The sequence below is a fragment of the Stegostoma tigrinum genome, chromosome 18 (assembly GCF_030684315.1).
Source record: "Stegostoma tigrinum isolate sSteTig4 chromosome 18, sSteTig4.hap1, whole genome shotgun sequence".
NCBI lineage: Eukaryota > Metazoa > Chordata > Chondrichthyes > Orectolobiformes > Stegostomatidae > Stegostoma > Stegostoma tigrinum.
The window spans coordinates 14,129,067-14,273,245 of NC_081371.1; the positions used below are offsets into that span (position 1 = coordinate 14,129,067).

At 41.5% G+C, this 144,179-nt stretch overlaps 2 protein-coding genes across 2 annotated transcripts; one reads left to right on the forward strand and one right to left on the reverse strand.

Annotated features, from left to right (window-relative positions):
* Nucleotides 1–17,829: 17,829 nt before the first annotated feature.
* Nucleotides 17,830–20,699, forward strand: tmem229a (transmembrane protein 229A). The gene has a single exon (XM_048548974.2). The coding sequence runs from the start codon at nucleotides 18,205–18,207 to the stop codon at nucleotides 19,237–19,239; it is 1,035 nt and encodes a 344-aa protein (XP_048404931.2). The 5' UTR covers nucleotides 17,830–18,204; the 3' UTR covers nucleotides 19,240–20,699.
* A 706-nt stretch (nucleotides 20,700–21,405) lies between these two features.
* Nucleotides 21,406–107,382, reverse strand: LOC125460855 (ADP-ribosylation factor-like protein 8B-A). The gene is made up of 7 exons (XM_048548977.1): nucleotides 107,135–107,382; nucleotides 88,359–88,439; nucleotides 66,999–67,072; nucleotides 66,770–66,863; nucleotides 39,935–40,002; nucleotides 38,813–38,883; nucleotides 21,406–25,001 (listed from the first exon to the last, which is right to left on the reverse strand). Exons 1-7 carry the CDS (start codon nucleotides 107,261–107,263, stop codon nucleotides 24,952–24,954), a joined length of 567 nt encoding a protein of 188 aa, XP_048404934.1. The 5' UTR covers nucleotides 107,264–107,382; the 3' UTR covers nucleotides 21,406–24,951.
* Nucleotides 107,383–144,179: the final 36,797 nt, after the last annotated feature.

Here is a 144,179-nt window from a genome sequence, read left to right on the forward strand (position 1 = left end):
AGGGATCAAAGTATCTGGGGAGAGATTGGAAACAAGATACCAAGTTGGATGATCAACCATGATTCAACTGAATGGTGAAGCAGTCTTGAGGGCCAAATGGCCTACACTTGCTCCTATTATCTATTTTAATGAATTATTATATTGAATTACAGAAATAAACTGTGAAACAATTTAAACTTTTAGTTTCAGTAGTGCCCTTAATATTATGTGCGATCAGGACTAATCAATTATGTGTTGTTACAAATACCAATTAATGGAGCAGTATATTGTGGTAACAGTATGTTATAGTGATCACAAACACGAACACAATATTTGGTTTATTAAAATAGCTTATTAATATAATACAAATACTATGTGTAATGGTGTGTATGTGAGGTATTCGCATGCTCCTTGACGTCAGCAATGCAACCTAGGGCCAGATGCTTCAAACAGCATCACTTCCAATGTTGCCATCTGGTGGTTGTCTTCAGATAATGCAAAACAAAGCTTGATTCAGAAATACCTCCTCAATGCCGTCCTTATCAAACATTTTACATTGAACCAGTGACTGTGCAGTAATCAGTAGCTGGTGAAATTCAGAGCCTATTCGTGACCAGAGCCTGGTGCGTGGTAATAGTGATGAACAAGTTTGTATATATTTCTCATGGCTTTAAGAACACCTGGGTCTGTTTGACATGGAGGTGAATCTCATGCTAATGATAGCTATTATTGTACATCAAGCAGTGAACAGCTGAGCCATTTACGTTCCCATGTTCATTTCCTGATTCAGTTTGAGCTAGATGAGTTGTTCCCGGAGCACTACTGTCAACTTCATTGTCCTTGGAGTTGGGAAAGTTACCTGGTCCTAGTTTATAAGTTCTAATTTGTTACATTTGTACTTTGAGCTTCAACAGCGTCAGTCAATCTCTGAGAGCTTTTTAGCAGGGTAGGTAGTGGGTTGCGAATGTTGTAGCGACTGTGATTAGAGAAGGGGGACGCCTTATATAAAAGTTATATTTCTGATGAAGAAGATGTACATCACTCCTGCCATGAAATTGATCCACTGATTATAGTGCTCGCATGGCATTGTTATTTTCCAATAAAACAGAAATTAAACAAACCCAAATTCAGAAATTCATCCTGAAACTGCACAATTTCAAATCAGCCTGAGTCAATGTGTCACAAACACTTGCATCATGAGTATAAAATATAAATGTTAGGGTCCATCGTAATGTGCTAAATTTACCTCCATAAAAGGTTACCAGGACCTACAATAACATTTACGATGGATGCCCATGTGAGAATTTATCCTGAGGAAGGAATTTGCATTTACAAAGCATCTTTCATTTCCTCAGTGTATAGCAAAGCAATTACTGGCGTGCATTTAAAGTGTGGTCACCTTTTTTTAATTGGAAACATGGGATTGTGGACAACAAATCAGCTTGGGTGCTTGCTGTTGGTTAAATAGAGATAAATTGCTTCCAACACCCACTCGGTTTATTTACCCATAGCATGCCACTTAGTGATAAAGAACTGGTTCAGCTGTTCTCCCGCCAGGTAGAAATGAGAAATCTGAGAAACCTAAAAGAGTCCCTAACCTTTGTTTGAAAATTGCTAACTTCAGTGCTTGAGTTGTATTTCTCAAATCTCTCTTGATTTTCATTTTGCTCATTAGAACTGGTCCTCAATTCCCTAGTTCCCCCTCAACAGGCTTCTTTGATGGTCCTTTAGGAGGAGGTCTGGCTGGCTTCTATTTATTCTCTCACTGGAAATGGACATAGCTGCCTATACCAAGATTCCTATTTCCAACAGCCCCTGGGAAGATAATAAATCTGCAGCTTCTAAGCCTTTGCATGGGCAGTTTAGAACTAGACTCGATACGTGTGTGCTTGTGCATACATGTATTGTTGGGTGTGTGTGCACTTTAGTGTGAATGTATTGATAAATTCATGAATATAGAAGACTTTGCTGACTTTTTTTGTAAGTATGTGCACAAAGATACATATATCACAATAATTTCTAGCTAAAAGTAGAGATATGCATTGCCAATCACTCAAATGCTGACACAAAGCAGCACTTTTTATTTCACAAAAGGCAGCAAATTTCCCTCCAGTATTTGGTTAAGATGTTATCATCCCTGGGTAAAACGATAGCAGTTGCATGGTATGCAAAATATTAAATAGCAGCAAATGCATTCAAAATGTATTGAAACATCATTAAATATTTTTAACAATATTGTATAATCATAAGGGAATGGGGCACCTGCAAAAGACTTCAAAGATAAACAAGTATGACGACAAAGCTCCTCACAGTTTCATCACTATTACTGGAAATAGACATAATTCATTCATATTGGCCTCCTCCAGTAGTCCCCAGCATTCCTGATACCATATTTCAGTCAATTTGATTCACTTCACATAATGTCAAGAAACAATTGAGAGCACTCAATACTCCAAAGACTATAAGTACTGACAACATTCTGGCCATGTACTGAAGGCTTGTGCTCCAGAACTTGCACCTAGCCGAGGTCTCCAGTACACTTACAACCCTGGCATCTATCCAACAATGTGGAAAATTTCCCAGATATGAACTGTACACAAAAATGGGACAAATCCAACCCAGGCCAATTACCGCCCCATCAGTTTCCTCCCGATCATCAGTAAAGTGATGGAAGGTGTCATTAACAGTGCTATCAAGCAGCACCAGCTCAGCAATAACCTGCTCAGTGATGCCCAGTTTGGGTTCTACCAGGACCACTCAGCTCCTGACCTCATTGGTTCAAACATCAAAGAAAGAGCTGAATTCCAGAGATGAGGTGAGAGTGACAGTCCTTGACATCAAGGCTGCATTTGACCAAATGGCGTATCAAAGAGCCCTAGCAAAACAGGAATCAATGGCTAGCAGAAGGAAGTGAGAGTGGTGGGTGTAGGATGCTGGTAGAGAAAAGATAAACTATTAACAGCTTTTCTCACCAGCACCCTACACTCACTACCCCAAACACACACCCCCAAACTATAGCATAGATGCTGTCCCCTCTACACCTCTGCTCTGATGAAGAGTCATCTAGACTTGAAACATTGTTGGGGCCGATAGCCTTAGCAATATCCAATGCCTTCAGATGTTTCTTGACATCGCATGGAATGAATCAAATTGGCTGAAGACTGGTATCTCTGATGCAGGGGAACGCTGGAGGAGACCAAGATGGATCACCAGGTCAGTACGTCTGGCTGAAGATTGTTGCAAATGCTTCAGCCTTATTATTTGCACTGAGGTGCTGGGCTCTCCCAACATTCTGGATAGGGATATTTGTGATGCCTCCCTCTCCTCATTTTTAGGTGTGTCTGGTACCACTCCTTCATAACCTTCTGCAATCTCTATTCAACCAGGGTTGATCCCCTGGCTTTATGGCAATGGTTGAGTGGGGGATATGCTGGGCCATGAGGTTACAGTTTGTGTTGGAGTACAGCTCTGCTGCTGTTGATGGCCCACAGCGCCTCACACATCTTGTGTTGTGAGATCTATTCAAAGTCTATCCCAGTTAGCACACTACAATTGCCACCGACTTGATATAAGGCATTCACAATGTAAAGGTGAGAATTTTGTCTCTACAAGGACTCTTTCCAATGTCGTCATTAACAGATACAGCTGCAGCAGGCAGACTGGTAAGGAGGAAATCCAGTATGCCTTTTTTCCCTTGCAATTTGCTTCACCACTTGGCCCAGACCCTGCCTTGCAGCAATATCCCTTTGGACCCGACCGCCTCGATACGTAATATGTATGACCTGTATCCACTTTTAATCTTCATATCTGTTTAATATTTAATAACTGTATCACTTTTACACAGCAACTTTCATAAATACTGTGATGATTCAACTGTTGATCTTGCTTAAAATTAAAGATTTAATGCTGTTTACTTTCAAGTGGAAACACCCCAAAAAAAATCTAAAGCTGGACTAAATGAGTTACATAATGCACAGTTCACCGATGCAGTCAGTACACACTTGTGTAGTCATGGCCTCAGTTTTCATAAATAACTGTAATACAATCCAGTTGTTTGGTTCTAAAATGGAGATGAAATATGCTTGCCACTATACACCTCAGTGGGTAGGAAGCGGACATGGATCCTATTATTGTTATGCACACACTTATCAATTTGAGGATTGGCTCTTGAGCATCTATCGAGTTTCACCAGCTTCAGCTGTTGCTTTGCAAAACATCAAAAGATAAACACTAAATTAGAAGCATTCACCAACGGCTTTGTATAGAAACATGTCCTTGACTCTGAGGTGTTACAATTCGTCACAGAATAACTGAATAAAACATTCAGGCCATTACATACAATATCCTACGTCTGATGGAATGATCTGTGCAGATTTATGGAAGCACTCATATTCTTCCACAACAGTAGGTCATCACGTTTTGTCTTCAGTTTAACAAAATTCCTAAAGATGCCATCATTTAACAGATTCCAGTCATAGAAATGTTTTGGCGATGAAGGATATTGAAAAAATACCTTATGGTAAAGCCAGTGAAAATTGCATATTTGCTCATTGGGCTAATTAACCTTCTTGTAAAGAAACAAACATATATCTGATGGATCAAATAGCCTCCTTCTGTGATGTAATCATTCAATGATTCCAATCCGGAATTAGCTTTGGAAATGCCAACGATACATCAGTAATTACATTCACTTTGATACTGCTTAATGTTAAACATACTAGGGCCAGTTTTAACTTGATGTGCCTCGTTGTAAATTGATCTCTTGTGACTCTAAAATAACCACACTGCACCAATCTTCCCATTCCCTCTTGGATTCTGTCCAATGCTACATTTCCTGTGTGAACTAAGTACCTGTCTAAATCAGATGGGAACACTATTAATCTGTACAATCAATTATATCACAGCCCAGTGCATTTCTGAGGGCAATGGAACAGACAAGCTAAGTTTCGCTATTTGAGTTCAGAAGAAGCAAGGTGTGTTAAAGTTACATTTTGACTTCAAGTACATGCTAGTTCTCAAAATGAGGATGGTGCTTAATTGTCCTTTCAGAAAACCTGAAAATACTCTGCTTTTTATGAATATTTAAATAATTTGCAAGACTGCACTCTAGAAATGAAGCAGAGAGTGAGTAGGACGAAAATTTAGAGCACAAATAGTTTTGTTACTCTGAATAATGATTTTTAGCTATGTGTCTTGTCACAAATATATTATGAAACAACTTTAAAACAACTATAAATATCCAAATTTACCGACTACAATAAAAAAAACATTAAGCAGCCCTACAAAGATGGCTGCAATAAAATGTAGAAGGGGCAAGTTGGCTATTCCTAGAAATTTCAAGCAAATACTACGAAAATAGATAAATCATCCTAATGGTACAGCCTACCACCAGCCCCTCCCAAAAAAAAGTTCGCTAGTACTGGTGCCAGTGCATCACAAACTAGAACCCACTTTTCTCACAGCAGATATGAGCCATACATTCATTTCTGTAATTGTATTTGCATGTGGCTCGTGTTATAACTTGACAACAGATTTAGGTTTCTGCTGCTTAATTTGGTGCCTAGCTCCCCATGCTGAGCAAACAGAACCTCTTTCCTTATCTTTTACATGTATTCGGTACTGACATGGTCCACGGCCACTGGATCCTTCCCCACCCACTCTAAGTTCCTCTCCAGTAGAGGAATTCTCCTCACTCTGGGCATACAATAATGGTCTTCTAGGCTCTTGATCTTAGCTGCAGAGAACAGTGATAATCCTCTTGTTGCCTTGCTTACCACCTTCATGGAAGCATATCGAGGAATCCTTTACTGACACGCAAGGTCTTGTCCATCCCTCCATTAGGATCAATGGAGAAATCCTCCCAAATGTGGAACATTTCCCATTCTTGGGAAGGTCCCTCTCACTTAAGACTGAATTGATGGAAAGATTCAATACCACATCCAATCCACGAATACTGCCTTCGGACACCTCAGGATGAGAGTCTTCGATAACCGTGTTGTCCATATTGATATCAAGATCCATATGTGTAAGGCAGGCATTTTCTGACTCCTCTATACGGCTTCGATATTTGGACTATGTATACACATCACCTCAATAAATAGCATCAGCATTGTTTGAGAAGGATTCTCCATCAGCTGGGAAGACAGGCATACTAACATCAAAATCCTTGAAGTAACCACTAGCACCAGCATCAAAACCATAATCAGTCAAAACTAACACCGCTGGGATGGCCACATGCTTAGGATGCCCGAGTTCCAACTACCAAAGCAAATCATCTTCGGCCAACTTAAGGAAGACATTCGGAACAAGAGGAGGATATAGGAGGTGTTCAAAGACTCCCTGAAGGTTTCCCTCAAGAAACACAACATAGATCTCAAGATGTAGAAAACCCTCATTGAAATGAAACTGATTTGGAACCTCTACAAGGGCTCTTTATGGATTTGGAAGGCTAGCATGCTAAATGCCTTCTTCACCACCCTATTCACTTGTGACACCACTTTCAATGAACTATATACTTGTACTCCTAGGTCCCTCTGTTCCACAACACTCCTCAGGACCTTACCACTTGCCATATAAGTCTTACCTTGGTTTGAATTCACAAAATGCAACATCTCTCACTTATCTGTATTGAATTACATTTGCCAATTCTCAGCCCACTTTCCCATCTGATCAAGATCCCTGCGTAATTTTCGATAACCTCCTAATTTTGTGTCATCTGCAGACTTATTAATATGCCTTGTACATTCACATCCAGATCTTTATGTAAATAATATAAAGGTCCTAGCACTGACCCCTGTGGCACAGCATTAGTCACAAGCATACAGTTTGAAAAACAACCTTCACCTATCGTGGATAACAAAGTGCAGAGCTGGATGAACACAGCAGGCCAAGCAGCATCAGAGGAGCAGAAACGCTGATGTTTCGGGTCTAGACACTTCTCTAGGCCTGAAACATCAGCCTTCCTGCTCCTCTGATGCTGCTTGGCCTGCTGTGTTCATCCAGCTCTGCACCTTGTTATCTCAGATTTTCCAGGATCTGCAATTCCTACTATCTCTTCGACTATCACCCCCTGCTTCCTACCATTGAGCCAATTTTGAATCCGATTAGCTGGCTTTCCCTGGATTGATGCAACCTAATCTTCACGATTAGCCTGCCATGCAAGACCGTGTCAAAGGCTTTAGTAAGGTCCATATAGACAACATCCACTGGCCTACCCTCATCTATCTTCTCAGTTACCTCTTCAAAAAACTCCAAAGTATTTGTCAGGCCTGACTTCCTGCGCACAAATCTGTACTGGCTATCCCTAAGCAGACCTCAAATATTGGTTGATCCTGTCCCTCAGTATCCTCTCCAGTAAATTGCGTAGCACTGATGTCAGGCTCACTGACCTGTAGTTCCCTGCCTTGTCTTTGCTACCTTTCTTAAACCATGGAACAACATTACCCAGCCTCCAGTCTTCTGGAACTTCACCAGTGGCTAAAGATGAAGCAAAAATCTCTGCAATGGCATCTGCAATTTCTTCCCTAGCCTCCTGCAATGTCCAAGGATGGACTTAATCAGGCCTACTTGATCAGTTCTTTGTTTCTTTCTTTAATATCAAACCTTTCTGGACAGGTTGACATAAGGTATTCTTTGAAATCTTGCAATTAGTATTTCACATTAATTCTGCAAAGTTGCAATTTATGGAAAATATGTACTTACAACACAGGTGAAACTTTATTTCTACAATGTTCAGGTAACCAGACATGTACTGTTCTTAGTGTGTTTGTACCTTTTGCATCCATCCTCCTGACAGTATAGAGTACAACACACAGTCACAGGATCTCAGTGAAATGAAGAACTTTATCATAGAATCCCTACACTGTGGAAACAGGCCCTTTGGCCCAACAAGTCTATACTGGCCCCCAAAGCATCCCTCCCAGGCCCATCCCCCATAATCTACACAGCCCTGAACATGTCAGGCTATTTAGCATGGCCAATCCACTTAGTCTGCATATCTTTGGACTGCAGGATAGAAACCCACACAGGAAGAATGTGCAAACTCCACACAGAAAGTGGCCCGAGGGTGGAATCAGACCCAGATCCCTGGCGCTGTGAGGCAGCAGTACTAACCACTGATCCACTGTGCTTTGCTGAAAGCTATGGTTCCAGTAAGGACATTATAAAGTCTGATGCAAACTGCCCAAGCAGCCAAAAACTAGTTGACTATTTATGCTTTGTACTCAATGACCTCTTCCAAGTATCTTGAATGATGCTATTCCAGTCAGCTACAACAATCAATTAATGGCCTTTTTTTGTCCATTGCCACTCACTGAGAGGAGGAGTTAGAGTCAGTCAGTGTGATTATGGTAGCAGCTTAGTTAAATTAAGCTGTTGCTATAGCAATGAATAAGGCGGACTTGACCATAAGCACAAAACTTGCTGCTTGAAGTAAGATTAAAAGCAGCAAAAGAAATTGTTGCAATTAATAAACTGTTGAGAAATTTAAAAGTGGAACATCAAAATTCATACAGACCAATTAGAAAAGCTTAAAACATTTATGTGTTTAACATTACAAATATTAACCTTTTAAGTCGAGAGAAATTCTTTATAACACTCGCATTTAAATATTTCTGGTAATTAAAAGTTGAATTCCAACACATCTTGGTTCCACAAACGCTTTACAGAAAGTGCCTAAGGATTTATTCTAAGAAGCTGGAAGAATTCCAATGGCAAAGCTTTTCAGCATTTTGTCTTTGAAGGAGGTGGCCAGGATTAACATTCATCATGGCTGTGGCCCAAACACATATCCATCAGAGCTAACAAAGTGTACAGCTGGATGAACACAGCAGGACAAGCAGCATCAGAGGTGCAGGAAGACCGACGTTTCAGGTCTGCTTACACCTTGTTATCTCAGATTCTCTAGCATCTGCAGTTCCTACTATCTCTAAAACATATCCATCAGGGTTCAGTTCTTGCTTTTGTGTTTCTGAACTCTCCCATTTGCCAAAACAGGACTTTCCCAGCTCATAGCGGCCTTTTGCATTTTCAGTTTGTTCTTCCCCAAATACTAGGACTGAAGTAATGTGAACAAACTGTTACACTACCTGACATTGTTTGGTAAGTGATCACACAACGTAACAGTAGTCTGCAAAGAAAAATGCTTCCTCTTTGGTTCTTACAACAGATTCTAAGTCTTTGGACTTAGCACTGTGAATTGGGACCCAGAAGGCACGATGTGACAGATTCTATTTTGAGATGCTTCTCCTAGCAACTAATATTCTTTGATTTGTGACTTGGTGAATATAAAAGGAAGACTCGAATTTACATAGCGCCTTTCACAACAACAGAAAGTGTGACAGTCAGTACTTCAGTACTATACTCAAGAGTTAGCCTGGATTTAGTGCTCGTATTGCTGGCCGAATTTGAATCAATGATCTTCTGGCTTGGAGGCTCTGAATCACAACCAATATTGACACTTTTTATGAATGTTGGTGACTGAATCTACATCAGATCTTCCAGACCCAAATTTTTAAGGGTCTTGACAAAATGATATTATTGGAATGGGTTGAAAGTGACACCGTAAAAGAGAATCAGTGACATGGGAATCTATTGTCAAAAATGATAAACCCTCTGGATCTTTTTTGGAATAAATATTAAGAGAAAATTTAAATATTGTTTATATATATTTCTGGACAGCAGAAGTAAAATGTAATATTGAGCAGATATCTAATTTTTGACTCCAATTTTTGTGGGTTCAATCAGCTGCTATTTTCCTTTTAAGGAATGCAGTTGCAAGTTTATCAACAAGAGCTAGAGGCTGAACATCGAAGAAAAAATACACAGCAAATTATGAGACCAACACAGTTATACCGTTCATGGGCTTACAGAAAATAGTTTCCTTCATGTCGTTCCAGGGCTGAGATTTTCAATCTCCTGTGGAGTTGAGATTGGATGCTGCAGTGCTGTAGTGCTCCTGGTTGGCATCTCAGTATTCTGACATCACTGGGTGTGTTGGAATTTTAACTTCTCAATTAACTCATGCATCACTTTCTGGGCGAACATTTATCATCCATCCTTATATTCCCTTGCGAAGGTGGTGGTGATTTGCCTTCTTGAACTGCTTGACAGCACTGTTAAAGGAACCTCCTTCACTTTACTGACAATTGAGCATAGACAAGTGGGCGATAATTGGCTGGGTTTAGATTTGTCCTGCTTTTTGTGTACAAGACATGCCTGGGCAATTTACCACATTGTCAGGTCGATGCCAGTGTTGTAGCTGTACTGAAACAGCTTGGCTAGAGACAAGGCATATCCTGCAGCATGGGTTTTCAGTAACATTGCCAGAATGTTGTCAGGCTCCATAGCTTTTGCAGCGTTGGTGTCTCCAGCCATTTCTTGATGTTTCATGGAATGAACCGAATTGGCTGAGGATTGGCATTGTGATGCTGGCAATCTCAACCAAGTTGGATTATCCACTCAAGGCCTCTGACTGAAGAGAGTTGCAAATGCTTTAGCCTTATCTTTTGCACTGACCCTCATCAATGCAGATGGGGATATTTGTTGAGTTTCCTCCTCCACTGTGTTGTTTATAACCGTCCACCAGTGTTTGTGACTGCATGTGGCAGAACTAGACAGCTTAGATTTGCATGTGAGTAATCCTGTTTTGTGGCTTCACCAGGGCAACACTGCATTGTTAATTATTCCTGGTTCTGCTCCTGGCATGCCTTGCAGCATGCTTGATTACAATTTTCAAGGCAAGAGCAGAGCTCTGATGACAAGAGCTTGTCTGTTACCCTGTGAGCTCCTTCAGAAGCTTGTTAAGGGGCTGAGGGGAGTGGTAAGGCTGTTTGCAAATTACAAACAGCCCAGTACACAGATCTTTGATTCAACTCAGGAGCCAACTCGATAAATATTTCCCAACCGTAAAACATTTTTCCAATACCCCTTCGTATTCCAAGTCAGGATCAAACCATTCATTTAGCTATTTAGCTACTTTTGTTCATGGTGCCCCCTCCTGTGTTCCTTCATCTACTCTGCTTGATAGAAGATTCCACAGCAGCTGCCATCTGCCTTTGATGCTTATGTTGTAGTTTGGCAGGTCCCTCCTTCTGACAGATCCCACGCTACTACTCGAGGACCAGGCTCCTGGCCGGGCCATATAGGCAATTGACATTTGGAAGTACTTCACACAAATCAATCATAGAATTCCTACAGTATGGAAAAAAGTCATTCGGATCATTGAGTCAGACTGACCTCCAAAGAACATTCCACCCAGACCCAGACCCTCACGTTATCCCTGTAACCCTGCCTTTCCCATGGGTAATTTACATGGCCTGGACTTCCCTGGACACTATGGGCAATTTATCATTACTAATCAACCTAACTTGCACTTTGGATTGTGGGAGGGAACCAGAGCAGCAAGAGGAAACCCACACAGACCCAGAGAGAATGTGCAAACTCCACACAGGCAAATGGGTCAGAATGAAGACCATCAGAACCTCTCCATTAATCGCTGCTGGCAAATAAATGGAACTGCTGTCACCTATACAACTTACATTGTGTAACTATCCATCATTTATACAGTCATAGAGTCACAGTTATACATCACAGAAACAGAGCCTTCAGTCCAAATAGTCCATGTCAAACACCATCCCAAACTAAACTAGTCCCAACTGCCTGTTCCTGGCCTATATCCCTCCAAACCTTTCCTATTCATGTATTTATCCAAATGTCTTTTAAACATTGTTACTGTGCCCACATGCACCAGTTACTCAGGAAGCTCATTCCACATGCGAACCATCTTCTGTGTGTAAAAAAAAATTGCTCCCGTGTCATTTTTAAATCTCTCTCCACTCACCTTAAAAATGTCTCCACTAGCTTTGAAATCCCCAATCCTAGGGAAAAGAAACCTGCCATTACCCAATCCATACTCCTCACGATTTTATAAACTTCTATCAGGTCACCTCTCAACTTCCTACATTCCAATGAAAAAAGTCCCAGCCTAAAATCTCTTCTGAACCCTCTCCAGCTTAATAATATCCTTCCAACAACTGAATGAGCACAACTGGACACAGTACATCAAAAGAGGCCTCACCAATGTCCTGTACAATTTCAACAAGACTCCCCAACTCCTATACTCAAAGGACCGAGCAATGCATATACCTGGAGACATAACCTTACTGTACAGCATTAATGAGATTCTGTTTGCTGAAGTTTTAGTCATGAGTTGATAAATTGAAAGCACAGCCTATGAATCGTTGCTTCGCACACTGGTGTCAATAGTCCCTCCATCATTCTGAAGGTAATAGCCTAGAACTGATTAGCATGAATGGATTTGGCAGTGGGGGACAGCAGTATTGCAACTCACATCATAGGGAAGGACATTTTTTGATTGGAATATTAAATAGGGATGAAATGTTCCAGTTTGCATGAATATAACCATCTTATCTTGAGCATTAATTTTAGTGCCTCCAGGAACATGGTAGACAAATAGTTGCCATGCATTGCTGAAGCTGAAGGAATGGCAACAGAGTTAAGAATTTTGTATTAAATTGCATAAGCTCACTTGCTGAATACAGCATATGAATGATACGAAAAGGACTGAGCTACCGTGTGTGAGCAAGATAACATTCCCAACTTTTCACAACAGCTCAGCAGCTCTGCTATATAGCTGTGCCAACCTTCCCATCATGGGTTTGGTCAAAAATAAATCCATCTGTGGATCTAATTTTCAACCAATCAAAATGAATGGCAGCAAGAAATATTAAATTAAGGGCTTTAACTAAATAGAATTGCCGATTAGACCAATTAACTAATGTTGGCTATAACTGAAATAAGAGCAGAGTAGAAGATTAAAGGAATGATATCACGTATGTTAAGAACAGCATGTTATTAAGTCAAAGATATCCCAAATTTCCTCATATTTAATTATTGGTTTGAAACACCATCATTGTTATTATTACATTGGTGCATACAAAAAAACCATTGAATTCAAAGTCTTGGTTGTGTTGTTGGAGGTCAATCATCACAGACCCATGACATCACTGCAGGAATTCCTCAGAGTAGTATCCTATCTTCAACTACTTCTTCAGTGACCTTTCTTGCACCACAAGGTCAGGAGAGGAGATGTTTGCTGATGACTGCTCAGTCAATGTCCACATGCAGCAAGACCCAGACAACATTCAATCACACTAAAGCCAGACCATCTCTAACAAGAATAAACCTAGCCATCTCTCCTTGATACTATCAGAATTACCATTGCTGAATCTCTCATTGTCAGTGTCATGGGGTTTACCATTTATCAGAACCTGAACTGGACTACAGCAGGTCAGAGACAAGGAATTCTGTAGTGAGTAACTCATTTCCTGGCAGCCCAAAGCCTGTCCACCATCTTAGAAGCACAAGTCAGGATTGTGAAGGAATGATCTCCACTTGCCTGGATGAGGGTAGCTATAACAACATTCAAGAAGCTTAGATACCTTCCAAGAGAAAGAAGCCAATTTGATCATCATCACTTGGCTACCTTAAATATTCACTCCCACCACTACAGTTGCATAGTGTAACAGTGCTGCATCAATTTACCATGGGTCATTTGACTGCACCCTTCAAAACCACAGTCTCTACAACTTACCACAAAAACGGCAGCAGGCAGAGGGGAACCCTGCCACCTCCAAGTTCTATCCAAGCCATACACCATCAAGACCTGGAACGACATCATCATTCCTTCACTATTGCTGGCTTAAAATCCTGAAACCCATTCCCTAACAATACTGCGGATATACCTATACCACATGGACTACAGTTGTTCAGGAAGGTGGTTAACCACTACCTCTTGTGGGCAGTTAGGAATGGGCAATAAATGTTGGCCTTGTCAGTGATACTAACATGGCAAGAGCAAATATTAACATAAATATGAGATGACAATTTATTTATAAAGGTACTGGCTGAGAAAGGAATATTATCCCAGACCTCAGATACTTTTAAAAGTACTTTTCGGAACACCCATTCTTCCATTTATAATAGAGCCACAGAGTCATAGAGTTTTTACAGGAGAGGCCTGTCAGCCCAGCACATCCACGTGGTCATCAAACATCCATCTGATCTGATCCTATTTTCCAGCACTTCGCCCATAGCCCCTGCATGGTATTACATTTCAAATGCTTATCTGAATAGTCCTTAAATGTCTTTGGGGTTCCTGTCTCTACCACCCTTTTAGGCAGTGAGTTCCAGATATCCACAACCCTCTTGTGATTTCTTTTGCTTCAAATAACAGCTAAACATCTTTCTCTTTACCTTAAAACTCTGTCCCTGGATAATTGATCCTCTATGATTGGAGCAAATTTCTCCCTATTTACCCTGTCTGTGCACTTCAGAATTTTCTTCACCTCAATCAGATCACCCCCTTCGCCATCTGTGCTGTAAGGAAGCCAATTTCAGCTCATCAAGTCTCTCTTCACAGCTCAATTGCTCCACCCAGGCAAGAGCCTGGTGAATCACTTCTACACCCTCTCAAGTGTAACCGTTCCTATGGTATGGCAAAGAGAACTGCACACAATATTCCAGTTGTGTCTTAACGAACATTGTATATAGCTCTGTCATAACCTCCTTGCTGTTGTATTCAATGCCTTGAGCATTAAAGGCAAGTATTCCATATGCCTTCTTAACTACCTTATCTACTTGTCTTGTTGGCTTCAAGGATCTGTAGACATGCACGTCAAGGTTCCTCTCATCCTTAGTACTTTCATATAGTGAAAGGGGAGTAGCAGCTATTCATCCAGCTCTCCTATCTATTTGTCCTAATTATTGTTGGCAAGCTTGGGCTTTGGGGAATGTTCTCTTCTTTCTTGGTGACAACTTGCCTACTCTTCCTGGATGAATCCAGAACAATTTAAAAATAAAAACAAAACAGATCAAACCCCATTTACAGCAAGAGAAAAAGAGCTCACATTTCAGCTTGATGTATGAGTCAACTTGACATACTGAAGTGATGTCTGATTGCTAATTCCTCCTTGACCTCCAAATGGGTATTTTGTATCAGTGTTCACAGTGGGGAAGCTTACGGAAGATATAGAATGTGGAGGTATAAATAGCGACATCTTCAAAAGTGTCCAGATTATAGAGGAGGAGGTGCTACATGGCTGAAGATGCATAAAGGTGGATAAATCACCCAAATCTGATTCTGTGTATCCTAGAACACTGTGGGAATGTAGGGAAATGATTGCTGGGCTCCTTGCTGAGACATTTGTATCATGGATCACCACAGGTGAGGTGCCAGAAGACTGGAGATTTGCTGCTGTTGTGTCACTATTTAAGAAAGGTGGTGAGGAAAATCTAGGGAACTATAGACCAGTGAGCCTGATATCGGAGGTAGTTAAGTTGTTGGACAGATCCTAAGGGACAGGATTTACGTGTATCTGGAAAGGCAAGGACTGATTAGGGATAGTCAACATGGCTTTGTCTGTGGGAAACCACCTGTCAATAACTTAATAGAGTTTTTTGTAGGAGTAATGAAGGAGATTGATAAGGGCACAACGGTGGACTTTAAGGACTTCAGTAGGGGTCCAGACCCGATATGTCAGCTTTCCTGCTACTCTGATGCTGCCTGGCCTGCTGTGTTCCTTCAGCTCCAGACTGTGTTATCTCAGATTCCAGCATCGGCAGTTCCTGCTATCTCTGGATTTCAGTAAGATATTCAACAAGGATCCTCGCCATGGACTGGTTAGCAGGGTTAGATCACATGGAATGTAGACAAAACTAGCCATCTGGATACAGAACTGGCTCGAAGCCAGAAGTCAGAGGGTGGTGGTAGAGGGTTGCTTTTCAGACTGGGCGCCTGTGACCAGCGATATGCCAAAAGGATCGGTGATCAGTCCACTCATCATTTATATAAATGACTTTGATATAAACATAGAGGGTTTGGTTAATAAGTTTGCAGATGACCCCAAAATTGTAGGTGTAATGGACAGTGAGGAAAGTTACTTCAGATTAGAACAGGAATTTGATCAAATGGGCAAACGGTCTGAGAAGTGGCACATGGAGCTTAATTTAGATAAATGTGGGGTGCAGCATTTTGGAAAGCCAAATCAGCACAAGTCTTCTACACTTAATAGTAAGGCCCTGGGGATTGTTGCTGAACAAAGAGACCTTGGAGTTCATAGTTCTTTGAAAGTGGAGTCAAGGTTAGATAGGACAGTGGTCAGTGCATTGAGTGTAGGAGTTGGGAGGTCATGTTGCAGCTTACAGGACATTGGTTAGGCCACTTCTGTGCGCAATTCTGTCTCCCTCCTACAGAACGGATGTTGTGAAACTTGCAAGCGTTCAGAAAAGATTTACAATGATATTGCCAGGACTTCAGCTATAGTGAGAAGCTGAATAGGCCTCTATGTTCCCTGGGGGGGGGGGGGGGGTTCAGAGACTGAGGGGTGACTGTTTATAGGTTTATAAAATCGTGAGGAGCATGGATAGAGTGAATAGACAAGGTCTTTTCCCCAGTGTAGGGGAGTCCAAAACTAGAGGGCATAGGTCTAATTTGAGAGAGGGAAGATTTAAAAGGGACCTGAGGGGCAACATTGAGTAGCCAGAGGAAGTGGTGGAGGCAGGTACAATTACAACATTTAAAAGGCATCTGGATGGCTACATGAATAGGAAGGGTTTAGAGGGAAATGAGCCAAATGCTGGCAAATGGGACTAAATTTATGCAGGATATCTGATCAACATGGAGCGGAATGTAACGGGGCCCTATTCGGTAACTGGGCCCAGCTGGCGCCTTCCCCAAATGGTTAGGGGGCCAACGGGGACTGTGCGGGGATTTTTGCTTTTTTCTTTCAGTTGCTGTACGTACCCCCAGGGTAACCTGGAGCGGCTAGCATGACCGGGTAGGTGTGTAAAATATTTAATTTTTGTATATTCTACGAATAAAGTATATCTTTTAAATAAAAAAAATCTGATCGGAATGGACAAGTTGGACTGAAGGGTCTGCTTCCATGCTGTATGTCTCTGTGACTCTATGACTCTGTGACAGAACTCCCATTGCACAACACAGGTTTCCACAAGCAAGGAAAAGGAACCCAGGTGGTCATTCCTGATGACTAAGTTTCAGCAAATTTCAGCAGGTTGGTTCATATGTTGTTTAATTAATCGATTTATGAAAACTTTTTCAGTGATTTGATAAATATCCAAGGAAGTGTAATCGTGAAAATCTGCACATCAAAAGCAGAAACAAAACCTGACCACCTCCCAAAACTTGCTGAGTTTCTCTTCTCATTTCTGGGGTCCAGCGAAGTAACTAAACTCTATTCGGTAACAACCTCTACAAATAGATTAAAGGGGCAATTTCGATATGTGCAGAAAAACTGGTAAAGCACCCTCAGTAAAGCCAATGCATGGTGTTTGTCAATTGGAACTAAAGATTCGAAAACCTTAAAAGGCTCATTTGGCAGAAACACACAAAAAATTGCTCGAAAAGCTCAGTAGGTCTGACAACTTCTGTGGAGTGAAATCAGAGTTAACGTTTCCGGGTCCAGTGACCCTTCCTCAGAGCTGGAAGTCCTTGGTAAATTTAAACAGATGCAATCCCCACAACCCATGGGATTATTCTGCCCAGTCATACCCACAGTCTGAACTCCTCCCGAGGCTGTCGTTTAAAATGCAACTATAACTTGAGGGAGCCTTGGTGGCAATTTCCAAGCAGGGTGTCAAAGTGGAGAAACGTTGGAGGGGGTGCGGTGGGGGAATCGTCGTTTCTGGCAAGATAGCGTGTTCGTTTTAAATAGGATGGGGCGGGCGCAGGATTTACCATTTCAAAAAGAACGGAAAATTCCTCGGAAAATGGTGCAAAAACTGGTGGGGGGGGGGGGCGAAGTAGGAGGATCTTGCATTGTAGGTCTTGCTGGGGTCGAGGGAAATTTAAAGGGAGGAGGGAGGAAGATAACTGCGTCTGAGGTGCGACGTGTTGAGTGCAAACGTTACGTCTGCATTAGCTGAGGCTGCTGCAAACAGCGGGGTTGGAGTTTGAGTTACAGCTGCTGCCAGGTAACCCGGGCTCAATGTTTCAGCAAAGCTCCTAACCTTCTTAAAGGACAATGAGCTAGTTGTTTAGGTTCTGCTTTTATTTGCACGTCCGTGTTTATTTCTTTGCAAAGAGCGGTGTGTATACTTTTGCTTTAGCTGGAAAAAAAAGAGGGCGTGGGTAATTTGCTGGAGGTATTGGAAAAGCCCATTTCCACGGTTCAACAGCAAAGGATCATGAACAGCAAACGGCGCGAGGCTCAGCAGCTGCCATCGGCGGATCGCACGGCTCCGAGCGGCACCAAGAGCCGCCAGCCCGCCAGCCCTTGCCCGGGCCGGCTCCAGGATCTGTCCGGTGCTGAAAGCGGCGTCCGCACCGGTCCGTGCCTTCCCACATGGATGCGCCTGTACTTCTACGGGATGCACGGCATCGCCCTGGACGTGGTGCTGTCGTCGGCGCAGCGCTTCGTGAGCACCAGCGACCCGAAGATGCTCGGCTTCTCGTCGCCGTACCTCGGCGTGCTGCACTCGCTCGCTCACTTGGCCCTGGAGAGGCTGTACCTGCAGGAGAGGCTCTTCCAGCGCCGCCCGCTGCTCTTCCACCTGCTGCTCTACCCGTCGGCGTACGTGAGCCTGCAGACCGCGCTGGCGACGCTCGGTGCCGGCGGGGAGCCGCGAACCAGCTTACTGCTGCTGCATTACCTGCTCGCCCTGTGTGACTCGCAGTTCTTCCTCAAGCGCTTCCTGCGGCTTCAGTGTCAGTGCCCCGCTCCCGGGCAGCGCCAGCCGCCGCCCCAGGGCCTCCCCGGCTCGCTGCGCTTCGTCTTCTACGGCATGCACGGTTTCCTGGACGAGATCGTCTTCACCTCCATCTTCAACCTGGTGGAGGCGGCGGACGGCCGGCTGCTGGGCCACACCTCGCTCTGGTCCTTCCTGATGTACGGCAGCTGCAGCTTCGCGGTGGAGAAGCTCTACTTCCAGCTGCACTACCGTTGGGGCTGGAACACCTGGCAGAGGCTGCCCGTCTACATCCTCTGCATCTACACCTGGGAGCTGACCTGGGGACTCGGGCTGCGCCTGTACGATGCCTGCTCTTGGGATTACTCTCACTATCCCCTCAATTTCATGGGCCTCATCACATTGATGTACTTACCAGGCTGGTTGCTGCTCAGCTATTACCAGGATGTGCTGTCTAATGTCTTACTACGTGTCCATTATGCCAAGTGCAAAAACTCTAAGACGATTTATACTAATGGGAAAAGTACAACTTAACCGCAGCGCGAGCTTCACTTTTTAATATATCTGAAACTAGGAGATTTCAGTAACTTTTTAAAAACACGATACAGACTTACTGCTGTATGTTTTAATTTTGGATATGATCTCTGTAGATAACCGCTAACAAACTGAAGAGCGCCCAGTTTCCAGACAGTGCATGTTTCCATTCGTGGCAATCTCCAGATTGTAAGAAATTGATGATTAGCTGCTCGTTACACATTCCACTTTTGCAGAAAAAAAAACAATGCCCAATGGGGCTCCTCTGTGACCAGAACGTTACATTCTGAAGATCAAGATTGTGAAGCAGTTTTAGAATCCATTTCTGCTCTCACTTCTAATGTGTTTGTAGTTTAAACATCGGGCTGTGGTAGATTCAGCAACAAGTGCTGCTTGTTGTGGCATTGTGAAACTCTTTTGCTCAGTGGGTCAGTTTTTAAGGCTTATCATGAGCCTGTACAGGAAAATCACTGCCAGCACACCTACTGCTGCAATACCAGTGCAGTTCAGAAATCACTTACTTATGATCATAGGACCAGCAGCTCAAACCATTTTTAAAAGATCAATTTCTATTTTTAAAAAATACCAGCCAGTATCGAGTCAATTAAAAAAGGCAACATGCATAGGATTTTTTAAAACGACGTCATTAATTTAGGATGAGGTGATACTGAGTCCCGTTAGGATCAGAATGACTGGTGTGGTACTAACCAATACACCATTATCTGAGTTCAGAAATTTCTGAACATGAAAAATAGAATTCGTTTCTTACTATTGTACTGCAGCATGTGTTGTATCCATGCCACAGTATTTTTAGTTTTTTTAGCCAAATGTGGTGGCTAATAGAACAGACAATTGTTTCTTCCTAACCTATGAAAGACCTTACCGATCAGAGGCATACACTCACTTTAATACATTGAATATTAAGGTTCATAATTCTAATTGGAAGAGTTGAATGTACATTACCTTTTTCTAAAAAAAAATCAATTGTTCACATTATGTAGAAACCTATTAATTTCATTAAAACATATCCAATGTGGATTGTAAAAATTGCACTAGAGCTGCACAACTTCTTGAACACAGAGTTGCAAGAGCAGAGTTCAAATCTACCAGGTCAATGATACTGTTCCTGCAATGGACATGTTAACCACACAGGTTCAATTTTAATATTGTACTGTGGTGTTTTATTTGAAGTATATATAATTTTGTTGACATTGTTTGATAACAGCCATGTGTCACTGACGTATTGGGTTACTACAATACCTTGTTTAAAAAAAAACTCTACAATTTGGCTTCACCTTTGCATTCAGTACAGTACAATGAATAAAATAAGTAATTATTGATAAAGGCTGTAAACATGCTAAGCTAAGGCCACAGTTTAAATCTGTACACTTCTGTATCAGACAGCTTAAGCAAAAATTAATCCATACATTGCATCATTAAAAACATTACACATAACAGAAGTAGTGTGAGGACTGCATTGTACTCGTGCTGCCATGCTCTTCATTGCTTCCATATTCTGCTATTTGGGAATTATAATAGAGTAAATATAGATTTATGTTTTACAAGAGGCAACTCTGCTTGGGACTTGTGGCTTGCTATATTTCCACTCCCACCTTCCTTTGCCCATATTCAAACAAGAGATCAATTGGGGCAAATACCTACAGCACTGAAGCGACCAAGGTGGAGAGAGATACAATTCACGCGAATCAGAAAAAAATGTTATTTTAATTCAAAAGAACAAAGTTAAAGGAGAAAACCTAACACCAGATTACTGAATTATGTGGATAATCTCTGCGAACAATGTAAACTAATATGATCAGTTGTTTTAGCTTAATGCAGCATCCTCTAGGAGTCATTTCTCCTTGAAAGTGGGCATAAAGTATTTAATGTTTGTGACTAGTTTCAAATTTAACAAAATTTCAAGTACCAACCAGCGATGTAATTTTGCTGACCACTGCCAGTATATTTTCAGGATCCTAGGTGTCTGTTCTTAAATTACAAGACCAGGGTTCAGATGACATAAACAACAGTAAGAGTGATTTATGTCATCTGAACTCAAGACAGTGTCACTGCATTGTAATTGAACAGCCAATGTGTGTTTACAGTAGCTGAACAGTGAATGTATGGTGTTAAACAACAATCATGGTAGTAGGTTTATTCAATGGCCACTCCTAAATTCTTGTCTAATCCACAATTTAGCTGACATGTCACAGTCATTAAGCAAAATTCCAGTTTTTTTTTAAATTAAGCAATTAAACTACAAAATTGAGGTGTGTGAAACCCATTGGAATTACAGTTTTGACAGTTAAAGTAATGAGATTTATCTCAAACCTCAATAACATTACATTTTATTAATATATAGAATTCTTAAGTTTAGTTTGCAGGAATACACACTAACATCTACTAATATGTACCTATCCCTTGGAAATATAAGAAAAAAATTACTATACTTACAAAGATCAGGTTGCTCCAGTTAGCACCATCAGTCTGAAGTATCTACTTGGGTTGCTATTGTATGGATGCCTAAAAATTGTTTGGAATACTGTTCAAGACCAAAACAGTTTTTCAATGTAAAAGCTGAAAAAGGAATGGTCTATCAGTTTTTAAAATATGTCGGACACGTTTAGAATCAGACAGCATAGAAATAGGCCATTCAGCCCATTTTGTCTGTGCTAGTTCTTTGAAAGAATTGTTCAAATATTCTGAGCACTCAGGTATGTGAAGGTTACACAGAACGAAGTGGCTAGTCACCTCAATCATTCGATGCCAGTGTTTGTAGTTCACATGAGCCTCCTTCAATGCAATCTATATAATAATTCTTTTTATCGTTCACTCATCAAATACTGTTTTTGCTTAGAAATATTGTGATTCCTTAGTTTGCAGACAGAGACTTTGAGTGTGAATTCATTATTTAGAAACGCCCGTAGAATTTGTCACACATTAGAGCTGTCTGTCACTGTCTTCAGTGATTGTAAATTTGGAAAAGAAAGTGTATTCTGTATATGTTCCATTCTATACAGTAGAACAATGTGAGCTACCACACCAACATAGTAGACTGGATTAAATGCTTATGATTCTAATGCTCAAAGCTGCTTCAATATATCATTAAAATCTATATTTCTAAATTGAACACCGCTATGACAGCACAACAACTGCAATGCAAATGACCAATTTCCAGTCTTTTTTCCTATACTGAGCAAGAGACCAGAACTTTCGAGCTATGTCTCATTTTTCAACTTTTATACAGTTAAAATACACGTCTCATGGATGAAACAATTTAAAATACATTGCACATAAATAACATAAAGTGAAAATGTGGGATGTTTAGTCCACCGCTTGAGCACCATGCAGACAAGGTTCGTGTCTAATGAGTATTAAATACAGTGTCAAACTAATACATTTATTTTAAATAATATGTTACATCACAAAGTAATACTAAAATTTAAATTCCAGGTTCTGTTGTAATTGGTGTTGTTTTAGGAAAAGAGCCACTTCATGATGCCCAAATAATTACATCACCAAATGTTACTTAACTGCTATGGATGCTAAAAGGTAATTCACCTGTGTATAAAGTAAGTTTTACAGTAAATACAGAAGGCATTCCATCCTCTGGAACTTATAAAATGGCCCTAACCCCACAATTCTGCTTGGATCACAGGAACTGGCTTCGCATGGAAAAAGCTGAAAACTTATTCTGAACTTTGACTAGTACTATTTAAATGATCACGACAGGTTTTGTAAAAATTTCCACTGACAGATTCTATCCTTTATAATAAAACTGCAACTTTATTTTTTTTAAAAAGTGCCTTGTTAATTAGGGGGGCTAAAATACAGGAAAACTAAAATGAAAAGTAGATACATGCTTTCAAAGTTTATACGGATTAACCATTGTCAAGTTACAGGTTCGAATAATTTTAAAAATGAGATCATAACCATATTTTACCAACGGAAAAGGAGAACAGGAGAGGTCTGATCCTGTAAATCTTTTGAATAAAAATATATTTGACAATTCAGGGTTTAGCACTGGAAAAACTGCCATCAGAGATTACTGTACTCAGTGATTCATCACAAGGTAGCCTGGCCCAGTGCTTCAGAGTCAGATGTTATAGGTTTAAAGTCCACTTCACTTGAACACATAATCTCGGCTGACACTTCATTGCAATACTGAAAGAGTGCTGCATTTTCATCTTTCAGTTTAGAAGTTAAACCAAGAGCCTACTTATACAGATAATCATAGAAGTGGAGCAAATTATCTTCACGTACTGGGCCAATTTTTATTCGTCAATTACCACCATCAAAATACATTAAACGTCATAGAGCAAGAGGATTGGTTAGATCGAAACAAAGATTTAGAAGTTACTGAATTCCCTTACAGTACGGATGAACATAAATTAATTCTCATTTACAACAAGTCTTATATTTGTGTCAATGTACCCATGCTTCTTTGCATAATGCCTTTTTAAAAAAGGATTAAGATGATGTAACATACAACTCATTAGTTTGCAATGTAACTGCTCTACTGAGACTTCATAGAATAACAAATATAAAAGGGAACAAATGTGAAGTAGGTGGCAAAGTCTCTGGTACTGTAAAAGAACATAGTTAGTTTGAGAGATCGTGATTACAGGCTTGTTTAAGTGCTATAGTAGAAAGACAATTATGACATCAAATTGGACTAAAACCTGCATCTCACCGTGTAACATGCCAATTTGAAACAGACTTGTGATCATCAGACTGCACTTTCAAGCAATTGTTGGATGTATTTCAAATTTGCTGTCATTGTGGTACAGTCCAGATACTACTATCCTCCACTTGGCAGAGTCTGATGTTCCATATGTACTAAAACATTGATAATAGCCTTATTTTGTGCTGTTCTCATATTGAGATTCACAAAATAAAAGATGAAACTTGGAATGGTGCATATCACTTCCACACAATAAAATCAATTTGCAGCCTTCTTTCAAATTTGCATGAAATCATTAGGTTATATTTATGGCTTATGTCTTGATGAATGCAAATAATTTGAAAGAGCAATTAAGATATGAAGGAAATGTCAACTGAATTTCCCTGCTACCCTGTGGATGTAGATGGCCTTTGAGATGGATGGAAAACCATTTGACAGAACTATATTGATGTTAGTATAAAAGTGCAATCCATGATATTGTCAAAATAGGAAAGTGAAAGCATCCCCATCAATCAGCAAAATATTGCTCTCCTGCTTGTGCATTCACATAACTACTTTCAATTTAGCAGGAACTTATCTTCACTGGTCAAGCAAACCATTGCTGTTATAAATAGGGTCAGTTCTTTTGGATCAGTAATCATACATTGAAATACTGCTCTATATTAATACATCACATGCAAAATGAGAAACACACAATCAGGATATCATCCTATTAAAAAGGGTATAGACATTTTCTGTGGGTCTTTTTTTCAGAGGCATCTCTTAAATAAAGAAGCCATGTGCCCATGGCTTACCAAAATAATTTATGATTACTCAGCATTACTGTTGAATGGCACAATTTTCCTTAAACGTAGAAAATGACCTGAAGTCAAAGGAAAGCAAAGAAGAAATCTTAGAAGTCCATAATAACAAGAACTGGGATTGAAAGACTCAGGCCCAGCTGAGTTAGGCTTTACTTTTCCATACTTCTTTCCAAGGTACATAGGATGGACAAGCTGTTTACCATCTTCTACAACAGGAGACCAACCTCAACAGTGCCTGGATTTGGAGTGCTGAATAAGCCACTGTAGTGTAATGTCTGCAAGGAGACAATTTAAGATATGAATTGTAGCATTTTGTCACTATTCATATTTCAGAAATAAAAGAGTAACAATAATTGCTTATCTGTATCTTGTCCTTGAAATTTCTGAAAATACCATGGAGAGCCATTCAAGTACCTTCAACTTACTCTACACAATGTTTCAAATGTTTAATTTAACGAAACACAGAAGTAGTGAAAATCAAATTGCTTATTAAATTACTGAAGGTGCCTTTTTCTTTAAAGCCGCTTAACTTATTTTTTAAAACAATCATTGTAAACATTTTAAGTGTAAGTAGTACATTGAGTTGGCTTGATGATAGTTTGTATCATGAATCTCCATTTAATGCAGTATATGTGTACAATGAGATTCACACAAGTAGTCATGTACAGCAGCTCCAACTCAAGATCGAATTTCTGAATTGTTATACATATGATTCAAACTCTATCATTGTTTATTCAAGCACTTGTGCTCACTCTAAGCCAGTGCATGGTTTCACACATTTACTTTTCCATTTTTCAATTTTTTATAATGACTGTGAAGAGAAAAGCAAAACAATTTTAATTTATAATTTACCAGATGGGAAAACAGAAAAAGGCCTGCCCATGACCCACCTTTGAAGCTCAACTAAGCTCACTTCAGCTCAACAGCACGTAAACTAAATCCAAGCAGGTTGGTTCTAAAGAGTTTAGTGAAAATTGTCTTAAATTAAACTTCTTTCACTGAAATGTTCCTGAAATAAATATATATTTTATTATTTCATTTTTAATAAGTGGATAAAATTTTCCATCTAATGCACAAGACGTTAATTGTCCAGCTTCAACAAACAAAAATACTACCACAAAAGAGTTGAAAACTGTCATCTGAGGGATACCTGAACAAGAATATGTAGATATATTTCCTCGTTAGTGCTCAGAGTATTTTCAGAGACATGCCTGAATGCAAAGATTTAAGACATTTTGTTGGCTGTACATACTACTTAACACGAGATCTGTAAATTCTACATCTTCTTACTCTTCTACAAGAAAATCAGCAATTTAAAAGCTTACTTCAGAGAAACAGGAGTAGAGAATTGGGGCAGGGTGAATGGGGAAATATTTTGCCTTCCTCTGCTCTGCTGAGTTCTCAAGCTACATTGCATTGTTTTAACAGGAGGTAAGTGTAAGCCAGTGATAGAGGCAAAATGTGACTTTTGAGAGGAAAACATTTACTTGTTGGTTCTCTTGGTCAGAGAAACAGCTGCAATGCCTTCCCTTCCTGCCTTGTACCACCATTTCTGATGACTCCCACAGATATTTCCTTGTCCCTTCCTACTCCTCATCTACATAAATCCCTGCACTGACATCATCTGAACACAAGAGGCAATTGATTACAATATTAGTTTCTGCATGTTTGCAGAAGAGATTCTGTTCTACCTCATTGTTATTGTCTCTAGATTGCCAGATGGTCTAGCATACAACAACATTAGATGAACAGAAATTTCCTATAACAAAATATTGGGAAGGTCATCATCATCCTCAGAGTGCATCATAAACTCTACTTGCTTATAACAGATTCTGTCACTCTTTCCAGCAATTGTCTAAGGCTGAGGCAAAACATGAAAATCAAATCAGACCTCAGCATAAGAATTTGACTGTACAGCCTCATCATCAGTCAGAACACTGACTAACACCTCTGTAACGCTGCCCTACTCCATCTGTTTCATTGCTCGACTGCTGCTGAAACCCTCAATGATGATTTTGTTACCTCTCAAATTCATCTGCCCAACTCACTCCTAGCCTCCCACATCCTACCTCTACAAATTTGTTGTCCAAGATGTCCTAACTCTAACCATTTCCTATTCATCCATCACCTCTCTCTTCACTGACCTACTTTGACATCTGATGAACAATGCTTCAATTTTAAATTCCCATCATTTTTGCCCTCTCTGTTTTTGACCTCACGTCTTCGAATTTTTGTAACATCTTCCAACCCTGCTACATTGTCGGTTCTCATGGTCAAAGAAACAGCTACAACGGCTTCCCTTCCTGCCCTGAACCATCATTTCTGATGACTCCTACAGTGGCTCAGTGGTTAGCACTGTTGTCACACAGAGCAGGGACCTGGGTTTGATTCCACCCTTGAGTGACTGTCTGTGTGGAGTGTGCACATTCTCCCCGTGTCTGCATGGGTTTCCTCCAGATGCACAGGTTATGTGGTTGGCCATGTCAAATTGCCGATAGTGTCCAAGGATGTGCAGGCTAGGTGAGTTAGCTATGGAAAATGCAGGGTTACAGGTTGGGTCTGGGTGGAATACTCTTTGGAGGGCCAGTGTATACTCGATGGGCAAAATGACCTACTTCCACACATCATGATTTTATGAATATCCAAGATATCTGTGCCATTTCAATTCTTGTCTCTTAAGCATCTCTGATTTTTATCACTTGACCTTTGATGATTGCACCTTCAACTATCAAGTCACTAAACTCTGGAATGCCATTCCTGAATTTCCCTGCCTCACTTTCTACATTTCCTCCTTTAAGACACTCTTCTTTAAAACCTACCTGACTTACCAATCTTTTAGACATCAGCCCTAATATGTCCTTACATGGCTAAGTGTCAAATTTGGTTTGATAATACTCCTGAGAAACGCCTTGGAATGTTTTACAACAGCAAATAAGCTATACAAATACAAGCTATCTTTTTTTTTAAAGAACAAAATATAAGGTGACATTGTCAAATCTGTTAAAAACTCAAATTGCACAGAACAGTTAATTAATGTGTTAAGAAAATGTGCAGTAAATAAAATGTTCAGTTGAGTTTCTATAGAAAATGCTATTACCACTGAATTAAGTCAAAAGGTACACAATCACATTTAAATTTTCATACAATTTGCTCTAATTTTTAAAGAAGCAAAGTAAGAACACAAATGATACCACATTAAAAAAAGCACTATTCAACCCATCATGCCTGTACCCACTCACCTCTACAAGTATTCATCCAATTCCCTCTTGAAATTTATCATTTAATCTGCTCCGACCATTTATTCAGATTTGGCATTTTCGGATAGTATATCTCGGACTGAAGCGACTTCCTTTACGTTTCAATTTTCCTCATGTCATTTCTGATCAGTAGCTCATTATGTTAAACCTTTTCTCTTTGGTTTCCACCTATTGGTCATTGGAAATAATTCCTTTTTTGTTCCTCTATCAAAATTCTTCAAGATTTTGAATTCCTCTCCTCAATTCTCTCCATAAACTTCTCTGCTCCAAAAGTGACCACTCAAGGTTCTGTAATTGTCCCATGTAACTGAAGCCCCTCATACCATCTTGTAAATCCCCTCTTCATCCTCTCCAAGACTTGAGCATCTTTCAAACACGTTGTGTCCAGAATCTACCTCAATACTGCAGCTGGGAACTAACCACTCCTCAAAAAAAAATTAGTATTTCTTCGTTTATATTCCATGCCACTCACAAAACTAAGGATCAAATGTGCCTTTTAAACAGATTCCTAAACTTGTCTTCCACTTTTAAAGACTTTTGTACGTACAGTTCTAGTTGTTCCAACTCAGAAGTCTTCATAAAAGTGAATTTTAAATTGTACCATTGACCTCACATTGCTTCTCTTCATTCTCCCCCTCAAAATGAATCACCTCACACTTTGCATTACATTTCATCTGTTTTCTGTCTACTCATTTCACCATACTCTATGCCTTCCTTGAGCCTGTTACTGGCCCTCTCATTGCCTTCTATATCTCTGGGTTTCACGTCATCTGCAACCTTTTAAATGATGTCCACAAGATGTAGGAGCTGAAGCAGGCCATTCAGCTAATCGAGTCTGCTCTGCTATTCCATGAGATCATAGCTGATCTGATAATGTTGTTCTGTAATATCCTGCATACCTAAGATATACATGTAATATATAATCAGAGAGAACAGATATCCCAGCTCCAATCCTTGCTTCTCTAAGCTCTGAATACACCATTGAACGCATCTCTTTAATCTGCAAAATAACCATTCACCACTAGTTGGTGCTTTTTGTCCCTTAGCTAATTATGTACCCACACCACACATTTTATCTTTAACTTCACAGGCTTGAATTTTAGCACATGGTGCTTTAGCAGAGTTTGAAAGCCCATAAATGCATCAAACAAATTTGCCTCATCAACTCACTTTGTTACTTTACAAAACAACTCAACCAAGCAAGACAAACATGACTTGCCTCACTTGGATGGAGAGGAATTTGTTAAGTTTGTGAATTTTCTGATTCAGTATGTGGATGTACCTACCAGAAAAGGTGCAAAACTTGACCTACTCTTGGGAAATAATGCACGGCAGGTGACCGAGGCATAAGTGGGGGAGCATTTTGGGGCCAGTGACCATAATTCTATTAGTTTTAAAATAGTGATAGAAAAGGGTAGAGTGGATCTAAAAGTTAAAGGCATCTGGATGGGTAAATAAATAGGAAGGGTTTAGAGGGATATGGGCCAAATACTGGCAAATGGGACTAGTTTTATTTAGGACATCCGTTGGCACGGATGGTCTGTTTCCATGTTTTATTTAGGACATCCGTTGGCACGGATGGTCTGTTTCCATGCTGTACATCTCTATGACTCTTTCCAAATCAAAGTTGGCTGTCACTTATTAACTGATTATTTTTCCAAATGCCAACTAAATTTCTTACAGCTATTACCTTGAGAAGTGTTCCTGCTACCAAGGTTTAATTAGCCAGACTGCAATTGTTGGGTTTGTCCGTCTCTCATTCTCTGATCTGTAACATTTCCAGTCCTCCAGCATCACTGCAGTTTGGAAAACCATAGTCAGAACGTCTGCAATTTCTCACTTAACTTCGTGCAGCAATCAAGGATGCGGGTCATCATAGATACTTCACCCTTCTATTTAAGTAGTACTAATTTTTTAAAGCACTCCTTTTTTACTACCATCCCTTCAATTTCTCTACCACCCCATTCTTTACTGTGACACTAGCAGTATTTATTTCTTCGGTGAAGACAGAAGTAAAGAATATGTTTGTATCTTCATCGCACCTTTTGCTACCACAAGACGGTCTGTTTTGGTCCCTAAGTTTTTCCACCCATTTGGCTATATTTTTACTATTAATATGTTTACAAAAGGCTTTCGGGCACCTTTTGAGGCTGTATTTTAAGCTTTTCTCAAAAACTTTCTTAGTCCTTTGCAAATCCGTATTCTGTTCTCCTCTGCACTTTTGCTTTTTTGAAAAAAAAATCAGCTTGGTTCTCCACTCTAATATGAAACTGGGGTTTATTACTAACTTGCTATTTTTGTAATTTTTAACTAAGTCTATATCTTTAATTACTCCAGGAGCTCTAGCTTTGGATACACTTCCTTTTCTAGTTTTGGGAAAATGCTTAGTTCTTCCTGAACTATCTACTCTTTGAAGAATTCCATTACTCGTAAATTCCCTTATCTGTCAGTCCTTTGATTTCAATCCTACCTGGTCCAGACTTCTTTTTACGGTTCAACTGACCATTTCAAAATTCAGAAAAAAACGGCAAGAAGAAAATAAGTGCTCCAAAGCTGATGAAATGGTCAAAGTTGCCTCTGAGCAGTACAATTATCCAGCAGTCCAAAAGCCATTTGTAGCCCATGCATAAGTCATTATCTTCAAAAGAACATGCTAACATGGAGACGTATAAAACAAATAATCGGGGTCACACACTTAAATAAATTGTTTACATGCTCCACAAAAAAATTAGAGGTAGCAGTGACAGTGATCACTGTTCCCAAACATCCCTCTTATTGAAAGATGCCCCCTTTAATGAAGCACTGCTTCATTCCTCATTGGTCTGGACATACATTGATGATGAAAAGCTCTTTTGTATCCACCTGAGGAACTTTTCTCCCTCTGCCCTTTTCATCATTACTTTCTCAATCGATATGGGGATAACTGAAGTCCCCTGTTATCCCTACTCTGTAATCTTTGTGCCGTTGTGCAATTTGCAGGAAAATTTGTTCCACAAACTTCTGTCTACTATTTGATGATCCATAAAGGTACACCCAGTAGACAGATGGTTCCATTACCATTCCTTAATTCCAAACAAATGCATTGACTTTGAAACTTCAGGTAAGTTATGACTTTCTAGAGCTGTAACATTACAGGCAGGGTGTGTTTTTGACGGATGGAATGAGGGTGATGGGGAAGGAGGCCACGGCCTTCCAGCCCAACCTACAAGCAGGCCTTATGGTATACCCAGTGGGCAGGGACTGGAATTGGCAGCCCGCCCACCTTTATTTAAATAATAATTAAGAGCCATTTAGGAACATTAGCAAGTCTATTGATCCAAATAGTATAGACCACGCCAAAATATTGATGGTGGAGTCTGTCAGACAGGAGTGGATAGGGTTTAAGTTTTTTAAAAGGTAGACCTACATAAGAAATGGTGAAAAGGAAGGGGACACCCCTTTCCCAGGGAGTGCCCTATATATGTTAAGGGTGTCCCATTTTCTGCATGAAAATACATCCACTTTTTTCCAGCCTGACAGAACCTGGTACTTCATTCCCCATTGGAGTTTGAGGGTCCAAATATTTATTGAACTCAAATTCCACCATCTGCTGTGGTGGGATTCAAACTCAGGTCCACAGAACATTATCTGGGTCTCTGAATTAACAATCCAGCGATAATACCAATAGACCATCACATCTCCTTGTCAACACAACATACTTTCAGCTACCAAGAAGCAAAGAAAATCTGGAAATCTTACCCACAGAAATTTCTTTATTGATCAGAATGTATGAGGGTGTCTGAAACCCAATTTCAGATTTGAGTTTTTGAAGCTTTTAGTTCAACTTCACAGAGTGCATTGTGTCACACTAACTGCCTGTTATCTGCTTATCCTAACAACGAAGTGAATGGAGTTGAATATGGGGCAAGAAGTCTAATGGATGACTTATGAAAAGATGCTTGCTTTCCAAAAATGAAAATCTACCCCTTAAAATTAAAATGAAATCCTGCAAAATACAATTCTTAAAAGATACAAACCAACTTACTTCAACAAATATGAAGAAAGGGAAAGAAAGAACATGAGAATTTGTAGATTAGTAGTCGTAGAATACTGATCACACTACCACTGAGACAAGAAACAGCCTTGTCAAATACTAGCACTGTAATTTTCCACACACAAATATGCAAATGAGCATTTTGCTCACAGTTTTGTACATTTTTCTCCCAACGCCAATCAGAGAATACAAAAATTAATAGTTTCTTTTTAGACAAAACAAAGCTACTCCCAAGTTTTTTTGCCTTAGTTTCCCACAATCGATCCCTGCAGCTGAAGCAAGCTTCAAATTGATTCTTGTAGTTGCTTAATATTTGACCAAAATGGATTTTGTTCACATACACACCATGAAAGTGACTGACAGTGGCTATTCAACAGTTTTATGCCTCAATACTGCTTCCTCTGGTGTGTACAGAAGCAAAATTTGAGATCTAACCACTGCTGCTGTTGAGATCACATAACTCAGAGCACATCATGAACTAAGTCTGGCTTTTAGCTGAGTAGCTCAGTAACATTTCCTGGTGCTCAGGCTACAAGGTATTACGCAAGCTGCAGAAGTACGTTCACATCTGTGCTTTCAGTTCTACACACAATTCATACTTCACTTTGAAATGCAAACACATATTTTAGAATTACGAACACAAATGATAGAAATATTCAGCAGGTCAGGTAGCATCTGTGGAAAGAAGTGGGGTTAATGAGCTAGGTTGACAATGATCCTTCAGCTGAACTGAACAAAGATAGGTACATCTATACTTTTAGCGAGTAAAAGAAATAGAATCACAGTTATCTGCTAGACATTCAGAATTCCTTGAACTGCTGTTCTCAGCGTATCTGATGATCCATTCTCAACACCATCACTCTCTCACAGACTCTCATAAGCAGCACAAACGCACTCGATTTCAAAGCTGGACTGGTCCACAGTTTCAGCCCATCCTTCACCTGACTACGCATTGTAATCAAAAATTTTTTATCTTCCTTTGGAATAACCCTATTGCAGGCTTAACTAACTTTTGGGTAGCATCATCCCTCTAACACTCAGATGGTTGCTATCCAGCCATTCATACCTCATCCAGACAGTACACCTTCTGGTTCTTTGCCCACTGCCACAAAACATCTTTATCATTTGCCTCCTTTGCCAATCAGTTTGTCACAGGCTTTGCATTCTGTTCTTCTACTCCTCTTATCCACTTTAATTACTTAAAACCTATTACAAATCCATCGTTCTTCTGTCTGGTAAACGGTCATCATTCATCCAAAATATTAACCGTTTCTCATTACAGATGACGCCTGGCCTACTAAGTATTTCTAGCATTTTCTGCCTTAGCTCCAGATTTCCATCATCTGCTGTAATTTCCTTTAGTGTTGGCATACTTCACTTTGTATGACCTTAAGTTCCAGATCCAAAATTTCCACTTTATGCCTCAGTGACATTTTGGAACATATAGAAATGGACTGCATGTAGTGTCGCAGTGGTAGTGTGCCTACCTCTTGGCCACAGACCTGGGTTCAAATCCTAACTGCTCTGAAGGTGTGTCATGACATGTCTGAACAAGTTAAATAGTATTGCCAGATTTTGTGGAATCTACACACTACAGATCAAAATACAATGTTGTAAATCTATTGGCGCATTTCAGCATTCATTTAGGTTTCTGCGTGGTTTGGTCTTTGCATTCTCGCAGCTCACTAAATTGAACTTCTGTTCTTTTTAGAGGTCATTCACCATAGCTGTTGTACATCATGTTCTCCCTCTTCAGATGAAATGCAATGACTTGGCAAAACCGTTTCCAACCCGTTATGAATATGATCATTCAAATCCAACTTTTTGTTCACTGCTCTTTCCTGTGCATTGTCATTGGTTGCCTAGAGGGATTTCATTTCAGTGACCAAGACGCTGAGCTGAAAGAAGCCTTTAAACTTTGCTGAGGCTGCACAAGTGTTGTGGGCTTAAGCCCAAGTGAATTAATACAAACATCTGAAGCTGTACAAAGCTTCCATTTAATTAGCTTACTACTATAATGAATGCATGTCTCCAAGCATGGGATGCAGAGAGCTTTAATGTCGTGTTCAATTTTTGGACAGGTTTATTTTGTTCATGGGAAGTATTAAGAAGGAGAAAGAAACAAGAATACATGCTTAAATTTGCATGATTTTATGTAGCTATTTCCTTCACAAGAATTCCAAAATGTAAAGGCAGCATTTAAATGTTTAAAATGAACAAATTCACAACAATGTTTTATCCTGTTGTGCAGCAACAGCAACTACTGCTAACTTCAACTCAGCACAAATCTTAGTCCTAACACAGTAGCTTTTGCAAAAAGAACAAAGCAAAAAAATTTAAGGAGACCAGAAAAATTCAGAACATACAACAGCTATTTTCCAGCAGTAGATTCTACTGCTTACACACATTGGAACAACAGGCAAATCAGACTTAAAACGTTAACACTGTTTCTCTCGCCACGGATGCTGCTGGACCTGCTGAGTTTCACGAGCACTTTGTGTTTGTTTCTCTCTCTTGCTTTGTTTTTGTTTTGAAGATGGGGATGGGACAGCAAGATCATCACATGGTTCTGTACAAGAGAGGAAAGAGCTACCCTCACTTTTCCTAGTAGGCAGTTATACTGCTGCTGCCCTGGTCACAGGCTGGAAAGAACTGGTATGGCAAAGAGAAATCAGAAGGAAGGGAGAAAAAAAAAGACCCATTTGAAATCTGATTGTTGACTCAAAAGAAAGAAGGAAAATATGCAATGTGGCTGTTTAATGAAATACTGGGTGGTTCATACAACATATTGACTTTAATTAAGAACTTTCTTGTTCTTTCAATAGGTTCAGTTCAATTGTTTTTCAGGAAAGATTTGGATAATTTTCAGAGTCTAAATAACAGAACGGCTAGGAGAAATTCAGAAATACAGGGATGGCGACGGATTTGAGGCATTATCACTGAACTATTAGTCCAGAAACTCAGCTAATAACCTGAGGACCCAGGTTCAAATCCCATTATGACAGATGGGTGCAATTTGGATTCATTTTTCAACTCTGGAATTATGAATCTACTGATGACCATGAAACCATTGGCGATTGTCAGAAAAACACATCTCATTCTGAAGGCTGAGCAGGAGCCAACGCATACCCAGGGACTGCTGTGTAAGTGAACTAATGTACTCGGGGAGTGGCTAAACCCGAAACAATACATGTGTATTGACTCCCAGCCATTCTCCTCCTCTAACCAAAAAAAAGACTCTGTGTGGGGAGGTCGGTAAGTTGGGGTTTTTCTTTTTTTCTTCTTTCTCTTTATCTCTTTTGACAACTTATAGCAGAGGGGATGGAATCTAGGGCAGTTGCATGCTCCTCTTGTAGGATGTGGGAAGTAAGGGTCACCAATAATTTCCCTGCTGGCTTCATCTGTGAGAAATGCACCCAACTCCAGCTCCTCACAAACCATGTTAGGGAACTCGAGCTGGAGCTGAATGAACTCTGGATCATTCAGGAGGTTGAGGAGGTAACAGGAGTTATAGGGAGGTAGTCACACCTAAGCTACAAGATAGAGTTAGCTGGGTGACTATCAGGAGAGGCAAAGGGAACAGGAGGACAGTGCATGGATCCCCTGTGGCAGTTCCCCTCTATAATAAATATACCACTTTGGATACCATTGGGGGAGGAATGACCCAACAGGGGAAAGTGATAGCAGCCAGGTCTCTGGCACTGAGCGTGGCTCTGTGCCTCAGATGGGAATGGGGGAAAATTGGAGAGCGTTAGTGATAGGAGATTCACTGGTTAGGGGAACAGACAGGAGATTCTGTGGTCCCAAGCGAGACTCCTGGATGGTATGTTTCCTCCCAGATGCCATGGTCAGGGATGTCTCAGTTTGAGTCTACAGGATTCTAAAGGGGAGGGTGAGAAGCCAGGAGTTGTGGTACACATCAGTACTAATTACACAACTAGGAAAAGGGATGAGGTCCTGATAAGTGAATATAGGGAGTTAAGTTGCAAACTAAAGGCAGAACAAGCAGAATAGTAATCTTAGATTTACTACCGGTGCCAGAAACAGACAGCGAGTGCAGCTGAACACATGGCTACAGAACTGGTGTAGGGGGGTGGCCTTCAGATATGTGGATCATTGGGATACCTTCTGGGGAAGGTGGGATCTATACAGTAAGGATGGGTTGCACCTAAAGTGGAGGGGACCAATATCCTGGGCGGGAGGTTTGCTAGAGCTCTTTGGGAGGGTTTAAGCCAGTTTGGCGGGGGGGTGGGAACTGGAGCTACAGATCAAAGGATGGGAAACTGGTGTACAGGTAGATACAGCATACAGAGAATAGGGAGGATAGACAGCTGATGAGGCAACGTTGCAGTCAGTGTGATGAGTTGAAGCGTGTCTATTTTAATGTAAGAAGTGTCAGGAATAAGGGTGACAAACTGAGAGTATGGATCAGTACTTGGAGCTACGATGTCGTGGCCATTACAGAGACTCGGATAACACAGGGGCAGGAATGGTTTTTGCGTGTTCTGGGGTATAGATGTTTCAATAGAAATAGGGAGGGAGATAAAAGAGGTTAGTGATGATATCACAGCTGCAGAAAGGGAGGTCATGGAGGAGGGTTTCTCCACTGAGTCAGTCGGAGGCTCACAGATGATGTTACCTAGAATGGTGACGAAACGTCTGAAAACTAACCTTCCAGCTCAGCGAGCAAACTCACATCCATGTACTGGATAGGTTTGTCCCACTGGGGCAAGGAAGGGATGGTAAGGTGAAGGAACATTGGATGACAAGACATGTGGAACGTCTAGTCAAGAGGAAGAAGAAAGCTTATTTAAGGTTGAGGAAGCAAGGATTGTACACGGCTGTAGACGCCTAAAAGGCAGCCAGGAAGGAACTGAAAAATGGACTTGGGAGAGCTAGAAGGGGGCATGAAAAACCTCAGTGGGTAGGATTAAGGAAAACCCCAAGGTGTTCTCAGTTTATGTGAGGAACAGGGTGATGGTCAGGTTGAGGGTAGGGCCAATCAGGGATAGTGGAGGGAACTTGTGCCTGGAGTCGGAGGAGGTGGGGGAGGTCCTTAATGAATACTTTGCTTCAGTATTCACTAGTGAAAGGGACCTTGTCATTTGTGAGGACAGCGTGAAACAGGCTGACATGCTCAAACAGATTGATGTTAGGAAGGACAATGTGTTAGAAATTTTGAAAAATATATGAGGATAGATAAGTCCCCTGGGCCAGATGGGATATGCCTAAGGTGCCTACTATGGAAAGTGAGGGAAGAAATTGCTGCACCTTTGGCAATGATCTTTGCGTCCGCACTATCCACTGGAGTTGTACCAGATGATTGGGTGGTGGCAAATGTCATTCCTTTGTTCAAGAAAGGAAATAGGGATAATCCTGGAAATTACAGACCAGTCAGTCTTACTTCTATGGTGGGCAAGTTGGGTTGTTAAGAAGCTGTATGGTGTGTTGGTTTTCATTGGCAGGGGCACTGAGTTTAAGAGCCGCTAAGCTACGCTGCAGCTCTATAAAACCCAGGTTTGACCACACTTGGAATATTGTGTTCAGTTCTGGTTGCCTCATTGTAGGAAGGATGTGGAAGCTTTAGAGAGGTTGCAGCAGATTTACCAGGATGCTGCATGGACTAGAGGACAGGACTTATGAGGAAAGGTTGAGGGAGCTAGGGTTTTTCTCATTGGAGCGAAGAAGGACGAGAGGTGACTTGATAGAGATGTACAAGATGATGAGAGGCATAGATAGAATGGATAGCCAGAGACTTTTTCCCAGGTCGGAAATGACTATCATGATTATAATTATAAGGTGATTGGAGGAAGGTATACAGGAGATGTCAGAGGTGGTGGGTGCATAGAATGCATTGCCTGTGGTGGTAATAGAGTCAGATACATAAGGGACATTTAAGCGACTATTGGATAGGCACATGGATGATTGTAAAATAAAAGTAATGCATAGAGTATGATAATAGGTCTTAGAGTAGGATAATAGGTCAGCACAACATCTTGAGTTGAAGAACCTGTACTGTGCTGTACTGTTCTATGTTCTCTAATGTCCTTCACGAAAGGAAATCTGCCATCTTCACCTGGTCTGGCCTATGTGTGACTCCAGACCCACAGCAATGTGCTTGACTCTTGAGTACCCTCTGAAATGGCAAGCCACTCAGTTCAAGGGCAGCTAGGGACAGGCAATAAATGTTGGCCAGCCAGTGATGCCCACATCCCATGATTGAATAAAAAGAAAGAAATTTGGTATAATGGAATATGGTGGCAACCAAGGTCTGGATTATGGTTTTACTAGCTGTTGAGTTGATGCAGGGTCAGAGACAGGAAACACAATAAAAGTAGCAATGAGCATTCTTTCTGACGGAGCACTAAGATTGAAAACATAAGTCAGGAAGCAGGAAGCCAAAAGTATGTGGAGGTTGCTACAAGAACCATAATGGCTCAATTCTCCTAATGTTTAACCAGAATGAGCTGGAGATAGCATGAAGGGTTACAAGGAAGATAATGGAGAAAATTGTGAAGGATGTGGACTCAGCGCTAGAATCAGATGAAGCAGCACCTTGAAAGAGTCTCAGCCTGGTGGGCAAGGGGAAGGAAGGTAAAGCACCAATAACAGATGACCACATTAACTTGCATTTTCTAAATTATCCAGTATTGAATGGGTTTAACAAATCAGAGCGAATATACCTCTAATTCCAGTTGTGATCCTATTTGAGGGAGCATTCTACTAGGTAGAGCTGTCTGTGGTGCTGAAATTTGAATTCAATGATAAATACATATTTAGAACCAGAAGCACTTACCAATGTTATCCTTCTCTTTGCAGGATACTGAATAACAACAGATTTCTCGATCCTGGATAGCAGATAGATTCCTAAGAATAAAGATATGCAGTATAAATCCAGGAAAATGTAATTCAATATTAATAAGTGGCTTCTTAAGCAAACTAGTACACATGAGTCCATTAAGCTTATTTCAGAAGGAAACTTGTATAGACTGCTGCCATGGATATGAAAGTTTAGACTTTCTATGGGAACTACACTCACTAAGTGTTTACTTTGTTAAGATTATTTTGTTTTGTGTATACCTTTGCGTGTTCAAACTGCAAGCTGCACTGTTATAGGTCCCCAAGACTCACTCCAACTAAGCGCAGTCTAAGTCCTAATGGGGTCCCCAAGAATACTGTGACATAATTATACACAACGAGAATAGAGAAGATTGGGACATTGTCCTATTGACCAAGCCTGGTGACAACATTGCTACAAGAAGAAATGATTTTGTGTATAATATTTGTAAGCCTTTCATTCTTCATATACATTCTTTGTTGGAGAGATGACCGTGCTTTAATCAGTATACATTGGTATCATTTCAGTTCTAAGTTCTATTTACTGTAGTTCATTAAAGTATTTTTTCATCACCCTGTAGATTTCTTGATGTGGTGCGTTGCTTAAATAGGCTTGATTTGCTGCATAATTAGACTTGATTTCAATTTAAAATGGACTGTCTATAACTCATTCCAAGACATGGGGATATCAAGAAACACAGTGCCCATTGACGACCAGGAGGTCTCTTGTGGTGGAGAGGTCGTGTCCCTACCTGTGGACTGGGAGACCTAGGGTCAAGTCCCAGCTGCTCCACCAAAGGTGTGTAATAATATCTCTGAACACATTACTCAGAAAATAAAAGTTAAGTTAAAAAAAATCCTTCTTGGAGACCAGGAACCTTGTTTAAAATATATGGCTTGACCCGGAAATGTCTACAGGGTCAGAACACCTATTCTGACCAAGATATCTCTGGAATCTGCCAAAATGGAAAATTCTAGTCTCTCTGGAAGAAAGGTGTGAGATTATGATGATACAAATCCAATCCATTTATCACCGCTTATACTTCACATTTGATTATATCCTGAAAGAATAAAGGCTTACATTTTTTCAATTAGCTGTTTCTCATCCAAAGCATTAGGAAGGTCTCTCTTATTTCCCAAGACCAACACCTATATGAAAAAAAAACACAAGTTCATTAAGTTGAATGAAGGACTTTCAGATCAGTCTTCATGATATTATTGTTTGTCTTTTCCAAATAGGTTTTGTTAGTTTTGAACTCTAAACTTTTCTTTACACCTGAGGCATCGTAGTAATGATTCTGAGTTCATCAAATAACTGTGCAGAACAGTAAAATTGGGTATAAAAAGTTGTATCTGAGAAAGGCTTTGATCGGTCTTATTAGAGGAAGTGAGATGTAAGAATTAAACAGTTATTCTTCGGAAGCAGTCAGCAAATTCCCAGTTGAATCTTGTACCCCTAGAAATTAGCTTCAGTATTAATCTGTAGGCAAACCTTGTACAAACAAGAAGTTAGCATTAACAAAACATTTCAAAGTCAAATGGAGTTCAGGGAGAGGGAGGTGCCAATCACTGATAAGGACCTGGGCAGGTCATAATAAGATTAAATGATCCATTACGCAATGAAGTAAATATTAATAACATAAACCTATCATCTAAAATGGGCATCTGTTTCTTATGTTTCTATGAAGCAAAATTGGAATTCAGATAATGAAGATACATCTATGACCGACATTGTTTAAGAACACTAAATTTCTCTTTATATTTCTCAGAGTCTTCCTCCATTTAGACTGGAACTTTAGTCTCTGTGGTTTGCTTGATTAAATGATCATGAACTTGTACTCAGTTTCAGAGGTCAATTATTGGAAGTTTAAACACACTTACAGCACAAAAGCTGGAAAGCAATTTATTCATGGAAAATTACAATCCTTTACAATTTAAAATCAAATTCTATTATCATTTTGCTGAATCTAAAACTAGAAATTCATTTTGTATTTTGTCCAACTGTCAACTGAATAGTAATATTTATCTTTTCATTTGTCTCGCTATTTGTTAGACTTATTTTATAGGCTACCAAAGGAGAAAGTAGGTGCCACAGTGCATCAGAATACCATCTTTCAATTCTGCTAGAAGCAAAATTAATTGGAATACAAATCTCTTGCTGCACCTGTGTCCTTATTTAGGTGAGCAGTTCCAGATAGAATGGACCATTGTAAAATTCCAAAACTACGCTCTATTTAAGTCTCTAGTCAATAGACTCTAGAATAGTTAAAGCAAATCAGGAGGGTAAAAAAATGACATGAGAGTTGGGCAAATAGGATTAAGGTGAATGCAAATCGATTCCACAAATACATTGTGCACAAAAAAATAACTTGGGAGAGAATATGGCCCCTTAAAAATCAATGAGGCTGTCTATGTGCGGAACCAGAGCAGATGGGTGAGAGGCGAAACAAATATTTCACGTCAGTACTTACTGTGGAGAAGGATATGGAAGCTAGGGAACTTGGGGAAATAAATAGCAATGTCTTGAAAAGAGTCCACATGGCAGAGGAGGGGGTGCTGGAGGTCTGAAAATGTAAAAAGGTAGATATGTCTTTGGGACTTGATCAGGTGTATCCCAGAACTTTGTGGCCCCTTGCTGAGATATTTGCATAACTGACAGACACGAGTGAGGTGCTGGAAGATTGCAGGACAGCCATGTGGTGCCAATATTTAAGAAAGATGGTAAGGAAAAGACAGGGAACTATAGACTGGTCAGCTGACTTCAATGATGGGGAAGTTGTTGGAGAGGATTCGGCAGGACAGGATTTACATGCATTTGAAAGGCAAGGACAGATTAGGGATAGTCAACGTGGCTGTGTATGTGTGAAGTAATAGCTTACTTACTTGACTCGTTTTTTGAATAGCTGACAAAGGAGATTGAAGAAGGCAGAATGGTAGACACGGTCTATATGGACTTCAGCAATGCATTTAACAAGGTTCCGCATCACAGATTGGTTAACAAGATTAGATCATGTGGAATTCAGGGGAGCTACCCAAGTGGATGAAAATTGACTTGACGGTAGGAGACAGTGGGTGGTGGTACAGGAATGATTTTTGGACTAGAAGCCTGTGACCAGGGATGTGTCACAAAGATTGGAGCTGATTCTGTTTTTTTGTCATTTGTAAAAATCATTTGGATGCAAATACAGTAGGTATGGTTAGTCAATTGCTGATGATTCTAAAATAGGTGGTGTAGTGGCCAGTAGAGAATGTCATCTCAGGGTAGAACGGGACCTTGATCAGTCCTCAGCCAATGTGAAGTATTGCACTTTGGTAAAGCAAATCAGGGCCAGGCTTATACACTTTAGGCTTGGGGAGTGTTGCCGAACAAAAAGGCTGAGGGGTGCAGGTGCATAGTTCCCTGAAAGTGGAGTTGTAGGTAGACAGCGTAGTGAAAAAGGCGTTTGCCATGCTTGCCTTCATTGGTCAGTGCATTGAGCACAGGAGTCAGGACATCATGTTGCAGCTGTATAGGACAATGTTGAGGCCTCTTTTAAAATATTGTATTCAATTCTGGTCTCTCTGCTGTAAGAGAAATGTTGTTAAACTTGAAAAGGTTCAGAAAAGATTTACAGGGATGTTGCCGAGATACGAGGTTTTCAACTATAGGGAGAGGCTGAATAGACTGAGGCTTTTTATGCCCTTGGAGTGTCGGATGCTCGGGGCTGACCTCATAGAAGGTTCTAAAATCATGAAGGGCATGGATAGGGTGAATGGACATGGTCATTTTTCCAGGGCAGGGCAGTCTAAAACTAGAGGGCATAGGTTTAAGGTGAGAGGGGAAAGATTTATAAGGAACCTGAGGGGTAACCTTTTCACGGAATTCACCTTTTCATGTATGGAATGAGCTGCCAGAGGTGGTGACGGGGGCTGGAACAACATTCAAAGGTATCTGGATGGGTACATGGATAGGAAGGTTTTAGAGACAATGGCCAAATGCTGGCAAATGGGACTAGGTTATTTCATGATAGCTGGTCTGTGCCAGGGTCCAAATACATGCTGTACAACTCTATGACTATAATTCATGCTGGTATGTTTCGAGTGCTATTTCTTTTTCATTCATGGGCGTAGTCATCACTGGCTGGGTCAGCATTTATTGCCCATCCCTAGTTTACCTTGACAAAGTACCAGTGAGTTGCTTTCGTGAACTGCTGCAGTCTACATTAGGGAAGTAATTCCAGGATTTTGACTCAGTGCCAGTGAATATTTTTCCAAGTCAGGATCATGAGTGGCTTGGAGGGGCTCTTGCAGGAGCTCTTGCAGGTGGTGTATCTGCTGCCCTTTTCCTTTTAGAGGGAAGTGTTCATGATTTTGAAAGGTGCTGTCTAAGGATCTTCGGTGAATTTCTAGAGTGCAGCTTGCAGATAGTATACACTACTACTTCTAAGTGTCAGTGGTGGAGGGAGTGGATGCTCATGGATGTAGTATTCTGGATGATGTCTAGCTTCTTCAGCATTGTGGGGGCTGTACACATGAGGAGTATTCAATCACATTCCTGACTTGTGTCTTGTAGAAGATGGGCCAACTTTTGGAAATCAGGAGGCAAGTTACTTGCTGCAGTATTCTTAGCCTCTGATCTGCTCCTATAGCCACTATGTTTATGTGGTGAGTTCAGTTGAATTTCTGGAAAATGGTAACCCTAATGATGTTGATATTGAGGGATTCAATGATGATAACACCAGTGAATGTCAAGGGGCGGCAGCTAGATTGTCTCTTATTGGTGATCGTCATTGACTGACATTTATAAGATGCGTACATCACTTGCAAATTCTCAGCCCAACCTTGCATGTTGTCCAGATCTTGTTGCAGTTGAATATGGACTGCTTCAGTAACTGAGCAGTCATGCACATTGCACAATAATCAAACATCCCCACTTCTGACTGATAATGGAGGGAAGGTCATCAATGAAGCAACTGAAGATGGTTGAGTCCTGAGGGACTCCTGTAGAGATGTCCTGGAGCTGAGATGATTGACCTCTAATAATCACAACCATCTTCCTACGTGCTAGGTATGAATCCAACCAGTGGAGTGTCTGCCCCCAATGTGTAGCAATCCCAATTTTGCTGGAGCTCCTTGCTGCTACACTTGTTTGAATGCGGCCTTGATGTCAAAGGCTATACTCTCACCTCACCTCTGTAATTCAACATTTTTGGCTGTATTTGAACCAAGGCAGTAATGACGTCAGGAGCACAGTGAATCAATCTATTCCATGTCAATATATCTGTAGATAGTTTGAGCCTCCCAACTTGGTTTTTGATCATTGTAATGGGTGTGCCATTCGCTTTGCACCAATTTGGGCCAAAGCTAAAAACTTTGCCTCCCTCCACTCCTCTCCTCACCATTGATATTTCCTTAAACATATCAGTACAGGTATAGGGATAATCACACAATAACTGTGCATCGACCTTTACCTGATTCCTGTTGTACTGAACATTTGTAACTGTAACAAAATGATTCAAGGTGACGTTATTTGAGTGAAGTTTCAGGGATGTTCTGGGCAATTAACAATTGACAATAAACATTGGCTTCGTCAGAGACACCCACATCCCATGAATGAACAAAAAACATTGGCTTTGCACAATCCTATTCATTCACTGAGATAGCAAGAACTGCAGATGCTGGAGTCAGGGATAACACAGTGTGGAGCTGGAGAGGCACAGCAGGCCAGACAGTATCAGAGGAGCAGGAAAGTTGATGTTTCGGGTCAGGTCACTCACTAATAGGTTAACTGAAACCCTTAAGTAGTCCACTGATAGCCACTTACTATCCTCTTTTCACAAATGCTGAAAAAAATCCTCAAATGGGGGAGGCCACATCAAATATCCAGGCTCCAGTTTAGGCATTTGAGTCCCTGAGGAGCGCCTCCACCACTACCCCATCCAACATTAAAGTTCTCAACCCAGAACCAAACCAATGAAGTTTCAAATTTAAAGATGACCTCTGCGATCTGAACCGTAAGGTCGAAATTTGTGGGGAATTAATTTCTACTGCACATCATCACTGTTAAATTTACTACAATTAAAGCTGATCAAGGGGTACTAAATAGTTTTAAATTATAATGCAAATACTCACTTTTTGCTGTACTTTCAATGTGTTTTCTGAAGACTCAACAGGAACATACCTGCAGGAGTAGACAATTCTGCCCATTGAGCCTATCTGCTATTCAATGTAATCATCCATTTCAATGCCTTCTTTCATCACACTATCCCCATGCCTCTTCATGTAATTTTTTTTCAAATAAAAACTGTTAATCTCTTCTTCTAATGAAGACAGCTACTACGCTTCCATAGCTCTCTTGAAAAATGAATCACAAAGATTCACTACTCTTGAGTAAACAATTTTCTCATCATCCCAGTCTTAAGTGGCATCCTCCTTTACTTAGAAATTCTATCCTTTGTTTTAGGCTCCTTTGTCAAAGGAAACATTTTGCATGCATCTATCCTGACTAGCCCTTTTAAGTATTTTGTAATTTTCAATGAGATCTCCTCTCAGCCTTTGAAACTCTAGAGAATACAGGCCCTCTTTTCCTAATCTCACCTCACAGAATAGTCCTGCCATTCCAGAAACATATATTTTGGACTTTTATTGTACATTCTCTGTGGTAAAAATATACTTCCTAAGGTAAGAAGACCAAAACTGCACTCGGTACTCCAGGTGCAGTTTAAACAAGGCTCGATACGTTAGAAGACCTCACTACTCCTGTGCTCAAATCCACTTGCATTAATGGCTAACATACTACTAGCCATACTAACTGCTTGCTGCATAAATATATTAGCCTTCAGTTAACTTATTAATATTAGCATCCAGGACTCTTCAATTCCTCATACCTTCTTTGTTCAAATATAACACCCTTACTTCAGACTGAACTACCTCCCTTTAAAACAACGAAAATTTTAGCATTTTATCGCTCATCCCTAAAAGATCCTTTGGCAATAGGATTGTTCATTGTTAAGAGAGAGCATTTATGGATTCAGGGACAGCATAAGCGAGAAGAAGAGTACATAAAAACAAGCACATTCCAATCAATTTGAAATCATTACCTTTGATATTTACACATGAGGAATAGGAGAGGGGTTAACATAATTAATTCTATGGTATGTAGGTGGGGCATGGGAGAAGATTGAGGCTAGCATGATGTGTATGCATCCACAGCCTGGCAACAGCATTGTAATAAAAGGTTTTGGTGTGTGTTATGCCCATGGAGCAGACCTTTCAAGTGGTTGGGACTGCTGATCAAGATGGAGGCCTGAAGGAGCAGGTGATGACACACCAGCTCCTTCATTTCAGAAATTGCCCTCATCTAGTTTCTCTCAACCGCCTGTGAGAATAGCAAATTGCAAATAAATGAAGATGAAGTATTAATGAGATGAAAATACATGTAAATAGATCTGTCAGTGCTCACTAGCAAGATTCTCATCAGGCCCGACCAATCTTGGGTAGAGAACTGACATAAAGAAAATAATTCTTCCTGATCTCACCACATTTTCCCAGTTGACTGGCAATGACCTGTATTGTTCAGGAAAAATTTCCATGAGTTTTTCTGGGAAAATTCAGCCCTGAAATGCAGTACATCTGGCAGACTAGCTTTTTAGGCATAATCACTAAGTGGTAAATGGATGTTTGTTGTTTTATGTATGAAGCTATAATTTACCTGGATAGTGAAAATTCTGATCATCACCAAATTCTGTTTCACACTGCATTCTGTTTTGATCTTCATAAACCTTAACCCTACTTGCATTCAGATAATTATTTTACAAACTTTAATCAGCCATTGAATGCGTCATTCATTGTGTAACTCCATTTTGAGTATTCATGCTCCCTTCAGATCAGGAATTTTAAAATAATACAAATTGTATAACAATAATGTACTCAGACTGAAACCAATAAGTTCACTGGAGAACTGACGTATACAGACAATGTGTAATTCTTCAAGAAAATGCAGTGGGAGAAAAGAATCTGTTCACCTAGAACAATAAGCAAAACACAGACAAGCTTTCAGCAAGTTTAACAACTGGGCATAAAAGAACATTGTTAATATATAGACAATCAAACTCCAACAGAAGGTAGATCATTTGGGACCAAATGGCACTTTTTGAAAGGAGTCAGGTTAGAGTCTGTTGACAAACTGAATCAAAGGTCATAGTGATCTAACAGTACTGTTGAAATTGAATCCAATGATCTATATACCATGAAAGTCAATTAGGAGAATAATTTGTTTATAATAATTTGCTAAATTCTTCAACTTTAACAGAAACAAAGATTGATAACTGTATAGAAGCCTTCTGCACTTTGAGATTCTTTGTCACCTGCTATTGTTACTGTTCAACCTCAGAAATAATTCTTTCATAATTACCTTTGTCCCTGAAAAACAGTTCAATGACAAAGTTTAAACAATGGGACACGATTCCCTTTTTCCCACCTCTAACATAGCCATTGCACAAACAAGAAATTGTATCAAGGAATGGGACATACTGAGACAAGAAGAACTTGTTTATTCTGAATTCAAGCTACCAAGAGTGACAGAGAATGTTTCACTTCCCATTAGAATACCAGAAGACTCAAACATTACTGGTGAAATTCCAATTTTATTGTCATTGCACTGAATCTGTAATCAATAATCACTGGAAGTTCATGGAACTATTTAGCTGTTTCCCATTGACCTTGCATTTGAATTTCATGTAATCCAGACAGATTTTAATAATGAATGTCGAGAACAAGTTGAAAAGGGTGACACACGTATTCTTGACACCACTGAGAGTGGAGTTATGGGAGAAAAATGCAAAGTTGTGAATGAAGGAATCTAACACAGATAAACAAATAGCTCTCAAATCTACAAAGACTCATACAAGTTACTGAGATATTCAAATAACACAAAGAAAATGATTATACAACTTACCTGTTAAAACAGGATATGGCAGGGCTATTTCTCGTTTTTAACATTAACTCCAAAACAGTGCTGCTTCCAAACATGAAGGACTACACATCTCTAAAAGCTAAATGAAGCTAAAATGATGTCAGCTTGGCTCAATTATCACAGTTTTACCTCCAAGTCAGAATGATGAATGGAAGTTGCTTTGAGTTTTATTTAAAGGAATTACAAGAATTAGCTTTATTGTTACATGTACTCACATGAGTTCAACGAAATGTTTATAAATCGCCACTTGGGGCACCATCTTAGGTACCAAAGTGCTTTGGTACAGATTCATAAATACCAATTCTTAGGGAAAAAACAGAAAAATAAAGAAATAAAGACTCCAGAAATAAGTTGAAAAGTAGAGAAATAAGAATTCAGAATAACAGTCTCCCCAAGCCAGACCGCGCTGGGTTTCACCTCAAGGCCGACAGTTCCAGCAGTCGAGTCCACGCTGGTCTTCACCCAGAACATTGCCAATGCCATCTTTTGCTTATAAGTTCTGTTTCTAATGCCACTTCTTTCACTGATACCTGAAGAAGGGGTCAGACTGTGCAAGCTTGTGTTTTCAAATAAACCTGGTGGACTATAACCTGGTGTCATGTGATTTCTGACGTTACCTAGTTGACTCTAATGGCATCCCTCAGGTCCCAATCCTATCCCCATCTTACCACCATCATTCCCACAACAATTTTCCAAATTATTGCATATCTGTCAAAAGACCAGCATCTGATGCCTGTGCCATTGTTTAAAAGGCCGCAGTGTAACCAAGTAAGCAATAGCATTCCAAGACTGCTCAACTCATTGATGGAAGCAATCTGAACATGTTGGAGAGGGGGGAAAATGATGTTGCAGTTCTCTGACAGAGATCTGGAGGTGTCCCAGTAGAGAGTATGATGCATATGAGAGACAGAGACAATCCCCTTCTAAAGGACAGAGGAAGTCTAGTTTGAGGTTGCCACCCAGGTCAGAGCCAGATCTCAATGGTGTGGAGGTCAACTACTTTCTTCAGCCTGCCATACCTTTCTCTCGACTACTTCACGCACCTTCCACCAAGTCTCATGCCCAACTACTCTCACTGTAGTCTACAACGTCTTTCCTTTACCCGCAACCCTCCCCAACTTCCTACACCACTAGCCCTACAAGAGTCTGCACTGCCTATTCACTCACTTGGGACTCCACCACCTGTCGTCCACCTGCACCTGCACCAGCACTGACAGCAGTACCACCCACTTGCAGCTCAGTCAGTTCTTCCCTTTCCCTCATTCTGGGAGAAGACAGTCCACAATAGGGAAGAAAGGGCCTGAACTGGTGAAAAAAAACCCACATTCAACTCCACAGCCCAATGAGGAGAGAATCCTCGTCTATACGGGTGAAGACAAGGACTACTCCTATGGGGATGCTGAGACATCTGTGTCACATCAACCAAATAAGCACCACTTTTTATTCATCAGTAACTCCCAGTGTCCCTATTCTGTCTCATTCATTCTATGCTACTTTTAACCATCGACCATAATGCCTTCTCTCCCTCGTCTAATACAAATACCAGATGTCCAGCAACTCCACAGAGAAACAGCCAACTCCCGCACCCTCAGAAACCATTTCCCTGACCCTGGATGACAATACCAAGGTCTCAGGGGAAGCCTCAGCAAAGCTGGCTGCAGCACCCTCCACCAGTTCAGACACCGTCACCTCAGTAGGACTGTAAGTGCTAGGGAGTTGGGAAGCACAAAGGTGGCAAGTCTCCCACTGTCAATACAACGTGGATCTAGAGGAGCACAGAAGATCAGGCAGCATCAGAGGACGAAGAAAGTCGATGTTTTAGGTTTACATCCTTCATCGGGTCTGGGGAGGGGGGGAAAGGGAGCTCAGAAATAAACAGAGGTAAACTGGAGGAACAACACCTCACATTCCGCCTCAGGAGCTTACAGCCCAATGGCCTCAATACAAAATTCACCAGTTTCAAAATTTCCTCACCCCTGGCCGCATCTCATGTCCAACCCTCCCTCTCATCCCCACCTCTTTGGCCTGACACAACCTGTAGATCTTTTCTCCCACCTATCCTGCCCTCCCATCCCACTGACCAATCCTCACTATGCCTTACTTGAATCCAACTATCACCATCCCACCTATTTTCGCCCAGCCCACCCACCCCACCCCTCTGTTTATTTGCGAGCTCCCTTCCCCCTAGCCCAGTCCTGATGAAGGGCGTGAACCCGAAACATCGACTTTCCTGCTCCTATGATGCTGCCTGACCTGCTGTGCTCCTCCAGCTCTACACTGTGTTGTCTCTGACTCCAGCATCTGCTGTTCTTGTTATCTCTGAGTCCCTCACTGTGACAGCTCCATAGCTGACTGAGGAAGAATCGTTCAGGCCCTTGGCACTCAGAGGACTGCCAGAGACCAGGTAACTGCTCAACTCCAGGCAGGAGAGGGCCCATTGCTATCAGCAATTGGCAACTTCATCCCATACACAGTGAGGAACAGGAACACCCGTACTGCGCATGAACTTGCACATTTATAATCATGTAATTATTTGGTTCTACATGTATTTGTTTGTCTGACTGACACTGTTCTAAAAGATCCCCTATATTTATCCTGGCATCTGTGTATGAAAGGTAATGATGTGAATGATCAGCAATGTCTGGGGTAAGGAAGTGAACAGCACACAGGAAGCATTAGGGTCACCAACCACTAGGATGCCCTACAGATTTGCGTGCTTCCCTTCAAAATACCCGACACCTTATTCAAGTAACATTTAGACAGGTACATGGATGGGATATGGACCAAATGCAGGCAAATGGGACAAGCTTAAATTGTGAAAACTGGGCCGCATGGGTAGGTTGAGCTGAAGGGCCTGTTTCCATCCTGTATACCTCTATGACTCTATATCTATAAGCTATGGGCTCTGCTGCCCCCTCCCTCATGTCACTTACCCTGACCTTACTGGGTGTGGCCACAATTTTCTTTCCCATAAATCATTTGGATTACTAGAAAGATGGAAGACAATTGTGAGTGTTCTTTGGGAAATAGATTCTGACTGCCCCTCCAAAATGTGTTGGTGAGGCCTCTTCCCCTGGTGGCCAGTCCTGTGAACATCAGCCTTCATGCCTCCTCATATCCCCACCTAAAACTGCCTGTATAAGCCTGCACCTGCCCTACTTTCCAAACCTGCCCTGGCACAGGAGGGATGACCACGACAGCTGCGTGCACATGCTGAGTCTACCTCCACTGAAGCCAGGGCACTCTTGACTGTGGACAATCCCTGCGTATTCATACTTCAGCATATCCCTCTTTACAAACATTATTGCCTGGCCTAACCTCGTAGTCAGCATCAATAAAAAGTGCCCAGGCCCCTGATCAATGGCTGTACATCTTCCCCCACCTCCAACCATATTAGCCCCATCCCCCAGATTGGCTGCTATGGACCCACAGGACTGACTGTGACTCACTCCCTGGACTGCAGAGGCATGGACCCCTCCCGGCCAGATGCTGGAGACATCCTTGCCTTACCACGCTGGGGCCTTCCAATTGATAAGTGCTTCATTGGATTTTGGTTAGGACCAGACCCCAAATACATTAGGTCAAGGCTGCCTGCTTGCTGTACCTGCAGTGTACTTGCAACATAAGGTGTTTGCATATGGAGTGGATGTAAGATTGACACGGCACATTACTGTACAGCAAGATGTATATCACCTTGAGTGAGCACTGCTGATCAGCAAGGCAAAGGGCTCAGTGTGGAGCTGGAGGAACACAGCAGACCAGGCAGCATCAGAGAAGCAGGAAAGCTGATGTTTTGAGTTGGGACCCTTCTCTGAAACATTAGCTTTCCTGCTCCTATGATGCTGCTGAGCCTGCTGTGTTCCTCCAGCTCCACACTGTGTTATCTCCAGCATCGGCAGCTCTTACTACCTCCAGGCAAAATGCTCAGTTGTGTGACTGAACTAAATGGCACTGCAAGGCAAGGTAGGAATGCTGGGAGCATGCAACTAAGCACAAAAAGTGAGCAAGCATGAAAAGAACAATTGAGCAGCTCCAAGCTGGGGCCTGGTCTAATCCATAAACTTGGTGCCTGTCTCTGCATTAAAGTGTCCTGCATCAGCCTTGTAATGCTAGCTGGTGGTGTGCCCTGAAATGTAACTTTGTACTTCCTGAGCAGCCAAGAGAATCAGAGAGGTGTCATTTATGGTCATGTGGACTTGGTTAATGTCGAATACTAACATCCATGGAAGTACTGATGGCTGTGGATGATGCCCTGAGGTGCTGTTTGGTGCTGAATAACATGAGGATTCCTCACGGCCAGCAGTGTGCTGAAGTTGCAAGTATCTGCTCCGATTTCCATGTCGAGAATTTTCGACATCTAGCTTGTTTGGTGTTTATTAAAATAGGAAACTGAATATTTAAGGAGGTGAATTGCAGTATTAATAAGATGCTTAACAAGCTATATTCCATCTCAATTAGAAATTGCTGCCTAACGCGAACCTGGCCTTGCTACTCAGTCATTGCAAAAGAGATGCAGCAAATTGCTTTCAATGCCGACTACTTGTCACAGCACATGTCACTTAGACCTATATTAGGTTTCATATAGATGCTGTGGGTTCAGACTCCAGCATCATCAATTCCTATTATCTCTTTTAAATACAACAGTTCTTTTGCGAAGTGCGTCAAATGCATGATAAAAGAACTCATATCAAAGTACAGATCTATCACACTCAGTAAGTCCCAATATCCCATTGAGTGCATTATTTTAAAAAAATACAAAGTAAGCTTATCATCAAAACACAGAAATACGAAATACTGCAGGTACTGGAAATAAAAACAGAAAATGCAAGTCTGACAGCAGCTACGGAGAGAGAAATAGAGTTATCATCGGGTCCAATATGACTGTTCTTCGACATTAGACATCAAAAAGAAATTCTTCTATCCTATAGCCACACAGAGCCACTCCTACAGATAGCATGGCTGAAATTCAGCATTCATCTCAGGGAAGATCAGCTAATTTAGAGTGCAGCTGAGACACATTACATCCAGCTGCTGGATCCCTTCTCAGACATATTTGCAAGCAGAGATTCCTTTTACATGCATTAGTGGCAATCTAGCTTCCAAACCAGCAACCAGAATTGCATCCTAAAGCTCTCTTCCAACTCTGCCCATCACTTAATTCTCCACTCCATCATTTTGCCAGGGATCAAACACACTCACTTATGACCTTCCTCAGCCACTGAGGCTAGACAACAGACCTTCATAGGGTCTGCACACCCTATGAAGAATTCTACTGGAGCACCAGTTCTTCATTTTAGAATGAGAAAGGTATACCACAATTCGAGCAGCAATGATCAAGAGACATACCTTGTATACAGAGTGCCACATGCCCGCTTGGTGGAACTTCTGGAAATTTGGAAAGATATTAATGTCATATCTGTCAATGAAGCCCACAGGGACTTTTATCTTAAATTAATTCACAATATACTCTTGAATGTTCTATTAATAGCTGTTGAGGCTGTGGGTCTTACATATTAATTTGAATTTATATATTGATTTCCAAGGTACAGGAGGTTCATTTGAATAGGATGAAGACACAGAGTGCTCAGATTTTGAGAACCTGAATGCAAGTGTTCACCTTTTTCATTACTGGCCATGGCCCAGCCACAGCTTAGATTTCGTTTCACGACTAGACTTAGATAAAATAGTTTAGGTAGAACCTTAGATTACTTTTTTGTCTCTTCCTGCCACACATAGCTTATCTTTACACTCTCCTGCAGCCTTGAATGTTCCCTTAAATTTGAGTTTCTTCTCACTTGAGCACTCCCCCAGCTTTTTTCTGTTTAAAGTCCACCTATAGTCTTAGTAATACCTTTGCCATGACACTGGATACAAAACTAGTTTAAATAGAATTTGTGCCATCTAGACAGCTCTCTCTTTTCCCAAGACTGGTGTCAGTGCTGCAAGAATCGAAGCACTTTGCTCTTTATACTATTTCTTGAGTCACAAATTGAGCCCTCTGATTTGATTTGACTCGATGCTAATTGGCAAGCAGCTTGGGTGCAATCTTGTAAAAGCTGACTTTTCAGACTGGACACTGTGCATTAACTACAGAGGGAGCACCATCACAGGAGACACCCCTCTCACCGCTCCCACATTCTTTCTCTCTTCTCCACGCCTTATTTTTTCTCCTCTTTTCTTCCCCTCCTCCGACAGGAAAGTCAGAATCCTGATCAGTGTTGAACGTGGGGTCAAAATGAGCACTTTAAGACCAGAAAGAATTAGAAAAAGGAGTAGGCGGTTCGATCTCTTGACCTTTCTCGGCTATTCAATACAATCATGGCTGATCTTACATTCCTCATGTCCATTCTCCTGCATTTTTCTTTCATTCCAATTGTGCTAATCTCACACTACTGTTGAAGTTTCATCGATCTGAATTGCTATGAAGCACATCCATTTCATTATCAATGGGGAAAACTGGCATAACTTTTTAACACAGCAATGATTCTGTTCCATTGTGGTAAGAGCCCTAATCATAAAAATTCTCCAGACCTTGTTGGCTGTGATGTTTTTATGAAATATATTTTTATTTAGTTACCGAACTTTTGAACTTTGTTGCACAGCTACAGTCTGTGCGATGGAGATAAACCCACATTTCTGTTAGGGAGGGAGTTCCAGGATTTTCTTCCTGTAATACTGAAGGAATGGCGATATATTTCCAAGCCGGGATGGTGTGTAGCTTGGAGTGGAACATGTAGGCAGTGATATTTCCTCTTTGCCTGCTACCCTTGTCCTTCTAAATAGCGGAGGTTGTATGTTTAGAAGGTGCTGTTGAAGGTGCCTTGATGAGTAGCTGCGGGACATCTTGTAAACGGTACAGAGTGCTGCTGTTGCATACCAATGATGAAAGGAGCGAATATTGAACATGGTAAACGGTCTATAGATTTACTTTTGAAGCACTGAGCGCAGCACAGCTGATGAGAGTGCTGGCTTTATGTGGCAACATTGTTTTCGTTGTAAAGCAGAGGTTGATCCCCGCTCTGGAAACACCCAAAAAAGAGCATCTCGCCCTCTAATCTGAAAAAGGAGCATGAAAAGTGGTGTAACCTGCAATTTAGCTACTTCTAGTGGTTAAACAAAATAAATCCCTGACACTCACTTTGCAATCAACAAATAATAATTTACTTATCTAAGTCTAACAGTGACTAAATTAACCTAACTATTAACAAACCAAATAAATCCTTTCTAATCAATAACTATTCCCAAATAAAGCAAGATTCTGTTCCAATAAATTCAAGTCCCACTGATATAAGACAAAAATGGTCAGAATTTAGTCTCTTGAAAGCACATCCAGGTTACATGTCTCCCACAATGTTCTGTGTCTTCTCTGTTGAACGTTCTGTCAGGAATGCCTTCTCTGTTGATTCTTCTGCCAGGAATATTAACTAGTTGTACTGTAGGCACCTTTGTTCTTAGATAGTGCATTCTCTCAAACTTAGAGTAGGCTGTGAGAGCCTATGATTCTCTCTTAAGAGCTGGGACCTGTTAACTCTGGCAGATGGCAGTTAGCTCTTCGGTCTTTGCCCACCTGCCCTTTCTTTTATATCCTTGATGACATATCAATTTCTTATAATAGGATTGGTCCTATGTTGTCAAAACCATCAGATTTAAATTCAAATTTTTTTTGGTCTCCAAGTGCCTGGTTCAAATTGACTGGCTAAATTCAAAACTAGCTATTTTAGTAACAAAACAAAACTGCTACATGGCCTGCTAACTTTAAGGCCTTTTGATACAAATGTTTTAATTTAGGTGCTCTCTATATACTTGCAAACTTTCAAGCTGCTGTTCACAGATATCTATTTTACATTCCTAGGAATAGTAAAGGCACATAATCTTTTAAGGGGACAATACAATGCTTTCCCCACAATTCCCCACCCCTAGCATTTTAAAAACACCAAATTCTAACTTCCTGCCTCCCAATCCACAAGTACTCTACCCAACTTTGCAACATTTTATACACACTGCATAGGCTCATACAGCATAGAAACAGACCCTTTGGTCCAACCAGTCCATGCCGACCACAATCCTAAACTAAACCAATCCCATCTGCCTGCTCCTGGCCCGTATCCCTCCAAAACATTTCTATTCATGCACTTACCTAAGTGTGTTTTAAACATTGCAACTGTGCCCACATCCACCATTTCTTCAGGAAGTTCATTCCACAAGCGAACCACCCTCTGTGTAAAACAAAACTGCCCCTCAATTCTTTAAAATCGCTCTCCTCTTACCTTAAAGATATGTCCCATTGTCTTGAAATCCCCATCCAAGGGAAAAGACACCAACCTATACCCCTCATGATTTTACAAACCTCTTATAAAGGGTCATCTCTCAACCTCCTATGCTCCAGTGAATAAAGTCCCAGCCTATCCAGTCTCTCCTCATAACTTAAACCTTCCATGCCAGTTAACTCTTCAGATGTACTGCATCAAAAAGGAATTGTACTCCCTGTGTACCCAGCTGGTAGACAACTGGAGCACGGTATCCTCACACGAGTCATGATGCCTTCAGACCATTACAGATTGATTGGCTTACAAATGACTCCATTATTTATTAAATCAGTACTTGTCCTTCACTGACATGATGTCCTGTATAATTTTAGACATGCAGTGGCTGATGTGATTCATTCTGAAGTGTGAACTCCATGTATGGTCAAAATCTGACAGGAGTATTGTCTCGAGAGGTTGGTGGTTTTCAGAGAATGGCCAATGACCCATGATTGCTTTACCCTTCTGAGCTGCAACGACTGCTGCTATCGCTAATGATGAAACTGCTCCATTGTGCTGATAATTGTGTGTTGCTAAACCAGAACGTGCAAAGGGCCAGAAAATGCACAGAATTGTATCCTAGGATTCAGTGTGTAAAGGACAGAGAGAGAAGTTGGAAAGATGATTAGATTTACCACATCAGGTGGCAAAGAAGTAGAGGAATGAGGAAAAGTGAATTACTAAAATGAAAGATAGTGATATAGTGTTAGAGTAAAAGTTCCATGCTCTAAGTAAGGAAAATGCTGTCTGACCACTTGTGCAGCCATAAAAACAATAGCAGGTTAGAGAAGAAGAAATGAGAGGAGAAATGAAAAGAACTGTACAAGGTGTTTGAGGGTATTACCTGATCTGCTTGGTACTGTAAATCACTGCTTAAGTAATATCATGTATTAAACTTTGCTGTATGACAGTGAGACAGAGAGTTGCTACCATTTTAGCTGTCAAGTTGAATGACTCATACAAAAATTATCATATAGCCTGCAGCAATGCACTTCAACGGCCAGAGCTGAACCACCATGAAAAGCAAAAGTGGCTGCAGGGTAACTAAGGTTTCTCCTCTGATAACACGACTCGCAACTCCATTACACAATGCAGGGATAAGGTAAAAACCCCGAAGTCTCACCAATCCATCAGGCTGCTCTCCTGTGTGAGAGTGAGCAAGAGAGAGACAGAGACAGATACAGAGAGAGAGAAAAGGAGATGGTTGGAAGAGCACTTCATGGTCATTTCAGCCAGTGCAGGAATTGAACCCACACTGTTCACTTTACTCTGTATCACAAACCATTCAGCCAACTGAACTAACCAATCCCACCCTGTAACAAAAGCCACACTGCCACACAACATGTGATAGACCAAAGCAGTAGGAGGTTAAACAATGTTTTTGAACTTTAGGCTCAATATGAAGAAGGAAGAAGGAAGGGCAGCCATTCAGCCTGTCTGGCTGTGCGAGAGAGTTTTATCTGACTGCTGTACTTGTAAATGCAATCCCAATGGTCCAGTCATATACTTTATCTTCTTTCTGTTTCTGACAATTACAGGATTCAGTGGCCACAATGCTGAAATAAAAACTAGAAATGCAGTTCAAAATAAGCACCTTTGAGCAGTTCCTTCCAGCAACATTCCTTCATGCTGATCTTCTATCTATTGGCTGTCCCCATGTGATCTGCTGTGTCTGCACTACTGCTGGAAGGTTTCTGATGGTGGTAGAAATGCTCACCATGTGTAAGATACACAGTAGCTATCCATTATCACTCCTTTAATGGTCTCTTTGATCCGGTAACCTCCACCACCTAAAAGACAAGGCTAGCAGATATGTCGGAACACGTTGCGAGATCCTGTCCAAGCCACACACCATCCTGAGCTGAAGCTATGGCACTCTTCATTCACAATAATGGACCTCCCTTCCAAGGGAAGTAATGGTCTAGTGATATTAATCACCAGACTATTAATCTAGAAACTTAGTTAATGTTCTGGGGACCCAGGTTCAAATCCCACCAAGGCAGATAGAGCACAGTGGCTCAGTGGTTAGCCCTGAATGGCCTGCTTTCACACTATAGGAATTCTACATGACTCCAGACCCACCGTTATGTGGTTAGCTCTCAACTGCCCTGTGAAATGGCCTGGCAAGCCCCATAGTTCAATGGCAGCTTGGGACAGACAATAAATGCCGGCCAGCCTGTGAAGCTCAAGTCCCATGAGTGAATTAAAACAAAATAACAGCATTGCAGGTGTATCTACACCAAATCGACTGTTACAGTTTAAGGCGACAGTTCACCTCCACTTCATCAAGAACAACTAAGGACTGGCATTAACTACTGGGCCTACCAGCAATGAAAAATAAACAAGAAAAGTTGGATGGTGTTTGTTGGTGTTAGAATGATAGACAAGACATTGCCTCCAGAAGTTGGGTCTCAGTTGAGTGGGCAAGTCTGCAAATGGAGTTGACCATCATTTTCCATCCTGAAAAAAAATTTGATACAACAAGTTAAAATGTAAAGATAACCTTACCCCTTATTATTAAATTAAATTTCATACTTCTTTCAAATTGTTATGACTGATTTGATGTCTTCAGCACAAGCTGTGCCTTTCTTTATTCTTTGGTTTATCAAAGTTTAGCCATGTTGTACCACGTTGGTGCTGGGCACCTCCATGTTGATTGACAGTATAGGCTGTCAGGCTAGTCAAGTGTTTCAATGGACAAACCCCATCTGCCTTTCCCATTACCCCACTGCAAAGTTCTCATCTGAGTCCTTTGCCGTTGAATTCATTCTTGACCTTTCTCTTTTAGCGAGCTGCTACCTGGCAGGGAGATTAGACATGCGATACTATTCACCGAACTAGACCCTTGCCATTGAATCCCAGCGACCTTCTCCCACTGCCTTCATAGCACTTGCCATCTGCTGTGGGTAGAAGGTTCCTCTCCTCCTGATCAACTTATCCCAAAGACATGTAGAGCATCAGGGAAACGTGGAGCATTCTATCTGCCTTTTAATCCATAATTCAGTGTTCTTCTTCTTGCCCACCTCTCTTCTTCAGTTAGTTGTAGCTCCTTGACAGACTGACTGCAACTCCACTGCGCACTGACTTGAGGTAGTGCAGGCAAGCTTGAGGTGGTTCTAGCCAATCTTGTTGCCCCACCACCCTGCTGAGAAATGCTATACTCACAAGCATGGTTTAACACTGGCTACAAGAAGATAGCATGTACATTTCAGAAGCACCAGGAGTTGTTTAATTACTTTCAGCACCATCACATTTGAATTTATTAAGCACTCAGCCAACAAAACTGATAAGCAGACAAATTGCCGTTTTATTCGCATACTTTCATTTCAAAGCATTTAGCAGTTTCAGTTCTCAGTCACTAAAGCCGAAGTTGTTTTTACCTGAAATAGCCTGACAATGTGACAAACGTAACTAATCTTCACAGGTTATCAGTATTCAGAAATCTGTTGCCAATTAATTATTTATTTCAATTTCTTACCATTTTGGCTGTTTCTAGCTGTGGATTTTGGTAGACAGATATGAGGTGCATCACAATATAGAGACAGAAACAGCCATTTAGTCAGTCAAGCCCAATTCTCCATTCAATTAGATCATGCCTGACCACCTACTTCAATGTCACTATCCCGCTGTACCTCTGTATCCCGTAATGACATTACTGTCATGAGCCTGCTCGATGATTGAGGTTCCACAGCCCTCTGTGGTACAAAAGTCTAAAGATTCACCACCCCAAGTGTGAGGAAATTCCTCCTCATCTCAGTCGTAAAGAACCTACCCCTCACCCTTTTAGGCTCATGAGCCATGGGACATCTTATTCAAACTCACCTTGTAAGGATTTTGTGCGTTTCACTGAAGCCCATACAGCCTCACTCTATGAAACAAGAAAATACATATGCAGTCTCCCACTCTGTTTTATAAAACAATCCCATCATCCCTTGCACTCCTTCTATGGCAAGTATATTCCTCCTTAGATAAGGAAACCAAAGCTCTGTACAATGCACCAGGGTGGTTTCACCAAGGCCCAATACAATAGCAGTAAGATGTACTGAAATCCTCTTGCATTGAAGGCCACAACACCACGTGCCTTCCAAATTGCATGCTGCACTTGGATGCTAACTTTTAGTGACTTGTGAACAAGGACACCCAAGAGAGTTTGGATACTCGCACTGTCCTTTGTTCTTCTGAAGTGAATAACTTCACATTTATTCACATTCTATTCCATCTGCAATGTTGTCAAAGCTTATCCTGTCCATGACTTCTTGATGTCTCTTTGGATCATCCACACACAGTCAGAGAGTCAGAGATGTACAGCACGGAAACAGACCCTTCAGTCCAATTCTTCAATGTCGACTAGATATCCTAACTTAATCTAATCTCATTTGCCACATTTGGCCCATACTTCTCATAAAACCCTTCCTGTTCATATTACCATCCAGATGCCTTTTATACGTTGTAATTGCACCAGCCTCGAAAATGCTCCAGGGAAAATAGCCCCAGCCTATTCAGCCTCTCCCTATGGCTCAAATCCTCCTGCCCTGGCAACATCCTTGTAAATCTTTTCTGATCGTTCAAGTTTCCCAACATCCTGTCTATAGCAGGAAGACCAGAATTGCACAGTATTCCAAAAGTGGCCTAACCAATGTTCTCTTCAGCTGCAACATGACCTCCCAACTCTGACACTCAATGCACTGACCGATAAAAGCAAGTATACCCAAGGCCTTCTTCACTATCCTGTGTGCCTGTGAATTCACTGTCAAGCAACTATGAACCTGGACTCAAAGGTCTCTTTGTACAGCAACACTCCCCAGGACCTTACCATTATGTGTATAAGTCCTGCCCTGATTTGCCTTTCCAAAATGCAGCACCCCACATTTATCTAAATTAAACTCCATCTGCTACTCCTCAGCCCATTGGCCCACCTGATCAGGATTCTGTTGTACTCTGAGGTAATCTTCTTTGCTGTCCATTTCATCTCCAATTTTGGTGCCATCTGCAAACTTACTAACCGTACCTCCTATGTTCACATCCAAATCATTTCTATAAAAGGCAAATAAGCAGCGGACCCAGCACAGATCCTTGTGGCACACCGCTGAGCACTGGCCTCCAGTAGCACCCTCGGTGTTCTGCTTTCAAACCAGTTCTGTATCCAAGTGTATTCTAACCTTGCTAAACAGTCTACCATGTCTTACATTCCCACCCTGTTTGGTGTCATCAACAAATATAGAAACATTATAATTGGTCTCCACATCCAAATCATTGATATAGATTATGAATAGTTGTGGTTAAGCACTAACCCTTGCGGTACCCTACTAGTAACAGCCTACCATCTTGAGAATGATCAGCAAGTTCCTACTTTCTGCTTTCTGACAGTTAGCCGTATCTCAATCCATGTTAAATATATTTTCCAAGTTCCACACATTCTAATTTTATTGACCAACCTCTGGTATGGGATCTTAGTAAAACATGATGTCTGATGTGTGTTAGAATATGTAGCACGTTTATACCGAATTCCATATCAGTTCAGTTTTAGCAGCGACATAAATTTATAAACATAAACTCATTACTGATGACCAAAGGTTCAATTCAGAGTCTGCCTGATTCAAAGGGTAGTACACTCACAGTTCACAGAATGCATATCTTTTATATTAATTCACAGGATGCTAGGCTAGCAGCATTTGTTAGCTATCCCTAATTTCTCTCCAGATAATGGCAGTGAGTTGCCTTCTTGAGCCACTGCAGTCCATGAGATAAATATAGACCCACAGTGCTATTAGGAAGGGAGTTCCAGGATTTTAACCCAGTCAAAGTGAGGGACTGGGTTAAATTTTACAAGGCAGAATTGTGTGTGTCTGGCAGGTGGCGGTTCTTTCATGGATCAGTTGCCCTTTGTACTTCTAGGTGACTGAGATGTGGATTTGAGAAGGGTTCTTTAAGGAGCCTTAGTGAATTACTGCCATGCATGTAGTAGAAGATGATGTCTAGTGCAGACAGTATAAACTGCCATCATTGTGCATCAATGGTGGAAGGAGTGAATGTTAATGGTGTTCAACTGGGTGCCTTTCAACTGTTTACACAAAGTCATGTAACTTTGGGAAGTAGAAATCAATTGAACATTCTGGATTTGACACCTTTTCAAGACATGCTGACAACAGGTATCTTTGCATTAAAAAAATTGCCAGCAACAGCTTTTAATTAATTCAATTAAAGCTTGTAACAGAACTGAAACAAGATCAATTGCTCCAAGACCTTCCAAAGCCAGAAACCAGGACAGATCTCTCTCTCTCCCTCTGACAGTGGAAGAAAAGCAGGACAAAAATATCCTGAAAAGAAAAACTTCCAACTCAAGCAAAATGTTAGGACCAACTGGCGAGCCACTGAATGAAGGATCACTACAAACATTGCAGGCACATCCTCGCCACACTGTCTGAAAGTCACCTTATTCCAACCTTACAGCTTGGACATTTGACCCTTTGAATTTCTTCCTGTTTACCTATGGTTTCCACTCATGATAGTTCTGTAAAGCTCTCTGTCTAGTGAATCATATTTGTGAATGTGTGCGGGTATGTTTGATTTTAAAGGGGCATTGCTTAGATTTCCTTAGGAGTAATTAATTTTACCAGTTTAAATAATAAGTGTGTTGCACGAAATAAGTTTGTTTTACTTGTGTGGTGATGTAAACGTGGTATGAGTTTTTTTAAGATAGAGGTCTTTGTAATTAAATTGGTAATTTTCACTTTTGTGATGACTCATCAAATCATGGGTCTTGAGCTCCAATCTTCCCATCAAGATCATGACACTGGTTATTGTCCATTTGTAAACATGGATTTAGCATGCAATTATGCTTTTAACTGCTGATTACTATAATTTCAACAGTGCAGGAAAGGTTTTAAAGAAAGAACTTGTTGCTGCATGATGTCCATTGCAAGCTCAAGCACTTTGTAAAACATGAAAAGTTCTCTGCTAAAGTCAGTGTTAGATGAAAGAATTGTAGCAGCCAATTTGTGTGCAGCAAGGGCTCATAAGTAACAATGTGACCGTGGCCAGATACGTCAGTGTAAGTATGGGAAAATGAGGATATTCTTTGAATATTTTAAGCTCTAATAAGCCTGAGGTATCCAAGATCATTTTTCATGGAATAAGTCTAAGGGGATCCCCAATCAAGATGTGAATAAACAAGCAGTCCTGAAGAAGGGTAATACCTGAAACCTTGACTGCTCCTTTCCTGCAATTGCTGCCTGGCCTGCTGTGTTCTTCCAGCCTCCTGTTTGTCTACCTTAGATTCCAGCGTCTGCAGTCTTTTTTACCCCACTCCCTTTCGTCTGCTGGCTCAGATAAGGAGTCCAAATAAGAGAGAGTAGCACAGCACTAATTCTTTTTAGGTGCAGTCTTTGGAGAATTTCCAGAATAAATGTTGACAGTGTGGACAAAAACACTGTCCGTGAAAAATCTCCCACCATTTCAAAGTCCTCTTCAATCCTCCAACAGTAAGCGAACACTTTAAGGGTATCTGTCTTTTACAAACAAAAGCTTAATCTTCAGCACCATCTAGTTTACTCACGATCATTTAGTCTCAGTTAAAAGATGTAGTCAGGCCTTGTGTTATCCACCAAAATGACCTGCAGCCTCCATAATGTCGTTGCCCAGGAATTTAAATGGTAATTGACACCTAATAATCTTCAAGATGCCCATTCTGAGCGAGAGCTTCAACTCCGTGGCCAAAAGGGGATGTTGTGTTAAGCATGTGCTTCAGCATAAAACCTCACCTTGGACACCTGAGAGGCTTATTAGAGCTTAAAATATTCAAAGAATATCCTCATTTTCCCATTCTTACACTGACATATCTGGCTATGGTCACATTGTTACTTGTGAGCCCTTGCTGCAAACAAATTGGCTGCTGTAATTCTTTCACCTAACACTGACTTTCGCAGAGAACTTTTCATGCTTTACCAAGTGTTTGAGCTTGCGATGGACATCATGCAGCAACAAGTTCTTTCTTTAAAACTATTCCCGCATAGTCTAACTGTGATATTAGTCTCTGAACTTTGCACACGTATGAGTACCTGAGTATATGCACAGTGTAAGGTGTTACTAAGTGCTGTAGTACTAAGTTAGTGACCTGGAGAATCATGGTAACAAATTCCATCATCATAGTTGTGAAAGGGAATTCAGTAACTTTGTGGGCTAGCACTAGGAAAACATGAGAGAGGAGAACTTTTCACGTTGTACAGGGTCGGTGTTACATGTGACTTCCACACTCCATGGTTCAATGTTAATGTCCACAAGGCAAGTAGAAATGTGCCTTAAATCCTGCTTTTGCTGTATCACCCTCATATTTGAAAACAAATGTAGAGGCTCTTTCTGCCAACAAAAATAGAGATGGCTGGAAAAGCTCAGCAGGTCTGGCAGCATCTGTGAAGAGAAATCAGAGTTAATGTTTCAGATCCAGTGACCCTCCATGGAATAACTTAAGCAAAGGGGATCCCGTACGAAGATGTGACTAACAAGCAGTCCTGAAGAAGGGTAATACCTGAAACGTTGACTTCTCCTTTCCTCCAGTTGCTGCCTGGCTTGCTGTGTTCTTCCAGCCTCCCTTTTGTCTACCTTAGATTCCAAAATCTGCAGTTATATTTTTCCCCACTCCCTTTCTTCTGCTGGCTCAGATAAGGTGTCCAAATAAGAGAGAGGAGCACAGTTTTGTGGAAAGGTCACCAGACCCAAAACATTAACTGCTTTCTCTCCACAGATGCTGCCAGACCTGCTGATATTTCCAGCACGCTATTTTTCTTTCTGATTTAAAGCATCAGCAGTTCTTTCATTTTGCACTCATTCTGCAAACTTTGACAACAAGCAAATTGATATTTACAGCATGCTCATTGAGCTCAGAAAGCTGGTAGCAGTCAACAAGACCTAACATATATCAATTTTATTCAGAAACACTTTTTAATGATTTTGGCAAGACAACAAATTAGGGAAATAAGGCCACTTTCACACATCTCAAATTGATATAGATCTGAGCCTGAGTCTTACAAGTTGAATGCATAGTCAAGCATCTGTAACTTGTAGATTGTGGATAGGTTTTGGGGAGTCAGGAGTTGAGTTATCTGCTGCAGGATTGCTGGCCTCTGACCTGTTCTTGTAGCTACTATATTTATATGACAAGCCGGGTCAACATCTGGTCAATGGTAACCATACATATATTGATACAGAGGATTCAGCAATGGCAATACCATTGAATGTCAAAAGGTCAATGGGTAGATTTGTTTTTGTTGAATATGATCATTGTCTGGAACTTTTATGACAAACATTACTTGATACTTCTCAGCTTAAGGCTGGATATTGTCCAGGTCTTGCTGCATTTGGACTTATACTACTTCAGCAACTGAGGAGTGATGAATTGTGCAATCATCATCCCACCCTCTGACCTTATGATGGCGGAAAGACTATAAATAAAACAGCTGAAAATTGTTGTGCCAAGGACAAAACCCTGAGCAACTATTGCAGTAATGTCTTATAACTGGAAGACTGATTTCCAGCAATGACAACCATCCTCATTATGTACAAATCCAATCAACGTAGAGCTTTCTCCCAATTCCTGTGACTCCAGTTTTGCTGGGGCTCCTTGATGTCCTGGTCAGTCAAATGTGGCATTAATGTCAAGAACAGTCACTCTCACCTCACCTCTCTTCCTTTTTATTCTTTGTTTGAACTAAGGCTGTAATGAGGTCATGACACTTGAAAGGCCCTAAAGGGAGCCAAACTGAATGTCAGTGAGTAGGTTATTGTGAAGTAAGTTCTGCTTGATTCCTCGTACCAATTTACTGATGATTGGGAGTTGACTGATGAGAAAATAACTCAGCAGTTTGAATTTGCCCTGATTTCATTGTTAAGTAGATGCCATATTTGTAGCTTTACTGGAACAGCTTTTCAAGGGGTGTAGCAAGTACAAATCAGTATTCTCAATAAACAGGAAAAATAATTATATACTTCAAATATCGTAGCATTTACTGTATCATCATAATCCTCAAGACGTCAGAGTAATCAGTTGATGGTGTGAGTGAGAAGGCTCTCTCCCGCTAAGTTCTATTTAAGGCAAATTGCATTGTTTACAGTTAACATCACTTAAATAAAATGTAATGATGATGTGTATACCCCCAAATTACATTTCTATTACACAGTCCTTGCATTTACATTGATTAATATGGGCCTCTTGATCAACCAGTGCACTCCTGATTCTATAGGTTCTGGTTAATAAAAATATTGCAGTATAATGTAATAACATTTGTGTTCCATTTATGTGTAAGAGCCTGATTCCATTTTTAAAAAGGCACAGGGGATACAACTGAAAGATGGAGTTCACCGCTTTCTGCCATATGGCAAAATTGACATTCCAAAATTTTCTGAAGCACTTGCATTCAAAACAAGAAGTTATTCTCAAGCAAAGCACCAATGCAGGTTTTGTTGTTTGAATTTTGTTTTAGAAAAGTGAGTTGCAAGCTTTCACAAAAAAACATTTTGCTTCAAAAAACAGCATTAACAGATAGAAAATACACATTCCATACACAATTGCAAGGGAGTAGAAAACTTAACAGTAAGGCTCTTCTATTTGTTTGTGTACATGCAATGCAAGACAACTTGAACACAAGGTTTAAGAAGTTAGACTTACAGGAATTCCTTGCAACTGTGGTTTATCTAATAAGTTGTGAAGTTCATTCTTTGAAGCTTCAATCTTTTCAAAGTCTGCAGCATCCACCATGTAGCTAAAAATAAGACAAATAGATGAACCATGAAATTAACTCAAACAAAAAAAAGAGTTAGTTGGCAGGAGGAAGGACAGTATGACATACAACATCCAAACGAGTAGAAAGATCACAATTTATCATTTGAAAACTTACACAATAGCATTAACTCCTCTGCAGTAACGTTCCCACATGCTTCGGAATCTTGGCTGACCACCAATATCCCAGATCTGTAAGGAAAACATGCACAGATTTGTGCAGCACTTCATCAAATGGAATACAAATGGTATTCATAAGTGGACATAAAGCATACTGTGACATAATCGAGTTTACTGTCTAAGAAAGGCACATACTTGTATATAATATATTCAGTCAAGTTTCAGACACTATCTTAGTTTGCGGCATCATAACCTAAATATCTCAGAAAGTTGAGGTGTATGAGTTAAGTTGTTTTCTATGAGATAGTAAACTAAGGGATAATTGAGACAGAAGTTAGGCTCCAAAACGGATTTGAAAAGGTGGGAAAAAAAACATGTGAAAAGACAATTCAACAGACAACTGTAATTAATCAGACTGATTTTGTTAGTTTCATTACATGAAAGACCAACCCAGGGCGATTGATGATAGGTTGATTTCCTTTTCCCTGTGTGTACTCTCCTCTCACACACAATCATTTCTACACCAATGCCTTTCATTTCTTTACCCTTTCCCGACACCTTTTCTGCTATTTATCCATTTCCTCACTATGAATTCTTCTCCCAATGAATCTTGTAGAATATTCCTTCTCCTAACAATGATCCATGTATAAAAAAATTCTGCTAAAGATTTTTTTCATTAAATTAAATATGTACCTTCTCATTGTAACTGGTGACCTATAAGGATATTTTTTTCTACTTGCCTCAATACTGAGATACAGGCTACTAGACTAGGTGGGATTGAGGTTCACAAGGAAGAGGTATTAGGAATCCTTCAGAGGGTGAAGATAGATAAGTCCCTTGGGCTGGATGGGATTTATCCTCCGATCCTCTGGGAAGTAAGGGAGGAGATTGCCAAGCCTTTGGCATTGATCTTTAACTCGTCATTGTCTACAGGAATAGTGCCAGATGACTGGAGGATAGCAAATGTGGTTCCCCTGTTCAAGAAGGGGAGTAGAGACAACCCTGGTAATTATAGACCAGTGAGCCTTACCTCAGTTGTTGGTAAAGGTGATAAGGGATAGGAATTATAATCATCTAGAAAAGAATAAATTGATTAGGGATAGTCAGCACGGTTTTGTGAAGGAAAGGTCGTGCCTCACAAACCTTATTGAGTTCTTTGAGAAGGTGACCAAACAGGTAGATGAGAGTAAACTGGTTGATGTGGTGTATATGGATTTCAGCAAGGCGTTCGATAAAAGTTCCCCACAATAGGCTATTGTACAAACTGCGGAGGAATGGAATTGTGGGAGATATAGCAGTTTGGATCGGAAATTGGCTTGCTGAAAGAAGACAGAGGGTGGTAGTTGATGTTCATCCTGGAGACCAGTTACTAGTGGTGTACCACAAGGGTCAGTGTTGGGTCCACCTCTGTTTGTCATTTTTATAAATGACCTGGATGAGGGTGTAGAAGGATGGGTTAGTAAATTTGCAGACGACACTAAGGTCGGTGGAGTTGTGGATAGTGACGAAGGATGCTGTAGGTTGCAGAGAGACATAGATAAGCTGCAGAGTTGGGCTGAGAGGTGGCAAATGGAGTTTAATGCAGACAAGTGTGAGGTGATGCACTTTGGTAGGAGTAACCAGAAGGCAAAGTACAGGGCTAATGGTAAGATTCTTCGTCGTGTAGATGAGCAGAGAGATCTCAGTGTCCATGTACACAGATCCTTGAAAGTTGCCACCCAGGTTGACAGGGCTGTTAAGAAGGCATACAGTGTTTTAGCTTTTATTAACAGAGGGATCGAGTTCCGGAACCAAGAGGTTATGGTGAAGCTGTACAAAACTCTGGTGCGGCCGCACTTAGAGTATTGTGTACAGTTCTGGTCACCGCATTATAAGAAGGATGTGGAAGCTTTGGAAAGGGTGCAGAGGAGATTTACTAGGATGTTGCCTGGTATGGAGGGAAGGTCTTACGAGGAAAGGCTGAGGGACTTGAGGCTGTTTTCGTTAGAGAGATGGTTGAGAGGTGACTTAATTGAAACATATAAAATAATCAGAGGGTTAGATAGGGTGGATAGGGAGAGCCTTTCTCCTAGGATGGTGATGGCGAGCACGAGGGGGCATAGCTTTAAATTGAGGGGTGAAAGATATAGGACAGATGTCAGAGGTAGTTACTTTACTCAGAGAGTAGTAAGGGAATGGAACGCTTTGCCTGCAACGGTAGTAGATTCGCCAACTTTAGGAACATTTAAGTCGTCATTGGACGAGCATATGGACGTACATGGAATAGTGTAGGTTAGATGGGCTTGAGATCTGTATGACAGGTCGGCACAACATCGAGGGCTGAAGGGCCTGTACTGTGCTGTAATGTTCTATGTTCTATGTTCAATCATCTCTTGTCTTCTCTGTTCTATCAGCGGTGACTGCTTTCCTCAAATCTCTCATTGTTAAAGCCTCTCATTTCTCAACATTATATTCACAAAGATAATAGAATCATAGAAATGTGCAGCATTGAAAGAGACCAATCAGCCCAAAATATTCATATCAGCCAATGAATAGCCATCGAATCCAAACTTACCTTCCATCAGTAAGTCACTTCAGTGCATAGCCATTTGCATCTTAAATTTAAAGGTTTCTACTTCTACTACTCTTTCAGGCAGTGTCAGAGCCCAACAATTTGAGTGAGAAGCTTTCCTCTTAAATCCTCTTTTAACTTCCTTAAAATCTTCCACACCTCCTTATCTGCTTTCCCAGCCATCTCCGGGGATCTACGGACATTGACACCAAGTCCCTCTTTTGTTCTACATAATCACAATATCTTTCCATTTTTTTGGGTCTTCCCTTGCCTTGTTAACATTCCCCAAATTTGTTACTTATTTTTCGTTACTTTCAGACTGAACTCTATTAGACGCTATTCCACCTATTTCACTAGTCTGGTGATAACTTTCTGTAGTTTTCAGCTTTCTCCTTCCTTATTAAACCATCGGCCAAATTTTCTATTATCTGCAAAATTTCATCATATGTACCTAGATTCCAGTCCAAATCATGGATAGGTGTCATAAAAAGCAAGAACCTTAGCACTGATCTCTGTGGAGACCAGTGGAAACAGCCTTCTCGTCACAAAACACAGCCCACTGTTCATCTTTTCTTGTATTCCAGCTTCTGATCCAATTTGTCACTTTGTCTGAGGTCTTTTACTTTCATGACCAGTCTACTAATGTGAGATCTAATCACAACATTGTTAAAATCCAAAAGAACTACATCAAATGTATTAAACTTGATGACCTTCCTTGCTCCATCCTCAAAGATTCAAATTATTTTTGTTCAGCATGACCTTCTTTTAAACAAATTCATACGGAATGTCTTTCATTAATGAGTGTCTACATTAATTTATATCCTGTCAGTCAAATTTGTTCTAATAATTTTTTGACCAGAGAGGAAAAGGTGACTGGTCAGTAATCATCCAGTCTATTCCTTTCTCTCCACTAAACAACAATACAATGTAAGCCGACCTGCAGTCCACTGGAACCATATCTCTCGCCAAAGAAGATTAGAAGATGATGATCACAGCCTCCACTGCTAATTCTCCTGCTTCCCAGGATACTGTTAGGTTCAGATACAGTTCATCCTGGGCTGGGGATTTATACATTGACGTAGATATTAAACTCGACAATATTTCCTATCTCCCTTTGTCAAAATCTATGAGCTATTTCACACCCCTTCATACTTGCAGTGTTGGTATTACCCCTCTCATTCGAGAGAATGAGCACAAAGTAGTCATGAAGAACCATTCTTAGGTTCTCTGACCCTTCACACAGCTATATTCATGTGATTCCTAACAGACTCTATTCTTTCTTTAGTTGGCCTCTTGCTCCTTAGGTAAGTAAAAAAAAATCACATTTTTTGCTGATTTTAATTGCCAAAATGTATTCATGTGCTCTCTTTGCTTTCCTAATTGACTCTTACTCCCATATTGTTTATACTTCTCCCAGTTTACTCTTGCATTAAACACCTGGTTATGTGCCACAAGTTTCTCTTTTATTTTTATCCTCTGCTTTAAGCCTTTCAGCCGCTTCTGGGTTTGTTAGTCCCACTCTTCTTCTTTAAAGGATTCATACATGCTCTAATCCTTCAGTATATTTCCTTGAAAGCCACTTACTGACTTGGCATTAATTTACTTTCAAGTAGCTGTAAATCACATCTCAGCTTAATTAAGTTCTTCCCTGTTGAGAGCTTTTATTCACTGTCTATATTTGTCCTTTTCCATAACTAGCTTAATTCTTACTGGATTACGGCACTTCTACCAAAGCACTCTCCCTCTGATACCCCTTCCACTGCTCAGCTTAATTTTCTAATATTATGTTCAGAGCTTATCCATCTGTCTTATTTTGTCTTTTGTCCCTTCTCTATAGCTTTGACCTTCTTCATGAAATAGGTATTCTAAATGGGACACAGTCTAATGAAAAGGTAGTTTAATCAGATTGAGTCGAATTGTGCTGATATACTCCGATTTATTTGTCTTTATATTGTAGTAATATTATTTTTTAAACTATATTTTTAAGTAGACAGTATGAATCTTATATTTTAATGCTTTAACTTGTTTCAAGAAAATCTTGCCTTACCAACTGAATCAGACTGACCCTTACCTTTTAATATAGAAAAGTCATACAATCTGATTGATTCCCACATTTCAGGGACTGAAATCATTTAGATACAAGTATCAAAGCCATGTAAGAGAATTCTTTTCATTAAGTGATACACAGAGTTGGGCATAAGGGAATGTGGTAAAGAATCAACTTATTATTATGGCTAAAACAATTCACTCCATGAAGTGGTTATTATCTCTAATAAGACATTACAGGTAATAACAACATGGAATTCTACTGATCTTGTTAGCACCAAAAAGTTCTCACAAGTCAGGAATAATCAGCTGAACATTACAAACTGATAGGATGAAAGTCCAATTAGATCCTTGTAAGGAGCTGTACAAATGAGTTACCACTGCACATTTTGCAGAAAACTGTGCTTATAACCTCCAATTAATTGGATCTACTAATATATTTTATGAGGATTTTACTCTCGTCAATTTCTACTTGTCTTCCCTTTGTACATTCATTTAATATACCCTGGTCTAATGTCTACCTTATATTCAAAACTTGGCTTTGTCAATTGTAATAGTGTCGTATATCACATTTTGATGATAAGATCTGATCATGGATAACACTAGCCAAACAAATTTGGGTTCAATAGCCTTCCAGCATGCCAGCAGAGGAACTGAAAAGATAGTTTTCCCTTCAGAAATCATTTCAAAATTCTAGTTTTTTACGACAAGACTGTTGCAAACATAGATGGCCTGACCTTCAAAGATGGTTTTATTAATAAGTATTATGGAGAAGCTGAGAGGGTACAGTCATGATTGAGGGTCTACCACTGGGAGCAGAAGGCGGCAATTCAGCCCCTCAAATCCACCCCACCATCCAATAAGCTCATGGCTGATCTGACTACAAACTCAAATCCACATTACTGTCTATACAATAACCCTTCTGGCCCTTACTTAACAAGAACCTATATACCTCGGTCTTAAAAATATTCAAAGATTGTGCTCCCCTTAGCTTTTTTAGACAGACCATTCCAAAGACTCATGACCTTTATGAAGAAATAAAATTGCCTTATCTCAATTCTAAAAAGGGTAGCAGATAGATAATAAGTTAACTGACCTGCATTTGCTGCTGACTGTACCACTCTCTTTTTGAGCAAAGAGGTTATATTTACTATCTTCCAAGCTAATGCGACCATGCACAAATCAAGGGTGTTTTGCAAAATTAAAACCAATGCATCAAACATCTCATTACCTACTATTTTTCAGATGCTAGGATGAAGTTGACCAGGACCTGGACACCTGTCAGCCCATTGCTCTAACAATTTACTGAGAACCACTTCTCTGTCATTTGATTTTCTTCAGCTGATTTAACATTGCTTCTGCAATATTGCTTATATCTCCTATTGTGGAGACTGATGATAAATATCTATTCAATTCATTTGCCATTTCCTTATTTTCCATTACCAATTCTCCCGTCTCTCTTCCCACAAGATCAATACTGACATTGTTAAACCTTCTTATTTTTATATATTCATAGAAACTCTTACTGTTTTATATTTCTGTCTAGCTCTTTCTAGTACTTTAATTTTTCCTCCTTGTAATTTCTTGTCATTTTATATTTTTCCCAAATTTTCTGACTTGCTACCTGCACTTGCATTAATTATATAGTTTTTCTTCTAGTTTGATATTATTTTAAAATTTTTTAATCAAATCATGTATAACGGATCCATCCTTTGGAATTTTTCTGATTTGTTGGAATGTATCTATTCTGCAATATCCCTTTAAATGTCTGTCACTGCATCTCTATAGACATATTCCCTTAACCTAATTTAACTATTCACTTTAGCCAGCTCGGCTTTCATGCCCTTTTTTTAAAGAAACAATCTCAGACCCACTCCTCTCCCCCTCAAACAGAATGGAAAATTTAATCATATTATGGTTGCTCATACCAGGAGGAATCTTCACAAATCATTAATTAATCCTACTTCATTGCACAAATGAGGTCCCATGTAGTTTGCTTTCTAGTCAGTACTAGAACGTTGTGTTCTAAGAAAGTAACCTGAAAACGTTCAATGACTTCTTGATTATTGCTGTAACATTCTGATAGGATCTCATTATTTCTCCTTTTATACTCCACCCTACCATAGGGTTACTCTTAGAAGCTTGTACACCACTCCCAGAAGGGACTTCTTGCTTTTATTATTTCTCATTTCTACACAAGTGGTTTCTACATTTTGGTTTCTTCAGATGATGTCATTCCTTTCATTTGTACTAATACCATCAACAAGTAATAGACCCTCCCCTTCACCTCTTCCTACCTTCCTGTCATTCCTAAATATTGAGCACGATTTGGTCAAGTTGAGCGAGTAGGCAATTGCATAGCAGACACAGTATCATTTGAATAAACATAACATTATCCACTTTGACAGCAAAAACAGGAAAAAAATTGCTATAAATTAAGAGCGGAATGCAATGAGACCTAGGCGCCATCATACATCAGTCACTGAAGTAAGTATGCAGTGCAGCAGATGGTGAAACAGGCAAATGGTCCGTTGGCTTTCATAGTGAGAAGGTTCAAGTACAGGGGAAGGATTGTCTTGCTGCAATTATACAGGGCCTTGATGAGGCCACACCTGGAATATTCTGTGCAGTTCTGATCTCCTTATTGCAAAAGGGTGTTCTTGTTATACCAGGCCGATTCCTGGGATGACAGGACTGATGTATGAAGAGAGTTTGAATTGGTTCGAATTATATTTACCGGAGTTCAGAAGAATGAGTGGAATCTCATTGGAACCTGTAAATTCAACGGGACTAAACAGAGTAGGTGGTGGAAGACGGTTGCAGATGACAGGAGAACATGGAACCATGTGTCACAGTTTAAGGGAACGGAGTAAGTCATTTAGGATTGAGATCAGGAGAAATTTCTTCACCCAGGGAATCATTAGTCTGTGGAATTTGTTACCACAGAAAGCAATCATACAATGTTTGGGCTTGATTTCAAGAAGGAGTGGTTATACCATTTGGGCCTGAAGGGATCAAAGGATATGGGGGAAACACAGGAACAGACTATTGAGTTGGATGATCAGCCATTATCATAAAGATTAGGCACAGCATAGTGGCTCAGCGGTTAGAACTGCTGCCTCACAGTGCCAGGGACCTGGGTCCGATTCAACCCTCTGGAGACTGTTCGTGTGGAGTTCGCACGTTGTCCCCATGCTTGTGTGGGTTTCCTCCCACAGTCCTAAGATATGCAGGTTAGGATAATTGGCTACGCTTAGTTGTCCATAGTGTCCAGGGATGGGCAGGCTAGGTGGATAAGCCATGGGAAATGCAGGATTACAGGGATAGGTGTGGGGGTGGGTCTGGGTGGGATGCTCTTCAGACAGTCGGTGTGGGCTGAATGGCCTGCTTCCACACTGTAGGGATTCTACAATTTAAATTGTGCAAACCTGAAGGGGAAAATGCCCTACATCTGATCTTAGATAATAAAATGTGAGGCTGGATGAACACAGCAGGCCAAGCAGCATCTCAGGAGCACAAAAGCTGACGTTTCGGGCCTAGACCCTTCATCAGAGAGGGGGATGGGGGGAGGGAACTGGAATAAATAGGGAGAGGCGGACCGAAGATGGAGAGTAAAGAAGATAGGTGGAGAAGGTGTGGGTGGGGAGGTAGGGAGGGGATAGGTCAGTCCAGGGAAGACGGACAGGTCAAGGAGGTGGGATGAGGTTAGTAGGTAGCTGGGGGTGCGGCTTGGGGTGGGAGGAAGGGATGGGTGAGAGGAAGAACCGGTTAGGGAGGCAGAGACGGGTTGGACTGGTTTTGGGATGCAGTGGGTGGGGGGGAAGAGCTGGGCTGGTTGTGTGGTGCAGTGGGGGGAGGGGATGAACTGGGCTGGTTTAGGGATGCAGTGGGGGAAGGGGAGATTTTGAAACTGGTGAAGTCCACATTGATACCATATGGCTGCAGGGTTCCCAGGCGGAATATGAGTTGCTGTTCCTGCAACCTTCGGGTGGCATCATTGTGGCAGTGCAGGAGGCCCATGATGGACATGTCATCAAGAGAATGGGAGGGGGAGTGGAAATGGTTTGCGACTGGGAGGTGCAGTTGTTTGTTGCGAACTGAGCGGAGGTGTTCTGCAAAGCGGTCCCCAAGCCTCCGCTTGGTTTCCCCAATGTAGAGAAAGCCGCACCGGGTACAGTGGATGCAGTATACCACATTGGCAGATGTGCAGGTGAACCTCTGCTTAATGTGGAATGTCATCTTGGGGCCTGGGATGGGGGTGAGGGAGGAGGTGTGGGGACAAGTGTAGCATTTCCTGCGGTTGCAGGGGAAGGTGCCGGGTGTGGTGGGGTTGGAGGGCAGTGTGGAGCGAACAAGGGAGTCACGGAGAGAGTGGTCTCTCCGGAAAGCAGACAGGGGTGGGGATGGAAAAATGTCTTGGGTGGTGGGGTCGGATTGTAAATGGCGGAAGTGTCGGAGGATAATGCGTTGTATCCGGAGGTTGGTAGGGTGGTGTGTGAGAACGAGGGGGATCCTCTTGGGGCGGTTGTGGCGGGGGCGGGGTGTGAGGGATGTGTCGCGGGAAATGCGGGAGACGCGGTCAAGGGCGTTCTCAATCACCGTGGGGGGGAAGTTGCGGTCCTTAAAGAACTTGGACATCTGGGATGTGCGGGAGTGGAATGTCTTATCGTGGGAGCAGATGCGGCGGAGGCGGAGGAATTGGGAATAGGGGATGGAATTTTTGCAGGAGGGTGGGTGGGAGGAGGTGTATTCTAGGTAGCTGTGGGAGTCGGTGGGCTTGAAATGGACATCAGTTACAAGCTGGTTGCCTGAGATGGAGACTGAGAGGTCCAGGAAGGTGAGGGATGTGCTGGAGATGGCCCAGGTGAACTGAAGGTTGGGGTGGAAGGTGTTGGTGAAGTGGATGAACTGTTCGAGCTCCTCTGGGGAGCAAGAGGCGGCGCCGATACAGTCATCAATGTACCGGAGGAAGAGGTGGGGTTTGGGGCCTGTGTAGGTGCGGAAGATGGACTGTTCCACGTAACCTACAAAGAGGCAGGCATAGCTGGGGCCCATGCGGGTGCCCATGGCCACCCCCTTAGTCTGTAGGAAGTGGGAGTGAAGTGGATGAACTGTTCGAGCTCCTCTGGGGAGCAAGAGGCGGCGCCGATACAGTCATCAATGTACCGGAGGAAGAGGTGGGGTTTGGGGCCTGTGTAGGTGCGGAAGATGGACTGTTCCACGTAACCTACAAAGAGGCAGGCATAGCTGGGGCCCATGCGGGTGCCCATGGCCACCCCCTTAGTCTGTAGGAAGTGGTCCCACTTCCTACAGACTAAGGGGGTGGCCATGGGCACCCGCATGGGCCCCAGCTATGCCTGCCTCTTTGTAGGTTACGTGGAACAGTCCATCTTCCGCACCTACACAGGCCCCAAACTCCACCTCTTCCTTCGGTACATTGATGACTGTATCGGCGCCGCCTCTTGCTCCCCAGAGGAGCTCGAACAGTTCATCCACTTCACCAACACCTTCCACCCCAACCTTCAGTTCACCTGGGCCATCTCCAGCACATCCCTCACCTTCCTGGACCTCTCAGTCTCCATCTCAGGCAACCAGCTTGTAACTGATGTCCATTTCAAGCCCACCGACTCCCACAGCTACCTAGAATACACCTCCTCCCACCCACCCTCCTGCAAAAATTCCATCCCCTATTCCCAATTCCTCCGCCTCCGCCGCATCTGCTCCCACGATAAGACATTCCACTCCCGCACATCCCAGATGTCCAAGTTCTTTAAGGACCGCAACTTCCCCCCCACGGTGATTGAGAACGCCCTTGACTGCGTCTCCCGCATTTCCCGCGACACATCCCTCACAACCCGCCCCCGCCACAACCGCCCCAAGAGGATCCCCCTCGTTCTCACACACCACCCTACCAACCTCCGGATACAACGCATTATCCTCCGACACTTCCGCCATTTACAATCCGACCCCACCACCCAAGACATTTTTCCATCCCCACCCCTGTCTGCTTTCCGGAGAGACCACTCTCTCCGTGACTCCCTTGTTCGCTCCACACTGCCCTCCAACCCCACCACACCCGGCACCTTCCCCTGCAACCGCAGGAAATGCTACACTTGTCCCCACACCTCCTCCCTCACCCCCATCCCAGGCCCCAAGATGACATTCCACATTAAGCAGAGGTTCACCTGCACATCTGCCAATGTGGTATACTGCATCCACTGTACCCGGTGCGGCTTTCTCTACATTGGGGAAACCAAGCGGAGGCTTGGGGACCGCTTTGCAGAACACCTCCGCTCAGTTCGCAACAAACAACTGCACCTCCCAGTCGCAAACCATTTCCACTCCCCCTCCCATTCTCTTGATGACATGTCCATCATGGGCCTCCTGCACTGCCACAATGATGCCACCCGAAGGTTGCAGGAACAGCAACTCATATTCCGCCTGGGAACCCTGCAGCCATATGGTATCAATGTGGACTTCACCAGTTTCAAAATCTCCCCTTCCCCCACTGCATCCCTAAACCAGCCCAGTTCATCCCCTCCCCCCACTGCACCACACAACCAGCCCAGCTCTTCCCCCCCACCCACTGCATCCCAAAACCAGTCCAACCCGTCTCTGCCTCCCTAACCGGTTCTTCCTCTCACCCATCCCTTCCTCCCACCCCAAGCCGCACCCCCAGCTACCTACTAACCTCATCCCACCTCCTTGACCTGTCCGTCTTCCCTGGACTGACCTATCCCCTCCCTACCTCCCCACCCACACCTTCTCCACCTATCTTCTTTACTCTCCATCTTCGGTCCGCCTCTCCCTATTTATTCCAGTTCCCTCCCCCCATCCCCCTCTCTGATGAAGGGTCTAGGCCCGAAACGTCAGCTTTTGTGCTCCTGAGATGCTGCTTGGCCTGCTGTGTTCATCCAGCCTCACATTTTATTATCTTGGAATCTCCAGCATCTGCAGTTCCCATTATCTCTGATACATCTGATCTTATTTTGTTTGTTTCTATGTCCTGTACCCTTTGAAAATTCAGGTCCCAATCCATGTCACCCTGCAGCTAAGTCTCAGTAATGGCTACCACCTTGTACTTATTAAATGCACTCTCAGTTTATCTGCATTCAAACACAAGCCTTTGTTTTTAACGTTTTACTCTGTCTGTAAGTACTGGTCTTATCTTTTGTTTTACTGATTGTCCTTTCCTCTATGGTCTGTTTATCATTTCTTGTATCCTGTTCTTTGGCCTTGACTCTAATCTTTGGCAGACCACATCTTCTCAAAATTTAACCCCCTTTCCCCTTTTCTTCAAGTTAAAATCCTCTCTGCATCATCAGCCCCATACAGGTGAAGACCATCCTATGTGTACGACTCATCTGGAATGCTTCCCCAGTGCCTCAAGAATTAGAACTCATTTCTTCCATATCTTTGAGCTTTGAACATTCGGCCACATGTTCATCTCTCTACTCTGGTTTTATCCAAGCCAATTTGCACACATTTTAGGTAGAAATGCAGAAATTTGGCACCAAGCTGTGAATACTTACTATGCAGAACCCCCTGCTTTGTCACAAGTTATTCCACTGGTTTCCACAAAGACCATGAAATGAAATGGTTCAAGATATTAACAGTGAAAAATAACATGCAGGTTATTTCTACTAATCAGCGATATTTGGGAACGGGAAAGGGTGGTATTTCGACTAAAGCAGGCCCAAGAATTTATGAGACACCGAAAGACCCTAAGTCGAAGGACATGCTGCTGTCAAACATTTGTTTAAGCTTGAGCAGCACTGCAGATCAAACCATTGTATACAAGTTGTTTTTTGTTTCCCAAATTTAACTTGGTTACTGTATTCCTGCTCTTCAGTGGATTTTTTTATCTCTTGATTCAAGCTTTCACAATTTTAGGAGCAACCTTGACCTGTTTTGGCCTAGGTCTAAGAAGTTTTCTCGAACAAAGAGTGATTTTGCTTTTGATTTTAAATTGAATTTTCCCCTTTTTCAGACATCTCTGTAAGATTCTGACATGGATCTGAACTACTTTTAGGGACAATATGTTGAAACAACTACTAGCAGTCTACCTGCATGCCAGCAGTCCAATTCATCAGGCTCATAATTTCTTCCGTTTCTTTTTTCTTCCTAAACCCCAGATAGTAAAGCATGATTGACATGTACAAGCCTAATGCTTGCAATGAATGGGCAACATTTTCAAAGCCACAATAAAGCTCTCCATTATCCAGACTGAGTAAAGTATCCCCAGTTCCAAACTAATAACATGCTGAACTGTCCAGCAACAGATGTGTACAAATTGTGTGGGAGTCAATTACCATGAAAAACATACATTCTCAACCTATCCCCTTGCCTGGGGTATGGTGACCTTCAGCTTAAACCACCACCAGTCATGTCTCTCTAATGAGAGATCAGCCTATGGGCTGGTAGGTCTATGGCAATTTTACCTTTTTACAAGTTGTTTGGAAATTTGAATAGTATATCCAATTTTGTTTTAAGGAAGGAGGAGTGTTTTAGCACCCTCTTGTATCCATTCGCATATATTTCCGAATAAACCATTTTCTTTTCAGTGTTGACTTTCCATGCTCTTCACACTGGTTTACTCCATCCAGCAAAGTTATCACATCAGTATTATTAAATTCTGACATGTCCTGCATAATGCAAATGGCACAGGAGACTAAGCATACCAAAAGGAACTGCATTCTCTGTACCCTTCTGAATCTTTCGCAATTTGTAACTGCATCTGCCTGTCTGTTACATTTTGAAACAAATAAATGCAGTTCAATGAAGCTGACTTAAGCTTCTTTAAAGACTACACATTTGGATCTGAGAAAGCTTCTGTAATTCTAGTTGTAGTGGATAATATCTTAGTTATGTGCTCAAGGAATTACAGTGGATTCACAAAGCAAAACCACAATTTTAAACCATTAAAGGTAGTCAGCATAGTTTTATGTGTTTTTTAAGATTAACACTGATAGGATTCTGGAAAATAGTGCAGTATTTGACTGACAATAAATAATCTCTTGTTTTTTTTTTAAATACTGTTGAGTCAATTTCACATTCTCAAGATTAGATATTTCTATCTTTCTATTCATGTCACATTCCTCAGTTCTGACAGCTTTAACATAATTTAGTTCTCTTCTTGTAACTGTAATCAGATTTTAATATTTTCAATTCCACATCTGAGTTTACTCACGTAGACGTAGTTAAACAACAGGGCACACTCATACCAGCCATGAAACACCTTCTTCCCCATTCTGGAGCTGAATGATGTTTAATGAAAGAAGATTAACAGGTATTAACAGTAAGCTACGAAAATGGTAGAATTCATCTATGCTGACCATTGTACCCAGTTCAAATTTAGCTTACCAAGCACCAACCCATCTGAGAAGTAGCTAATGTGACAAGATACCATGAAACTGCTGGTTCACTCTATCTCCAAAAAACTGTATAAGTATCTAGTTGCATCTGGTAGGCATGGGATTGAAAGTCGCAGGGTAAGTATAGATAAACATGACCAAATATTCCATGAAAACAACACTGGGTATTTTGCTAGATCTAGATTCTAGCGATTCATTCATTGGCCCAGAAAGATCCAGGAGACAGATTGCAGGACTTCTGTCCGGTAGATTTAAAAGTTCAATATTATCATGAACTCGTGAGATCTTATATGTCTTTGAAGCAGCGTGCTTCGGTTCAACGTCTCCCCTCGCCTGCAGAATGGTCACTTTCCAATTAAACCACCACCAGTCATTTTTCTCTATGCTTTTTAGTTTACAAGTCCCTGGACTTAGATTAACAGCAGCAACACACAAAAGACAAACACCACATTACCTCGTTATGGATACCAATCAGCTATCCTGCCTACATTTTGTCCCTACACAAGTTTATGATGTCTTGTACCTGATTTCAGATTTCTAACTCATGTATATCAGTGAAGCATACAGATTTACATTCAGGCTAAATTAGAAGATTTAGCGAAGCTGATTTCTTCAAAGACAAGGCCAAAAAAAGGCATTGAAGAGGAACCCAAGCTGTGCAGTTCCACTGAAAGTGCAGTAAGACTGGGGCTAGTTAGAATTTAACCCATAGGTATGTCAATCCTCACACCACTTGTGCTGCAGAAAAACAGCAGAAATGCTCATTTCCATCAGGGAAACTGACAAATTGCACTGACGCATGCTGTTTAATTGTTTTTGCAACATGACTATCGGGAACATGAGGATATTTTTGTTCTTTCTATCAACCTCAGTTCGAGGTGCTCTTCCCTCAGTTGAAAATGCTTCACCCCTCCAGCTGTCATTCACGTTGACTTATCTCTCCTCCCACTGCTCACAAAGCTCTCTTCTCCCCCAGTTCACACTGCTATCTTAGTTTCTGCTTTCTTTCATTGAAGCAGGGATTTATCACCTTCCTGCCTCCATTTTTCCATGTTTAATGTCACTTCCTGATCTGCCTTGTCCCTCAACTCATTCTCGCTTTAGGAATAAAAACATTGCTGCATTGTTGGAGAAAATCCCTGGCCTCAAGATGGGTGCTGCATTCCTGTCCACAAAACCGTAACATTTAGTTTCCTACACCAACAGCAGGCAGGACTGAAGCATACATCCCAAGGGATGCTCATTTGAGTCCAGAATACACTGATTGGTAAACAAGGAATTACATAAACAATCCATTCAATAGGAAATCTTTTGAGAAAAATCCTCTTCTTAGTCCCTCAGGGTTGAGGATGAATTGTTTCCATGCCAGTTCAATAGATTCTCTAAAATCCTGTAAGTTCAATGCATGATCTGCAAACACAGGATATGTGGCCGTTGAAGTGTCAGCTAGATGAGTATCTCGGAGCTTTGTGCACTCTTTCCTAAACTTTGCCATCCTCTGCATGCTCTTGATTAAGTCTCTTGGTATGTTCAGTGCAGGCCAGAGCAACCTTTCTCCATTTTTGTCAGTCACCAGTCAGGGTCTTCCATGGGTCAACAAAGATGCTTAACTTCTGCAAAGAAATTTCTTGCACCAGCTCTCCTCCATTTTGAATGCTAATATTTGATAATATTGCATCTCACCCCAGCAAATTATCCATAGGTGTGGAATAATCTACTGAACACAGGAAGAACTGTTCAACCATTGCTGCCTTCAGTTCAAAACAAATGTCTTCCCAGACTCAGCCACCAACCTGTGACACGCAGACAAAACTTACATGTACTCAACCAGAAACTGAGACAATATTCAACTCCTTGTTAACTCCCTCTTCAAAGCATTCAAGAAATAAAGCCTTTCACCAAATGCCTGGAAATTCAAGGGGAAACAACTACACAGAGGCTGCTATCCCATCACCAGGTCAATCTTCATTTACATGTGCATGGTATATGGGCTCTGACCAGACAGCTCAGATCCAGTCCCTAGAATGAAGAGGCTCTCTGAATATCTGCCAGCCAGGGCTCCCTGATTGGTCCAGGTTAACAACTCCAATCAGGGATCTCATAGTCAATGCGATCCACCTGGCCCTCGTTCCAAGCACTACAAAGGCTCTCTACCGAACAGCTCCCACAGTACAACGCCACTTCTCCTTTAAGTCAGTGATAGATCCTGGAAAAAAAAATCCTGACTGGAACATCAATAAGTTTTACATCCCACATGTATTGAAATGTTTTGCTTGTTGTTGGATTTAGGAAATTAAAACTGATGAGTTCAATTCAAACATCTGATTGCCCACAACAGAATAACTACACACTGTACACAGCAACATAGCTATGATACTAAACAAAATCACATTTAAACTTACAAAATGATTTTATGTTATGGTACCTGCCAACTTACAGCTTAAGCGGGGCAAACATAAAAGATCTCCAGACAAGCTATTAAGCTATTACAAGATATCACTTTTTAGTATTAACATCATTTTTCACAATTCAATAACAATAATTCACAATTATTTGGCTCCTCTAAAATAGTAAAATATCCCAATGGCTTAAGTATTTCAATAATCAAGGTTTAATACCAAGCCACAGGAATAATTAGGAAGGAATAATTAGGGCTAATGTTAAAATCGATGTCCCAGTGGCTAGTAATTCAGAAACATGAAGACTTGTAAGGCTGAAGTTTATAGAGATAGGGAGGGACAGGGTCCTGAAGAAATGTGAAAACAAGGATGCAGTATTTTCAGTTGAGGTGTTGCTGGACCACAGGCCAACAAAGGTCAACAAGCAAGTAGGATTATTGGTGACTGAGACTTGGTGTGAGATCAGGTATATGTAGCAGAGATTTTGATAACCACAACTTCATACAAAGTGCAGGATGGGAAATCAGCATACAGCACTTTGGATTAGTCAGGTCTATAAGTAGCAAAAGGTATGGAGGAGGCTTTCAGTAGCAGATAAAGGTGATGGATGGACGGAATTGAGTACTATTGGAGGTGAACATAAATGGTCTTAACAATGGAGCAGATGTGCTCCAGAGCTCAATTCATGGTCAAATACATTACCAAGGCTCACATTTTTGCCACACTAGAGAGTCTTTCTGACAGGAAGTAAACGATTTAAGTGATTAGGAATCCAAAGTCAAGCTCCCAATATGGGCATTGCCAATGGATGGAAACTGTGGGCAGGATGAGTTTCACACATGTTCAATTTGTTTGAGTTTGCTGGCAATGTAAACCATGGATTGCCTCCATTCAAATCTGTCCTCCCTTGAGAAGCCTTAAAAGTCTTCATCTCCTGCCTTTGCACCATGAGAATTTTCACAAATGTCCGATAATTAACAAGCATGGACATAATGGAACTCAGGATCCAGGTTATGCAAACAAACTGCTATTTTAAGAAACTCTCTTGGTATTATTTTGGGAAAGAAAGCCTATTCAATGAAGATGCAAAAGTAACACAGTCTTGAATATACAACATAAATATACCACACACAGACACACACACACACACACACACACACACACACACACACACAGACACACACACACAGACACACACACACAGACACACACACACACACACACACACACACACGGCCAAGTAATTGTTAGTTCTTGAAGTAAAAACGATATGAAACGTTCCACACAACTTTGAGTCTGGTGTCCTTGTTCATGTCGGCTGGTGTTACTGAACCACAGATGTTTGTTACCGACACAAGATTATCCCCAAGATTTCTACAGATGCTGTTCATTTCGGGAGATGCTGGAAGGAAGTTTTCTGGAAGATTCTCAGGAATAGCAGATGTCTCAGCTTCCAGCTCTCACGCTGGATTCAGAGTAGTCTTTCCCTAGTTGGCGGAAGAGGATTATTTGGGTAACTTCTCTCAGCAGACTACACACCAACCAAACTCTAAACAACATCAAATAACCACAACTCCTAACTATAACTCAGACATATAACTTCCAGTAAACAAGTCAGCTTGTCATGTGACTTCTAATGTCTTAAAGGTACATCCAGTTCTCTTAGTGGCCTCTTAACAAAACCAAAAGGTATACATTCCTTTCTTCCACAATCCTTCAAATACCAATAATCAAAAAAAATGTTAATACCAGAAGATCCTTCATAAATGCTAGCCTATTGTCACATGGTGACCTCTGAACTGGAACTGAAGCAAGTTAAGAAAGAAACCATCTGACAGACAGAGGTAAAGGAGAGCCACAAACAGAGGAGCTGAGGAATACGGTGATCAGCACACAGATGGAGGCACAAAGTGAAAGAAAGTAGAGGTAGAAAGAGAAACACAGAATTCCCCGTGACCAAAAGAATCAAATCACTCTCAAGAAAATGTTAGTTTTCAGTCTGTTTGTTTGAAAAGGAAACAGGACCTCTTCAAAGCATTGTGTGAACTGGCTGAGAAACTTAAAAAGCTGAAAAGCTGTATAAAAATCTCAGAGGCATGAAAGAGATTGGTCCCAGGAATGGCCAAATCATACACCAGGGTGTCATCAGTTGGCTAGTTCAAAAGCAGCCCTGGAAAACCATGCCACCAGGATTGAAATGAGCAAAAGGAAAGAGGATACACCAAAAACTGTATCTTCCTGACAATTAATGTATCTAACAAACTCAGAGGTGAAGGCTGTCAAATTGGACTCGTGACTTATCCTCCGTAAATAAAGGACAACGTTTTGTGGAACACTTTGATACAATACATGCTATAGGAGAATTTTTGTAGCTGCCAAAGACATATGGTTGTTGAATCTACTAATCACAGTGAAATTTATGTTTATTATCTAAGGTACGACTTGCCTGTTAATTCATGTTTAATTTTCATTGGGTCCAAGATATGTTAAAATAAAAACTACAAAATGTGGATCCTTGTTGGTAATTTCTTAATTTCATAGGTGTCCAACAAATGTGGTTATTTTTGTTCATAGTTCCTACATGGGAATCGCAAAAGTAGTGACGCAGCAGAAAGTGAGGAGGGGAACTGGAATTTAGGTGGAGAGAGGTACAAGGAACAGAGATGACCTGAAATTTCCGATAAAATTTCTATTTCCTTTTCCTATTTATTTAATTCATTTTCTTTATTCATGATAATAGAGGGTGGCATTAGCTATTCAGACACGGCTAATGTTTTTAAAATAGTAATAAAGTCTTCATTTGACCACAATAAATCTCACTATTTTCTACTGCTTGTGCACTGCTCTTTAAGAAACATGAAATTAGTATAACCTATTTTTATTTTAACTGACGGGAATGTGTTCCATCTGGTACATTTATCCCACAGGTATGTCTTTTGTGAACATGTACACAACGTCCAAGTCTGTATGATTAAAAATAGAGCTTAACCTCCACCAATTGCAAGTTGCTGGCTGATATAAATCAACACTTCCTGGTCCTAAAGTACTACTATACAACTTAAATATATTTGGCTCTAAACATGGCTTTACTCACTATCAGCCAAACAATCTTTATTTCCACTTATCCAATTGTTATGTCCAATGTTTTGTATGTGGTTTTCAGATTTCCACTTTAGCTATCACTAACTTCTCTGTTATTTTTTCCCTCTCTATATCTGTGCCAGAATTACTAGAGAATAGAATACCCTTTATTGGCATGTGCACTTGAATGAGAGCAGCGAAAAGTTTGTTACATCGCTGTTTTGGTGCCATCTTAGGTACTGGGTACCTCGGTATATTTATTTTAAGCGTTTGTTACAAAATTGAAAGATTATAAAAAAACATTTGGCAATAGGAATACAAAGTTTTAAAAGTGCTTGACTTACTCAAAGTCCAGCATAAGAATAATAGTATCTTTAAAAAGTACTCAAATTATAGTCATTTTCACTGAGTTCATGCTTCAGGACATGACACCTTGGGGCCTCCACGTTAGCTTACAGCCCAGACTCGCCTGCGGGACACACCTATAGGATCCGACTCCCAGGCTGGCCCCAGCTCAGACTGTCTCCCGCTCCAGCCCGGGATTTGCCCCCCGCATAGCATGGTCTCCAACTTGTCTCCCACCTTGGGTTAGATTCTAACTCGCCTCCATTCTCCATTCCCTCCAGTTAAGCATAAGAATGTTACATGTTAGGGTAGGTGGGGTAGTTGGGGGAGGAAAAACTAAATCACTTGTCTGCATGGGACATGTTATTCAAATTTCCTATATTGTGGCTTCTCTCCGCCTGAACTAACACTACCAGGAGCTAATGCCACCATTTTATGCCAACCCCGAAAGGTTTTACTTCTTTTGAAGGTTGACATTAAATATTAATCGAGAAATCCTACTGAAATGCCCTGGAGACTTACAAGACTAAAGCTGAAAAGTTCAAGGTAAAACATTTCAAGAAATGCTTAACATTTCTTTAAAATTCTTAAACATTCTGAAAATTGTAACTGGTTGGGAAAACAGATGATGCTCCCTACAACCATGCAGCACAACATGCTGGTGTAAGGGACAGCGATATATTACAACAAAAAAAATTCCATCCTTCAATCTGTTCTGTGTTTGCAGAAATGATATCATCTTTGGAATTCAGAGTTGAATGTAAGCATTCTCATCTTCACACCATTGAAAGCTATTATGGCCAGATGCTATTTCAATTGATACAATTTTCCTACAAAGCAGTTCTGTTTCAGCAATTTTCTCAAATTTCAAGCAAATTAAATCTTCCCGAAACAGAGATGTCTTTCAATTGTGCAGTCATCCAGCTATTACACTGGCTTTGTAAAATCCATCAAGCTGCACAAAGTTAGCTTCAGATGCTACTTAACTCAACTGAATGGATCAGACATACCACCAGATGATCCAGATCAACTCTCACTGGTATCACGAGAAACAATGATATATGCCTCTGTATCTGTACCACAAATAACAAAGCAAATATGTTGCTTGTACTCCACCAGTTCAGTTCCAAGTAATGCAGAAGTACAAATGGAAGAGACTGAAATTACAAAACAAATGCACAAAAGCAATCCAATGTAAGGGTAGAGAAACAATAGCTTCAGATCCCAAAAAACTGCCAATGAACACAGGATGAGGAATATTTTACATAAATAGAATTTTCAATAAGCAGACATTTTCAGCATGTTTATCACATGAAGACACGAGATTAATCTCATCTGAACACATCCTATAGCCATTGTTACCCAACTGAGTCCTTACAAATTCTTTTGTATGTGGGAACTACAAGAAAGAGAGCAGAGTACATTTCTCAAAATGAAGTGAACTATTGGTGGAAAAGATAGACAGATAAAAGTTATTTCAGTGTATTAATAAAATCCTGCATGGGGTTTATGTACACCAAAATCACTGTTTAAATTTGTAGAAATCTACCCTGCCAGCTTACCTTAATAGTGACATTTCCTTTTGTTAGCTTTCTCATGTTGAAACCCACAGTTGGAATCATATCCTCAGTGAACTGACCAGACTACACAAAGAACAAAAAAAACACAGACTCAATATTCATATTTAAATTAAAGGTAAAACTACAAGTTCATATGTTGCAAAACTCTTTAGAAGAAAAATGCGGAGACATTTATGCTGTCTTCAGCGAGATTCCTCAAAGAAATCAAAGACATTTTTGCACGTATGTGTATTAGGATATGTAATATTTCCCTCTCAGGCATTCTAATCAAGCACAACCAGGTCAGATGAACTGAAAGAGACTCAAGTGTTTATTTCACTGAAGCATAAATGAAACCATTTGCACAGTCATGCACGCAAAAATAAGTCTACTCAAATACATTTAAGATAGGCAGCAGATGCAAAAGAGTCAGTTGAAAGAACTTTGTTCAAGGGATTACTCAAGTTAGGAGGAGCAATAGCCTGGTAGTATTATCGGTGGACTGTTAATTCAGAGAACCAGGTAAAGTTGTGGTGGGCCTGGGGTCAAATCCTGCCATGGCAGATGGTTAATTCAATAAAAATCTTGGACTAAGAGTCTCATGATCATCGTAAAACCATTGTCAATTGTTGAAAAATAAAAATCTGGGTCACTGATGTCCTTTAGGGAAGGAACTGCCACCCTTACCCTTTGACTCCAGACCCACAACAATGCAGTTGACATGCTGCTTTGCCAGTGATGTCCTCATCCATGAATGAATTTTTTTAAATTAATTAAGTAAGGAATGAAGTTGAATTAACAGTACTGAGAAGAAAATTAGATCAACACCTAGTGGGAAAAGAAAAGTATTAAGACAGTAGAAGATCAAAGCATGGCTGGATTAAGCTAAATCACTCTAAATGTGGACCAGGCAGCAGCACAGCAGTAATAAACCAAATAGACTCCGAAATTTGAAGGATTCCAAAGAAACGTGCACTAACCTTCCTGTACAAGGTACCTTCGGTTACAGCAAACAATTTGTGATCATTATTTCCAATGAAAGTAAGGCCACAATTTATTGCCAAGACATATTTATATGTTTCAGGAGCACAAAATAGAGGATAAGTGCACATAAATTGGTACAAAGGCTAGCAAACATAAGTTTAAGGTTTAGGCTAAATAATGGGGTGGGGCATGGATGGTGGTGGATTCATGCAAGGAATGTTTGTTTTAAAAATACAGTCAGTGCTAATGATCTGGACTCACTGCCTAAGACTATGACACAAGCAGCGACAATCATTAAATATCAAGAATAAATTGGCTGGACTCTTGGAGGAAATTAATTTGCAGAGCGAAAGGGACAGAGTGGGCAATGTAACTAATGGGATTACTGTACAGACAGCTGGCACAAACTCAACAGGACAAACAGCTTCCCTTTATGACATAAGTGATTCAACGGATTAAAGATTTTCCTAAAATTGAACCCAAAATGTGAATTTTGCAGCGTTTATGAAGCATTCCCATCCAGTAAAGTTCTGACAATGTTTCTCATGCAATTTTACACTGTTCACCTCATTAAGTAAGCAACATGGTGCCATCACACGGTATATTGCACTCAGCAGCTGAACCATGGGACTGCTCGCCAGAATAAGGATTGCTCTCAGATGCCAGCACCCTCCAACATTCATGACAATGTCAACAATTTTTAAGACTCCAGCTGAGCACCATTTCAAACACTGCAAGCCAGGAATTGTTCTTCAGAGTTACGCCTCTGAAGAATCACAAAGAGAATGTCTGACAAAGGAAATTTGGAATGCCGCTTCACAGATGGGGATCCAGAGGTCCTGGTGCAGAGCAAAATTTGCCCTTTATGCCCAGATGACCAAAGAACACAGCAGCAGACCCTGCCAGCCTGCTGTGAAGTTGCCATCCAGGCCTGTGCTGTTTCCACAGTCACTAGGAATGTGCCGTGAGTACTGTCATCTACCTCTCAAGACTCAGACTCACTCAAATTCAGCTACTGTGTCCACCTCCCAACAAGGCTAATGGTCTGCAATTCTCATGATTGCATGCAATACCTTCCCTGAATGGCTCACACCCACTGCATTCTCCCAGACTACTCATCCTTCCTGCCGACTGTGCTTTCTGCTAACTCACCCATCTTTCCTCCATGTAGCAACTGTGTCAGCTATTTCCATGTCAATCAATCTTTCCCTTTGTCTCACTGCAGGGGAAATTAGCCTACAGTAAAGTGAGGGGGTATAGCCAGCATTACGCTCCTTCTCACCCATTCTGGGGAGAGGTTTCTTAAATTTTTGGGACAGGATTAACACCAATCATGCAGGGATGTAAAGATTTTCAAGTCCCAGCAACCTAGTCAGTTTCATGGAGCTGCACTGCACCACTCTCCCATTACCACAACAGTGAATGCTCTTAAAATCTCAAACTTCTACCCCTATTGTGCAACTCATCCCCCTTCCTGTCTTCTCCCAGCAACAATGGCCTCCAGTGTCCTCCCACAAAAGACCATCTCCCCTTGTCATCAGCTCCTCTGCCACCACCTTGCAAGAAGTCACAGAGCTTTCAGTAGGAAGCACAAGCAAGGCTCTCTCTTGAACAATCTACTGGCTCAGATGCGGTCAGCTTCGTGGGTGCTTTAGCTAGATTAGACTTGTGGGCACATTCTGGTGAGTACATCACTGCTACATCTCTACAGCTGGCCAAGGGAGAACCATCCCAGGTCACTGGCCCTCAGCAGACTGTTGAAAGTCTGGCATCCCCTTAGACCCGGATGGAAGAGGACCTCATGGTGTTTTCCGTTAATATATTTAGTAAAAATGCAACACAGTCATGGGAACAGCAGGCAGGTTTGTAAGCGCCACTCTGCAAATTGGTTTAAGGGTTGGATGAGTTCATCAACACTGTCTGTACTGTGCTAGCTCTGATGTGTGTACGCAGCCTGGCAGTCTACATAGACAGGTTAGCAGTCATCACAGACAGCCAGGTCCAACAGAATGGTTCCTGACAATACACTTAGACTTTAACCACTGCAGGGTAGCACCAGCAGCAAGACATCAGGGGAATGAGGGACCCTGGCCTCACTCCAGGTGCTCCTTCCTCTCAAGAGAAAGGGGGATGCCTGTCGACACTTGACCAGAGTAGAAAACACATATGAGCCATGTAAGTCTCCCCTCGGGGCATTCCAGAAATGCTTGGCCCCTGCACCTCAGTGGTCGCACCATTTGTCCAGAGGAAATGGTATTTAGGCAAGAAGACTGTAGGTTCCTAAAACTCCTCTGGAGCCTGAGCAGGCTTGCTGCTGTGACCTCTGCATTTAGAGGCTGTCAGGCTGCCAATGGAGGTTGACACCTGGCAGACTGCTTATCCTCCAACGTGGCCTGCAGATGGACATTGACCCACTCCCAGGACTGTAATGGCAGAGATTCCCAGACCCTGTTTACACCGAGGGGCTGGCTAGCCTTGGACCAAACCTGATGGACTGAGATCAGATGCTGCCCTTCAATAACTGTCAGCACCTCCTGACTTACCATAGTCCCCTGTGACTGGAATCAGGGCTGGTTCCCTTTGACTTTCAGACATGGCCATAGGTTAAAAGAACGTGGTGCTACATGTTAGGGGTGTGATTCTGGCATGACAGTGCCATACAATGTGTCCACCCCTTAGACCGATCAATGCTGGTAAAACATGACAATCAACAACAGAACTACCATGCGCCTATCATTTCTAAATGATGTGGCAATATGCATAAAGGCAGGGGAGAGATGCTGCGAGTGTCCAAGGGAGCAGTAAGAAAGCAAGAGCCTGCAGATGCACTGTGCTCCAACATAGATAGATGTCTGTCCCTGTGTGCAATGAGGCCTGGGAACAATATTGCAATGTAAGGCATTGATGAGCTCCAAAGAGCAATACTGCACAGCTGACCTGCATTGTAAGTAAGTCAGAGATGTGCCATGATGATGTGGTAATGCTAGTGCTTCACCAATACAACCCCACACGTGGTACTGATACCGTGAAATGGGGGCAGAGCAATTGGATTTGCCTCTTTAGTAACATAGAAATTAAGGGTGGGAGGGTTTCCCTCCCAATTAGAATTCAGTGAGCTATTGCTCACTCCCTCCCACTGGAAAGACCAGATGGGAATGTGGGCCGAAGAGAGAAATCTGGCATCACTTTGATATAAAGCAGGGCTCTCAATCAGTGTGGGTTGGGAGAATAGAGGAAGGGGACCTGTCCAGAGCCTCATACTCAGACAGTATCCACCTGAAGGGATTAAAATGCAACACAAGAGGAAATTCAAGTAAGATTAGACTTATTTTGAAATTAAAATGAGCCCAAAGCATTTTTAAACATGAAAATGTCCAGGTGTGTAAAATAAAACCAAATCTTTATGGTGGAAAAGGAGCAGAAGAGTCCAACTTTTCATTTGAATGACTGTAACGTTGCTCAGTTAGAGTGTGCATTATTTTGGAGGGGGTAACACAGTATCAAGCTGGAGCAGATGAGTACATGACAAATGCCATAGTGGAATGGGTGTGGAGGATACATCAAACATTGATCACGAACGAGTTTCCAAAAATCTTTCACGTCCTGTCACTACAGGAAGTCAGCAAAACATGAATAAACAAACTAGGAACAAGAGATGAGATAATGGGAACTGCAGATGCTGGAGATTCCAAGAGATGTCACTTGGCACTTTGAGCCAGCTCTGCGAATCAATGAGACACACCTGATCTGATTTCAAACTCATTTGTATAATGCTGCATACCCCCAACAATCTTATATCCTCTTCGTAATGAAGCATACATATACCTACTTCTCCTTTAAAAATACTGAAAGATTCAGCATCCACTGCTTTTTGAGGAAGAGAATTCTAAATACCTCAGGCAGTTCCAACAACAAACACAGTTTTTGCGGCATTCTCTAACCCAGTACAGTAGCTTCCAAATGGAACTGAAGTATTTTCAGACACTGAAGATATTGCCTCTATTTTGTTCCACAGTGAGTAAAGCAAGATATATATTTATTTAACTGTATAACTTCTGTTTCTAAACAGAAATACTATTTTTGTGGTCTTCATGGTATCCTTGGAATTTTTATAACACAAGGAGGGAGCCTCAAACAAAATGCTAAAAGGCCTTGTTAAGTATTGAGAGGTTTCAGCATATTGCCGGATTCCTCTTTGCCTTGCACCGGACTGAAGCAGAGAAATAGGTGCTAGTTTACACAAGACCTGTAAACCTAGAACAAAATGGATTCTGTTCCAAGAAAGAACCATTGGACTCAAAACATTAGCTCTGTTTCTATCTCCATAGATACTGACAGATCTGCTGCGTTTCTCCATCATTTTGTTTTTTTTTTCAGATGTGCATTATCCTTCTGTTTCATAGAGATCTAGTGATTTTACAGTCTCAAAAATATCACAACTTGTTCCAAAATACTACTTTGTTTTCTCATATTAATTCACTGGATGTGGGTGCTGCTGGCTTGGCCAGTAATTATTGCTCGTCACTAATTGACCAGAGGTAGTTAAGAGGCAACCACATTGCTGTTGATTTGGAGTAACATTTAGGCCAGGTCAAGTAAGATGGCAGGTTTCCTTCCCTGGGGATTAGTGAACCAATTGGGTTTTTCCAACAATCAAAAGTAGTTGCCAACAGGCCAGTTCTCAAATCCTGGTTGCAATTAATTCGTACTTCACCATCCGCGATAGTGGGATTTGTCCCCTGAATTTTGGCCTGGGTTCTGGTTCGTGAGTCCACCAACATTAACAGTATGGAAACACTTCCACATGCTGCACCATGTGTATGTGAATGAGTCTTGCTGGCCGCCAGCTTTAGTAAAATCACTCTTACTTTGTGTTACATAAATGGGACACTCCCATTCAAGTATGCCACTAAGCCCAAAATAAGATCAGAAGAACCTGATTTTCAAGCATGGTCTGTACAATTAATAGTGGAACTGACTTAAATCACCCAAAAAAAGGGAGAAGCGGAAAAATATCATCTGATTACTCTTCAGTAACTTTGTTATTTGGGAGAAGTTTCATATTGCAAGCTACGCCCATCTTGATGGTGATCACTCTTTAACACTCAGATTCAAGGCATAAATGGTGAAGCATTTTGAGAGAATGTGAACTGTATCCCAGCGTGGAGTCCAATATCCTTAAGCGAAGAGATAACTGATGAGGAAGAAAGTATTTGATAACATCTCTTAAGTGAAGAACTCTTAAAATGGATGCAAAAATTGATGGCATTAAGGGTATTGATGCCAGTAACATATGCAGGGATAGGTGAAAATGATTAAATGTGAACAGAGATTGAATTGGGCAGCATCTCCAGCAATGTTTCCCAAAAAATGTGTTACATTCTAAGTATTCATAATCATAATTAAATACACAATTAGTGGGCAAGTGGCATATCCAATGTTCTGAGAAGATGAGACTGAAAAATAAATCAAAGTGATCTGTAGATAGTGATAGAATTCAGACTGGCACAAAGTCAGGCGATTAAATAAATGCATGGCAGACAGCAATTCCAGGTGATATGCAAGACAATGCATACAGTGGCAAACCACAGCAGATGACAAGCATATTATATATAAAGATAATGTACAAACGTATCTGGACATAATAATACTGATATCTTTATATAGGTTGTGTAAAGATGGGTTGTACATATATTAAGAAATATTTATATTAAGAAATTTGTTATATTAAGAAATTTTAAAGCAATATTGAAATCTTACATTGTGTGTTGAACGCATCTTTGAATCACTGACCCAAAGGGTCATGGGTAGATTATAATGTTATTGATGACTATTCACACTTTCTTTCAGTATAATTGAAGGGTTGCAAGTATAAGTCAGGCTCTTTAAATCAACCTTAACTTGTTAGAATGCATCAGCTTTGAACATTGCATGTTCCTCACAATATACTTCAATGTAGTTTTGAAAGTTTGTAATAGGCAGGTTTCGAAAAAAATATGCAAACTATGTGGGCATTACTGGCAAGGCCAACAGACTTGCCCTCCCTCAAGTGCCTCTTGGAAATCAGCAACCATTTCTCTATCTCGTGCAGTTACACTTCTGTTAGAAAATTTTTTTTGAAAGTCCCCATGGCACAGAATAAAACAAGTCAGAATGTGGTGTAACATGAAGGAGAGAATGCAGCTGGCGAAGTTGCCCTGCTGCCCGTGTTGTTGCTGGTAAAATCAGATTTGAAACATTCAACTGATTTTTTTTTGTTATGCAATTAGATTGCAGGTAAGGTTCCCCAAGTTATTACAGTTCCAAATGGAGTATCCCTAAATGTTAAGCGCCCTGCATGAGGAGAGATGCACTGGCTTCCACTTCTGTATTCACCTGCCTCCTTGGGTGGCTGCAACAAGGTGAGCTTACAAGAGAAACCTCCGTCATGAATGTTTTTCTCCCAGGCCAAATGAACTTATGTTTTAAAAAGAAACAATTTAATCAGGGGTTCTTAAGATAACAAAAAGAGTGTGTTTATGAATTACTAAGCTTGGAAAGAAATAATAATGCAATACACATAGACACAGATTAAGAAGGAATTCCAAAAAAAAGACAAAAAACTAAAAGACCTACAAGTCAGTCTTTCTCTGGATGGTTTGTGAAGGGAATAGTGAAATACTAAATAGTTGAACATTTAATAATGGGATTATTGGCTTTGCAGTTAGTTGCAATTGTTTTATCCCATTTTCTCCTATCAATGGTTGGTTTCTAGCACTTAGAGTAATAGAATCCTTTCACCTGCAATGCAGGAATGATTAGTGTGTGGTTCTTTGCATGGTGACCATCACAGCCTACTAATGCTAAAACTCAGGCTAGAACACATGATCGTCAGTTCAAATAGCAAACCTTCTCCGACTAGCACACAAACAACAGGGCTGCTGTAGTTTTTAAATCTTATATTTTGTACATTTCCAAAAGAAGATTCACAAAAAATGTTGCAAAGAGGAGTCTGCCAGTCAGCAATAAATTTATATCCACAGTCTTTTCCTGTCTGTTATAGCTGTCTTTTCTTAAGAAAAACACTTTTTGGACTTAAAAGTTGAAAAATCTCTATAGGACTTCAGGTTTCCGTTCCATCATCATGACAGTCTGACACACTGCTACAGTAAGACATATAGACGGTGTTAATGACATATGGTATACAAATTGATTGAGCTGCTTTGTCCTGGATGGTATCAAGGTTTTTCAGTGTTGTTGGAGCTGCACTCAGAGGTACGTAGCCAGTATTTCATCACAATCCTGGTCTGTGCCTTTTAGATGATGGACAGGCTTTGGGGAATCAGGTGTTGAGTCAATCACTGCAGAATTCCTAGCTCCTGACTTCCCTTTCTAGCTATATTATTTGTGGGTGATCCAGTTAGGTTTCATCTTAAATTGTAACCCAACAATGTTGATGGTGAAGGAGTCAACAATGATAACAATATTGAACCTCATGGCACAACACATGTGTGGGAGATGGCCATGCCTGGCATTTCTGTGGCACAAACATTATTGCAACTGATCAACTCAAATCTTGCTTCAAATGGATAATGTCTGTTTCATTATTGGAGGATGACAAGTAACACTGTATGCTGGAATAATCAAACATTCCAACTTTGGGCCTTATCTTGGAGAGAAGGTCATTGAGGAAACAAGAGAATTTGGTTGGACTTGTGAAGCAACTGAGGAACTTCTGCACTGAATCTCAGGGCGTCCTAGTCAGCTTCCAAAAACCACATCTTCCTTTGTGTGAGGTACAGCTAGTCAGTGAAGAATCCGCTCCTCATCCTTATTGACTTCAATTTTACTGGGACTCCTCTGTAACACATGAAGCGAAATACAGCCTTGACATTAAGCAGTCACTCTCACCTCATCTCTGGAAGTCAGTTCTTTTGTTCATGCCAGGTAATATGGTCTGGAGCCAAGTGATCCTATCTTTCTAAAGGTGGACAAACCAGAAAACTAAATTTACAAATAAAACAATGAAACAGCCTTTGGTTTTGTGTCTCTTCTGAGGATGTCAGCGGAAACGTATATTCAGAAGCCACTGGATATGCCAGTTTCCACAAGGCAACGTTTACATGAGGCCAAAGAAAAGAACATTTACTTTGAAAGTAAGGCTAAAGATTGCAAGGTAAGACCCTTTTCTCTTTCTCCTGTGGCAAAAGTAGACTGTTGATTAACTAAATTAATTTCAACTAACTAACACCTCATCCATAAGGACACACTTAGGAACATAGGAACAGGAACAGGCGTCCCTCAAGCCTGTTCTACTAGTCAATGAAACCATGACTGCTCTGTGGTCCAATCTTAACTGTGTTCAATTACAGTTGATCACAGGTTTGTCCTAAAGACTTCAACTGGCTGAATATTAAAGAAAAAAAACTTAAAATAAATTTCAGGAGGGCTCTTGTAGTGCAGGGTTAGTGACCATACCTCTGAGCCTAGAGTCAACTCCCAGAGTCGTACCATAATATCTCAGAACAGGTTGATTAAAAATATCTAAAGTAATTTAGAAGTAGAAACAGATTAGATCAGTTAATGGTCACTGTAGGTTCAGTGATTAATGTTGGATGTCTATACCCACAGTTGTCAGTCTGACAGAGTATTGGATGATCATTCCCTACATCCTAAGGGGGCACAGTGAGCAGAAACTTAATATTCTAACCTGGGGTTTGACGGCAGAGATTGCTTCGAGTCAATGGACACTAGAACCAACAAAATTGACATTTGGCTGCAAGGCTTTGTGGAAACTCAGGGCAAAAAATTTTTCTATCACAAATATGCCAATATCCCAAAACAAATTTAAATTCTACACTTTTCAGTTGCATTTTTACATAAAGTAGAGTGCAAAGAGATCTTAACCTATGTACTGGGACGCTATCTGAGGCACAAGTAGTTCACTGTGTCCTGTAAGAATAGTATATCCACTGCAGTACATCCATCAAGCATCGTTGCACTGTAGTCATTAATCTCCACACCCACAATTTCCAGAAATGGCCAATTATAGAAAAGTCATAGCGCCCACATCACAAAAATTAGACAAATGAGCTCTTCTGATGCAATATCTATTGCTGCAAGGAAGCAGTGACTGCAGCTCAGAAGCAATAGGCCTTCCAATAATAGATTGAAACATAATACTTGAAAGCAGAGCAAAATCATAGTTTCTTTCAAGCACAGTAAACAGATGCTCTGAACATAACAGACCCGCGGAGAAAAACATGATCTCATGAACAATATAGCAGCGTCCTGTCAGTGCTTTCCTTTTGAAAACAAAAGGACTCAAGCATGACAAGTTATCCACAATGAAGGAGAAAGATACAAAAGAAATATCAAACAAAAATGCTGGTGCAAATTATAATACACAAACAGTTACACTGAACTCAAAACACTTCAGGGCAGTTTCACAAACTGCTTCAATTTACAATCTTATTTCCTGCATCTCTTCTAATTTACCATTACCATCAAGCCAGGAAACCAAACACTGGATCAAAGAAGAATGCAGGGGGCACATGGGAGCAGATATACCAAAAATTAGGCATCACCTGGAAAACCACGACAAAGTACTGCTTGTGTGCCAAACAATACTAACAGTAAGTTCTGCAGTCCTACTGTATTCAATTGTGAATAATGGTGGACACTAGAGGTGAAATATCCCAATCCTGAAATGACCGGGCAGCCCAGCATATCAGTGCAAAAGATAAAGCAAAAGCATTTGCAACAGTCTTCAGGCCAAAAAGTGCCGAGTGAATGATCCATCTCGGCCTCACTCAGAGGGCCCCAGAATCACAAATGCTGGTCTTCAACCAATTTGATCACTCCATGCGATATCAAGAAATAGTATTCCCTGGGTTTTCAAATCACCAGATAGAATGGCCAGAGAATCAATTCTAGTGATGTGAACAGAGGAATAAATAGCCAGGACCCCAGAGAGAACTCTTTTCCTTCAAGTAGTTTCATGGGCTCTCTTGCTCACCTCAGAGAGAATGCAGTGGCTCAGTTGAACATTTCAATCTTAAAGAGGACATTTCAGACAGTACAGTGCTAAGACAGTGTTGCACTCTCATGTCAGCTTACATCACACACTGATGATCTTATTTGCAATTTGAACCTCCAACTTTCTGATACAAGTGAAATTGCTACCACTCAGCCTAATGCCTAAAGACTCCTTCTAACTTCTCTCCTCTTTTTCCAACTCTTTCGTTCATTTCCTGAGTAAATCAAATCCACCATTGTGGTTTCCTCTTCATTTGTACACTGACCGGCAACATTACCCAGAAAGATAGCACAGCTGTTAGGCATCTTTAATATTTAAACACCTGAAATTTTAATAGGTGGAGACAATGACTAAACTAGTAATCCAGTTTAATGCTCTGCGGACACAAGTTCAAATCTCATTACAACAGTAAACAAAGTTCAAATTCAATCCAGAAGAAAGTAGTCTGGAATATAAAGCTAGTGGGGATCATGAAACTACCATCAATTGTGGCAAAAACCCATCTGGTTCACTAATATGCTTTAGGGGAGGAAATCCTAATCTGGTCTCCATGTGACTTCAGACCCACAGCAACATGACTGTTACAACCCTCTGAAATGGCTCAGCAAGTTTCTCAGTTCAAGAACAATGGATAGGCAACAAACTCTGGTCTTGCCAGTGACAACCACATGCCATGTAATGACATACCCAGCCACATTTTATGATGATTTAATTTTTGATTAGGAATTGATGCAAAGGCCATCAATCTTGCCAAAGTGAATGGTTTAGCAATCGATTGACCAAGTAGGGAGTCAGTAGAAACTAACTCTGCACTTGTATAACACAGCAGCCAAATTACACTTGACAAGGTTCCATTAACATCAAACAAATGCACCTTATGTGATGTTAGTTGAATTTAGAATGTTGGCCAAGTCAACCAAACACCTAATTCTTCTATATATAATGTCATGGGTTGCCATGCGAGGATATGGAATTCCAGTCTCACAACTCATCTGAGAAAGATATCTCAAATAATGCAGTACTCCCTCAGTCTAACACTAGATACATCCACAGCGAGTCCCCATGAAACCTTTGGAAGAACAGTAGATCAGCTACTGTGGGAGAAGCAATCAGCAGAAAACAGAAATGACAAATGACAAAGAATGATCCAGAACTACAAACCTAATATGAATAAAACAAATTAAATCCCTTAATAAGATTTAAGAAAAAAGTCAGATAATTCTGGTTATAATTTGATGGCAGCTTTTCACAAGAAGACAAAAGTTTATAATTAGAATTAATCATTTCAAATCTATATTAAGTAACATACTTCAAATAAAAGAGAAAAACACCAATTGCTGATCAGTTTATAAAGCAAGAAAATATGAGACAGAAGCCTTTAACATTTTTAAGCTTTTGTTCAGGCTATAAAATACCACTGCAAAGGCATTGGATGAAACCGTATTCACTATTTATGATATCCATGATGCACAGGAACAAAAATGTGTTGTCAATTTATGACTACCATTGTCCCTCAGATTTATTTTGCCTTCTAGGAGGTAATTGTAGGTTGATTAAACAGTGCACAAACACATGCTAGCTTAAGGAAAAATAAACAAATGAAACACACAGGGCTAATAAAATGTGAGGCTGGATGAACACAGCAGGCCAAGCAGCATCTCAGGAGCACAAAAGCTGACGTTTCGGGCCTAGACCCTTCATCAGAGAGGGGGATGGGGAGAGGGAACTAGAATAAATAGGGAGAGAGGGGGAGGCGGACCAAAGATGGAGAGTAAAGAAGATAGGTGGAGAGAGTATAGGTGGGGAGGTAGGGAGGGGATAGGTCAGTCCAGGGAAGACGGACAGGTCAAGGAGGTGGGATGAGGTTAGTAGGTAGCTGGGGGTGCGGCTTGGGGTGGGAGGAAGGGATGGGTGAGAGGAAGAACCGGTTAGGGAGAAAGAGACAGGTTGGACTGGTTTTGGGATGCAGTGGGTGGGGGGGAAGAGCTGGGCTGGTTGTGTGGTGCAGTGGGGGGAGGGGATGAACTGGGCTGGTTTAGGGATGCAGTAGGGGAAGGGGAGATTTTGAAACTGGTGAAGTCCACATTGATACCATATGGCTGCAGGGTTCCCAGGCGGAATATGAGTTGCTGTTCCTGCAACCTTCGGGTGGCATCATTGTGGCAGTGCAGGAGGCCCATGATGGACATGTCATCTAGAGAATGGGAGGGGGAGTGGAAATGGTTTGCGACTGGGAGGTGCAGTTGTTTGTTGCGAACTGAGCGGAGGTGTTCTGCAAAGCGGTCCCCAAGCCTCCCAAGGAAGATTCCAGATTTTAATCCTTTGTTCTATTCAGATTTAATCTTAGCTTGCCAACAAGAGAGGCATTAAATTCAACCTTGGCGCCCATGGACAGGAAAGACCTGATGAAGAAGAACAAAATACTTTTCACTGGAATCACCTCCATAATTAATTTGCACAACAGCAGTCATTATTCAAATCTCGGATGAAGAATTCTGATTTGGGAAGGAACTCTGGAGGATCTACTCATGGCACCATACTCCATGATGAAGAAAATGATCTTGAAACTGCAGAATCTTTCACAATGTCAGTGGCCCTTTATCCTATGGCAATCCTAGTTTGACATTCCCCCATGCGTGGAAGCATCTTCTCAACATCTAACCTGTCAAACCACCTCAGAATCTTGTATATTTCAATAAGATTCCCATTTATTTTTCTGAACTCTGATGAATAAAGGTCTAATCTGTTTAACTATTCTTGATAAGTCATCCCATTCATCCCAGGAATCATCGAGTATATCTTTTTTGCCTCCAATGCCAGCGCATTCTTTCTTAAATGGAGGGTTCATACCCATCATTTCTGAGCCAAAGTTCCTCAAGTAGCCAACAGTTGCTGAAAGACAGCAAGAACTGCAGATGCTGGAGTCAGAAATAATAGTGTGATGCTGGAGGAACCCAACAGGCCAGGCAGCATCAGAGGTGCAAGAAAGCTGACATTTGGGGTCGGGTCCTTTCTTCACTTGCTGAAGATGTGTTCACCATGGAATATGACAGCATCCACCAGTTCCCACAAACTAGAACTGCAACACATTTCCTGCCCAGCCATCTCTGATTAAAATAATTAATTTGGATGTTAAATATTTTAACAGTTTTAACATATTCTTCAGCTGTAATATCTCCCGATTTAAGTGGCTAATCTAGACAGATACAGCAGAAGTATCAACGAGTCGGGGATGTTGTCCTGTGACACCACACTTCAGTCCCGACAGGTACAAACAGTTTGGAGGGGTTCTTTGCAACCAGTTTGTATCTCCTCTTGTTGCAGCCCTTCTCACCGAGATCCACTCTGCATCACAGGGATACTGGCCTGCTGCAAAATCCTCCCAGGCTGCATCAGGGATGCCGACCTGGTGTGCACACTTTCCAATCTGCCTTGAAGAGACGTTAACCTGCTTCATACTCCTCTCAGCCTTTGCAGAGCTGAAAGGGCTACATTTCCCGTTGTCGCTTGTGGTTCCTCAGTCGATGCTGATTCCTCTATCAGGTTTTGTTCCTTCTCTTACGCTTCACAGTACTTACATACAACTGAATGGTTTGCTCAACCATTTCAGATGGCATTGGGTCTGGAGTCACACGGCCAGAGCAGATAAACACAATACATCTCCTTTTCTTAGGAACCATACGAAATTGAAAGAGGAGTAGGCCATTCAGCCCCTCAAGCCTGCTCCACCATTCAACAGAATAGCTGTTCCGGCATACTTCACTTTCCTGGCCTTGCCCGTAACCCTCAATTCCCTGACTGATCAAGAATCTATCCATCACATCCTTAAATATACACAAGGACTCTGCCCCCAAAACTCTGTGGCAAGGAGTTCCAAAGATTCTCAATTTTCAGAAGAAACTCCTCTTCATCTCAGTATTAAATTGGTGCCCTTTTATTCTGAGACTATGGCCTTTTTTGTAAAAGAAATCATTTTTTTGTGGGATGTGGGTGTCACCGACGAGCAAGCATTTATTACTCATCCCTAGTTGCCCTTGAGAAGGTGGTGGTGAGCTGCCTTCTTGAGCCACTACATTCCTCCTGCCGTGGGTTGACCCACAATGCCATTAGAGAGGGAATCCAGTGACAGTGAATAATTGGCAATATATTTCCAAGTCAGGATGGTGAGTGGCTTGGAGAGGAACTTGAAAACAGTGGTGTTCCCATGTATCTGCTGCCTTTGTCCTTATAGGTGGAAGTTGTCTTGGCTTTGGAAGGTGCTGTCTAAGGATCTTTGGTGAATTTCTGCAGCGCATCTTGTAGCTAGTACACACTGCGGCTACTGAGCATCAGTGGTGGAGGGAGTAGATGTTCATCAACATAATGCGAATGAAGTGGACTGCTTTTTCTGGATGGTGTCAAGCTTCTTGAGTGCTGTTGGGGATGCACTCATCCAGGCAAGTGGGGAGTATTCCATCACACTCCTGATTTGTACTGTGTAGATGTTGGACAGGCTTTCAGGAGTCTGGTGGTGAGTTACTGCTAGTCTCTGACCAGCTCTTGTAGTCATTGTGTTTATGTGGTGAGTCCAGTTAAGTTTCTGATCAATGGTAATTCCCACGATATTGATAGAGGGCGTCTGAGATTCTCTTATGATAGGAAACATCCTCTCAGTATTTATTCTGTCAAGCCCCTTAAGAATCCTACATGTTTCCCCAAGATCACCTCTCATTCCTGTAAACGCCACGATTGAATCCCAAACTGTTTAGCCTTTGCTCATAAGACAGTCCCTCCATACCAGGGAGCATCCTTGTAAACCTTCTCTGAATTGCCTCCAATCTTTCCTTAAATACAGGACTATAAACTGCTCACAGTACCTCAGATGTGATTTCACCAGCAACTTGTACAGTTGCAGTAAGACTCCCCTACTCTTATTCTCCAACCTCCTTGAAATAAGGGCCAAGATTCCATTAACCTTTATGATTACTTGCTGCGTTGGTGTGTTAGCTTTCTGTGCTTCATGCACAAGTACCTCAAGGTCCTTTTTTTGCAGCTTTCTGCTATTTTTGTCCATTTAAATAATTCTGTTCTTTTGCTGTCCCTTCCAAAATGAACTTTGCATCCTCCCACATTATTTGCCATTTGCCAACTTTTTGTCCTCTTACTTAACCTGTCAATAACTCTCTGTAAACTGTTGAATCCCTCGCACAGCTTGTCTTTCCTCCTACTTGTGTCATCTGCAAATCTGGCAACAGTACATTCACTTCCTTCCTTCAAGTCATTAACATATATTGTAAACAGGTGGAGTCCTAGCACTGATCCCTATGGAATGCCATTGGTCACTGGTCACCAACACAAGAATAAACCCGTAATCCCTACTCGTTATTTCCTGCCCATTAGCCAATTCTCAAGACATGAGAGACATCAACAAGTTTCATAGTCAACGTTACACTCGCTTTAAATTCCAGATTTATTGATTGATTTCAAATTTCACCATTTCCCACGATGGAATTCAAACTCTTGTGCCCAGACCATCTGCCTGAAATTTAGGATTACAAATCCAGTGAAATTATCACCACATCATCATCTTCCCTGTACAGGTAGAAAGAAATTTGAAACCAACGTTAAAAACTTGAAAATAACTATGTGGCATAACAGACAGCCAAGGAATGTTAGGCGGTACATGGCACCTGATTTGAATGAGAAATAGGCAGCTGAGTTTTGGATGACCTCACGTTTACAAAGAGTGCAAACCAGGAGGCTAGCCATTATTGGAATAGTTGATTCTAAAGGTAACAAAACTGTGGTTGAAAGTTTCCACAGCAGATAGGCCAAGGAAAGACTGAAAATGGTTGAAGTTAGATGCACAAGTAGGTGATTGTGAACAATCTAGTTCAAGTTCACACAGTTCCCAAGGAAAGGGATGGAGTCAATGAGTAGGGAGCAGAGTTTTTGTTGGACATCGAATGTCCAAGGTTCCCAATATTCAGTTGGCAGGAAATTCTATTCATCCAACAGGAAAACGATGGATCTCATGAAGAGTTCCATCTGCAACTTGATTTGTTCTTGAGTATTACTGAAAGGCACAATGTAAATGAGATATTGGAGGGAACTGTGGACAGATCCTTGGTGGACACTTGGATGGAAGGGAAATCAATGTTGATCATTCTCCAGTGGTGATTGAATAATTAGCAATGGAACCAAGTGATGACAATCCCACACAATTGGATGTTCTCAGGCAAGATGTTGGAAGAGAATGGTGTGTGGTTAACCATGTTAAAATGGCAGCAGGCAATGAAAAGGGATTGATTTACGCTTGTCACAATCAGAATCAAACAGGTTTACAACCAGATAGCTGTCTTTCACTTAGCTGATGAGTCAGCATCCCCAGAGAGGCTGGTGAAAAGTAAATGACTGGTCAATGCAAGAAGACAGAATGTGCTGTAGTGGTTTTGGAAATAAATACTGGAAATATTTGGAGGTCAGGTGGCAATCAGAAGCAAATAGGAAAAACATTTTAGGGCTTATGACCATTTTTCTCAACCAGACTGGGAGCTGATGAACTTATTGCATTATTTCTATTGAAAATTAAAGGACACAATTGCCTTTGGGGGCTAACTCTCTTTAAAAATAAACACCCATTTTAAAATACAGGAATGCAGAAAGGTATTCCAAAATGGATAGAAGTTCTGCATCTGAAGGCAAATATGGATTTTTGAGCTTTTTCAAAACATCATTTTCTGAGTTTTACAGTACTGCAGTAACTATTCTGTCCAATGACAATCTATACTTAACACAAGAGGCAAGCTTTCTCTTAACTTGCTTGGCAAACAACTATGAATTACATAAAATCATAATCGCACAGGAGGAAATAAAGTTGTTTTTTTTATTTTAAATTACAGCACGAAGAATGTTTTTCATTCTCTCCTTGACATCCAGCTGCAATTCTATAAAGAATCGCAGAAATCTCTAAGTTTGCGAGGAGGCGGAGATGGTAGGGAAAAAACAAGGTTGTCAAAAATTAAAATCACTGAAAAAAACAGAAAAAGTACTTTTAGCTATTGAAAGAGGACACAGTGCAAATGATCATTTTGAAAGTATCACCCCAGAATTTATAATTAACAATTATTGGTGATGTTGCTAACCAGTTATACATGTGAATGATTGACACAACTTGTTATCTCCTGGGAAGGGATTGTGCAATATCAGGTGACTCATCAGTTGGACCATACATGATAGCACAATGTATATGTGTACATACACAGACGTACAAACACACACAAATAAAATGATGTTATCACATTAGCGATGGGTGGGGTGCTGAGCAAGGAAAGGTACATCTTCATACACTAAAAGCTGGAAATAATATAGACTGACATGGGCATAAACAGTAAAGCACCATAACATGCAATCATTGGCAGGAAATGATGATAAGGCCGTTTCCAGGAGGGATCTAGTAGGAGCATATATAACTGAGAGGAGCAGGGCAGCTCTTCACTGACGCCCGAGCTGGGTACCCAAGCCTGAAAGGCCGCTGAGACAGAAGGGAGTACAGCGCTTCCCATCCAAGCCTCAGCTCTCCGTAAGCTTTCCGTTTTAACACCAAGTGCTTTCGCTGGTAAAGGGTGGAGGGGGAGGTGAAGAAAGAGGGAGAGGCTGTGCCCTAAAGTCAGGGCCTGCTTCCCGTCCTGGTGGTCAAAGGTGACTGATAAGTGATGAATAATGATAGTGACAATAATTAATAAACACACAATGAAACACTTAGGCACTGGTTCATGGTTAAGTAGATTCACTGTACCGCGATCACATTCACAAACGTCGTCTTGCCCGAGTACTGCAGCCCGACCAGGGTCAGCTCCATCTCCTCCTTCCAGAACAGGGACTTAAACCAGTCCAACAACTTATTAATCAGCACCAACATGCTCATCTTCTCTGGCTCCAGCTCTCCACTTCCTGCTGCTCTACCAGTTCAGCTTCAGCTTGCCTTATGTCTGCAGCTCCGCAGCCGGTGATCATATGACAGCTGAGCAAGGGAAGAGCGTAACATCAGCTGCCCAGTGAAAGGGAGGGCTATGTGTCCAAATGTCAACGCTTTAGGCACACTCCCAGAGCCACGATAAGGGAGCAGCTTGAAATAAATGGAGTAAAGAGACTCTAAAGAACTGAAAGCAGGTGCATATTTTTTAATGAATCGTTAAACAATGGAAAGCATAATCCATGCATTAAAAAAAACCGAAGGAGATTTTCATTTACTTATGTGTAAATGTGTCAACTGTTCACCTCGGTCGGAAGGTTGAGTTTATTCAAGAGGTATGAGCACATAATCTAGACTGGCATTCCAACTGCAGGGCGGGGGGACTGCTGCACTATCAGAGATGCCACTTTCTGGGGAGATGTTAAACCAAGACACAGTCTGCTCCCTCAGCTCAATCAAAGATTCCATCACTATGAGTTAAAGAAACCACAGGGCCTGTCCCCTGTCACTCAAACAACATCACTAAAACAGGTTGTTAGGTTATTTGCCTCACCGCTGACTATGGGGGCAGTGCACACTGCATTTCCTACATTGCAATGTCTACCTTATTAAGCATCTCGTTAACTGTAAGTGCTTCAGATATTATGGAATCATTCAGCATTGGAAGCCATTCAGCCCTACTTGCACGAGCCTTTTCAAAGACCATTCCAGGTGGTTGCACATAATATATGGGTCTGAAAGGGTTAACTCTGAGGCCAGCTATAAACACCACCCACTATGATAGTTGCAAATGGATTTGTGGGCAAAACAACTTAGAAAGAGTTAAAGGAGTTGCCTCTAATGTCTGGTCCTCCTCAAAATCTCTGAAACAATAGCTATCATTCTCAATGTAACCTATACCTGAAGATTGCTGTGAAAATTTCATGCCTTATCTTTTGTACTGATGTGCTGGGCTCTTCCATTAATGAGGATGGGGATGTTTGTGGAGCCTCCTCCTCCAGTGAGTTGTTTAATTTTCCACCACCATTCACAAATGGATGTGGCAGGACTTCAGGGCTTAGATCCAAACTATTAGTTATGCTAGCTCTGTCTATCACTTGCTGTCCAAGCCTTTTGGTGTGCAGGGAGCCCTGTTTTGTAGCTTCACCAGTTTGACACCTCATTTTTAGGTTTGCCTGGTGCTGCTCCTGGCATGCCCTCCTGCACTCTCCATTGAACCAGAGTTGATTCCACCATCTTAAATAAAAACCCAAAGAACTGCAGATGCTGTAAATCAGTAGCAAAAACAAAGTTGCTGGAAAAGCTCAGCATCTGTGAAGGAAAAAAACAGAGTTAGCGTTTCAGTTCTGAGGAAGGTTTCCGGACCCGAAACGTTAACTTTGTTTTTTCCTTCACAGATGCTGCCAGACCTGCAAAGCTTCTCCAGAAACTTTGTTTTTGATCCCCTGGCTTGATGGTAATGGTTGAGCGGGGGTTAAGCTGAGCCATGAGGTTGCAGATTGTGCTTGAGTACAATTCTAATGCCGTTGTTGGCCCACAGCACCTCATGTATTCCAGTCCTGACATGCTAGATCAGTTCAAAGTCTGTCCCAGTTATCATAGTGATAATGCCACACAGCATGATGGAGGATATTCTCAACGTGAAAGCAGGACTTCGTCTCCATAAGGACTGTGCATTGGCCACATCTACCGATGCTGTTGTGGGCAGAACCACCTGCAGCCAGAAGATTGGTAACGATGAGGTCAAGTATGATTTTTTTTTCTCTCTCTTGTTGGTTCCTGCCCCACCTGCAGCAGCCCAGTCTTACAGCTAGCTCCTTCAGAACACGATGAGCTCAATCAGTAGCTGAGACATTCTAGGTGATGGATATTGAAATTCCCCACCCAAAGTGCATTTTCTGCCTTTGCCACCCTCCAGTGTTGTACAACATGGAGGAGTACTGATTCATCAGCCGAGGGAAGACAGTATGTGATAATCAGCAGTAGGTTTCTTTGCCCATGTTTAACCTGAAGCTACATGAATTCAAAGGGGTTCGGAGTCAATGTTGGGGACTCTAGGGTAACTCCCTCCCAACTATGCAACCACCTCTGCTGGGAGTCTCTTGCCGATGGGTCAGGATACATCCAAGGATGGTGATGGTGGTGTCTGGGACATTGTCTGTAAAGTATAATTCTGTGAGTATGACTGTTTCACCCTGTTGCTTGATTAGGCTGTGAGACAGCTCTCACAATTATGGCACTAACCCCTAGATGTTGGTAAGGAGGAATATGCAAGGCTGTTTCTGCCATTGCCTTTTCTGGTGCTTAAGTTGATGCCAGGTGGTCCACCTGCTTTCATTTCTTTGTTGAGACTTTGTAGCAATTGATACAACTGAGTAGCTTGCACAACCATTTCAGAGGGAAGTTGACAATCAACCACAATGTTGTAGATTTGGAGTCACAGATAGGCCAGACCAGATGGGGATGTCAGATCTCTCACCCTAAAGGACATTAGTGAGCCAAATTTTTTTTTTGGGCAGTTGATAATGGTTATGTGGTCGTCATTAGATTCTTAATTCCAGAGGTTTTTAATTGAATTCGAATTCCACCAATTGCCATGGCAGGATTCAAACTCGGGTCCCTCGAATATTAGTTGAGTTTTTGGATTAATAGTCTAGAGACAATACATTAGGCCATCACCTAAAGATAATCCCTGCTGAAAGTTTCCTTACATTTTCACACAATCTCCACAGCACTCATTCAATTTAAAAATAATTTTGATTCTAAGAAAGATTTTTCAAACTGGTGACAAACAATAGTCTCTTACAATCTCAGGGAGGGAAAAGAACAATGTCTCCAAGTTTTCATTGGATGAACATAATTTTCCTACTTCTTCAATTTAGATTTTATTTACAACCTTCTCCCAGAGTGATCCTTCTAGAAATTCCATTCAGATCAAGCAAAGCAATTGAGTCCAAAAACTGAAACATGTATTTTATCATGAACTATCCTTGAGTCAATTTTCCTGCAGTTTGTATAGGGATATTTTCACACACGTTAAACACGCAACAGCTTTAAAACATACACGACCCGATATAAAACTGAAACTTAATACATTCTGCTGGGTCTCAAATGGAAGACACACAAAGAGCAGGACAACCTTGTAGAAAAGCACAAAGACAAAACCTATATATAAATCATTTCCCTGTTTCTTTATCCGAGAACAATCTAGGTTTCTGTGGTGTTCGCAATTTAATTCTTATAACCCTTCCCTGAGTTGTTTCTAAGTTTTATTTCATCACAGTCTTATAGAGTCATAGAGACACACAGCATGGAAATGGACCCTTCAGTCCAGTTCATCCATGCCAACCAGGTATCCCAAATTTAACTATGTTTGCCTGTGTTTGGTCCACTTCATTCTAAACCGTTCCACCTCATGTACCTGTCTTTATTGGAATTGGTGTCTCAGTGGACCTTCTGTCCACTGTTCCATTTCAGTTACTGGATTATCCACCTCTGACATCTTTATGGTCTCAGAAACAATGGGGCATAGTTTACCAGCAGTTTTTTTTGACATCACAGACCTTTGACAAAAATTTGTGTTTTTTCCACATTGTATCTTCTTATTGTCAAAACCATAGGGCACTTCTTTCACCAGAATACCTTATTTTTCTTTGATGCACCATGAAACAAACCCAGTACACCGCCACCATCAGTGTACATTAAGTAACAGAGAGGGAACAAATTTATAATTACAAGATTGAAAGTGATTAACAAAACACAAGAATGAAAAATACATTGGCTTACAGAGCTTTTGTATGTGTTTGTGTGTGTTTGTGTCTCTATTGGTTTACAGCAATTGGAGCTAATAAATAATAAACAAATTGTGGATGAAGTTTATAAATATTTTTCTTCTATCTTCACTATAAACAATACAAACCAAATCCCAATAGTACCTGTAAATCTGGAGGTTAAAGCATAAGAGGAACTTATTGTGATTATGAGCAAATTGGAAAGCCATATTTGGGGTCACAACAGTTCAGTCACTCACTTGTATGCTGACTTCCCTTTGACACTGCTAAATGTGATCTGTGCCACCAGTGTTGCTGATGGGATGGAGACTGAAGACTCAACTCCTCATTCTACCAAGGAAATTGGTTCCATACTTTGTCTACTGAACTATTAACACATATAGAATAGAGAGGAGCCATAAGACTATAAGGCATAGGAGTGGAAGTAAGGCCATTCGGCCCATCAAGTCCACTCCGCCATTTAAATCATGGCTGATGGGCATTTCAACTCCACTTCCCTGCCCTTGATTCCTTCTGAGATCAAGAATTTGTCGATCTCTGCCTTGAAGACATCCAATGTCTGGCCTCCACTGCACTTGAGCCCTGAGTGCACAACAAGCCATACACACAATAGCAGCTGTTGCACTAGACAGTCATCACATTTAGTGTTGGGATGACCAGTGTTGGTCATGGATCAAAAAAGAAGAGATATGGCCATCCATGGAGTTGTAGACCAGCAGAGATAGTACATAGCTTGTACTAACAAAGTGGGTTCACATAGGGACTCTAAGAACCTTGTCGCACTGCGGGTTAATTGTCTACCGTTGATTGATTAGCAAACCAAATAAGCAACTTAACCAATGAGCTGACCCAAAAATCTCAGTTGGTCAGGAAAAGAATCAAAGTCAATGGTCCTCTACCCAGCTAACTACGAGTCCTCCAAACCTGATGAGAATGTGTTTGGGTGAATAGAGAAAGCTCAAATTGCCTAAATTTGTAACGTTACAGTTTTTTTTTCTGGGGGGTGGTGGGTGAGGTGGGCAGCTGTAAATGGAATTATATATGCAATGGTATAAATTAATAATGAGAAGAAAAAGTTTAGGAAGAGATGCATATGTGTTTAAATTGGTATGACAGGATTTTAAAAAATTAATCAGCCTGTTGAGATTTGTGGAGGAGAGGAGTGCCATAGGATGTTAATGTCTTATACATTTGTCAGATAAGAATCTCAAAGAAGCTGAACCTAACATGTGGCCCTCCTCAATTCTCTGTAACAATGTCTATTATATACTAATGTAATCTGCAATCAGTTGTTCACTTGCAAAAAACTATCTTTTGTTAATTAAATCAGACTCTTGTAGTTAAACTGGTAATCAATGAACAGAAGACATTTCGAAGCTCAAAGGGACAGAGAGATCTTGCGTTGCTTGTCCACAGATCCTTGAAAGTGCCAGAATTAGTTAACAAGTTTGTTAAGAAGGCATATGGAAGGCTTGCCTTTATCAGTCATGCCATAGATTATAAACGCAAGGACGTCATGTTGGAGCTGTGCAAAACTTTGGTTGGGTCACAGCTGGAGTACTGTGTGCAGTTCTAGCCAACACACGATAGGAAGGATGTGATTGTGCTGTCAGGCTTGCAAATGAGATTCACCAGCATGTTGCCTGGAATGGAGCATTTCAGCTGCAAAAAGAGGCTAGATAAGCCTGGGTTGTTTCTTTGGAGAAGAGAAAGTAAAGTGGAGACCTAATATAAGTCTGTACCATTATGAGGGGCATGAATAAAGTGAATAGAAAGCACCTGTTTCTCTTAGTCGAATAACAAGGTTCCAATAGGGGCTCTTGTGGTGTAATGGTAATATTCTTATCTCTGAGTCACAGTGGCTTGGATTCGAGGCCCACCTGCTCCAGAGATACGTAATAGCATCGCTACACAGGTTGATTAGAAGAATCTAACAACGGGACATAATTTTAAAGGAGAAGGCAGAAGGTTTAGAAGGGATTTGAAGAAAACATTCTTACCCAAAGGTTGGTGAGGTTCTGGAATGCATTGCATGGAATGGTCATTGAGGCGGGAAAACTCACAACCTTTAAAAGCACTTGGATGAGCACTTGATTTGTCATAGCATTCAAGGCTCTGGGCCTAGTGTGAGAAGATGGGACTAATGTAGGTAATAGTATATTTTTGGCAGTATAGACTTAATGGGCTGAAGGGTCTCCTCTGTACTGTATAATTTTACAGACCACCAAGCAGCTGCTGTCATTTACTGAAACTGGAAGAGGTGGGTCTGAGCAAGTGAGTTTATGAGCAACCCCTTGTACAATGTAATGTGCTTGTCTATCCATGCATCAGCACTCACTCACTTTCTCCATTGATCCCTGCATTTTCTCCCCATTAACAGCTTGTTCAATTCTATTTTGAAAGCTTCTACTGAACCTGTCGCCATCACCCAAACTGGCGGTGCATTCCAAATTTTAGCCATTCTTTGTGAAAAACTTTTCCTCAGGTCATTTTGGGTTTTTGTTTTGCATTGCACAATAAATCAGTGCCAGTTGGCCATCTGCCCTTGCTATCATTGCAAACAGTTTCTCTTTACTTACTTGAAATAAACCCTTCATGACTTGAAACAACTCTTTCCAACTTCCTTCTAACCTTTTGTGTTAAAAATGGAATAACCACAGTATCACCAGTCTTCATGTATTTGTTAAACCTTATCTTTGAAATCATTGTCGTAAAATTCATCTGTATCCTTTCCAAAGCCTTCATAGCCTTCTTGCAATACTTCAGCTGAAGCTGAACTAACATTCTAATTAAGTTTAGCAAATATTCTAGGCTTTTGGATTTGGCTTTTAAATTCCAAAGATACTCAAAGATGCCAGGGCTTACTGTCCTGCATTTCTATGGAAAACGTCAGTGAGATAGCTTCCTTAAAAGGATACAGTAATATTCAGGATTCTCATTTAAAAAAAGGCACTCAGAAGAATTGTGTAGGGCTACACATAGGAATATATGCAAAATGTCTTCATTTACCTTATAGCCAGTCCACCCCAAGAAGAGAAGGTATATTGAGAGAATTTTCAAACAAACACAATACAGAAAAATCTCTTATTGAAACCCAGTTTTCTTTTCCAATCGATGTACATCTCATAAGTTCTTTTTTTTTCAAAAGAATGTCAACAATTGAGATTGTTTGTCTCAGAATATCTTAAAAATCATGTGTTTTCTAAGAGTGTTAATCATGATATTTGCATAATCCAGCAAGTTCTATCAGTTAAAATATTTAAAAAGATGTTCCAAAGATCAATGCATTTCTTCTCGCCTCATCAACACATAATTAGCCTTCAGGGCTCTTCTACCCTTTATATTAGACATTTACTGCCAACGTATTTGCAGTTTCATAGAAATTGGTTTTCTTAATCTGATAGACCTCAGAAAATGAGATTCCCAATCACCAGATTGACTCAATTTTAAATAGGACGTGATACCTGATGAAATATGACAAAATAATGACCTTGAAGATGCTAGATTTTAATTTTATTTCCACTGAGATGTTCGGCTTGTCCACTAGGGCTAGGGATGGGATAAACCAGCAAGGGTCCTAGCTTCACGTCATTACCCTGTGACTAGAGAAATATACGGTTAAAATCAGGTAATGAGCTCCCTGACCGGTTTAGTGACTAAACACTACTTGCTTACTGCTGGGTAGTAAAGATCATGGCTTTTGCGAATCAGTTATTATTTTACTGGTCAATGTCCCTAATTGCACAGTGAGTGTGCCTACATCATGTGTACTGCAGTGTTCAATAAAGCAGCTCATCACCACTGTCTGAAGGCATTCAGGGATTGGCAATAAATGTCGATCTTGCCAGTCACGTCCACTGCAGTGACTTAATTTAAATACATACAGCAGGCTTCCTGATTCACCATTGGAATCAAATACGACATGCTGGAGAAAGAAGATGTATTAAAAATCAGTCTGCAATGCCAAATGCCAATTCAGCACTTAATGATACAAAAGTTTCAATGGCCCATTAAATTCAATTGCACAGATTTATGTGACATTCAATGCAATCCCAATAACCAAAAATTTAAAAGTCACAAAAGAGTGAAGCTGTCAACAACAACAATAACTGATATTTATGTAGCACCTTTAACACAAAGCTCCAATGTATGGCCACAAGAGAACTAAAAACAAGCTATGACATCAAGTCAAATAATGGAATGTCTAGGCTAATGTTGAAAAGTTTGGCCAAAGGAATATACGAGAGGACGAAAGTGAGGTAGAGAAACTGAGAGAAAAGAAAATCCAAATCTCAGTCAACCAAAAACACAACCATTAAGGGAAAAGCAATTAAGATCAAGAATACACAATAAAAAAGAACTGAAGGAAAAGCAATACAGTTGGAGCAGATATCACAGAGGATTGCAAGTCTAGGGGAGATTACAGAGATAGGCAGAACCAACACCATGGATAGATTTGAAAGCAGAGCTGGAATTTTTTAAAATCAGGGTATTTCTTATTAGAAATAAATGGCCCAGTGGTATTATGGCTGGACTATTAATCCAGAAACCCAGCTAATGTTCTGGGGATAGTAAGAACTGCAAATGCTGGAGTCACAAATAACACAGTTTGGAGCTGGACGAACATGGCAGGACAGGCAGCATCAGAGGACGACCCTTCAGGTCCCAACCCACAACGTCAACTTTCCTGCTCCTTTGATGCTGCCTGGCCTGCTGTGTTCCTCCAGTTCCACACAGTGTTATCCAATGTTCTGGGGATGTGGGTTCAAATCCCACCACAGCAGATGGTGGGGTTTGAATTCAATAATTGTAAAAAAAATATGTGATTAAGAATCTACTGATCATTATGAAAGCATTGTTGACTGTCAGGGGAAACCCATCACTAATGTCCTTCAAGGGAGGAAATCTGCCATCTTCACTTGGTCTGGCCTCCATGTGACTCCAGACCTACAGCAATGTGGTTGACTCTTAATTGCCCTCTTAAATGGCCTTACAAGCCATTCAGTTGTACCAATTGTAACAAAGACTCAAAGAAATGAAACCAGATGGATCACCTGGCATCAACCTAGGCACTGAAAAAGACAACAGCAGAAACAGCTCTGTCAACCCTGCAAAATGCTCCTCTCTAACATCTGGGATTTAGTGCCAAAATTGGGAGAGCTGTCTCACAGACAAGTCAAACAATAGCCTGACATAGTCATACTCACAGAATCATACCTTACAAACAATGTCCCAGACACCACCATCACCATCCCTGGATGTATGCTGTCTCACCGGCAGGACAGACCCAGCAGAGGCGGCAGCACAGTGGCATACAGTCAGGAGGGTGTTGCTCTGGGAGTCCTCAACATTGGCTCCAGACCCCATGAAGCCTCATGGCTTCAAGTTAAACACGGGCAAGGAAACCTCCTGCTGATTACCACATACCGTCCTCCCTCAGCCGATGGATCAGTGCGCCTTAATGTTGAACAACATTCACCGGAAGCACTGAGGAGGACAAGGGCACAAAATGTACTCTGGGTCGGGGATTTCAATGCCCATCACCAAGAGTGGCTCAGCAGCAGTATTACTGATCAAGTTGGTCAGGTCCTAAAGGACATAGCTGCTAGACTGGGTCTGCAGCAGGTGGTGAGGGACAAACAAGAGGGAAAAACATACTCAATCTCATCCTTACCAATCTGCCAACTACAGTTGCATCTGCCCATATCAGTATCGGTAAGAGTGACCATCGCACAGTCCTTGTGGAGACGAAGTCCCGCCTTCACATTGAGATCAATCTCCATCATGTTGTCTGGCACTGTCACTGTGCTAAATGGGACAGACTTCAAACAGATTTAGCAGCTCAAGACTGGGCATCCATGAAGTGCTGTGGGCCATCAACAACAGCAGAATTGTACTGCAGCACAATCTGTAACCTCATAGCCTGGCATATTCCCTGCTCAACTATTACCACCAAGCCAGGGAATCAACCCTGGTTCAATGACGAGTGGTGGAGGAGCAGCACCAGGCATACCTGAAGATGAGACGTCAAACTGGTGAAGCCATCAAACAGACTACTTGCACACCAAACAACAAAAGCAGCAAGTGATAGACAGAGATAAGCGATCTCACAACCAACAGATCAGATATGCCCTGCAGTCCTGCCACATCCAGTCATGACTCTGATATAACAGTTACAGTTATAACAACTCACTGGAGGAGGAGGCTTCACAAATATCCTCATCCTCAATGATTGAAGAGCCCAGCACGTCAGTGCAAAAGATAAGGCTGAAGCATTCACAGCAATCTGAAGCCAGAAGTGCCAAGTGGATGATCCATCTCGGCCTCCTTCAGTGGTCCCCAACATTAGTCTTCAGCAAATTCAATACACTCCACGTGACATTAAGAAACAGTTGGAGACACAGGATGCTGCAAACGCTAAAGGCCATGACAACATTCCCGCAATAGTACTGAAGATTCATGCTCCAGAGCCTGACGCTCCCTTAGCCAAGCTGTTCCAGTATAGTTACAACACTGGCTTCTACCTGACAATGTGGAAAATTGCCCACGTATGTCCAGTACATAAAAAGCAGGGCAAATCCAACCCAGGCCAATTACCGCCCCATCAGTTTCCTCTCGATCATCAGTAAAGTGATAGAAGGTGTCATTAACAGTGCTATCAAGCAGCACCAGCTCAGCAATAACCTGCTCAGTGACGCCCAGTTTGGGTTCCACCAATAGTGTGTAATATCTGCAAGATGAACTGCAGAAATTCACGAAAGATCCTCAGACAGCACCTTCCAAACCCACAACCACTCCCATCTCGAAGGACAAGGACAGCAGATATATGGGAACACCACCACCTTCAAGTTCCCCTCCAAGCCACTCACCATCCTAGCTCGGAAATACATCACCGTTCCTTCGGGTCAAACTCCTGGAATTCACTCCCTTATAGCATTGTGGGTCAACCCACAGCAGGTGGACTGCAGTGTTTCAAAAACACAGCTCACCACCACCTTCTCAAGGGCAACTAGGGATGGACAAGAAATGCTGGCTGGCCAGCCAGCGACACCCACATCCCACAAATGAATAGAAAAAAAAAATGTTAATCACCACAGGAATGAATGCATGTTTGGATATGAAAGCCACGTTTTGGATGCCATTACTGATGGTAGACATGTGAGGTTGGCCAGAATTACGTTTGAATAGTCAAATCTTGAAGTAACAAAGGCATGGATCATGGCTCCAGCACCAAATGGATTTGAGGCAGAGGCAAAGAAATGGCATATAGCTAACTGGACATGAACTTGTGAATGGAAGATCATCACAGTGTCAAATATGACAGCAATATTATGATCTGGCTGGTTCTGCCATTGGTATTTGTCAGGGAGACTGATGACGAGAATAGCTAGGAAAAGAAATTTGTGGCAGGGACTAAAGACAGTTACTTCAGTCCTCCCGATATTTAAATGGAGGAAATTTCTGCTCGCCCTGTATTACATCCAGCAGTCTGACTATCTAGTGCAGGGTTTCGAAGAGGTAGAATGAGGTGGAGTGGACGGGCATCAATGTGTATATGGAAAGTGACAGCTTATCAAATGATGTCAGTGAGGATGACGCTGGCGTACGTGCTTGGGTGCTCAGATCTAACTACACAGGAATAAGATGAGAGCCACTGCCAGTGATTTTCTGGCCACAATTAAATAAATAAGAATGAAACTAGGAGAATGTCATTCAAGTCAGCTGGAGGACAGTGCAGAGGCACTGGAAGAGGATGGTGTCTTCAGGTATAACTGGTGCAATTTAATAACAAGATGACACAGTGTGGAGCAGGAGAAGCACAGCAGGCCAGGCAGCATCAGAGGAGCAGGAAAATTGACGTTTCAGGTCGGGACCCTCCCTCAGAAATGGGGGAGGGGCGGGGGGCTCTGAAATAGTCAGAGATGAGGGGTCTGGCTGGGGAAGGTAGGTGGGACAGTGATAGGTGAGTGCAGATAGGCAGTGGTAGGGATTGATCAGCGAGGAGGGAGGAGAGGATAGGTGGAAGAGAAGATGGACAGGTTGTGTCTGGGTCAAGGAGGCAGAGATGAGTGGGAGGGTTGATCATGGGATGAGACCGTGGGTGGGGAGATTTTGAAATTGGTAAAGTCCACATTGAGACTATTGGGCTGTGGGCTCCCAAGGCAGAATATGAGGTGCTGCTCCTCCAGTTTCCAGGTGGCATCATTGTGACACTGGAGGAGGCCCAGGATGGGCATGTCGCCCAGGGAGTGGGAGGAGGAGTTGAAATGGTTTGCACCCGGAAGGTGTTGTCATTTGTCGTGAACAGAGAGCAGGTGCTCTACAGTGCGGTTGCTGAGACTCTGCTTGGTCTCACCAATGTAGAGGAGGACACATCGGGAGCAGCAGATGCAATAGACCACGTTGACAGATGTGCAGGTGAACCCTTGTCAGATCTGAAGGGTTTGTTTGGGTCATTGGATGGAGGTGAGGGGCGAGGTGTAGGGGCAAGTGTAGCACTTCCTGCAGTTACAGGGAAAAGTGCCTGGTGTGGTGGTGCTAGTGGGGACTATAGTTTGGACAAGGGAGTCGTGGACAGAGTCAACCCTACAGAAGGCAGATAAGGGTGGGGGAGGGAAATATATCCTTGGTTGTGGGGTTGGATTGCAGGTGGCGGAATTGGCAGAGAATAATACGTTGAAACCAGAGGTTAGTGGGGTGATACGTGAGGACAAGGGGGATTCTGTCTTTGCTTTTGTTGCAGGGAGGGGGTGTGAGGGCTGAGGTGCGGGAAATGCAAGAGATGCTGTCGAGAACATTTTCAATCACTGAAAGGGGGAAGTTGCTGTCCTTGAAATAAGAGGACATCTGGGATGTTTGGGATTGGAGCCCCCCATCTTGGGAGCAGAAACGGCGGAGGTGGAGTAATTGAGAATGGGGGATCGCATTTTTGCAGGAGGGTGGGTGAGAGGAGGTGTAGTCCAGGTAGCGGGAAGTCGGTGGGATTGAAATAGATGTCTGTTTCGAAGCGGTCACCAGAGATGGAGACAGAGAGGTCCAGGAAGGAGAGAGATAGGTATCAGAGATGGTCCAGGTGAACTTGAGGTTGGTGTGAAAGGTGTCAGTAAAGTTGATGAACTGTTCGAGCTCCTCGTGGGAGCACGAGGTGGAATTGATACAGTCATTAATGTAACAGAGAAAGAGGTGGGGGCTAGGGTCAGTGTAGCTACGGAAGAGGGACTGTTCCACATATCCTACAAAGAGACAGGCATAGCTTGTACCCATGTGGATACCTATGGCCAGCACCTTAGTCTTGTAAGAAGTGGGAGGAGTTGAAGAAGTTGTTAAGGGTAAGGACGAGTTTGGTTAAGCAGATGAGGGTGCCAGTGGAGGGGGACTAGTCGGGTCTGCAGGAGAGGATGAAGCAGAGGGCTTTTAGGCCATCTGCATAGAAAATGCAAGTGTATAGGGGCTTTTCTTTGACATTTTTAATGTGGGGTTCCAGATGTTATCCTAGATAACCTCTTATTTCAAAGTTCACAACTTCCCCCTTCAGAGGTCGAAAATGCTGTCGACTGCATCTCTTGCGTTTCCCGCACCTCTGCCCTCACATTCCCTCTCTGCAACAAAAACAAAGACAGAATTCCCCTTGTCCTCATGTATTCCCCCACTAACCTTCGGATTCAGCGTGTCAAAATGGTCCACTTCTGCCACCTGCAATCCAACCCCACAATAAAATTAAAAGGCATTTTTAATTTTAAACAAGATAAGGCTGTTTGTTTCAGCGTACTAAAGTCTAATAGACTCAACAGAAACAAAAAGAATGCATAACAAAATCAAAACCTTTAGAATAAAATAAAAATGCAGTGCTTAATTTTCAATTGGGCCTGTTAAATACTAAGGAGGACTGTGCTTGAAATGCAGTAACCACTGTATTTTCTTTATGGTTTCAAAGATGAAAACAATGGCCAAATCGTTACCATTACATCAACATGAGTTAATTTGAAGTTATAGCATTAGGCAATTAGAAAGAAACTTATTAAGCCATCTCTACAGAGGCCGTGTCTAAGACCACCACCATGTCACAAGCAGGATAGATTTCACTTTACATAAATTAACATATCTTAAATGAATCTTTATGGCAGACCAGTTTATAGATCCTTTTAATCTGACATACTTGCTTCGCAAACAGTTTTTTAAAAGGCTGTTGTTAGAGCGACCCGTTGAAAACTGTCACTCCAGAACATTAGTCAAATAATCATCTAAATAGTGAACCAAACTGTATCTATTTAAATAGAAAATTCAAACCTCCAAAACCAAACTAGAATTTTTTTAAAGAAGTATGATAGCATGGCTGTAAAAGGGAACAATTAAATACATTCATGAATTCCCTGCATAATGACTAAAAGTGGTGTCGAATACATAGAATTTTATAGCCTTTATGTCCGTTGTGTTAATTCTATCTGAGTTAATATTAGGATAGCTCAAGCACTCTATTATTACGCTATTACTTATTCTCATTATTTGCTCTCATATCTCATCTAGGAGTCTGGGAGCCTGAAGTTTTTTCATTCACTCTTGGGGCATAGGCATTGCTGGCTGGGTCAGCATTTATTGCCCATTCCTACTTGGCCTTGAGAGGGTGGTGGTGAGCTGCCTTCATGAATCGCAGTAGTCCATGTGCTGTACACTGACCCACAATGCCTTTAGGAAAGGGTTTCCAGGATTTTGTCCCAACAACAGTGAAGGAACAGAGAAATATTTCCAAGTCAGGATGCTGAGTGGCTTGTAAGGGAACACTTCCAGCATGTGATTTATAAAGACAGTGTCATGTTAACTTTGTGCTTTTTAAAATTCTGGTCTGAAACGGGAAACAACTATTTTAACACCAGGGATTTACAAAGATTTCAGCATGTTTTGAAGAGCAAGTAACCTGACACTTATTTCATACATTATTTGTAAAGCTGCTTGTTCAAGCAGTAAATGACAGGCAAACTGGAGATGAGGGGCTGTGTACAAATGGGGAATTGGTTGGCCACAAGGAACCAACTGGTGTGGACTAGTAACCAGTTAACAAATGCAAAATCTTCCGCCTGCCAACAACTATGTGATTGGTTGCCAAGTTGCTGAACAGCTTGGAGCTGTGAACAAGATATAGAGAAATGGTCAGACCAGCATCAACTCAGGAGTTGTCTCTCTGTACTCTGTAGAAATGCCACTTTAAGCCTGAAGAAAACCAGTATACCTTTACTTCATTGATTGTTGTAAGCTGTTACATTGAATTAATACAACAGAGTCCTCTTGTAAGAGAGAACCAATCCCCTCTTGCAAACCATCTGGAGAAGGAGAATTAAGAAGCAGCGTTTTGTCCAATATAAGAATCATGAAGATCATCTCAGCAATCCTGTAAATTGAAACCATTGCATTGCCTTCCCACAATCTATTTTTTTCTATTTCTGTGTCTGTCTACCTGTCTGTGTGTGTGTATGGAGGTTTATAATGGGATTGGAATTTAAATTAACAGAATATGCATGTCTTCATAATTGTTTACCTGTAGCTAAAGTCCAGCTACTTGTAATAAATCGTAATTTCTGTTCAGTACAAAAATCTAATGCATACTTTCTGTCAGTCTAGTCTCTTTCTGTCAGCCTAGGTTTAGAATACACAAAAATTGGGGAGTTTTGCATTTTTAAGAAAATCTTTAGCTTTTGTGATGACTCTGGGACTAACGATGCATGATTTCCTACATACCATGCCAGAGAATCATGATGGATTGTATCTTCTTTCTAGTATATATTCCCTGCTTACAACTACAACTGTTTATTTAACTAATATTGCAACCCCATCTCCTTTTTTTAGTCACTGAATTTAACTAGTCTGAAAACTGGAACACTAACCTGCCATATCTGGCTTTCCATAACTGATGTTTCAAAAATGTTATCATGATTCAAGTCTCTGTGTTCTCAGCTCAAGCATCCATTCACTAGAATCCATGCCATTTACTACACACCAGTATCATCTTTTTATCTATTTTCTAATCTTGGTTTCTTCTACATTTCACACACTTCTCCTAATTGTTTTTTGGTCTTCCACTTCCAGCTTTGAATCTATATTCATATTTTCATTTACCTGCTTGGCCAGTTTGAACTCTTCTTGACAGGATTGACGAACCTGCCCGTAACAATATTGGGCCCAGCCTTGTTAAAGTCCAACCAGTCCAACTCACACAAGTTGTGTCTCCTGCAGAATCAGTCCTAATGCCCTTGGAGCTCCATAGCACTTCCTCCTGCAAAATCTCTCCACTCAGTCTTTCATCAATGCATAATACAGTGAATATTTCTGAGATTACTGTATTTGAGTTCCTGCTTATGGTTTCTTCTGTATTTCAATAAAATCTGCCTGTGAGATCTCATCACTCCTCCAATATGGCGTCAGCATGGAGCAAGGCCTTTCAGAATGTTCTGCAAATAATCAGTGGCACTTTGACCCTGGCGACATACCATTCAGGTATTATCAGAGAGGCAACATACCATAATGTTGTCAGCAGAAATGTTTGTCTATCGCGCTAATAATTGCACTTCTTTCTCTTCATTCTCCCACCTTGTATGGCTGAGGTACCCAGGATGCCTGAGTACGCTCTGGACGCACTTGCCACAAAAGCTATCTTCCTCACCAGTACTCAAAACTGAATGCTGCACGGAGACCGCAGTGCACTCAGGGAGCTCCTGCAGTACCTCATGGCCCTGTTTTTTTTTCTCTAACAGTCATTTCCTCTCTACTAAGGCACTTGTTGGATCCACAGCACAGAATTCTAACTTGCACCACCTGTCATTTAGAACCACTTGTACTTACCAGACAGTTTCTGCCAGTTTTTATTTGGGCCACTAGATGGAGCTATCCATATACACCCACACAGAAGTCACCAGCTGCTCAAACCATTCTGCCAACCAAAGTAATTCGTATTTATAGTGTGCCTAACCAACTATTATGCCACACAGCACTTCAAAAGGTGGTCATTAAACAAAATTTAGCACTAAACCATTCAAATGAGAATTGACAAGTTTGATCCTCACTTAAACGAAGTGAGAATCCCAGGAAACTATTGTGCTGTCATGTAGTAAGGAAATGGTTTCACACTGGCACAGTATTTTGCTACAATAGCTTCTCCTCACTGACTTCACAAACCCACACTATTCTTGTAATCCTGCTTTGGCCGTGGCCAACCCGCATATGCTACAGCCACTGTAGCATGGTTAATCCACCCAACCTGCACACCTTTGGACCATGGGAGGAAACCAGAGCACCCAGAGGAAACCCACACAGACACTGGGAGGATGTGCAAACTCCACACGGACAGTCACCCAAGGTCGGGATTGAACTGGCCAAAGCGTGAGTGATTCAACTTGGGAAGTCCCGTGCAGTATAATTTTAAAGTTTTTAAGTTTAACCTTGAGAATTGCAAAATAAGGGAATGTAAAGTGTGGTAAATGTTCTGTCAGCATTTTGACTGATTTTTTGCAACTTTTAAAACGTAGTGATTTCATACTTGGCTGAGTTCTGTGACTGTTTTCTTTATTTGCTAGGCGATGTTTCTAAATTACACTTTAAAATTTAATTATTTGCTATGTTTTAATAAGCAATTATCTTTTTCTTTACAAAATTGTGTACAGCAATCATGAATTGGAAAGCAGGAAGCTAGAATTCGTTACAAAAAGGAAATAAGGTGGGGGAAGAGTGCGTAGTCCCTTTAAGAGGTGATGTGCTTTTCTAAGCTCAAAGGCTTGAACAAAAATGTGTCAATGAGCAGCTGAACAGGTACAGCCAGTTCTGAAATTGAAACATGTATCAATTGGTTGTGTGAATGGAAACCTTAGGCTTGTTTTGCCAACTAGCTGGAATCAGCCAATTAATTTAAGCCAAGTACTTAACGATTGAATGCCGATTGTTAAAATCATCAGATTTAAATTCAATCTCGGGCCAATGCTCTTGTGAGAACTTTGATATATCATTCAAAATATAACCCGGGTCCCTGGTGCTATGAGGCAGTGGCATCAACCATTGAGCCATTCTGCTAGCCCAGAGCAGAGTTTCACATTCTACTTAATTTAAATAGAGAAAATGGGTGCTGGCTGCAGTAATTAACACCAACTAGTGATTGGGATCAAATTTTTCAAATCACATTTACTTCTCTACACAGTCATTACACTGCTACTGTAACCAATCCATGTTTCACCAGGCTTGAGAAAGCTCTGGGTCAATTTATTTCACTGTCATTCCATTTATGTTCCTGTGGGTGGAATTTTATTTATTTTTCAGGTCATTTTACATTCTCTTCCCTTGAGAATCTAATTGATATGCATGCTGTGTACATCTTTTCTTCTGTCAGCTCTATTGGCCCAATTATTTCCCCTACACGCATCTTAGAGTTATCCTTTCACTGTGTGCATTTTAAACAGTGTACAACTATAAATAATGCAGCACAAAATAGGATTGCACTTAAAGGCATGTGACAGTGCTCAAGCAAGGAATCAACTGTGTCTGTCTTTATCCCATTGAAGTGGAGGCATGTTACTATCAGATCATTTTAAAATAATTGACTGTGATACGCATGTAATTTAAAATTGGTTTTAACTGAGGTTAGAGATAACGGGAACTGCAGATACTGGAGAATCTGAGATAACAACGTGTGGAGCTGGATGAACACAGTAGGCCATGCTGCATCTTAGGAGCACAAAAGCTGACGTTTGGGGCCTAGACTGAGGTCAGGCAGCCATGGGTTTCAGATTGAACCCCTCTCACTGCAACCATCTGGTGAGGGTCTGATATGGAAAGAATTAGAAATTTAAAATTGTGAAACATGACCCGACCACCACGGGAGAAGCAGTCACCATGTTCATGATGCCAATGCCTGATGCGCTTGTGTCTTGGAGACCCTGAAAGACACTTCGTTATGATACACTGTTTAAATCCAAATACAACAATGCAGTTGGGTGCCTGAGTTAACTCTAACTGAAACATTTTTGCAAGTTGGACACTTCTATCATTCATGGGTTCTCATACCTAACTGATAGCGCCACAATTTATTTTACTAACAGGATTAATTATGAGTGAGTAAGAGACTACGCTATTGAGAAAGAGACCATTAAAGAAAACACAATGATCAAGTTTGCCAAATACACACATACCTTGTTGAACTCCAATCAAATTGCTGGGAATTGGGAGAAGTTAGAAGTAGGATTATTCATACACATGTAAAGAAACCATCCCTTTAGCTTCTTCTACTTTTTAATAGAAATTATATCTTTAAATCCTATTATAATTCATCACAGTTAGATAACATTTTTGGCACAAAGTAAATAATGCTTTTTATGGCCGGCGCCCAGGTACGACAACAAGTATTCAAATAGTGCCTTTCGTGTAGCAAAATGTCCTACAGAACTTCACAGGAACAAAATGTGATGCAGAGTCTCATAGAAAATAACAAGTGACCAAATACTTGGTCATAGAGGTAGATTTCATGGTGGATCTTGGAGGAGAAATGAGGTAGAGATGCAGAGAAGTTTAGGCAAGAAATGTTAATGCTGAAGGTCCAGGAGGCTAAAGGTAGTGCCATCAATGGTGGAGTACTTAAAATCAGGGGCTGGGAAAGAGGCCAGAATTGAGCAGTGGAGAATCTTTGACAGGCTGTCGGATAGAGGTAGTTGCAAAGATCGGGAGGGACAAGCAGGTATTTGAATACAAATTTGGTAATTTAAAACATTGAGGCGATGTTGGGCCTAGAGCTGATGAAGATTTTTAAAAATCATGAGTGCATAGAATTTGATATGAGTTGAGAAATGAGCAACAAAGTTTTGGGTGAGCTCATGTTTAAAGACAGTGTAGGTGGGAAGCTGGCCAGGAGAACAAAGGGATGATGGTTATAAATGTTCATAGCTTCTTACAGGAGATTCGCAAAGATAATGCAGACATGGTCATTTAAGGCTGGATAGTTTTTAAGATTTCAAACCTGGAACTGCATACCTCTGCGCCGCTGAAAGATCTTTCATGTTTTACAATTGTGAGGTTTTTGAACATTATTATCCTTTAGGGTTATATCTTTAAATTTAGGGTAAATGAAAGGGTTCATGAGACCTGATCTGAAATTGGCATGAATGGCTTCCTTGGTAGACATCAAAGGGAAGGTATAGATTGTTTGCTGAGAATATGTGCAAGGTAGTTATGCTTGGAGCCAACGGTTTCTAAGTTCACAATGGGTAGACATTCAACTTCGCAAAGTCCTACAGAGCTGCTATCGGTATTTGGTTATAAATATTTGTGCTGTAAATTGTCCATTTTCTTCCAAGATGAAAGTGAGTTGTGGACAAGGATAAAAGTTAACATTTCAACCTAAATAAAAAACTGATATACATAATAAATCTTTTTTTTATTCATTCATGGGACTGCCAATGTCTTCGTAGGATGATGGAGTCTCAGGCTGAAATTTTCCAGGTAATTCCCAAATAGATCTGCACATCGGGATTTTCATAGGGTCCCAAAGTACATCTCAGTCATGAGTAGTAACAGATATTTGCAGCCTGTTTCTAGCCTGATCTGATAGTTTTAGCAATGTGTAGCAAAGTGATCACCATCATCGATCATTTTGTATCTAGATGCTCCAAGCCCTCTGATGGAGGCTTGCAGTTCAATTTCACAAATGCATCAGAAATGTAATTAATGACTGGCTTGTCAAGGGCAAAAACTGTGTCAATTTCTCCTGTGATAATGCCATTCAGAATGAACAGATGCTCCAAATTGTGGCTCTGCCTGGCTTCCTATAGGTGCAGGACGTCATCAACTACACACATGGCTATTGAGGCATGACTTCAATCACTGAGAAGTATCTGCCGGCTACAAAAACTGTCATTTCATTAGTGATCAGTTGGTGTCAAAAAAGATGTTTATTCAAGAGTACAAAATATTTTGGGGTTGCTGTCATGTTGCTGATATCCTTCAGCCATCCAATCCAACTGTGTGGAGTTTGCATATTTTCCCCGTGTCTGCATGGGTTTCCTTTGGGTGCTCTGGTTTCCTCCCACAGTCCAAAGATGTGCAAGTTAGGTGGATTGGACATGTTAAATTGCTCATAGAATCCAGGGATGGGTGGATTAGCCATTGGAAATGCAGAATTATAGGCATAGGGTGGGGGTCTGAGTGGGCTGCTCTTCAGAGGGTTAGTGTGGATGGGCCAAATGGCCTGCTTCCACGCTCTAGGGATTCAATGATTCTGTGATTCTATACTTGCTTTCTCCATCATCTGTCATTGCCTGCTGATATAAATTGGAGAGTACATTGCTACAGATCAGTTGAATGAATAGTCAAAGCTAAGGTATTATTCATTATGTTTAAGCTAGATCAGGGGTAAAGATCTGTAGAAGGCCTGCAGTCATGTATTTGATTGTCACATTTGATGTTTCACAGAGGTGGCCATTCTATCTGAAGATGTATATTTCATTGCTATGGCCTGCTATAGCATTTCACACACACTTGACATGGAATCTTCCCAGAGCTATGCAATCATGCAGAGTGCAGTTGGAATATTGTATATTGCAAAATTTCTGCAACTGCTCCAGAAATACCCTGGTCATTAACAGCCAATGTGTTAAAGCATCTACAACAAAAACAATGTTGCTGGAAAAGCTCAGTAGGACTGGCAGCATCTGTGAAGGAGAAAACAGAGTTAACCTTTTGGGTCTGCTGACCCTTCCTCAGAACTGATGGTGACGGGGAAGATGTCAGTTTATATGCAGAAAAAAGGGAGGAGGGTGGGGTAGGGAGTAAACGATACGACAGAGCATAAAGAGAGAGCTGAGCAGTTGGATAGACAAAGAGTTGCTAACAATCAGGCTGGGAGGGTGAGTAGTTGTTTATGGGGACTATTAGTGACTAACAACAAGGGGTGTGTGTAATGGCAGGCTGTGTGGTAATAAGACCTGGTGTGTGGGCTGGGGGTGCTGGGACATGGGAGAGTTTAGGCCTTAAAATTATTGTTATTGAGTCCAGAGGGCTGCAGGGTCCCCCAGCAGAAAATGAGGTGTTGTTCCTCCAGCTTACATCGACCTTCACTGGAACATTGCAGCAAGCCAGAGACAGAGATGTTGGCCTGGGAGCAGGGTGGTGTGTTGGAGTGGCAGGCAACAGGTAGCTCAGGGTCTTTTTAATGGACAGAACATAGATGTTCTGTGAAACAGCGCCAAGTCTATGCTTCATTTCCCCAGTGTAGAGGAGGCCACATTCTGAGCAGCGAATGCAGTAGACTAGATTCTGAGAAGTGCAGGTGAACTGTTGCTTCACCTGGAAGGTATGTTTGGGCCCGTGGATACTGGGGAAGGAGAATGTAAATGGGCAGGTGTTGTATCTTTGCTGGTTACACGGGAAGGTGCTGTAGGGCTCTCGGGAGGTGTTGTGGGTGAAGGAAGTGTGGACCACAATATCCCAGAGGGAACGGTCCCTGCGGGAGGCAGACAAGGGAGGGGAGGAGAATATGTGAGGCAACAAAATGTGAGGCTGGATGAACACAGCAGGCCAAGCAGCATCTCAGGAGCACAAAAGCTGACGTTTCGGGCCTAGATGAGGAGAATATGTGTCTGGCGGTGGCTTCTCGCTGGAGGTGGTGGAAATGGCGTCTGATGATCTTATGGATGTGGATGCTGGTGGGATGGTAGGTGAGGATAAGGGGAACCCTGTCACTGTTGTGGGAGGGAAGAGAGGGGGTGAGGGCTGAAATGCAGGAGATGGATCGAACCTGGTTGAGGGGCCTGTCAACAATGGAGTTGGGGAATCCTCAGTTGAGGAATAGGGTGGACATTTCGGAGGGTCCCTTATTGAAGTTGGCCTCATCTGAACACATGCGACGGAGACGGAGGAACTGAGAGAATGGGATGGCGTCTTTACAGGAAGTGGGGTGTGAGGATGTATAGTCCAGGTAGCTGCAGGAGTCAGCGAGTTTGTAATGGATATTAATGGCCAGTTTATCCCCAGAAATGGAAGTAGAAATGTCAAGGAAGGGAAGGGAGCAGTCAGAGATAGACCAGGTGAAAGTGAGGGCAAGGTGGAAATTGGAGGCAAAATTAATGAAGTTTTCCAATTCCAGACAAGAGAGCGAAACAGCACCGATGATATCATTGATGTATCAGAGAAAGAATTGTGGGTGGGGGCTGGAATAGGACTGGAACAAGGAATGCTCCATGTAGACCACAAAGAGACGGGCATAATTAAGACCCATGTGGGTGCCCATGGCAACCCCTCTTACCTGAAGAAAATGAGATGAGTTAATGAGAATGATAATGAGTTAATTGAGAAAATGAGGAGTTGTTGAGGGTGAGGACAAGCTCGGCCAAGCGGACAAGGGTGGTGGTGGGTCGGGATTGTTCAGGTCTTTGCTCCGGGACGATGTAGAGGGCCCTAAGATGGGTTTCTATAAAGCAACTGCATCCAGTCCTAGTACATAGAGAGTTCTGCACAATCCGACTCACATCTCCAGTGCCATCCTTGTCTCCACCGTCTGTTACTATTCGCTTGAGAAGTGCAAATTTCCTTATGGAAACCCAATCATCCCTCTAACCTGCAGCACTGGGGGGTTTATGTGACTGATCGGCTACATATTCTTCACAAATCCATGTCATAGCGACCCTGAAAGGGTTTGCGGTCCTTTGAGTAATGGACTTCTGGAATCTCAGCCGCTTCCTGTTCAACATGTGAAAGCTCTGAAAGAATTTTAAAAAATTAAATATTTTCAAGTTAAGAATTTTGCCAGATACAGGTGGTTTTCACTCACTGTTGATATCAAATCAATGCAACTGAGCATTGTCCGCAGTGAGGCTTCCTGATATTTAATTTAGCCAGCAGGTGGCATAGTCTGGCTGCCTCTGCATTGACAACATCCAACATTGAAACTCTACACCTCCCCTTCTGGAGCTAGCAGGAAGAGGCCAGTTCTCTACCTTCCTCTGTATTGCGTTCTCTTCTACAAGGAGTAGATAATGAGAAAGTAAATCAGTGTTAAGGCTTATGTTCATCTCAAAGCTGAAAATCCAGAAATCGGAAGATATTAAAATGGCAATGCTAAATAGCCAGCGACAGACAAGTCTCACAAATTTGCAGATCTCCATCATGTCATTGGTTAACTTTCGCAATCTACACCTACTCCCAACACATTAAAATCTAGCTGAATATCCATTTCTTTCATCCCAGGACACACAATGAGATAATACACGACCTGTAATAAATTGAAGATATGTATCTGGCATTTAACAATGTTTGGGATTGTGGGGTTTAGCATAATTGACAGGCTTGAATCAAGGACTATTTCAGTGACTGGGCCCAGCATACAACTGTGTCGCTAACCTGGCCCTGACCTTTCAGCCAGTTACTTGCCCGCACTGTGAGTAATATTCCCCAACAAAAACTGTTTGAGTAGGTGTCGCAGAGGTTCTTGACTGCAGTTATAAGAGAAACTTTGAAGAGTTTCCCTTCTAATAGGCTCTAAATTCTGAGGCAAAACACATCAAAGGTATTAAGGGATTATGGGACAAAAGCCAAAGGGAATGACTTGTTGGCCTAGAATAAGATTTGCACTTAGGACCTTATACACTGTTGACATGCGTCCCGTGTTCATTTCCTGGATGAGAGTACAAAATAAAAGAGGTGGCACAGTGGCTCACAGCGCCAGGGACCTGAGTTCGATTCCACCCTCAGGCAACTATCCGTGTGGAGTTTGCACATTCTCCCCATGTCTGCTTACTCCAAGTGCACCAGTTTTCTCCCACAGTCCAAAGGTGTGCAGGAAAGGTAGTTTGGCCATGCTAAATTGTCCCATAGTGACCAGGGATGTGTAGATCAGATGTAATGGGAACTGCAGATGCTGGAGAATTCCAAGATAATAAAATGTGAGGCTGGATGAACACAGCAGGCCAAGCAGCATCTCAGGAGCACAAAAGCTGACGTTTCGGGCCTAGACCCTTCATCAGAGAGGGGGATGGGGAGAGGGAACTGGAATAAATAGGGAGAGAGGGGGAGGCGGACCGAAGATGGAGAGTAAAGAAGATAGGTGGAGAGAGTATAGGTGGGGAGGTAGGGAGGGGAGAGGTCAGTCCAGGAAGACGGACAGGTCAAGGAGGTGGGATGAGGTTAGTAGGTAGATGGGGGTGCGGCTTGGGGTGGGAGGAAGGGATGGGTGAGAGGAAGAACCGGTTAGGGAGGCAGAGACAGGTTGGACTGGTTTTGGGATGCAGTGGGTGGGGGGGAAGAGCTGGGCTGGTTGTGTGGTGCAGTAGGGGGAGGGGACAAACTGGGCTGGTTTAGGGATGCAGTAGGAGAAGGGGAGATTTTGAAACTGGTGAAGTCCACATTGATACCATTAGGCTGCAGGGTTCCCAGGCGGAATATGAGTTGCTGTTCCTGCAACCTTCGAGTGGCATCATTGTGGCACTGCAGGAGGCCCATGATGGACATGTCATCTAAAGAATGGGAGGGGGAGTGGAAATGGTTTGCGACTGGGATTGTGGCAAACCATTCCCAGTCGCAAACCATTTCCACTCCCCCTCCCATTCTTTAGATGGAGGCCCATGATGGACATGTCATCTAAAGAATGGGAGGGGGAGTGGAAATGGTTTGCGACTGGGATTGTGGCAAACCATTCCCAGTCGCAAACCATTTCCACTCCCCCTCCCATTCTTTAGATGACATGTCCATCATGGGCCTCCTGCAGTGCCACAATGATGCCACCCGAAGGTTGCAGGAACAGCAACTCATATTCCGCCTGGGAACCCTGCAGCCTAATGGCATCAATGTGGACTTCACCAGTTTCAAAATCTCCCCTTCCCCTACTGCATCCCTAAACCAGCCCAGTTCGTCCCCTCCCCCCACTGCACCACACCACCAGCCCAGCTCTTCCCCCCCACCCATTGCATCCCAAAACCAGTCCAACCTGTCTCTGCCTCCCTAACCTGTTCTTCCTCTCACCCATCCCTTCCTCCCACCCCAAGCCGCACCCCCATCTACCTACTAACCTCATCCCACCTCCTTGACCTGTCCGTCTTCCCTGGACTGACCTATCCCCTCCCTACCTCCCCACCTATACTCTCTCCACCTACCTTCTTTACTCTCCATCTTCGGGCCGCCTCCCCCTCTCTCCCTATTTATTCCAGTTCCCTCTCCCCATCCCCCTCTCTGATGAAGGGTCTAGGCCCGAAACGTCAGCTTTTGTGCTCCTGAGATGCTGCTTGGCCTGCTGTGTTCATCCAGCCTCACATTTTATTATCTTGTAGATCAGATGTGTTAGCTACGGGAAATATAGGGTAGGGGGATGGCTCAGTGTGGGATAGTTGGGTCGAATGGCCTGTTTCCACTCTGCAGGCATTGGATAGATAGTTGTTAAGTCACAGGTCAGCCATGATCTCAATAAATGGTGGAATAGGCTTTGAGGAGGTGAGTGATCATCTCCTGTTCCTTTGTTCCTTATTAAGCACAAAAGACAGTCAGCCGTGGGCTTAGAGGCTTATCAGTCACAAAGATTTCCACTGTTTTCTTGCTGTTACTTTTTACCAGCTCATCCAACCCTTCCACCAGCCATAGATTGAGAGGAGATCCTGTGTTCCAATCCAAAATCAGTTTTCCCTTGCTTAGTCAAGGGGATTGTATCTAAATAGCGCAATCCTGGAGAAAATTAGGCATTGAAAACGAAAGCAAATATATCCAAACACAGTCCTATGAATGGAAGAAAGTGCAATGGATTTGATTAACAAACGTAATTCGAGACCGCCCCCCCACTCCCACTCCCACCAGAAGGCTGCACATATTTCGAAACATCGCTCACTTCACAAATTCCTACTGTGCACTTTCTCTGACAATTAGTTTTAGGCTTTCAGTTCATTATTTTGCCTCACCTTCCTAATCCATTTATGTTTTCATGTATAGGTTGCTTGCCTTTACATGAACAATTTCCCATTTTAGGCTTGCTATTTGTAGCTAGTTCTGCATTTTTAGTTAGTTATTCCCCACCTAATTTATTCATTTTTATAGTGTTTCCATTGTTCAGCCTTTCTGTAATGGCTCACCATTTTCCCTTGAGTGTTAACTGAAAAATAATTATTTCTCACTTTTTATTCTGTTTTTTCCGTGAGTATATTTAAATGTTGATGGAATTGTAGTTCGGAGCCAGTAGCAAGTTTCATATTAAGGGAAGCAAAATTATATCAGTGTTCAATTGTAGAACAATTGTTTGTGTTCTATGAAGGCACTCACTCCAGACCACATAAGCACTGTGCCTTTAAGACAGTTACATTACTCCACAGATTCATAGTCATAGGATTGTACAGCGCAGAAACAGGCTCTTCAGTACAACTCGTCCACGCTGACCAGATATCCTAAATTCATCTATTCTCATTTGCCAGCATTTGTCCCATATCCCCATAAACCCTTCATATTCATATACCCATCCAAATATATTTTAAATGTTGTAATTACACCTTCCAGCACCACTTCCTCTGGCAGCTTGTTCCATGCACGCACCACCCTCTGTGTGAAAACGTTGCCCCTTACGTTTCTTTTAAATCTTTCCCTCCCTCACCTTTAACTTATGTCCTCCAGTTTTGAACTCCCCTACCCCTAGGGAAAAGACCTTGTCTATTTACCCCATCCATACCCATCATGTTTTCATAAACCTGTATAAAGCCACCCCTCAAATTGCAACAGTCCAAGGAAAATAGCCCCAGCCTATTCAGCCTCTCCCTATAGCTCAAACCCTCCAACCCTGGCAACATCCTTGGAAATCTTTTCTGAACCCCTTTGAGTTTCACAACATCCTTCCTATAACAAGGACACTAGAAGTGCATACAGTATTCCAAAAGTGGCCTAAATAATGTCCTGTACAGCTGCAACATGACCTCCCAGCTCCTATACTCAATGCACTGACCAATAAAGGCAAGCATACCAAATGCCTTCTTCACTATCCTGTCTACCAGCGGCTCCACCATCAAGGAACATGTACCCCAAGGTCTCTTTGCTCAGCAACACTCCCCACTCATGACAGGTGAATTTCTGATGTAGAGGTACCCACTTCACTTTCGATCACTCTGTCTGTGTAGCAGAGTCGGTGAAATCTGCTCATTTTCTCTCGTATAACAAGGTGTGGAGCTGGAGGAACACAGCAGGCCAGGCAACATCAGAGGAGCAGGAAAGACTGCTGAGTTCCTCCAGCTCCACACCTTGTTATCTCAGACTCCAGCATCAGCAGTTCATACTATCTCTGCTCATTCTCTCTGATGTCTCAAACTAATTCTTATCTCTGCATCCTGACTCTGACTGCCCAAAGCAGCTGACTGACTCCTTCCAAGCCCCTGGTCTGGTCATGGAAGGTGCTTTTGATTTTCTAAGCTAAGACCCCACACAGAAGTCAACTGTTTGCCTTGGTCTGCTGACAGCCATGGCCAGACTCCTTCCATTGTGTGGAGTGCCAGATGTTGAAGCAAGATAGAGGTGACCTGACCCTCATATCTCTGGCTGAAGGGCAAAGTGCAAAGAGGCAAGGCAAGGCAAGGAAGGGATGCTGCAAAGGGGAGAGGGGAGATGTGAGTGGCTGCAAAATGGTGAGGGGGAGGGAAGCCAGCTGCTGCAAAGGAGAAAGAAAGCAGAAGTGAGTGGCTTCAAAGGAGACTGGAAAGAGAAATGAGTTGATCCGAAAAGGAGAAAAGGGGAAGCTGCCAAGGAAAGCCTTGTAAAAGGAATCTCAATGGGACCCTGTTAAAAACTGAAATCACTGATAACTTAATTCCTCGCAGCATGTCCGTTATTGAGGGCAATTCTACGTGTCCATTACCCCAGATGTCAACACCAAAACAATCACAGCAGATGCTGTTACTATATAACTGCATCTCACTTAATAACATGTTCATAGGCATTAACAAATAACCCCTGAAAAAGAAAAATTAGCCCCAAATCAAAAAGTAGCCCTCAAGAAAGAAAGTATTTTTGTCCTTACTGAAGAACAATCCTCAAGTGGTCTACTTCATTGAGCTAGGCTGGCTAACGTCATCTTGAAGACAGAAAAATGTGACTTCCTGGCCTGAAAAACAGGTAAGCATCAAACCTATCAACAAAAGCAAGAGTGATTTTACGTTTATTCCTTCCAAAGACATCATACATGATGAATGCATCAGTGCTTCAACTGCAAACTGAGAAAGAGACCACAAGATGGAGCCAGTGAGCGGATTTTTTTTTTTCCCCCGCTGCAGTATGCATCATGTCCTTGTCAATTTTCTTCCCTTCTTCCAATTTCTCATTCCTCATGTCAGAGAATACAACACCACAGGTATCAAGTGTCCAGTAAGCTACCATTTACACGCTGGCCTCAACAGGATGTGTAAGCAGGTTATTCAACCTGCCAGTTTTACACCAGCCCACCTGGCACTCGCACAACTGCATCTGCAGGCGCGATTGATCAATTACAATCAAGAAGCTGGACGCAACCTCCCCCTCTCCAAACCATGGACACAGAAAGTAATTCACCCTGGCGATAACCTCAAACAAACATGGCAAAGAGGTAAATAGAGGTTGAGTCAGGGTGCACCGTTTGGTACACATTCCAAAGCACATCAAAGAAGTATTTAGATGAGGAAAATGATCCTGTTTGTGACTGATTCCCAAATGGTGCATGGTGTAAGGAGAGAAAAGAGTTCAAATAAACTAATGAAAAGTACTAACAACAGTTGAAATTAATTTTTTCTGCTTTCTTCTTTTCCCATAAGCTCCCCTTTCATGTTCCCTCAAACCGTGTCTCTCCCTCTTATTATTTATTAGTATGTAATAGACAATAGGTGCTGGAGTAGGCCATTCGGCCCTTCGAGCCAGCACCACAGTGGACATAAAGATCCCATTGTACTCTTTTAAGAGTTGACTAATGTTTTGGTGTGTTGGCCAACAGACCTTCCTAAACATCAGAACAAGGAGGAGGAGTAGGCTATTCAGCCCCTCAAACCTGCTCCACCGTTCAATATGATCATGGCTGATCTCATCTCAGTTTCAAATCCACTTTCCCACCTGCTGTTCATAATTGTTCAAGCCATTACTAATAAAGAATCTGTCAATCTCCTCTTTAAGTTTAAACAATGTCCCAGCATCCACCACACTGTATGGCAATGAATTCCACAGATTCATGATGCTTTGAGAGTCATAATTTTTCTTCACCTCTGTTTTAAATCTAATACCCTTTACCCTGAAACCTTCTGTTCTAAATGGTATCAGAAGAGGAAACATCCTCTTTACTTTGCCAATCTCTTTAGCATCTTATAAATCTCAATTAGTTCTCCTCCCATTTTTCTAACCTCTAGAGTATAGACATGAACTGTGCCATCTCTGTTCATAAGACAAACCTCTGATCTCTGGAATCAATTTAGTGAACCTCCTCTCAACTGCCTCCAATGTAATTACATTCCTCCTCAATTAAGGGGACCGAAACTGTATGCCAGGTGCAGTCTCACCAATGCCTGGTACAGTTGTAGTAACAGCTCCCTAGATTTATACCCTACTCCTTCAGCAATAAATGTGAAAATTCCATTTGCCTTCCTATGACCTGCTGGACCCGCTGTACCTACTTACTTGGTTTCTGCAATTCATGCACAAGAGCACCCAGATCCCTCTGCACTGATGCATAGAACATAGAACAATACAGCACAGAACAGGACCTTTGGCCCTCGATGTTGCACTGAGCTGTAAACTAATCTAAGCCCCTCCCCCAACACTATCCCATCATTATCCATATGCTTATCCAAGGACTGTTTAAATGCCCCTAATGTGGCTGAGTTACCTACATTGGTAGGCAGGGCGTTCCACACCCTTACCACTCTCTGAGTAAAGAACCTGCCTCTGACATCTGTCTTAAATCTATAACCCCTCAATTTGTAGCTATGCCCCCTTGTACCAACTGAAGTCATCATCCTCGGAAAAAGACTCTCACTGTCTACCCTATCTAATCCTCTGATCATCTTGTATGTCTCTATTAAACCCCTCTGAAGATTCTCTCCATTTAGGTCATGTGTTGCCATTCTCTTCCTCTGAACAAATGGATAACGTCGCACATATCCACGTTAAGCTTCATCTGCCAAATTTTGCCCCACTTACATGATCTAAGCATATCCACTCTGAGGAATGTAGATGCTGAGAGGATATTTCCTCTCACAATGTAATGTAGAACTGAGGTGCACAGTTTAAAGATAAGTAGTCTCCCATTTAACATGGAGGTGAGGATGAGGAAATTTTACTCTCAGATGATCATGTTTCTTTGAATTCTGTTCCCTAGAATGACATAAAGGGCAAGTCAATAAATATATGCAAGTTAGACAGAGTTCTGAATACCAGGACAGTTAACAGTTATGAGGGACAGGCATGAAAGTTAAGGACAATATCCTATTTTATTGAATGGTCAAGGAGGCTCATTTGACCAAAAGTGCCTTTTCCTGCTCATAGTTGTGATGATGTTATGATCTCTGCATGTTGTTTCTAATAAAGGGAACCACTTTGCACCTTTCTGTAAAACGGTGCTTCAGTCATGCTTTTGTAGATTCCAGTAACTGATTCAAATTTTTCTGAAGCCAGCTACTATGATATGCACTACTAACTATGTTATCAAGATTTACAGCATCCACAAATTTCATAAAACTTCACAAAATTAATTAAATTTTACGAGTGTCGTGACGTAGTAACCATGCAAATTCAGAAATCATTCTGCACCTGATAAGTATTCCAACTTTGAAAGGTAGATATTCATTGAGGACGGGATATTGTTTGGAGCACCATAGAGACTCTGCGTCTATCTTCAACTTGCACCTTGTGAATTAACCCATCATTACCTGTACCCATCAGTTTGGTTTGATATTTCATCCAAATGATAGCACTTTTGATGTGCTCCTGCACTGGAGAGTCAGTCTGGGTCACGTATTCAAATCAAGGTGCCAAGTGTGAAAATGCATCTGATTCAAAGATGTAAACTGAACTAAGCTATAAGGAACTTTACACTGTAAACCTACAATTTGCTGCAAACTAATATTTTGTAGGATGCTTGCTGCTGAGTTTTCATTCTATCATTTTTTTGCTGCATTAGATTTAAAATCTGAGGTGAGAAAGCAAGTTATCCAAATGCTTTCCCTACCAAACGCTTCACTTTCATAAAACATTATACCTGAGCTTTAATTAGATGATAATATGAAACAGAACAGTTAAGTAACCAAGAGAACAATCAGAACCAATGAAAATGATGAATGGCATTTTAAAAAGGATGCCAATAAATATCATTCAACTAGAGGATGATCACTAGATTGTTCCAAGGTCAGACTAGCCCTCTGTTGTTATATTCACTTACACAAAGTAATCATATCACAAGAAGTTTTTCAAAGAAATGCCATCTCGCATTTGGCTCATTGCACACCAGTACACATGGTTAACCTTTTAGAAACTTGATGTACTATACAGTGTCCTTTAGCCATGCCATACTTAAAAGAGTCAACAATTACTATCACATGTCATCGGCAATTTGCATTTATGTAGCCACTTTAAAGCATAAAAATGTTCCAAGAGGCATCAGAGTTGTTTAATAGCATGCAAAATGGCATTGAGTCATGTAAAGTGGCATTGGAATAGGTCATGAAAAGAGGTGTCAAAGCAGTAGGTTTTAAGGAGCAACTTAAAGGTGGAAGGGGACAATTCTAGCCTCTTGCAAATACCTAATTTTCCTCTGGCCTCCATTTGATAACCAGATAATTGTCCTCGGAGACAGTGGAAAAACCCTGTCTCTCCAATTGTGTTATCTACTTAATAAATGCATCATTTTCACACAAATTAAATTAAATAGTCAACATAATCCAATATTGTCAACAATGATTTTCATACATCACAGGGAAATGTATTATAAAATTGTTGGAACATATACCGGTGTAATAAAAGATTACTTTAGGATGCAAACATCTGTAACAGTTCATTGCAAATGCTTTCAAAGTATCACTATGGAAACAAGGGCAGAAAATTTACATTTCCCTTTTTTTTCACATGTATGAATGGAAGTGAGCTATAAATTATATGGCAATGCAATTGGTGAGGCCACACAGAGAATATGTCAACCTTTAAAACTAATTTTAAATTCTCATCAGATGTCCTGTTTGATGCATTTAAGTGGAACCAAAGTTAACTACAATGATACATAAAAGGGGGAAACTCAAAACTGTGTTTACCACCAGAATTTTTGACAAAGTAGCACACAATATTCATTATGAAACAAATTATTCACCCAAGCAACCCATTGCCAAGATTTATACTCATCTTGAACCTGTACCCATAATTACCACTTGGCAGTGTTTTCTCATGTCTCTTGTATCTTTACCCAGCCTACCCTTAAATTAATCTGTACTTTTCAATTCAAGCACTCCCTGCAGTAGCAAATTTCACATTCTCAAAAATCTCCATGCACAGAAATTTATTTTGAATTACTTTGTGTAAAATGTTATCAGGCGCTGCTTATCCAGCAATAAACTGATCACCAATACATTGTTTAGGCTCCAACAGGACCACTCCAGACCTCATTCCAGACAGGCTCCAACTTCCAACTGGTGCCTAAACATTCTGCAGCGCAGACTGTCCACTATGGAGACTGTGAACTGACTATGATCCACTCCCTGAGTTGCAGAGATACATACCACCTGATCAAGACCGCATTGACCAGATGCCTGAAACTGGACTAATATCAGAGACTATGCTTGACTTACAGTGCTGCAATCCCCTGACTGAAGGGTGCCTCTATTGGTCTCCCATGAGACTTTGAAACATGGCTGACTGCTGGCTGCACGTGTAGTGTGTTGTCATGTAAGCTGTGGGCAAATGTGAAATTGACATGGCAAATAGCAAAATATGTGCCCTCTTTGCTAATTAGCACTGCAAGGCAAGGTGATGCTAAGTAAGTGAATGCTAGAAGAGCAAGCAAACAGCCCTGAAATGCACTCTAATCTAAAAAGGGAGATGGGTGCCTGGGCCTATATGTTCCTTCTGCACCCTTTAAATGCTAATTACTGATAATGCCCTGCAAAGCAACTCTTGTGCTTCCAGAGTGTACTGCCAGTATATCAGAAAGATGGGTTATGAGGGGTTACAGGTCGTTATACACCAATGTCAGTGGAGGATGTGCATATGCGGCTGGTGCCTGTAGATTGTACCTGTAGTGATTGGAAACAGGTCGATCTCATTGGCGACGAGATCCTTGATTGGGCTTGTTAAGCTGGGTCAATCAGGGAGCCCTGGCTGATCAATATAATCAGGCAAGTTAGCATCACTTCAGTCCTGGGGACTGACTCTGAGCTGGCTGGTCACAGCCAGTGTACAGTGATAGGATACCAGCCTCTGTGCAGGTATTTCAGCACCCTATGCTGTGATTTGGTTGCAGTTAACATGGAGGTCACCCAGAGCAAACAACAAGCTGAACCTGCTAAGCACGTGCTCTGGTCTCCATGTCAGGTTTTGTTTAGCTGTTTGGTAAGATTTGAGGCAATTTTTTAAAAATTAATCCACAGATATGGGCAATATTGGCTGGGCCAACATTTATTCCCCATCCATAATTGCCCAGAGGGCAGTTATGAGTCAACCACATTGTAGGCCAGACCAGGTAAGGATGGCAGTTTCTTCTCTAAAGGAGATTAGTGAACCAGATGGGGTTTTCCTGATAATTGACAATGATTTGATGGTCATCATTAGATTCTTAATTCCAGATTATTATTGAATTCAAATTCCATCATCTGCCTTGGTGCGATTCAAGCCCAGGTCCACAGAACATTACCTGGGTTACTGAATTAACAGTCTAGTGATAACGCCTGCAGGCCGTCACCTCCCTTTGTGCCTTCCACAAGGTGTCTGACAAGAATTAATTAATCATGCCATTTGTGAAAAGGATAAAAGATGGCGAGCTGATCCTGATGCTGAGTTGAGCCTCACCAGGCTTCTCACCGGAGTGAGCCACACATCTTGCCACAGCTGACATTGCCCAGATATCCTTAAGGTACTAGCCCAGTGTTATAGCTGCAGTTGGACTAGTTTGCCTTTTTAAATATAGGTTTAGCATACTTTTAGCATTCATTCATACATTTTGGATATCAGGCGATTGGTGGTGAGCCATTTTCTAAAACCGTGCCAGCCTTTATGGTGAAGGTAAGCCCACAGTGACAGCAGGTCGCTAATGCCTGAAGCCAAAAATCGAAGAAAATACAGGCTTGTTTCCAAATCCTTTGTTATTAAGAGGTGGTGCCATACCCATGTGTTTGCTATCCCTGCCCTTCTAGGTGGTAGAATTCATAGTTTTGTAAGGTACTGTCAAAGAAAGTTGGCTATGTCGCTAGTTGATACATACAGCAACCAAGATGCCCTGGTGCACAGTCAATGGCTAAGGTGGTACTTGATCAGCTTTGTCCCCTGTTTTTCTGAACACAGCACAGAATTCACACACTTCATTAACTTCTTTGCTAATGCATCAAAGATTTGTGAGCAAGAACTCCAGGTATCTGCTCCTTACTTTTCCCACCAAAATACAACAACTCACATCTCTCTGCAGTGAATTTAATTTCCTTTGTGTTTGAGGTTGTTGACATGTTCAGTGAGCTGGCTTGTTTTTGTTCAGACTTTTCATCACCATGCTAAGTAACATCATCAGTGAGGTCTCCAATGAAGCAATATTATCCTACTTCGCTTGGAATTTATACTGTCTAGCCATTCTGGCGCATAGTGCCATTTCCGGTTTTGATCTGTATGGGTTCGTATATGGGGTTAAATTCTATATGTTTGTTGATTGCATTATGGGTGGAAAACCATGCCTCTAGGAATTCCTGTGCGTGCCTATGTTTGGTTTGGTTACTATACTATGGTTACCTTGTCCCAGTTAAACTGATGGCCTTCGTTGTCTGCATGTACCGATATTAAGGAGAGTTCATTGTGCTGTTTTGCTGCTAACTGATGTTCATGTATTCTGATGGCTGGTTTCCTTCCTGTCTGTTCAATGTAATGTTTGTGGCAGTCATTGCATGGTATTTTGTAAACGACATTGGTTCTGCATATTGTGGGAATGGGGTCTTTAATCCTTGTGAGTGTTTGTCATAGAGTGGCTGTGGGCTTATGTGCTAGCATGGGTCCTAGTGGTCGTAGGAGTCTTGTTGTCAGTTCCAATGTGTTCTTGATGAAGGGCAGTGTGTTCGGGCATACTGTATCCGACTGCTGTTGTCTGTTTAATATGCATTGGCGGATGAAGTTGTGGGATATCCGTTCATAGCAAGGATTTTGTATAGGTGTTGTTCCTCTTTCCGGAGTGTTGCAGTGTGTTTGCCTGTTTAAATAGTGTCCTAATGCAGCTTTGTTTGTGGACATTAGGGTGGTTGCTGTGGAAATTATGTGATATAGGAACAATAGCACAGAAGCTCACAGCTACTCAATGACAAACACTCACAAGGATTAAAGACCCCATTCCCACAACATGCAGAACCAACGTGGTTTACAAAATACCATGCAATGATTGCCACAAACATTACATCGGACCAACAGGAAGGAAATTAACCATCAGAATACATGAACATCAAGTAGCAGCAAAACGGCATGACAATCTCTCCTTAATATCAGTACCCTCAGAAAACAAAGGCCATCAGTTTAACTGGGACAAGGTAACCATAGTAACCCAAACCAAACATAGACAACATGGGAATTTCTTGAGGCATAGTTTTCAACCCATAATGCAATCAACAAACATATAGAATTAGACCCCATATACAAACCCATTCAGATCAAAGCCAGAAATGACACTACTCACCATAGCAGACCGGACAGTTTAAATTCCATCACTTCATCAGAGGTTTCATGGATGGTGTTACCTAACGTGGTGATAACACGTCAGAATGAAAACAAGCCAGCTCAGTGAGCAAGTCAACACCTCGCCCACAACCCGAGCTATAGATCTTTGCTAAAACTTTAAATTCCTTTGTGTTTACCTATTTCCCCCCTCCTATACCGGAGCTCTTTATGATGTCAGCAGTAAACTCTGAAGTTGTGGT

Excerpts from the sequence above, each read along its gene's own strand:
- tmem229a (XM_048548974.2), top strand. The coding sequence starts at position 18,205 with ATGAACAGCAAACGGCGCGAGGCTCAGCAGCTGCCATCGGCGGATCGC.
- LOC125460855 (XM_048548977.1), bottom strand. The coding sequence starts at position 107,263 with ATGAGCATGTTGGTGCTGATTAATAAGTTGTTGGACTGGTTTAAGTCC. Across the intron at positions 66,864-66,998 it reads AGAGGAGTTAATGCTATTGT|CTACATGGTGGATGCTGCAG; the intron begins GTAAGTTTTCAA and ends TCTTATTTTTAG. Across the intron at positions 38,884-39,934 it reads AAACAGCTAATTGAAAAAAT|GAATCTATCTGCTATCCAGG; the intron begins GTAAGCCTTTAT and ends CTTTATTCTTAG.